At 41.9% G+C, this 141,376-nt stretch overlaps 8 protein-coding genes across 29 annotated transcripts; 2 read left to right on the top strand and 6 right to left on the bottom strand.

The window, feature by feature from the left end:
• Window positions 1–1,859: 1,859 nt before the first annotated feature.
• On the bottom strand, window positions 1,860–17,416 carry ehd3 (EH-domain containing 3). Its single transcript, XM_075458889.1, has 8 exons — window positions 16,093–17,416; window positions 13,145–13,321; window positions 12,351–12,448; window positions 7,790–7,931; window positions 7,532–7,631; window positions 6,903–7,073; window positions 4,478–4,642; window positions 1,860–4,393 (listed from the first exon to the last, which is right to left on the bottom strand). The coding sequence occupies exons 1-8, from the start codon at window positions 16,317–16,319 to the stop codon at window positions 3,866–3,868; spliced, it is 1,608 nt and encodes a 535-aa protein (XP_075315004.1). The 5' UTR covers window positions 16,320–17,416; the 3' UTR covers window positions 1,860–3,865.
• An 831-nt stretch (window positions 17,417–18,247) lies between these two features.
• On the bottom strand, window positions 18,248–23,619 carry il20ra (interleukin 20 receptor, alpha). Its single transcript, XM_075459126.1, has 7 exons — window positions 23,311–23,619; window positions 22,257–22,380; window positions 21,827–22,035; window positions 21,556–21,725; window positions 21,335–21,479; window positions 20,965–21,101; window positions 18,248–20,859 (listed from the first exon to the last, which is right to left on the bottom strand). The coding sequence occupies exons 1-7, from the start codon at window positions 23,357–23,359 to the stop codon at window positions 19,744–19,746; spliced, it is 1,950 nt and encodes a 649-aa protein (XP_075315241.1). The 5' UTR covers window positions 23,360–23,619; the 3' UTR covers window positions 18,248–19,743.
• Window positions 23,620–24,428: 809 nt separating this feature from the next.
• med23 (mediator complex subunit 23) lies at window positions 24,429–41,680 on the top strand. Of its 2 annotated transcripts, XM_075458839.1 has the most exons (31): window positions 24,429–24,608; window positions 25,035–25,066; window positions 25,150–25,237; window positions 25,310–25,434; window positions 25,659–25,770; window positions 26,124–26,222; window positions 26,331–26,432; window positions 26,555–26,624; window positions 28,044–28,156; window positions 28,240–28,335; window positions 29,053–29,070; window positions 32,915–33,121; window positions 34,056–34,199; window positions 34,392–34,537; window positions 34,689–34,934; window positions 35,037–35,179; window positions 35,619–35,793; window positions 36,140–36,303; window positions 36,427–36,551; window positions 36,690–36,895; window positions 37,236–37,416; window positions 37,540–37,710; window positions 37,846–38,062; window positions 38,157–38,266; window positions 38,385–38,511; window positions 38,837–39,002; window positions 39,169–39,241; window positions 39,329–39,543; window positions 39,625–39,745; window positions 39,864–39,995; window positions 40,960–41,680. In XM_075458839.1, exons 1-31 carry the CDS (start codon window positions 24,558–24,560, stop codon window positions 41,194–41,196), a joined length of 4,212 nt encoding a protein of 1,403 aa, XP_075314954.1. In that variant the 5' UTR covers window positions 24,429–24,557; the 3' UTR covers window positions 41,197–41,680. The 2 variants fall into 2 exon arrangements, with proteins under 2 accessions (XP_075314954.1, XP_075314955.1); XM_075458840.1 differs by lacking the exon at window positions 29,053–29,070.
• A 14,356-nt stretch (window positions 41,681–56,036) lies between these two features.
• akap7 (A-kinase anchoring protein 7) lies at window positions 56,037–126,295 on the bottom strand. 12 transcript variants are annotated; one of them, XM_075459849.1, is made up of 12 exons: window positions 126,036–126,295; window positions 125,694–125,798; window positions 122,955–123,165; window positions 121,987–122,148; window positions 121,644–121,798; window positions 120,915–121,051; window positions 119,740–119,900; window positions 116,667–116,779; window positions 89,286–89,332; window positions 88,775–88,875; window positions 65,598–65,633; window positions 56,037–58,933 (listed from the first exon to the last, which is right to left on the bottom strand). In XM_075459849.1, the coding sequence occupies exons 3-12, from the start codon at window positions 123,121–123,123 to the stop codon at window positions 58,713–58,715; spliced, it is 1,302 nt and encodes a 433-aa protein (XP_075315964.1). In that variant the 5' UTR covers window positions 123,124–123,165; window positions 125,694–125,798; window positions 126,036–126,295; the 3' UTR covers window positions 56,037–58,712. The 12 variants fall into 12 exon arrangements, 11 of the variants coding, with proteins under 11 accessions (XP_075315964.1, XP_075315965.1, XP_075315962.1 ...); XM_075459850.1 differs by having other exon boundaries at window positions 122,955–123,131; XM_075459847.1 differs by lacking the exons at window positions 116,667–116,779; window positions 119,740–119,900; window positions 120,915–121,051; ... (3 more) ...; window positions 125,694–125,798; window positions 126,036–126,295 and adding exons at window positions 90,202–90,314; window positions 92,245–92,405; window positions 93,410–93,546; ... (3 more) ...; window positions 97,359–97,463; window positions 97,701–97,958.
• Window positions 98,164–109,009, bottom strand: LOC142375178 (uncharacterized). 5 transcript variants are annotated; one of them, XM_075459117.1, is made up of 10 exons: window positions 108,929–109,009; window positions 108,530–108,598; window positions 108,320–108,441; window positions 108,172–108,232; window positions 107,843–107,995; window positions 107,215–107,304; window positions 100,244–100,315; window positions 99,995–100,066; window positions 99,578–99,784; window positions 98,164–99,412 (listed from the first exon to the last, which is right to left on the bottom strand). In XM_075459117.1, exons 2-10 carry the CDS (start codon window positions 108,588–108,590, stop codon window positions 99,099–99,101), a joined length of 1,152 nt encoding a protein of 383 aa, XP_075315232.1. In that variant the 5' UTR covers window positions 108,591–108,598; window positions 108,929–109,009; the 3' UTR covers window positions 98,164–99,098. The 5 variants fall into 5 exon arrangements, with proteins under 5 accessions (XP_075315232.1, XP_075315233.1, XP_075315234.1 ...); XM_075459118.1 differs by lacking the exon at window positions 108,929–109,009 and adding an exon at window positions 108,811–108,910; XM_075459119.1 differs by lacking the exon at window positions 99,995–100,066.
• Window positions 126,296–126,494: 199 nt separating the features above from the next.
• Window positions 126,495–130,512, bottom strand: LOC142375435 (uncharacterized). Of its 4 annotated transcripts, none has more exons than XM_075459447.1 (10): window positions 130,432–130,512; window positions 130,029–130,097; window positions 129,819–129,940; window positions 129,671–129,731; window positions 129,354–129,506; window positions 128,719–128,808; window positions 128,118–128,198; window positions 127,906–127,986; window positions 127,489–127,695; window positions 126,495–127,342 (listed from the first exon to the last, which is right to left on the bottom strand). In XM_075459447.1, exons 2-10 carry the CDS (start codon window positions 130,087–130,089, stop codon window positions 127,077–127,079), a joined length of 1,122 nt encoding a protein of 373 aa, XP_075315562.1. In that variant the 5' UTR covers window positions 130,090–130,097; window positions 130,432–130,512; the 3' UTR covers window positions 126,495–127,076. The 4 variants fall into 4 exon arrangements, with proteins under 4 accessions (XP_075315562.1, XP_075315564.1, XP_075315563.1 ...); XM_075459449.1 differs by having other exon boundaries at window positions 128,118–128,192; XM_075459448.1 differs by lacking the exon at window positions 130,432–130,512 and adding an exon at window positions 130,310–130,417.
• A 568-nt stretch (window positions 130,513–131,080) lies between these two features.
• LOC142375024 (uncharacterized) lies at window positions 131,081–135,796 on the bottom strand. 2 transcript variants are annotated; one of them, XM_075458940.1, is made up of 8 exons: window positions 135,701–135,796; window positions 135,337–135,543; window positions 134,998–135,119; window positions 134,247–134,307; window positions 134,013–134,165; window positions 132,348–132,437; window positions 131,959–132,150; window positions 131,081–131,723 (listed from the first exon to the last, which is right to left on the bottom strand). In XM_075458940.1, the coding sequence occupies exons 2-8, from the start codon at window positions 135,395–135,397 to the stop codon at window positions 131,347–131,349; spliced, it is 1,056 nt and encodes a 351-aa protein (XP_075315055.1). In that variant the 5' UTR covers window positions 135,398–135,543; window positions 135,701–135,796; the 3' UTR covers window positions 131,081–131,346. The 2 variants fall into 2 exon arrangements, with proteins under 2 accessions (XP_075315055.1, XP_075315056.1); XM_075458941.1 differs by lacking the exon at window positions 135,701–135,796 and having other exon boundaries at window positions 135,337–135,680.
• Window positions 135,797–135,805: 9 nt separating this feature from the next.
• LOC142375025 (uncharacterized) lies at window positions 135,806–140,906 on the top strand. 2 transcript variants are annotated; one of them, XR_012768863.1, is made up of 2 exons: window positions 135,806–136,894; window positions 137,204–140,906. XR_012768863.1 is itself a non-coding variant. In XM_075458942.1 (2 exons), the coding sequence occupies exons 1-2, from the start codon at window positions 136,071–136,073 to the stop codon at window positions 137,210–137,212; spliced, it is 780 nt and encodes a 259-aa protein (XP_075315057.1). In that variant the 5' UTR covers window positions 135,806–136,070; the 3' UTR covers window positions 137,213–140,906. The 2 variants fall into 2 exon arrangements, 1 of the variants encoding a protein (XP_075315057.1); XM_075458942.1 differs by having other exon boundaries at window positions 135,806–136,841.
• Window positions 140,907–141,376: the final 470 nt, after the last annotated feature.

The raw sequence follows: 141,376 nt of genomic DNA, 5'->3' as shown, positions 1-141,376 counted from the left end.
CCACAGTATTTAGTTTCCAGGTTTCCTTTCAGTTCTTGTGAGATCCTTGCACCTTTTTACGTCACCCTCCATGCCACGCCACGCCACAGCTAAGTTAAGTTTTTTTTTCCATAGTATGCCAAGTGTTTTGTTGTAATTTTTCCACAGTTCAGGTTTTTCTATCCGGCTCAGCCGCGCTTTCCTTTTGATACTTTGTTTTTGTTAAATAAATCTATTTTACTTTTGGAAAATCCGTGTCCTCCCTTAAAACCCCCACCTGACAGATACATGATAATGCTTCCAGAAGGGGTGTGTGTGCTCCTTTGTGAGAGCGAGCATTATCCCCACCCAATGTTCCTAACTTCCAAATCCGTGTGCGTGTGTACTGGGCTTAATCTTGATGTATAGCTTCCCTACATGTGGTGCTCCACCAAACACATCGATCACGCACATCTACCATACGTAAAAGCACACACATTCACGTTCACACATTCCTGTGGACAGTTGTACCACATTTATCACAACTGACAAAACAATCCAGGATATGAACATGTTTTCCTGCTGAGGAGATAAAACGGCGGCTAAAACACATTTCATCTGTCACTGACTTGGAACGCTCTGCTTTGGCATCTCTTCATCATCCTGCTTTGGTTTACTCCGTTTTAAGGAAGCACAAAAATCCTCCTGAAATACTCCAAGAGGTTATTTTTCCTAATCCTTACGTCTTTTTGGATTTGTTACCGATGGGCAGTTCTTGAACAGTGACCACGCAGTGGTGAGAGAACTGTACACAGTGCTTGGGGTTCTTTTTTATACTGCTGGTGGCGGTTATAAAACTAATGTTATCGCGCTGATATTATCATACGATGATGTGGATTTAAATGACTGAGGCAGAGAGCGGGAGGGGTCAAGGTGGGATAGAGAGGAAATGGTGCACAAGAACAGAACGTCTTGTGAGAGGCAAGACTGCTGCATCTTCCCTTTGTGCGGCCTGTGCACGTGTGTGTTTTTGTTTATGTTTTATTTGGTCTCTAAACCATGTTATATGGGGGTGACTTCAACTTCCTGCCGCCCATACATGCAAACATATGAAAGTCCCTGGATGATACAGAAATGTCAGTGGTTTCAGGCAAGAGTCACATGATCCGTTTCCTGCTGCATGTAATGTAGCTCATCTGTTGTTATGGTTAATGTTGGCGACCCTCAACATAAAGTTGAAATCTGCCTTCGTGTAGTCCGAGCCAAAATTAATCACTAACTTCTCATCTCCTTTGTGTTACATGGAAAGAACAAACTCCCTAAACTGAACCCAAAATAAGGAGGAGTCCCTTGAGGAATATCACGAAGGAATTCCATTTTCCACTCCTCAGAGTATCACCCCATTATTCACTGCTGGAGCTCTGCAACACTTTTTTTTTTTTTTTTATGCATTGCATAGCTAAACCCGTGAAATGAAGGGTTAAAAAATGCATTTAATTTCCCATCGAGTGCCCCGCATAGTTTCTGTTGCTTGTTTTGAGAGTTTTACTTGGGAACAGAGAAAAACCATGTGTCCCTTTCGTGTATAAAGTGTGATTTGATATTTTCCTGAACTAAAATTGATTATTCTATACAAATGGGAAGGATTTTCTTTCTCATAAATGCACAGTTGTACATTGTGAACCTCATGACTCTCAAATTAGACAGACCAGACTTCCAGAGATGAATCTAATTTCATTAAGATCATTTATAATCAAATTTCCATTTCAAATTTCACCTTGTTGTAATCTGTAATCATATAAACATACATTTTCTTACTGCTGGATGTCTATGGCATGCAAATCTGGACCTAAAATGCAAACGTGTCTTTGATTTTCTCAACAAGATAACGTCACGCTTCGTAAGTTGAATACATGAACTTTATTACACAGGAAAGCAGTGAGGTACAGATTCAAGCAATGCATGACCATCTCATAAAAAGGCAAAACTCCACTCAGTGGGTTCACCAGTATTGCAATCTGTGAACATGTGAAAACAACTCGCAGATGACAGCTTTGTTTCGCAATCCACATTGGGTGAGCATCTTTTTCACATTTAAATTTCCTCCCTCCCCTGATGAAATAAGAGCAAGTAATGTGTACAGATTGCGGGATGAAGTGGATGATTTCATAATGTGAGCTCATGGAATGCAGTCAGTCTTTGTATGTACATTAGATTCACAGTAACAGCACAGAAACACACAAGGAGGAAACAAAATGGCCACGAACTGGAAAGATTTCATGTCTGCAGCTCCAGTACTGGAAAAACATGCCTAATATTTCTTTCCACGTCAGAATCAAATCTTCGATAGGTGAGCGTTTCCTTGTGCTATAGACTCATTAGGAATCTGGTAAACCACAAACATGGCTCTAATGTGAAGTATAGATTCTCACATATTGACATACGGCTACAATAAAGCATTAGAAATATGGTAAAAGGAATCATGTTTTTTTTTTACATGCCTGCTATTCAAATGCATGTAATGGAAAGCCTAAGGTTCCTGCATGAATTATTAAAAAAAAAAAAAAAAAAAAAAAAAAAAGTCCAACTTAGCGATTCTATTCATTTCAATTTTGGACCATTATTACTTTATGCTTGCTTAGTTTTAGAAGATGAACAATAACTGATCAATTTTCAAAGCTCTCATTCAGTAGCTTGTGTAATGATTACCAGTGAGCTCATGCATGTTTAAAATGATACAGACACGCATGTTCAAATGCATACATACAACAGCCAGGACGTGCTGACACAGAACTGTGAACATCTGCACATTTGACAATCAAAATCCGTGTCCAGACAATACCCATGATAAAAGTTTATTATAATTAGTCACAGTATCAGTACATGTTAATGACATTTAAAACCGTATAGACATCATAAAAGAGACAAAGAGGCCATTCTCCAAAGAAACGTTTTCTTCCTTCAATGCAAAGGATCGATTCAGTAAATCACCGCGATGTCAAACTCCAACCACCACACAAATAGTTGGGGAAATATAAAAAAGAAAAAAAAAAAAAAAAAAAAAATCAATTCTGGCCGGTCTCTCTTTACTAGAACAGTATTATAATTCCTGTAACTAGAATTGCTTTCAGTCTCTTGAGTGTTTTGATTTTAATTGATTTTAATGCTCGTTTGTGTGTTCTCAAGATGCCTTCGAGGACATCTTCTTAGTTACTGAATATGTCACGCTTAAAAAAAGCAAGGAGGCAAATAATAATACAGGACCTGGAAGTACATCAAATACTGCCGTTTAACTTGGCTTTACTTCATAGCGTATGTGTATTATGATAATTAATATTAATCACGGAAAACTTTTAATAAGTACAAGCAGTTTTTCGGCCTTCTTCTCGTTTGGCTTGCGTTCACTTTGCTTTTTATTTTGCTCCAGTAGTTTAACTTTAATTTTCTGTAATCCAGTGTTTTCATTTCTATTAGTTTCCTAACACCTCTTTTCATATCTCCAACATCTGTTGTTGCTAAATGTAACAGCTACTCTCTAAACCGAGCGGCTTAGTATAACAACACTTAAGATCTGCTTTTTTGAAGTGACTACAAACACTGTCCTACTGGTAGATAAGATCCTACATAAATGGTATAGTTTTGTTATTTCATGACACAAACTTTCCTGCCAGTGCACTGGCTGTCACTCAGTATCTGTTAGTTTGTATTTCAGTGGAAGTTTAGTAAGCATTTGCTGAGACTTAAGACTACAGATATCCGGATAACGGGAACTGTCGTAGTGCGAGGTGGCAATTTCCTATTTTGCCTCGTCATTTTTCATTTGTACATTACTGCTTTAACAGGGACAGTTATCTGAGGGCGGGGCTACTTACAGGTTTTAGGGGCAAGTGAGGGACTAATTTTACATTTATTCAGGTATTTTCCTCTTGGAAGGAGGCACCAGGTGTGCAGGCAGCTCCAACGGCAGTTCATGTCCCTCCAGTTTGACCTTTATCAGGTGATTGGCCAGGGCAAACTCCTCATCATCCAGCATCCCATCCTTATCAATATCTGCCAGCTTCCAGATCTTTCCCAGCACTGTGTTGGGCAGTTTTGACTTCACCATCTCCTTCTTAGCGTTGGCTCCTGTCACCTTTCCATTGACAGGAGACAGCGTGTAGAAAATCTCATCGTAAGCAGGTTTGTCGCGAGTAACAACCCAATCGGCTTCGTCGATGCCTTCACCAGCTCCTTCGCCGTACCCGTGTCCGAACGGGCCGTTCAAAGTGCCGTCGAACGCGCCCCCCTTGACTGATGCGTTTGGCCGCAGGTTTTCCTCTTGGCGGACCAGGACCATTAAGCCAGCGATGTCATTGGCTAGCATGTCGTCGACTGCCTCCAAGAGTTTGGGTTTCAGAGGCTGGAACTTGTTGAGATCGTGAGCTTGGAGCTGGTCCTGGAAGGGAAAACAAACAGAAGTTTATCGTAAAATCGAAACATCATCTGTGAATGTGAACTTCATTGCTTCTTTTTTGTTTACCTGCATCTTCTTCAGATTAGGAAAATCCCCAGGTGATATCTGATGCTCTCTTTCAATGCGTTTGTAAATATCACCCAGACTGGCAACCAGCTCCTTCTTCTTGTTTTCTTTCCCGAACACCGAGGGCATTTCTTTCTTCAGTGCACTGATGATATAGGCGTGGACCTGTAAAAGACGTGGAAAACTGAAGCTGAAGAATATGATCATGAACATTTCTCACTCTGCTCTGGATATGTTGTGTATCTGACGAGGAAGAAGGTGTGGTTGATTCCTATCATAATACCAATGAATGAAATGCTAATACACACAACATTACAACAGCAGCATGTGCTTCCATGTTATGTAATTCATCAGAGATTGAAACGTGAGTTATGACCTTATCATTGCCGTCTCTGCCTCACAGATTCAGTCCTGTTTCAGACTTGCTTGCATAAAAAATCTGAAGTAAAAAGTTTTGGTCAACTTCTGCAAATTTTATGCCAAAGTCTGAAGTTTGCAGCCTTTCAAAAGGTTCTCTGCCAACTTGCAATCCGCAGCACTGCCATATATACAATACAAATTATAAGGCACATGTGCTACATTAGAATCCTTAAAAAAATGTAAATCAGCTAAGCAAACTGTATTAGTGTTACGCCAGAGCATTTTGTGTTTGTTCATCACATAAATGTATCACAAGGCCTTTTCACATACGACTTCAAGCCAGGACTGATGCACCTTTGTGATGCATGAGTGTCAAAGTGTGTGAAAGTGCAGAGGCAGCACAGGAGGGTTGAGGTTAATCCGCTGTCGATACGCTTCTGAGCCATCAACAGAGGTAGTAACAGAGGCAAAACGGGTAATGTGTGTAAGGGCATTGTGGAATACGCCACTCTAACCAAAGGCAATTACCGAGGATGGACAGCCGTGGGTCAATGAGGACATCTTTTTAAAATTTGAATTTTTGCCTAAAAGCAACAACTGATAAGTGAAAACGGATAGAGTGTATAAAAATATGCAGTCTTATTCTTGTTAGGTCCTGTAACACTACCTTACGCTGTCGCTTAGCAATTCAGGCAGCTTCTGGAGGAGTCTTTTATAGCATGACAACAAATTCACTTGTAAAGCTGTGCATGTGCGAGGCTCAGTTGGCATTTAATCCCCAAACTGCAGGGGGAGACCAAGAGCAAAAAAGTCAGATTTTTCTCTTTTACATTAAAAATGTTTAACTTTAGGATACAGACTGTCAAGAGTTCAGCATTTGCTTTATCTTGAGTGTGTGTGAGTTATTCAGTTGTAGCAAAAACTGAACTACGTGAACATCAGGAGTTCTCAAGACACTGAGCTCACAAGAACGGTACAGGCGTAAGGATGAGTGAACGGAAAACAACGCCTCCGGCCGCAGCTTTTCGTGAGGTATAAAAACACACACACACACAAAGATGAGTCCATAAATCATTTACAAGTGCTAAACAACAGCCTGAATATAAACAATCTTTTCACCAGGCAAAGTTATGATAATAATAGGTTCCTAAGTTCAGGGGGGAAAATATGCTAAGATAGCGATATCAGATTACAGTAAAACAAATAACAACCGAGGTCCACTTGCATCTGCAGTTTCTTTGTGTTTTCACTGTTGTCTTGTTCCCAGCTGTCTTTGTTTTGATTTTCAAGTTTTTGAACTTTTGACCAACAGTTCAAATGTAACATTACATGCATAATGCTGTTGCAACCATGGCGTCTTGGGACACTTAACATTCCTTTAGCTAGATGAGTCATCCGCTAAATCTTTGACTTTTTGAATCGATATTACAACAAAGCATTGTGCAAGTGTTTGTGTTTAAACTTGTCCATGTCAATTTCTGTTAAAGCTCAAACCATTTGTTTAGAAAAATAATAAAATCCCAAAGAATCCCAAACCAAACCGACTTAGATTTTTTTTGTTGCTTTGTTGCTTTGTTGATGCATTTGTGTTTCCACCTTGTGTCCTTGAAACACGCCCTATCAGCTGTCAAACAGGAAAAGTTCTATCAACTCTGAGTTTGATAAATCTGCGTGTGCTCGAGGGTGTGCACATGTACATCCTCAGTGTTTCCTTAAACTACGACAGGCAGCGGACTGTCACCTCTCATACCTGACTTCCTGTTCAGAGAGGAAGTGGGGTATAACTCACTCAAAGCAGAATTATTTGTCCGGCACTGTTGGTTCTGGGACATTGATAAAAGTTTGCAGTCAAGGTTAACGGCTGTGCAAGAGCTGGATGGAATAAACAGGAAACACATGCACATGCTACTAACATTTAAACATGTCACGTTTTTTTTTTAATTTTAGCTCGTTGTCATATGGCATAAAACCATAGCGCCTGATGTATGAAATAGTGCTGATTGCATCAACATAATGCGATGCCCATCATCTAAAACTTCCTGGGACAGGATCGCCTGTGGCTTACCTTGGCGAGTCTTGCCCTCTTGATCAGATCGTTGAGTTTTCTGAGTGCCGCATTTCTTGGTAAAGACTGAATGTCCTTAAATAAGTCCTGCTCCTCTGCTTCAAACAGCTTCCTGTTGTCAGGAATCAACAGCGGGTGGGACCAAAATGAGCCAATATAGACACGGATCACCTGTCAGTGAGAGTGACGGAGGAAATCATGTGAGGCTTGAACAACGAAGAAAACAACTCTTTCTTACAGGAAGTAAACTCTCTTGATACTGATGTCAGTTCATCAACTGTGGATGTTGGGAACACTACATTACACATAAAATACAGAGTAAAGAGTCAATAGTTATTTTGACAAACTGATTTAGAATTACTTTCATTATTAATTTATGGGAAACCTCCTCACATAAAAATTAGCTATTGATGCGCAACATAATCACACACACAGGTCTTGAAAGGGAGGTAACAATTGAGTCGGGAATTCTAGGCCCTACAGAGCCCCCATCCATGATCTGTCTATGGGTCCCATCCGGAATTGATAATAAGAATAGCAACTCTGCTTCAAACCAAGTCAATGTTGAGCTGTTAACTTTACAAATGTTGTCACGGAAACAGTCCATCTGTGTCTGTAGTCTGCCGTACCTCTGGGGTGTTGACTATTTTACCCAGTGACCACATCAAGGCACCATAAACTCTCATCAACTGCTGGGTCTCTATCTGGTCGGCCTTGTTCAGCACCACTCTGGAGAGAGAAACCAGCGAAGGAAAAAAAATGATAAGCTGCTTGTGTTAACATAGTATGAACTCGAAATAAAGGGTGACATTCAAGCAAAAAATAGCAAAAGTATCGACGTCCTAACCATGACGTTTGGGTCAGTAAATCAATGAAACCTACAGTACCTGATCTTGTCTTCATGGTTCTTTAGAGCCTTTATCACCTCTGAGAACTCATCAGAGATGTCCAGTTTGTGGGCGTCAAACAGTAATATGATCCTGTCCACTCGTTCTGCAAACCACTCGAGGACAGCTGCAAAGTCGTAGCCTGAGGGGGGAGATAAGAGGAAGGGGAAGGAGAAGGGAAAAGGGTGGAAATAACAGTGGTGTAGAGTCCATCATCAACAGCCACATGGTCAACATATTCTCTAATATAAAGAGGGGGGACATCAAGTGGTGTTATAGTAAATATTCCCCAGAGAAAAACCATTACAGTGACTGCAGGTCACAGAGGAGGCTTAAGGAATTAAGGCCATATTGTAACATGTTGAGTGAAAAGAATGTATTTACTCATAAAGAATGTACTGCCAAGGTTAAACAAAGTAGCTTTTTAAACTAAACACTGATAGGGAAACCCCAAACTGTGGAACGTATTTTGCATTACAACATGGCAGTTTAGACTTTAAGAGCAAGGAAAGCGGGGAATTAAAGTAGCTCAAATCAGTTAACGCCTGCATAAATTCCTCCATAATGAATGAATCAGTGATTCCACACCACTGACTCATTTGACTTTCTATCCCACTCAAGGACAAAAACTCTTGCTTACCTGGAGATATTCCACAGGATATGACAGGAGAACAAAGAACAAAGGGTAGTGCAGAGGATTATTGAGCTGAAACTTCCAACGAACATCGAAGGACATTTAGCAGAGGCAGAGTCAGTGAGTGACACCATTAATTACGATGAATTGATAACAACCAGGAGGCATTGTGTCAGTTGGTAGTAGGCTTTTGCTTCATGCTAACACAGGGATTCAAGCGGATTTTTTTTTAAAGCTATGTTTATGAAACACTTATAAAAAGGCTTTGCACGTGTTTTTTTTTTTTTTTTGCTGTGAACATATCAAAACCTAATTCTAAATACACAGCGATGATAAAAATCCTCTTCTTTACATACTTACTGCACTGCAGCTCCTCCCATAAGAGGAATGCTTAATAATCTTCAGCAGCTACAAATGTTTAACTAACTTGTGTTACAGCTGCTTCAAGGACTTTACCAACAATTTTTAACCAACCAAATTACCTTTATCTTAACAATTTAATGCTCGGGAGTTTGCAAGAATTTCTCACTGATGTGGTTAGAATGCAGCAATAAGTATGTAAAACATGGAAACTTACTTTGGCTGGGTCTTTATGACCTGCAGCTGCGAGGAGAAACACTGCTGCTTGAGAAAACTAGCGTGTTAACAAAGATGTACAGCAGATACCTTGATATTTTGAATGCTAGGGAATTGTTCTTCACCCTGTGAACTTCTCACATGTTGTTGGCAAAAGCAATGGCACGATGTCCCTTACACAACACCCCTTCCCATCGGTTATTGTACAAAGATTGTATTTTGCCTCAAGAGAACACTAAATTAGACTGACACAATCACAGCACAACAGTAAATATGATTAAATGTTCTGGTAATTGTAAAATATTCCTGTTTGGTAATTGTTACAAGGCACGACTGAAGTGGTCCAAATAAATAACTAACAATTAAAAATTCAATTCTACATTTTGAAACAAAATCCAGGCCATGTATGCCAGTTTCCTTAAAATCACCAAGATCTGTTATATCGCTAACGAGATGTTAACTTTTTTTTTTTAAAGTCATGTGACAAGGCCGGTGAAGAACATGGAAAAAACCCAGAAATACTTCAAAATCAAGATATCACTTTTTTTTTTTTTTTTTAAAAGCCTTTCTGCAGCTAGTTGAAAACCAGATCTACAATCTACGATACCTCCGTAAGGACATCTACTCAGGCTGCTATAGCCTGACAACTTCTCATCTGGACACACACACACACACACACACACACAAACAAATGCATACATTTATAAAACAATGCAACAGGATGAAAGTGGTAACAGAAAAGAATGTGACTCGCAACATACAGACGTACACACAAATGACATGATGGGGAATAAACCATGGGCCTTGGATGAAAAAACAAAAATGAACATGCACTCAAACACACACTTCCCGGTCCTTAGAGAAAACACAGCTGGGCTTACCCCCTGGAGGTTAGGTCTAGCCAGCTTTGTGTGTGTATGTGAAGTTATTTGGTTTGACAACAAATTTTCAAGAAAATAAATAAAAAGACTGCTTGACAGGGCCAACTGCTTCAACTCAACTACTGCTACACATAAACAGTATCTATAAACAATAGCTTGATGTACACAAATCATTCTGTGTCATTTTTCAAGAAGAAAACTGGACACAACACTGATGATCAACAAATTTTCCACAAGCTCGAGGCAAAAAAAAAAATCCAGATCCGAGCAGACCCCACCCCTCCCATGAAGTAATGTGCTGAACTCCCTGACCAGGGCTTAGCTGATTAAGAGCAGTTTATGAGTTTTGTGATAGAGTTGTGAAGGAACGAACACCGTCAAGAGGATGGTGGGCAGTACAAACGTATACATTATAAGGAAAGCAATGCTTATCATAGCAGGAAGGAAATTAGCATGGAACCTGACCAACTTGAGCGCTGCCAAATTCTACTAATCTATATTCACAGGTCCAGAATCTGCTTCACATGAAACCACTGAAGCACTTTTACAACATAAAGCCAATTATTCATCTTGCTGCGCATTCATTGATGACAGTTGATGAGCTCAGTGTCAACACTCTTAAACAGGGAAAAATGAACGCTGGCGTTACAAAAGGAGAACAAATAAAGTGTACGAGAGTCGAGCAAAGAGGACAAACTGTCCGTCTTTGAAAGAAATTTAAAGAGTGTAAATGCAGGAAAGAGTAAATTATGAGTTTCTTTAAGTATCCCAGATCTTTTGTGGGTGTTGGCGGTTGGTATGGCAATGCCACCGTATGGCTTTGGGAATGCCAGCCGTGCCAAACACCCGTAAGGCTGTGAGAACCCTTTTTGCTAATACAACTTTTCCTTTCACTTTAGTTTACACTGCTCTACGAGTTTGTTTTTATAAAAACACAGATAAGCGTAAAATTAGGATACACACAAAACTTGAATGAACTGAACTCCGTTGTCAGAGATGATCTGCAATGATTAGGCACAGCAGAGCACCTCAGTGTTTTCTGTGTAAACTGAAGTGATAAAATGGATTTAATCCTCCTCAGCATGAGGGATGCAGTGTTGCACAGATTTCTGTAGATGTTCTGCCGTTCTTAAGAGACTTAATTGTATTCAGCTGCTCTTTGCTGCAGGGGTTGTGTTGCTCTGGCTTTCTCTATAAAATGTTCTGAATGCGCCATCGCAGGATTCATACTGGACCAGATCATAGTTTTTACTTTTGTCCTCTAAAGTAACTCCTGTGATTTTGGTAGTGTGCTTTGGGTCGTTAACATGCTGAGCAGACGGTGTAAATATCGGAGTCCATTTCAGGAGGACAGCCACCATGGCTCCTGTTAGTGGCACTATTGCTCCTTTTACACGCCCTTATTACTGCAACATCTGTGTATTAACTGGTTTTGGGCAGGCTGGCTGTTGCTCAATCTGATCTTCCTTCTGCATCTTTCTGGAAACTAAAACACCATTTTTTGTTTCTGATTTCTCTGGCAATTATTCTCCATTTGGAGCAGTGATGCAGACATGTCATATGTCTAGACAAAAAGGTGTTTTTTTACAGCCATCTTTGTGTACTCAGGCTAATCACAAGAGTATACGGTTTTGTTCCAACTGTGTTTGTTCTGTTCGGCAGATGACAGACAGAGCTGTAAAGAATCATTTGGCTTGTTTTATGTCAGCTGAGGCTATAAAAGCACTTGTGGTCTCACCACTGCAACACTCACTGTCATGTAAATCTAGGACAACCTAAGCAGTCCTTTAAATGTCATTTTGGTTACTCCCAAAAGTACTGTAATCTCCAAATCTAAAACACATGCGACTTTGTCTGTTTTTCTTGATAAATAGGACGTTTTCGCCTTTATTGGACAGTAAACATTGAAGTCGGAGACAGGAAACATGAGGCGACAGAAGGGGGTATGACATACAACATAGTTAAAGTTGCAGCACTGCAGTTACGGCGTACTCTGCAGCCATTCAGCTACAGACAACCTCCACATATGCTAAACCACTTTCATCTGCCGCTCTGTTTGTTGACTTTCCATAAAGAGCTCATAAAGGCAAAATGACCCGATCACTGTGCTTTCCGTGTTTTGAATATGGCACTGGACCGAACATGTTGAATTCAAACGTGCAAATGTGTATGTGTGAGTTGGAGAGCTGATTCAAAGCTCATCTTTTTGTCGCCGCTTCCTGCTCTTTGAAATGAATGAAGCATAATCCTCCTGATAGCAAAAGCTAAAATAAACACACACACACTCAAATGTCCAAAGGAAATGCTGACATTGTATTTCAGACTTCAGTGGGACTGGGAGCCGGAGGGGGGGGGGGGGGGGGGGGTGTACTGCAGCTGAATAGCTCCATTGAACTAAAACGGACACACAAACACACACTTCCGCACACACAAAACACAGACAGAGGAAAATAAAAAGTGTGTGCCTTACCTCGACTGATTCTCTGTTTCTCTCCAGACAGAATGCCAGGCGTGTCAATCACGCTGATGCTCTCCAGCACAGGGTTGGGAAGCTGGGCACACACAAACCTACACACCACACACACACACACAGAGTAGAAGAAGAGAGAGATAGAAAATATCAGGACAGAAGTGTAAAATGTTCTAATAACAAACATTATCCTGCTCCGGACCTCTACCTCCCGTACCCTCTCTCCTCTTTCTCCTCCATCTCTGCTGCTCTCCCTGTGTTTCTCCAGCTGAATAAATATGAACAGGTTAGCAGTCATCCTCACTGCCTGCAACCCCTCTAATCCCCACTGACAGTCAGCATTTCTTCTTCTTCTCCTTTCAACACTGGAGGGCCCTCACAGCGAGGACTCGGTCACAAGAGTAAAGACTTTTTGGCTGTTTTGTTTTTCCAGAAGGATGACAGTGCAAAGATGACTGGCTGTCTAGCTCACTCTCTGCTACACACACACACACAAAATCACAGCCAACCATTAAAAGAGAAAAGCCTGACCAGTGAGCAGAGGGAAATTCAATCACACAGGAATGTGGAGCTCTGGTGTGGATTCTCACTCGTACTCACTTTACCCTTTCTTCTCCCCTGTCCTCTTGAGTCTTTCCCTCGATGTTAACATACTTCACACTGGTATAGCATTTTGACTGCACTGCACACACCTACAAAGATGTCCAGCAACATCTGCCATTCGTGCCACCCCCCCCAGCATTTTGCTGCTTTGCGTTTGCGTACGCGTGCTTTGAGGTCGCCTCAGATTCTACCTGTTGAGGAATGCGTTTCCAAAAGCGTTCAGCTTTCTGAAGGGCTTCTTGGGGTCAACCACCAAGGCGTTGCCGGGAATGACACCTTCTGTGTCGCCGTGCATCACGGCAATGAAAGAATCCGTGGTGGGCTCCGGGCCGATCCGCATTCCAGGAAAATCCTGCTCCAACAAGTAGCTGTGGGGGAGATAGAAGGAAATGCAAAGATATGTGACAAGATAGGAGATTAGATGTCTTTGAGCAACTAAACACCGCGTACAACTTAATCAACAAGCCGTTTGGTATGTGGGAATAATCCACCGAGAAGATGCTATCCAAGAATAGAAGGCATTGTGTGGTGTAAGGAGGCATTTTAAAACTTTAAGCTGAGAGGTCTAATCGTTTCTACATACCTGCATGAGTCATATTTGATATTATTCACAATGTTAGATGGAGTCCCTGCACTTATCTGGAGGCAACAGCACACACACACAAGTGTAGTATTACATCTGCAGCTTCAAATTTTAAAAGAAGTGCGTCATGCTTTTGTTTTTTAGTTTTTTTAAAACAGCAATTCTATTTAAATGAAAATGGTCGACATGGTGACTCAATTAGAAACAACAATAATAATAATAATAATGATGATGACAAAAAGCAGATTTGCCTTGAATTAAATGTTCCTGGGACAAAGATTAAGGCTGCCATGCCGAGCGCCAAAACAAGCAGAATAATACTTGCTGCAATCCACACGAGGCAAGAAAGAGAATTTGGGGGGGGGGGGGGGGTTGTGGTGAGGTGAGACAAAGATGTAGAACTCTTAAACTTGTCAGTTTAATTGAGTTAAAGGAGCTGAGAACAGTTTTACTCAGGCAGCTCCTGTGATACATGAACAAAGTTCATAAAAGTTTAGAGAAAAAAAAAAAAGCATGAACCCTTTGAGATGTTTGGAGACCATATAAACACAGTAAATTCAATTTTGTATTCAATGTAATGTATTCATAGAAAGATTCGTCACACCAAGAGAGTAGCCAAGCATCCATTAGAGACTCCAGAATACTGTACAGATCTTGAGGTCAATTTGCGCTTCGTCAAATTGGGTTACAAACTCATCATTAGCCGAACTCCTGGAACACAATCAGTGGAGTTCAGTGACATCACACATGCTGTGAATGAAGATTAGTGCGTTTCTGTGGAGTTTCACAACCCCAACCATGTCAACACAGAACATAAAAAGAGATTAAGGCGAGAGATTTACAGTTGAGAGGCCTAAACGTGTCAAACGCGAGTTGGGGTGTGCGCAGTTTTTGATTGCTACCAGATGCAACGCTGGTTCCCCTATAGGTCGTCTCCACCAACATACACCTTAGCGGAGGAGCCAGCGGTGCCTGGTAGAGCCAGCTCTACACACACATGTTTGTGCAGTGTGAACCCTCCTCTCTGTAAAAAAAGTTGTAAAATGCATACCTACAGGACTGCATGTTTGCCATCATACATACGCTGTATGCGTGTGCAGTTCACATGCAGGTCAGCTCACGTCATATCTGTTTGGTTTCTGTGCAGTTTGCAAGACAGTTAGATTAAACTGAAAATTCACAGTTGGAGGTTTCATAAATCCGTAACTAAAAAAGGTACATCTTATGAGGTTTAAAACATGAAAGCACCAATTCAGCCTACCCCCTTCTAGCTGCACACAGAAAAGCGTTTAGTCACCTTGAGGGAAAACGTATACTCTGCTAATGACATCCTGCAGGATAAATTTGAGAAATGAAGCTCAAAAGTGAGGTTGCTGATCTATGAATAACTGAAGGCATGGAGGCTGTATTACTCCCCATCAGCAAGACCATGCACATCAGAGGATGACCGACTGATAATGTAGAAAAACACTCTTTTTTTTCAGCTTTGGTGAGATTAGAAAAAAAAAAAAAAACTCTAATAAAACACTCAGTAACTCCCTTAAGTATTGCAAAGTGAGCAAGAGTGGGACTCCACAGTTAGAAATTAAAGAGATGCTGTGAGAGCAGGATCTCTGACCAAGTGTTACAGAGCAGTTTGTACTTTCAGCATCTTGATGTTACAACGTTGGTGATGTGTTGTCAGGCAGCTGACCATGGGTGTTGTCATTAGTGAAAGGGAGGGTGAGACAGGAAGACAGAGTGTCACTGAGAATCAGACTCAAAAGAGGAAGATGAGAGAGCAGGGATGTCTGCATGTCTTACGGCAGGAAGTCCCTAACAGCATCCTCTCTCTGGTTTTCAAAGGCTTAACCCACTAATTGCCTACTGTGCTCTATGTGAGTGCGCATGTTTTACTCAAGTGTGTGTGTGTGTGTCAGAGGAGCAAGATGTTAGCAGCAGCCCTGCAGCTCAGAAAGAGGCTCAGCACCCAGCTGCTAACATTTCTCACACACCAGTCCCAGGGATACTCCAGGTCATATGCTTTAACTTCAACAGAGCTGAGGTATAGCACTGAGTCATGATCAGTGGCAGTGCCGCAGCATACACAGGAATGCTGCTGAAATGTGTTCTCTCTTTGTTTGTGTACGTTATGTTATTGGCTCTACTGTCCAAGTAACTTTACAGGAGCCCCACTGTCGTTGCTCTGAGTCCTTCATCAACCACCATGATGACCAACATATGGATACATTTATTCAACAAAAGCACTCCAATCTTATTCACCAAACTGGTCAGTTACTATGTACCAAGACCATGAAAAGTAGTTCTTCATGGAGTTAAATTAGTTTTAATAAAGGGGACCTAAGAATCCCCTAAACTTAGGATGTAACAGCTCTGCAGGAGCTCTGAGATCTGGTTAATAAAAACTACAAAACTGTTGTAGAAGTCAGTTTGGGTGTGTCTCCCACTCTATCTTTGAGGTGGCTTCTCTCTCCTTGTGAATCCCCTCTCTTTACGAAGCTCCTTCCAATAGCTATATGACTGTAGGATATAGGTTTGCAGGTGCAGTTTTCTCACCGTATGAAGCTCGTCTTGCCGGTGGAGTACTGTCCCACCAGTAAGACCATGGGCTTGTTGTCAAAGTCGGCATCCTCCAGGGCCGGAGAGTGGAACTCGTGAAACTTGTAGCTCTCCTCCAGTGGCAGGAGTTTGGTTTTGTAGAGTTTCTTTAGTCCATCGCTGACGGTCTGAAAGACTTCTGGCTCCTTCTTCCTCCTGTCATCGGTTCCAAGCCAGCTGAACATTGTCGCTCGTTGCTTTTTGTTGGACTAGTTAAGCCACTGACAGGTGTTATGGGTCAAAAAAATACAAACTTGGTGATCCGCTGGATCAGCTCGCTCTGGTTTTATTGATCTGAAAGTTCGTTTATCCTGTTATGTCCTGGAATCTGGAAACTAGATGCTTCCCCTCAAGCGCAGAATGTGATATTCACGCATATATGACGAAAAACTTCCCACTTAATCTTATTGAAAACGTTCTTGCACAGTTATCTTTAAACGCCTGATTTTGGAAGAAATAAAATAACTTAACTTGCCACTTATCTTCAAACCCTTGAATATATTCTCTATAATATACTCTTTATGCTTCACAGGAGTCAGGAAAATGAAATTTCAGTCTGTGCCTTGCTGCACTAAATGGGTGGCGACTGTTGTTGTCAGATTATATTGATTTCTGGTGTCATAGAATAGCAGCTGGAAGCAATTTTAAGATTTTCTCAGTACACGTGTACACAAATAAAATAATTTAAACAAACAATCAGAATGTGCCGTCAGTTTAGCAGAATTCAAACCTGACCATTCAAACGCACTCTCATCACCGAGTCCATTGGTCCTCACAAGTCCAGGCCACAGCAGCAAACACTGCATTCAATGAGTTTGTTTTTGTTTACCAATTTCTTTAAGTAAACAAACTCTGTCAAGGGACGCTTTAGACCATTCTGCTCGAGCGCAAAATCACGCTACCGCTATTCAATACCGTCCACGAGCTAGCAGAGGAATCCCAGAAATGATGCACCGAGCAGCTGTCACAGTGCAACCCCGTTATTGTTCAGCCTCTCCCGCTTTTCTGCCTGCAACAACAGCCCAAACCTCTCCGGCGCTGACAATCAATTCTGACGCTTTCGAGACAAAAACCAGAGCAGTCTGTTTAGCTGGTGCGAAGGGTTATTTTCTGTCACTTGCACGGTGCTGAATGTGGCAGCAGCTGATGTCCTGCAGCTCAATTTAAATGCCGAGTTGAAGGAAACCCGACTCCGCCGGAAGTGCCCAACGGCTGGCAGCCCGACCCACCGAGGTCCAGCCCAGTGATGCGGGAGAGGCCGCTGAAGCGGGCCCGGGGGACGCCATGTTGGATGAGGGGATACGGAGGAACGGCCGTTCAATCACATCGCGCCACCTAAAGGTTAAGGAATATTAATTGGTGTCTTCTGAAATACCTGGGCGAACGGTGTGCTGATTAGAAATATTCACTTTACGAGTGAAAATTAGTGAGACTACAAATCAATTAATTTCCAACAACTACTTTCAAAAGCTCATAGCCTATCAAGCTCGGTGTCAAAGCAGCCGTCCAGCTTCTGGACTTTACCTGTAATGAAATATTTGAGTATTATATTTTTGTGTGACTTTATACTGGCAGTTCTTGTATTTCACAAGCAAGTATTTGAGTGTACTTTTCACTCGGCCACAGCAAAGAAATTCAAATATTTCAGAGATGGAGGACATTTTACTTGAGTAAAAGCGCAGATACCCTACACGTTAACCCACACACAATACCCTTATGGAAATGTTTATGTATCATAGGTTACATTTAGACCATTATTACCTGTTAATAAGATTTTAATCTAAACAACAGTAAATATTTGACTTGAGTATGTCTACTGATATTAAAAAATATATATAATTTTTCCATTAGATACTCCTCGTTCCACAAACGTTATGGTGAGTTATTCTCAGTTCGACCAGCAGGGGTCTCCGTCTATTCTCCAGTTTTTAAGAGCTTTGCATAAGTAATAAAAATATAACACAGTGTAGTGCAAAGATCAACCCTGACATTCACATATTTCCTTGAGCTGTTTATTATTACAAAGCGACTAAATTGTACCTGTACAAACGCTGTGGCACAGTAAAAGAAAAAGTGGCTTTCACCTTGAAATTAAACAGAAAAAAAGGGAGAGTACACGTGTACAATCATTTTATTGTGCAAAAACAAAACTATAACAAATCTGTAAAAAACAAATGTGTGCGCTAACCATTTTCCAGAGATTGACCACATACACCATCAACATTTAAGTTGTGTACAGGCAGGAACTAAAGACACTAAAATGCGCCTGTTGAGATTCAAAGTTCCCCTTCCGTGGGGATAAGATTCCCAAGATAAGACCAAGAGACGATAACACAAGTGTTTATAACACCTTTCGTGCATCATAGTTGAGATAAGTTCACGAGGACAAAGACACAAAAAGAGGAACAACATCAACCAAATTACATAAAGCTTTCCTTCATTGTTACATATGGTAATAGATTATTCTTCAATCGTTCTTCTAAAAGGCAACTTAAATTACAAAAGTACAAGTGAAAGCATTGACTCTGCTTTGATGATTTGTCATTTTCAGCTAACCTTCAGAGGTGTTGGAATGCAGAGGTAGTAGCAACTGAAGAAGCTTTTAAAAGAGACGGCTTAAAGTACCTTCATGTGCACACGTCTTAAAATGAGCAACACCCAGCTACAGCAAAATGAACATCACAGCGTGTAATTGTTGCTAATACTGAAGACAGGGACGCGTTTGCACGCTTTGAAGAAATAAGCAAGAGGAATAGGCAGAAGCAAACTTCAGATTGATGCATTTTCCACTGAAAATTGACACATTTCAGGGTTTCGCACTTCATTGTTGACATAGTCTATGTTAGATAAAGGAATAAAGTGCTACACATTTCTATAAGTGTGAATAATCACAAAGGTACGCCTGGTTCCCTCTGATGATCAGCATTTCGGTTGGGTCAGTATGCAGAATTTCAAAAGAAAATACCGATAAATATAATTATGCTTTCAACTAATTTAACAGGAACACCTAACAACAAATACACTACCCGCTGCGTCTCACAAAAAAAACTTTCAGTGCAGCAGCTGGAATCGATCATGATCAGACTTAACAATAAACCAACTATCCTCTACTGATATTACACAGACTTATGAAGAGTCTACGTTTAGCAAAGGGTTCACATCAAAAAGATGGGCACACCGAAACCCCAAAGTAAAGTTTCCTTTGGAGGGTTTTTTGGTCAGTGTCCATTAAAAAGAAACGCAACCATTTTTCTTAACATGGCGGTTTTGGAGCACTATGTGTCTGACACCAGCCCAGAACAGCCTTGTCAGTGTTCTGTCAGTGATTTGTTGTTGGGATGTGATGCAGTACTGGCCGTGCTGTCACGCGACTAAATTAAAAAAAAAAAAAAAAAGAACACAGAAGAAAACTATGTACAGTGCTTTCATTTCATTACTCTCAGGTCATAGTTAAACGTAGCCCTATTGCAGAATGAACTGTTCCTTTACCGCTCATATGATGACTATGCCAGGTATTTTAGATAAAACTGTTCTGCCGTGATTATGACACTTTCTGGATTTATTATTTTTTTTCTGTAATAGTAGCGGGAAAATATTGATGAATGTCATCTACTGATCCATAGGGATTACCAAGTCCCATTTGGTCAAAATATCCTCCACTTCCAACCCTGTGCCCTGACCTCTCAGTGCCTCTGTCTCCTCCTCAGATGTCTGCCTGACACACACATTTTCCAACTTCAGACCACCTCTTGGCACATGTTTCCCCTCGTTCTTTTCTGCTATCCTGTCCTCTCTCCCTCTCTCTGAAGGCATCGGCCCATCCAACCTTTCCTTTGTGTTGAACCCCGCCTTCATCTCTGGCAGCACTAGTTTCCTGGTTTTGGGGTCCCAGTTAATACACATAGTTCCCTCCATCTCCTCTTTCTCATCCGCAAAATAATCTTCCTCTGTTTTCGGCTTTGCAGCTGGTCCCAGAACACCATTTCCATGGGATAAGCAATCAGGCTGGATGGAATGGGAGGCAGGTATGCCTTTGATGCTCTGGGAGGCGTAAGCAGAGAGCAGGGGAACAATCTCACACTCACTTCCTTCCTCCTCACCTCCATCTTTCTTTTCATCCACCTCTGTCTTCTCGTCTACCTTCTGCTGTGTTTGTAGGTTTAGAATGACACTGAGGAGGCCAGTTTGTGGGTCTTTGCGGATAAACAAACCGAGAAGCTCTCCATCCTTCTCTCTATTGAGCTCACCTGTAACTGATCCCTGAGAACTCTGTAACTGTGCCTGCGTTTGAGCGGGTGAAGGTGGGTTTCCCTGTGACCATACGCGCGGCACCATCTGCTCTGCATATATGGGCCTGTGTGTTTGTACGCATGTGTGTGTTGGCCTCTGTGAGAGGTAGGATTTTGCCTGAGAAGAGTAATCACCAGCCGGGTTACCACCCTCAATGCTCCCTTCTCTATTCTTATTACTATCTGGACATCTCGTTCTTGCCTCTTCTTCTCCCGCAACGTCAACTATAGGATCCACACAGACAGATCCGTAGTCTTCGGACAAATCATCCCTGGGTTCCTCTGGCTCTGGGGGTGTATCAGGCCTCTGCGGGGAGTAATTGGGTGGGGGATCTGGAGGGCACAGCCGGATCTCTGGGCCACGAGGGTCTGATGGCCACTCATCTTTGATGACGCTGATGACCATGACAGAAGGCGGATAAAAGGAGGGTGGGTTCTGGAGAGAGACAGAGAGAGATGTTTGACCATTAAGGTTGTGAAACGTTTTAGAACTTCTACAAGTACGCTAGTTGTTCATGATATAAGAGTTTATTTCTTTTACCAGCATGTATGGGGTCTTTTGTCCTCTCCCAGTCAGATAGGGATAGAGAAGGTAGCCGGCCACCCCAATGATACAGATGAACAATGATGGAACAACAATACCCACAACAATCATTTGCAGCTGCACAATCACAGGGTCTGGAGGGAAAAAGAAATTTGCATGCAATGAAACAAAGCACTTATGATGTCATAGTGTCAATATAAAATATATTTTATAAATCTGAAATGTGTTGTCATCAGGCTAAAAATGGCCAAACAGATCCACCAGCTTCTCTTTGGCTTCTGTATGGCGTTCAGCCACATTCCTTTTCTACAACTCAACCCGTGAGCCAAAAGTTTCTCTTTCACAAACACCTACGCCTGACATGTACCTTGAGGCGTGGTTATGCAGTGCCATTCAGAGGCCTCGCAGTGTACCGGCATGGAGAGGAATCTCGACTTGGCAGAGAAGCAGTATTCTGTGTTGTAGTCCAACAGGGGATATTTGTACAGGCTGGTGGCTACTGGAAAAAGATGCTACAAACATATACATGCACAGGTTAGCAGGCGCTCCAGTAGACCATGAGAAAAAAATGCTTCGTGTTTTCCTCACCGTCTCGTTGCGGTGGGTCTTGTGGATGGAGAGGTGGTAACTCATGTGGGGGTAGATTGCAGCCATGGAAAGCGGCGTGTCATTTGGTAGATACCTCATTGGTCCCCTCAGAGTAATGAGGGCGCTGCTGTTCTCTATTTCCACCAACACCTGCGGGGGGCCAAAAGTGGCTACAGAGGCGGACAGAAATGTGTTGTTTTGGCCGGTTTTAGTTATTTCAACTGAAAAAGTTGAAGAATGAACAGCTCAACTGCGTCCGCGTGGTACTCACTGTCTGATTTTGGGTCAAATCTCCTCTGTGTCAGAGCCCACTTGGAGGATGCTCTCCCGCCCACGGCACGAACCCGGGCATAGTACCCCTGTTCCAAATCCCACGTCTCAGCGCTCAGATCACACCAGGTCCGGACTATGTCTGTGCACTGCTGTACTGCCCTCCAGTGCACCTGTCTTCCTTTCCTGCCCTCAATGCTGTCGCCATAGCTGAGAACGACAGATAAAATCCACAAAGGGAGGGAGTTATCATGAGGTATGCCCGTCTCCTTAAAATTCTCCCCAAAGGAGGAAACTCTCTGCCGTCTTTTCTGTTCGTCAATAAATCCCTACAGAATCCATACTTAAGCATCCCGGCTACCTCTTAGAGACACTTTAGTGCCCATTTCACTCGTGTGTTTTGCTGATTTAAACTCAAAAGCATGACTTACATGGCATACTGCACTGTAAAGTGTGTGTCGTTCGGTGTGCCATTTCCAGCAAACCAGTGCAGCACATTCCTTAGATTCACAGAGGAGAAGGTGACACTGATCGGGCTGGGAGGAGAGGTGGAGACTGAGGAGGAAGATGTCAGAGACAGAGAAAGATATGAAGTACGTGTCTGGTTACATAATTATTTAGTAGAAATGTTTTCCCCCTCTCTCTATCTGGCTGACTGACCCTTACCCTTCCTCTTGCATTTATAGTCACATTAAACCATCTGTTCCGGTAACCCACTGGGCTTTCTTTTCTTTTCTTTTTTAATCCTTCCTCCAATGTTACATAACACAGAATCTTGTAGAATTTCTTGCAATTTGACACTTTTGACTCCTCACAAAATATTTAAAGCAGAAAAACTACACTTCTTTTATATATTTTTTTAAGAGAAGTCAATTCCACTCTCTATAGTTAAAGGGAAGTAAACAGTTTCTCTATTGGAGGTATGTTTATGAAAGCATTCCTTTGGTTTTACATTCAGGCTTTCCAGGTACATGTTGTACAACCAAACACGTAACAATAGCACAATTTGGAGGTTTTTACCCAAGAGATGCCAGGACACACATTTAGACTATCTGCTAAATGTAATTTAGGGGGTTTAAACCTCAAAGTGATAGACACAGCTTTCCTTATTGTGTCAGTCATCATTCATTTTTCAATTATGGAATGTTATTAAGTACTTTACTGCTTTAAGTACTTTACTAGGCTATTTCTTTCACCTCTGTTATTTGTTTGTGATTATATTTGCATGATTTCTCAATGTGAGATAAACGTAATGTAGCCTAACAAGCGGGACAAAAAGAGACCCCCTGCGAATGAGATATGCTTCCCACCGAGTTTCGAATCAGTGAAGGATTCCATAGATTTGATCTGGCCCGCAGGCAAGGCGCCCTGATCGCAAGTTGTCGCTTATGAAAACAAAACGAAGCCTCTATGAGGTCTAATGTTACCCAGAAGGGGTAGAAAAGCAACACTCGAACTCGCATTGTCAGTGAAACGCAGTCATACCTGTGCAGTGAAGGCCCAAAAGGTTAATGAAAACAAACAAAGTCCACATTTTCGCATGGAGGGGTCATGTTTTCAGCAGAATTCAGCCACTTCTCAGCTGCTCCTCATGCGGCCCCCTTCGTAAGACAGGACACTGTCACCTGGCCCGATGTTCTTCCACACGACTGGAATAAGTGGTCGTTACTGACAGAATTAAAACGATACAAAAACGAAGAAAAAAACACCAACTGAAGATGTTACTGATTCCTATTCAAGTTAATCCTCAATGATTAACGGCGACAGGTTTCCGCGTTTGAGGAAGGAATGTGATCTATCTGGTTTATGCGCATATCACACCTGAGCAGGTACACTCCGCGTGTTTCGTCACTGCCCACTTACCGCTGGCAGTGTTCTATCATTTCCTTTTCTTTAAATCTTCCCCGACACCAGTTGTTTTTTAAATTGCCCGTGATATTGCATGATATAAAGCTCTAATGCCTAAGATCGTCCCATTTTGAACTAACCTTCAGAGGTGTTGGGATGCAGAGGTAGTAGAAACTGAAGAAGTCAGACAGCATTTTTAACTTTTGGCTAAATGGGGTGCCAGCACATGTTATCGCGAATTTTGGCTCGTGAATGTTTCCATTCATATGCATAAATGGATATATTTACTTTCACAATGTCCTTATAAACCTTTAGAGCTTTGGTGCCATTCTGCTCAGCAATATATGGATCACAATTATGGATGTGTTTCAGGGCTGAACTTTCCTCACTTGTCTGGTTTATTAAGCAGAGTAGAAATCCTAATAGTATTTTTTGCATCATGAGGCTATGTAACATTACACATTTAGTCACCCCACTACTATTACAATGTAACGTACGCCATAGTGACATCTGGTGGCCAACATATTCCACTATTTTTTCCAATTCACGTCGGACCAGTCTTCAAGACATAGATTAAAAAAAGCAACCGACTATAAACGGGGATTGCGACATTTTTACACCGTAATAGTAATAGTTTGTAATCGAAAACGAAACAAAGAGACATAAAGATGACAAATTATAAAGACAAAATGCAACGGAACTGTTGTCTTACTCCTCGAATGTGTGGCCGGTTTGTTTTGGCAGTTGCGCGTCTCACAGCGCATTCATTCCGGTGCCTGTTAGCATTTAGCTTGCTCACAGGACGGTCTACACACTCTCCTGCAGGAGTGAACCGATTCATTTGTGCGATGTTTGGGTGAAAGTGGGCTCTTCAAACTGCAAACATGGCGCTTTCGATGGAAACGCAGCTGCAGAGCATCTTTGAGGATGTTGTGGTAATTTGCAGAATTGATACTCGATGAGCTGATTTACAGATGAGCTAACACGAATTAGCATCTTAGATACTTTTAGCTCCTTTTATTGATACTCGCTTGTATCACATATCATGGTTTTACATATTAGTGGCTTTGATAAATCCTCGATCCCTGGTACCTAACTGTAATTACATGAATAAAACTCTAAGGTCGCAAACATCTTGAATTAGTCGAAGTTCAAGACTTAATGCTTTGTGTCCAAAAACTCCAGAACTCATTGTCTGAATCCAGCACATAATAAACATTGGCTTACCATTTATGTTGTGCTTCCACCGCGTACCTCACAGTATAAGCATGCTCGATTTCAAATCAAACCACGTTCATTCTCATTCTAAAATCTTCAAGTCTATTCCCACCCTAAATCTTTTTTTCTCCTCCATTTCTCAGAAAACAGAGATGATAGAAGAGGCCTTTGCTGGGTAAGTTTGTTCAAGTCAACATTTGCATCTGCTGACAAAATGCATGAAATAAGGGCAGTTGTAATTGTGAGGGATGTTTTCAGGATGTTTATGGACACTCCAGAGGATGAGAGGACTAAGCTGATCAGTTGTCTCGGAGCTTTCAGACACTATTGGGGAACGCTTCCGCAGGTTTGTACACCTGTGGAAAAAAAAAAAATCTGTAAAGAATCTCATTTAACTTTTTCCTACGTCTTTCTGCAGGAGTCTCATGAGCAGTGTGTGCAGTGGATTGTGCGCTTTATACACAGCCAGCACAGTCCCAAAAGGATCTCCTTCCTGTACGACTGTCTAGCAATGGCTGTGGAGACCAGTCTGCTACCGCCAAGGTCCACACACTAACTCATCAAAGCATACTTAGATTTCAAATTGAATCATTGTTTTGCCTGAGATGCTAGTTCAGTAGTTCATGATAATTCCACGACTACTCATATTTGTGTTAACACTTGCAATTCACAAGCTGACACAGACTCATCATATGTTGGCCTGCTGGTTTATTACGTCTCTCGATGGTTCATTGGTCATCCTTCTGATGAATCCGTTCTCTTTATAGGATGGTGTGTGCTGCTCTGATAAGCTCAGATAGCTTGGAGTGGGAAAGGACTCAGTTGTGGGCCTTAACTTTCAAACTGATCCGAAAAATCATCGGAGGGGTCGACTACAAGGTCTCTCACACACACAAATGCATACACAGCTCATGCAAATATTCCGTTGTAATCTGCACATTCTGGTTTTCAGTGGCCGTGAGTAGCGTTTCTCTCTAAATCATCTACTGCTTAAAGTTGGAGTTTCCTCTCCACTGACCTCACTTGTCATATAAAGAGTTTGGTGACGCTGTCAGTTTTTTTTTGTTTTTAAAGTGTTCTGAGTGTAACTTCAAAAGCTCCATGAGTTAATCCAGGTTGTTTTCTCCTCGTCTTTATCTGGCGTCCGAAATGGCGTGAATGCACTGACAGAGAAAGGTTTTCTGGAAACTAAAGACTTGAAGCATGACATGTGTTTTTAACCTGCATGTCAGGGTGTTCGCGATCTGCTGAAAGCTGTCCTGGATAAAATACAAACCATCCCTACAACCGTCAGCTCAGCTATAGTTCAGCAGCTTCTGGCAGCCATTGAGGTAACCATCTTTCTACCTTTTAATTTAATCATTTGTCTTTTCGAATTCTCTTTTATAAATGCACCGAATCAGCAAGTTTTTCAGTTTGAATGTATGCTTGTGCTCCAGGTGGTAGAATACATCCTGGACAGAAATGCTTGCCTCCTGCCGGCCTACTTTGCTGTCACTGAAATCAGAAAACTGTACCCAGAGGGACAACTCTCACATTGGGTGAGTGTGTGTTTCAGTGTTTGTGTGGAATGCACGTGTATGGAACTTTGTAGCCGAGTTCTCTCATTGCGTCTTTTGTCTGGTCGTAATCATTCGTGTCTTTCTGTCTCTCCCGTCTGTAGCTTTTAGGGAGTTTGATATCAGACTTTGTGGACAGCTTCAGACCAACAGCAAGAATCAACTCCATATGCGGTAAGAGACGCTTAAACACACCAGAAGTTTACAACATATATCCATCTAGAGATGCTGAAGCTTTCACAAGGTTATTTGAGCTGGTCAACATCAAGTTTAAAGGCAGACTAAGCTTCTATTTTCACTGACTGTTTCATACAGAGCTTTCACACTCGGGTTTTCCCCTGTTTGCTTGAGAATGAGGTGGAGGCGGCAGCAGTGTTTAAACAAGTGGAGGAAGTAAAACACAGGCTGCAGCCATTCCCACTACAAATCCATAAATCACTTAAGTAAAAGCATATTTTCCAGAAGTTTCACCGGGGTTTATGGTCTAAACCACAAAACAAACCGGTCCGCACTGGAGCAAAACCCTACAGGGGAGGCGGCATTACATTACATTACGGTCATTTTGCAGACGCTTTTATCCAAAGCGACTTACAATAAGTGTGTTCCTCATCGGTAGGCACCGGGGCAGATTTTATGAGGAAGTCCCAGTTTGTCAATATAGCCTCGGTAAATACTGTATGTGGCAGAGATGTGTACACAGACGCAGCTGACGAAAGTGATGTCCACGGTCCTCACTCATGTGCATCATCATTGACAAATAAGCCTGAACAAAGCAAAGCTTGCCTTCAGTGTCACATTCTCTCCAAGATAGTCCCGATATTCCCATTGAAGTGTTTCAGAGCATTCAGAGTCCTGGCATCGCTCATTTCACTCACTACATTATATCCATATTCCTCAAAACAACAAGCATTTGTGTTGTGGAATAAGAAGAAAGACGATGTTCTTTTTTTTTTTTTTTTTTCGCACTTACCTGTCCAGGTAACAAACAGGATCAGGAAGCCGTTTTGAAATGATACTAAAACCCGTTAGTCCTGTGAAAGTCAATTTTTAGGAGAACCCCTGCACACGGTATGATGCCGCTTTAAAGAGAGTTTATCTCCTATCTTTTCATAGTGTGTTAACCTTAGTAATAAACCCACATGTCGCGCAGGGATGTGCCAGAAACGCAGGGATTGTGAGGTCTCCTGAAAGATATACGATGGGGTTGTAAATAGTTAATTTGGAGGCCGTGTACTGCAGCGTAAAGCCACTTCTCGTTTACGCCATAGTCTCACCTGTTATATCAAATGACACTTTCATTGTTCAGGATTTCAGCAAGCAGGGTGTTGGCATGTTCAGCTCAATTCTAAATGGAAAAAAAAAAAATATATATATATATATATCTATGCATAATGTTTTTGTGAATGTAAATTATTTTATTTGTTTTTCAATGGAAATTGTTGTAAAAAAAACAATCCTTTTTTGTCAAAGATGCACAGACGCGTGCCGGAAAACCGCAGAACTTTTTGTATGTTCACTTGTTTATTTTTTTCTTTTGTCGTCATCGAATCTAAGTCCTATCTTTGTATCTTTTGCGCTTGTGTGTGCCTGCAGGACGATGTAGCCTGTTGCCCGTAGTGAATAACAGCGGGGCCATCTGTAACTCCTGGAAATTAGATCCCACAACTCTCCGCTTCCCCCTGAGGGGCATGCTGCCTTTTGACAAGGTGAAGTCTTTATAAACTGCAGATATGTGTTCACGTCACACACAAACGCAACAGTACAATAATGCTCGTGCCCTCGTGTGCAGGACCTGTTTGAGCCACAGACGGGGCTACTCCGCTATGTGCTGGAACAGCCGTACTCACGAGAGATGGTGTGCAACATGTTAGGACTTAACAAACAGGTAAAACGGCTCATTTCCGTTCCGTTGCTTCCACACCAGGCCCTCCTGGTCTCACCTGACCTGTCCATACCACTTTTTTTTTTTTTTTCCTTTTTATCTCTTACTCCTCCTCTGTTCAGTTTTTCAACATCTCTCTGTTTGTTTCTCATCGTCGTGTCTATCGGTTCTTCTGAAGATACTTGTAAAAGTTGTTCTCCTCCTGTGCTTTTTTTTTTCCTTCTCCTGGGTCATCCTTTCTTGTTCCTTCTCCCAAGACACCCGTCTTTCTCCATTGTTTCCCCTGTAATCCTTGTAACACAGCTGTAAAAAGGCCATGTAATGCAACGCTGTGAGCTTGACCTATAATGCACTGATGTCAGTGTTCCCTGTTGGGTTCATGCAGTTTCAGCTCAGCCCAGCTCACTCCAAACAGTTTTGTTCCAGACAAAAAGTGTTGCTCAACGCTTTAGATTTCTTTAGCTTTTAATCATAAACTAATAACTCAGAATCTGCTTTGTATGTTTGAATTGGCTGAGTTGGTGCCAACTGTGCTGAACAGACAGTGAACAGCCTACTGTAGCTCCTTAGTCACCACTTTCTCTCTCTCTCTGTCTCTCCTTTTTGCCCTCCCTCTGTTTCTTTCTTTCTCTCTCTTTCTTTGTTTCTTCCCCTTTTCTCTCTCTTTTGTCCTCTGGTTGTGTGTTGTGTTTGTTTGTCTCTCTGCCATGCACTCTCTAGACTCTGAACATTGCCCAGGTATGTCGTTGTTCCTCTTCCTGGTCACACGACCTGCCCACTAACCCGCCTGCTGGACGATTAGATTTGTAGGCACGCTGACGTGCTAGAAATGAGAGCCTGGACAAAGAAACAAAAAAATAAAATGGAGCAAAAAAAGAGAAATGCCACAGAGCTTGAGATGGACACAGCAGGGATACATAGAGACAGAAAGGAGTAGACACAGACTGGGCAGATAGTGCACACTACTCAGCAGGTAGATAAATATGACCTGTAGATCGGTGGGTCTGCAGGCAGTTTCTGCAACATTACGCATGGAGGATTTGTCGAATTAGACTGTGTCCAAGTAAACAGCGTTCCGTCACTTTAGTTGGCTTTGCATGCTGCGTCAGCTGTGCTTTTAATTCAGCTGAATGGAGTCCAAAGACACAAAATTACACAATATTCACTGCAGATGTCCATTTAATGAAATCGGTTCAAATCAGCCAGTTAATCCTAATCGAGGAGCTGTTATCCTCGTAGATGGGGAGCAGTAAGGCTGCGCAGCTTATTTTCGGGGGGTCCGAGTAGCTCATTAGTGCTTACAGCTGAAATATGCAATTGAAACCTTTTTTTTTGTTATAGGATTTGTCTTAAGTTCCTAATTACATTCGGTCATGTACTGACCACACGCAGTGATCAAGAGCTTTTTTTGGATTGACTGATAATGTCCGTTGTGCTAACTGACACCGATCACTCAGACAGCTGGACACTCTCTAAGCCTCAGAAAAACGTGTGTTCGTATCCAGCTGACGTTGAGCACATCTGACTTCAAACCCTGCTGTTGACATTTCAGGCGCTGCTGCACTGCATGTTTGGATGTAGTCTGGTGCTTGTCTGTTGTTAACAAGGTCGTCCAGTGTCAGACCTGCTGCTGCTGCTGCTGCTGCTGCTGCTTTCTGTTGCGCTGATCTGGGCAAAACTTCACCGTTTACTCTAAACAGTGGACTCTCTTCTTAAACTGTGCAGTGCTGTTCTTTTCTTCCCCCTCTGTTAGCTCACAGCAGCCTTGCAGGCGACTGTGAATTAACACAAAGTCAGACAGGATTTGAATACAACATTGGATACAGTACAATCGCTTGGCAACAGTAGCAGGAACACATTGACCTTTTAAGCAATTAAAAAACCTTGAATTTAACAGTTTATTTTACTCGTATGATCATTCATTTTTAAGCAGACGCGAGGGGGTCATTTTTTTTTATTCAGTTCATTGTGAAGTAGATTATATTATGAAGATTGAATTGAGTTAGTCTTTCTACTTTTATGTCTTTCTGCTGTCATCAGCAAACATCGCTCTGATAGAACTTCTGCCGCTCACTCAATGAACAACATTTGCTGAAATAATAAAAGCGCTTTTATTTATTTATTTTTTTCCCAACTGCTCAGAGTTGTGCTTAAACGATTGCTAGCAAGCTCCCTCCTGACCTGCAGCCACGTCCTCAGCTGAAGATCGAAAGTTCCCCCTTTAAGATGAGGATAACAGGACAGAGGATCGAGGCAGAGTAGGCCAAAGGGCTTTGTCGCATTTGCATAGTTTTTGTTAATTATCAATCCTGCTTACGCATTTGTTTTTGGTTGATAACTGAGGTGGTGAGTGTTGCCGTCTTTTTAAATTCAAAACAGTCAGAAATTGGCTGACAACTGCAGACAGACTGCATGCATATTATCTTGTGCCGATTGATATCGGATGAGATTAAATGAGGTATATTTCTGCCAAATCAGTTTACAAATGGTTACAACATTTAGAGACAATGTATCAGAATATAGCCAAGCCATTGCTACGGTTTTATTGGGGATTTTTAACCAAATTAATTTCGGCTGATTTCTTGGTAGAAAGAAGATATGCCTGTGGAAACTTTCTTTCTCTCTTTTTCTCTGTCCCTTTGTTGCCCCCTTTCTCTCTCTCTCTCTCTCTCTCTGTATGTATGTGTGCGTGCGCGTGTGTATGTGTGTGTGTGTGTGTGTGTTTGGGTGCAGCGGAAGGGAGTTTGTACCGAAGGCCAGTTCAAAGAGAAAAAAAAAACGTGTGAAAAAGGGATGGTCAGCCTTACAGCTCCTCTTCTTTCTCCCAACACCACTTCCTTTCCTCCCCAGACCTGCCAGTCTGCATGCAGGAGCGCGATGCACCTCTTGGTTTGGTTTGCCGTCTGTGCCGTGCTTTCCGGTGATGTGCCGTACTTCTTTGTGCTGTGCGGTGGTGTGTTGTACTCTGCTGTTCAATCCCTTGCCCAGCTGTGTCCCAAATTGCATGCAAACTTCTCCTTTAGGAATTCTGATTAGAAATATGCTGTGAAGAGTTCAGAGATCCTCCCTCCTTCTCTGTCATTGGTGTGTGAATCCCCACCCTGGGAACATATTGAAACCGGGGTATTGATATACATCTTTGAAGGTTTTATTTTTCAGTCTTAAATCTTTGTGAAATTCAACAACATACTTGATGCTTTAATAAAGTACTGTTAGAAGGCAGTTGGTGCAACAGAGTGCTTTATATGGACAAATAAGAATTATGAATGCAGGCCAAATTGGAAAAAAGCCAATGTAAACAAGCACTGAGAACTTAAAAGGCAATTAAGTGAATAATCCCTTGCAAATAGGTACAAGAATCAAATAAATATGAATAAGAGCACTGGTTAAACATTTCCTAAAGCTTTCGCAAAGAGAAAAGCTGTGGGAAAGGGATTTAAAAGGACCAAGAGATTGAGTGTTTCCTGGGAGTAACAAAGTCAACAGAGCGGTGTAAAATCCAAATTTGAACATCGACTGTTTACACAGTGTTTGAAGAAAATTTGCTACAGATTGGGGCTTTAAAATGTAATTAATCTGCATATCTTTCACTGTCTCTCCTCCTTACCGCCAACCTCTCTTCTCTTAACCCTAATACTCCCCATTTCATCTTTTCACTTTCTGTTTCTTCTTGTTCTTTAACTCCAAGGACTGTCTCTTATTCTGCATTTCCGAACTAGTTTCTTAACCCTTAACCCGCTTCAAACCGTTCCTGCCAAACATGCTTTTGAAAAAAAACCTGACTAGAGTCCAGTTTAACCTCCTCTTCTTTTCACTTACATCAGTCATTTCTCTGTTCCTCTTAACGAGGCCGTGCAATCTGCCCAACTCATTTTGAGCTACGGTCAGGATGCTCTGACACGGATTAACCTCTCGTGTTCATATTTACTTCACACTCGTGAGGACTTCGTTTGACACGACATGAGCCGTTTTCACACATAAACACCGCGGATGTTTCGGATGAATGTGCGGACGCTTTGATCTGGTCCTTTTGCACATCGCAGCGGGAGACTTTTTTGCCGGAGATGTGCTCTCCCAGCTGGAAATGTGAGCGAGGGTTTGGGTGTTCAGAGCGCGCAGGAGGCGGCACCTGATGCTGAATTTACCCTGTGGAAATTGCTGTGCTGAGAATAGCAGATGTGGCTCCTTATTGCATCGATATGAGTCTCTTTCTGTATCCAAAACGGCAGAGAACAAAAGAGCTGCATACAGGAGAGCAGAATGGAAGGAACTCTCACTAGCCCTAGCACACACGCTCGAGCCCACAGGCACACATGTGCACACTTAATTCTCATTTCAAAATAGCAAAGCCACTGGAAACTCTGGATTGGTGCTGCAGTAAGTCGAACCCAGATGACAGAGGCAGGAAGGAGATGCAGTCCTGCTTGCAAGGGATTGAAACATTTTTTCTAAGTCGGCATGTAACTGTGGCTGAAGCATGGAACAAGAACCTTCTATCTGTTTTCTTTCTTCCTGTTTGGCCTCTTCTGCTTTGTGCCCACCATGTCCTTAATCCTTTAACACTCTCTTCCTCTCCTCCCAGCAAAAGCAGCGTTGCCCGGTGCTGGAGGAGCAGCTGGTGGACCTGGTGGTGTACGCCATGGAGCGCTCCGAGACCGAGGAACATTTCGACGCCGACATCGGAGGAACGAGCCAGTTGCTGTGGCAGCACCTCTCCTCCCAGCTCATCTTCTTTGTGTTGTTTCAGTTTGCCAGCTTCCCCCACATGGTGCTGTCATTACATCAAAAGGTAAGGGGGAGGCATAATAGATTACAGGTCACACTCATTAAAAACTTTGTCATTTAAAGTCACTTTATAGAATAGGGTTACTGTGTGTGCGATTGAAAATGTAAGTGTCTGCAGTTTCTTTTTAATGCAAATTCAGGTGGTGGGAAGGCACCCCAGGATGCAGCATGAATGACAAAACAACGAGATATTTGATCTTGTTTGACTACTTTACTTTAGGTTACTTCACACAAATCATATCTTTGCTCGTCCTGTGTGTCGGGTACACGTTGATGTCCCTTAACTCTTTGTGCTACTTTTTAGAAACATTCCTCATTGACATGAGTTCATTGCACTGTTGCTCCATATTTGTGGGCTGCTTGATGATGATATTCTCCAGTTGAAATAAGATACAACCTTGCTCAACCTTTGCGTCTGAACATGCAAGCTCTCTGCATCGGGCTTCGCAAACGAGTTGCTACCACTTGAGGGTAGCTTCGGAAATATGTGGAACACTAAACCAGCTCTTGGTTGCGTTGTTGGTAAACTAAATGTTGGGTCCCATCTGCTGACCTCTGCCTTCAACAAGGCATGTTCAGCCTAAGAACGACTGAATATATTTAATTGTTTGAACATAAATTTGTAAACCCAATCGTACTGTCTTTAAAGTCACTGAAATTCTTTTCCTTCCTCATTCTGCTGCTTGAATTGAACTGGAACACATCATCTTAAGCGTGTCCTCGTTGTTTTCAGTCCCTGGACTGGCTGACTAGGTACTGGTTTTAAAGAGTGTTTGAACAGGTGAAAGAAATGAAGTGTGTACAAACCATCAGATATATTAATGCAGTAATGAACTTAGTAACTGTGGGTAAAAAAAAAATGTCGTGAAACAAAAGATTTGAAGGAAGACGTCATGGAATTGCTCTTTTTCTTTTTCTCCCTTTATCGCTCTCTTTAGCTTGCGGGTAGAGGTCTTATTAAAGGGAGAGACCACCTGATGTGGGTCCTGCTGCAGTTCATATCGGGGAGCATTCAGAAGAATGCCTTAGGTGACTTCTTACCGGTCATGAAGCTTTTTGACCTGCTTTATCCAGAAAAAGAGGTACACACACACCAACACACCAAGAAGGGATTGCTGTGTAACAGTCACCATCATTGCAGAAAGTGCTTCATGTAACCTTATAGCTTTTTTTTAATTATATTTTTGTATCAGTTATTGTTGTATCTGATTGCTGATGGTGACTTCTGCAAATGCTACCGGTGATATACATGATACCTGTATTTTTTCTATCAGTGCATTCCAGTTCCTGACATCAACAAGCCCCAGTCGACCCACTCCTTTGCCATGACCTGCATCTGGATCCACCTTAACCGCAAAGCTCAGAACGACAACTCCAAACTACAGATACCCATCCCGCACTCTCTGAAACTTCACCATGAGTATGTGCCTTTCACATGCTGAGCCGTAAAAACGCACGTAACTAAACATAAACGCCTGGAAACTCTGCGCTGAATCAGCAGCTATTGCTGTCACTTTAGTTTGCGTAACACAGCAATTTCCCGCTCCGCCTTCATCCTTTGTCCTGTTTAGATTTCTCCAGCAGTCGCTGCGGAACAAGACCCTGGGCATGTCCGATTACAAGATCGCCCTGCTGTGCAACGCCTACAGCACCAACTCTGAGTGCTTCACTCTGCCAATGGGCGTCCTGGTTGAGACAATTTACGGAAATGGGTCCATGAGGATCAACCTGCCCGGAACGAGCTGTATGGCATCGGGATCAGTCACTCCTCTGCCCATGAATCTGCTGGATTCACTCACTGTGCATGCAAAGATGAGGTAGGATAAAAAGAGGACCGGCGGCCGGAACAAAAAAAAAAAAAGAAGAGTCCATATTAAAAATGCATTTAATTGCTGCCGTTTTCTTCTGTCCGTCTCCAGTCTGATCCACAGCATCGCAACGCGTGTGATCAAGTTGGCTCATGCCAAGTCCAGCATTGCCCTGGCCCCTGCTCTGGTGGAGACCTACAGCAGACTGTTGGTCTACATGGAGATCGAGTCACTGGGCATCAAAGGATTCATCAGTGAGTTGCTTTTCACTGCTTTCATTGTTTCCAGTACAAACACACACACAGACTTCACATTTTTAGAAACACAGCAGCTCAAGAAGGGATCTCAGACAAACAAAAAAGAGAAAAAGGGATATTTGACCAACTGCTTTCTTGATTACAGTTAATTTAATATTCCTGAAACCAACCCCCAGAGTGTAATCAATGTATATGTTTGTTTTATCAGTTGAATCAATTGGCTTACTTGTTTTAGTGCCATTTCAAAAAGCAGCAGGCTTTTCTCAGATGTGCTATCAAATCTGAGCATGCTAAATTATTTCTGATTTAGCGCAGAATTTGCTGTTTTGTTTTCAGTCGTTATTTCTCGTCCATTTGGTTGCATTTTGAGCAGTTTTGTCTGTCTGTGGCCCGGCACAAGCTGCACGCTAAATAACGAAACGCACTGTCTGCTCAGGCCAGCTGTTGCCCAACGTGTTTAAATCCCACGCGTGGGGAATCCTTCACACCTTACTGGAGATGTTCAGCTACAGGATGCACCACATCCAGCCGCACTACAGAGTCCAGCTACTGAGTCATCTGCACAGCCTGGCTGCCGTGCCACAGACCAACCAGAACCAGCTGCATCTGTGGTAATGTGGACACACGTTTGCATCTCACATATTTACTCTAACTCCATGAAATAAAAGGAAGAATTTCCAGAAAGACGAGCCCCAGAACAAGTTTTCCCAGGTTTATCCCACTGAAGCGTCTCGCGTGGAATAACCTGTTCTTTAAGAAAGTCATGCTGATCAGATATTGTGGTCCTCCTGGGCCTGGTAGATTGCCAGAGGGGATCTTTTATCTGTCGCGGAGCATGCTTCGTGTAATACAAAGAGCGGCCAATTGGCTTGTTTTGGCAGATTTATCCTAATTTTAAAAACATGTAAATATGCACAAATGTTGTTGTAAAAACAAGATTTCTGTCTCTTCCTTCAGTGTTGAAAGCACAGCTCTGCGGTTGATCACCGCTTTGGGGAGCTCAGAGGTGCAACCTCAGTTCACCCGCTTCCTCAACGACCCAAAGACGGTTCTGTCGGCCGAGTCCGAGGAGCTGAACCGTGCCTTGATCCTTACACTGGCCAGAGCCACACATGTTACAGGTGCAACCCAGTCTGGATTCATGTATTTTACTTAGTTCATTCCTATCGATAATCTTGATGTCTTATCGACCTATGTGTCCCCATTTCTCATGCTTCAAGTTCACCGGCTTCGCATCTGTGCAGATTTTTTCACAGGTTCTGACTCCATCCATGGCACTTGGTGTAAAGACATCCTCCAGACTATCATGAACTTCACACCTCACAACTGGGCCTCCCACACACTGTCCTGCTTCCCTGCTCCGCTCCAGGTGCAAATTCGATGGCTTGCATGCACAAAAATAACAAATGGAAGTTGGACTCCCTGAATTATACGTATGAATAATAATATAATAGTCGTGTACTTGTGCAATCTTGTTGTAACTCTTTCACTTCTCTCTTTGATTCAGGCATTCTTCAAGCAGAACAACGTTCCTCAAGAGTCCCGCTTCAACCTGAAGAAGAATGTGGAAGAGGAGTACAGGAAGTGGAAGTCAATGGCCAATGAGAACGACATCATCACCCACTTCTCCATGCAGGGCTCTCCTCCTCTGTTCCTCTGTTTGCTGTGGAAGATGCTGTTGGAGACGGACCACATAAACCAGATAGGCTTCAGGTCTGTAATTGAATTAAGACTCTTAGTTTTTAAAGACAAAGTACGTCTCTGTAAACTGCTATACATGCACGATCAACAAAATAAAAGCCCAAACTGCCTTTTTGAAGCATATCATTTCATACTTCTGCAGGCTCCGCTCAGTAGATGCGTCTAAAATCACTTTGAAGCATGTTTAATGATGCCGTGATGATGAGGCATTTTGAATTCACAATAATTGGCCCAAGGGGAGGTGTTCTGAGCAATGACTAATTGATCCAGGGGGAGAATGCTGTCTGTATCATGAGGTGGTTGACTAACTGACACTCTGTTTATTCAGTTTTTCTCATTATGTGCTCCTTAGGGTCTTGGAACGTATTGGAGCTCGTGCACTGGTGGCTCACGTCCGAACATTTGCAGACTTTCTCGTCTATGAATTCTCAACATCAGCCGGCGGACAGCAGCTCAACAAGTGCATTGAAATACTCAATGACATGGTCTGGAAATACAACATAGTCACTTTGGATAGACTCATATTGTGTCTGGTGAGAGCACAGAGAAATCTGGGGTTAGGTAGTGCAGCACAGACGTAGTAAACGCTATATTCACTATTTCTCTTGTAAAAGTAGGTGTCTGTACGTCTTATTGCTCTTCTTCTCCACTTCCAGGCAATGCGCAGCCATGAAGGAAACGAGGCTCAGGTTTGCTACTTCATAATCCAGCTTCTTCTGTTGAAGCCAAACGACTTCAGGAACCGAGTCAGTGATTTTGTGAAGGACAACGCCCCCGAGCACTGGCTGCAGAGTGACTGGCACACCAAACACATGAACTACCACAAGGTGAAAATGTTGAATCACATCCATTGCCAAATTTCACTAAAAGATGAAGCAGGAAAACAGTCAAACAAAAAGGATGTTACAGTGGGGGGGGGGGGAGATCACATTTGAAATTAAAGATGTTTTTTCTCTCGTCAGAAATACCCAGAGAAGTTGTACTTTGAGGGTCTTGCAGACCAAGTCAACCCTCCCATGCAGCTCCAGCCTCAATACCTGCCAATCTACTTCGGCAATGTATGTCTGCGCTTCTTGCCCGTCTTTGACATCGTCATCCACCGCTTTCTGGAGCTTCTCCCCGTCTCCAAGTCTCTGGAAACGCTTCTGGATCATCTGGGAGGACTGTACAAGTTCCACGGTGAGTAGGGCTACCTGCTGACTGAAGAGTGGTTTGATGTTTACTAAAGAAAAAGCGCTCGCCCTTACATCTCTGCCACTGCATTTCTGCGCAGACCGCCCCGTCACCTACCTGTACAACACGCTTCACTACTACGAGCGACATCTGAGAGACAGAACCAGCCTGAAGAGGAAGCTGGTCCATGCCATCATGTCTTCACTGAAGGCAAGCGGAGAGCGCGCGCGCGCGCGCGCGCGCGCGCACACACACACACACACACACACACGTCTTTGTTTTACGCTGCCTGCAGTTGTTATGCTGATGTTTCCGTGCCATTTTACAGGACAACCGTAGTACAGGATGGTGTCTGAGTGAAACGTATCTGAAGTGTGGCATGAACCCCAGGGAGGACAACGTGTGGATCCCAGATGACACCTACTACTGCAAGCTGATTGGGCGCCTTGTGGACAATATCCTTTATTAGTCTCCCTATTGCTTTATAGATCCAACACCATTACAACATTAGAGTGATGACAAGCAATAAAAAGACCAGATTCTCTGGGGCACCCGGATATTATGTTTGTGCTACTCCTGATGGTAAAAATCCCTTAATAGCTATAAAGAGAGAAGGTAATTAATAGTCCATCTTAGTTCATTTTTACTGTACTCAAAGGAGTCGTTGCAGTTGAAGAGTTATCGGGAAAAAGAGCAAATCTGTTTAAGTGGCTCATGTGCATGCAGGGCTGCACCCTGTCAAATCCACGTTGATCATTTCCCTCCTTAACTCTCTCCCACCCATGGCGGGAAAGTCGCCCGGGCCCTTCCCCAACTGTGACTGGAGGTTCAACGAGTTCCCCAACCCTGCGGCTCACGCCCTGCACGTCACCTGTGTGGAGCTGATGGCTTTGGCCGTCCCAGGAAAAGACGTCGGGAACGCTTTGCTCAATGTTGTTTTAAGGAGGTGAATCATCTGTATACTGTTCATGGATATGAGTAATCTGAAAAAAAAAAAAAAGTTGTGATCGTGAATGCCGCTACGCTGTTATGCTTTAGAGTATATGAGTTATTTGGGACTATATAGATTCATAATCGTACAATTTGTAATGTAATCTCCTTTCAACTTTTAGTCAACCTTTGGTTCCCAGAGAGAACGTCACAGCTTGGATGAATGCCATTGGACTTGTGATCACTGCCCTTCCTGTAAGAAAATGCTTCCAAATCCTCACCCTGGCACTAAATTTTGCATTGAATTGGTTCAACGTGACCACCTTTACTCTCCTGCACCAGGAGCCCTACTGGATCGTCCTCCACGACCGCATCGTCTCTGTGATCAGCTCACCTGCGCTGACATCAGAGACGGAGTGGGCGGGGTATCCTTTCGCCTTGCTGGATTTCACAGCCTGCCACCAAAGCTACAGCGAAATGAACTGCAGCTACGTGCTAGCGTTAGCGCACGCCGTCTGGCATCACTCCTCCATCGGACAGCTGTCTCTGATTCCCAAGTAAGGGTCCCTCTGTCTCTTTCATCTGTCATCATGCTGCCCCGTTAGGAATGACCTGCCATTTTAAGCGTGTGTCCGTAGATTCCTGTCGGAGACTCTGAAGCCCATCGTCCAGACGGAGTTCCAGTTACTTTATGTGTATCACCTGGTGGGGCCGTTCCTGCAGCGCTTCCAGCAAGAGAGGACACGATGCATGCTGGAGGTGCGTTCACATGTGTGCTCCCAGATTATTAGCTGTCTCAGCAACATCTGTTTCGTCTTTGTGACCCCGCGACGCATTTCGTTTATTATTCTTAAGAACGTGTGCCTCTGTGTTTTAGATCGGCGTGGCGTTCTACGAGATGCTGCAGGCCGTCGACCAAAACTGCCAACATCTAAGCTACATGGACCCAATCTGTGATTTCCTGTATCACATTAAATACATGTACACTGGCGACAGCGTGAAGGACCAGGTGAGCTTGCGCCAGACGCAGAACGTTTGCATTTATGAAAGCTTCTGAAAGCTAATTTAAACTGAAATGAAGTGTTGGAGGTCAAACTGAGGCGTGTGTGTCAGCTGCTGTTGCAGCTCAGACGATGCACACAATAGACCTCATAGTCCTGCCATTAAATAAGAGTTACAAAGGCACTTTAGGAGTCAATGAAACTGACCTTTCAAGTTTCAGCAGACCAAAGCTTGTTAATTATGAATTCTGTTAATCCGTGACCTGCTGAGTCTCGGCTCGTATCAGCTGCTATGCCGGAGGTAGAGTCTGAGTCTTCTGAGCAATCACCGGGTGATTTGTTCCAGACATTTGCTGAGAATCATGATGGATTATATCGGCCCAGAAACAATGGCATATAAAAATCTAATCGCTTTGCGTTTTGCTCTAAAAGGAGAAGCACATAAATCTTCTCTGAATGAGATATACACCCATGTGTTGCATCTGGTCCCCGTTGGTAACTGACTGTGACTTATGGTACTCTTTAAAAACAGGATTACCACAGAAAATATGTGCCGCAATCAAAACTAAAGGAGGCCCAATAAAATATATATTGTATATATATAATGGGACTTTTTTTTCTTTTTGCCAGTTTATTCTGTGTACTCGCTGCTCTGTCACATGAGTTGTTTCAGCACTTCTAGTTTAAGCGCATGGCCGCTGGTGTAGTTAAACAACACCGACCGGTGTGGAGACTGAACAGAGATGAAACTGTAGTTTGTGCTTGAAGCGCGGATAAGTGCACTGGAAATAGATGCCCGAAGGAACCGATTTACTTGACAAAGCTGCTTTTGAACACAATTCATGCAACAAGCTTTTAATTTTGGGTTCACATCACGTTGCATAAAAAGAATGCTGATAAACCTGTAGCTTTTATTCTGTTTGCTGCTGTGGAGAATCTACAAAAACCATCTCTTCTCGCCTTTCTGTGCAGGTGGAAAAAATCATCATGACTTTGCGTCCGGCCATGAAGCTGCGTCTGCGCTTCATCACACACGGCACGATAGAAACGTCATCATCAGCCGCTGCCGCAGCCGCCGCTGCTGCTGCTGCCGCCTCCGCTTCCTCCGCCTCTTCCTCGTCGGGCACCCCTCAGCCTCCTCCCCCGTCACTCTCCTCCTCAAACGCGGCCGCCTCTCCCTCCTCCTCCTCACAGCACACGCCCATGTAGATGACACCAACGGACACAAACGCAGGAACTGTCCCGACGGTGGACTTAAACCCACGAAATCGCAGCCAAATATTCAGCTTAACAATGGAAGTTTAGTAACTTCTGTCACGTCTTTATTGACGAGAACCCTTGCAGCGTGATTTGTTGAAGTTGTTTCAAAATTTAAAAAAAAAAAAAAAGAAAGCAAGAGGTTTGTATGTCTAGAATACTCAGAATGAATTGGTTTGGCAGACTTCTGAGGCACCGATGATTTTCTTATCTTGTAAGTGAGGATTCTCAAGCAGAACTGTAGAGAGTTAACAGAACAGGCGAAATGTCTGATAATAAGTAGCTCTCAGGAGGGTCACACCACGAAAGTAACTCCCTGTTGTCATCGATCGCTCTTCATGTTGTTTCTTTCTTTTTGTATACATTTTTTTATATTGTACATTATTGTTATTCTTTTTAATAAAAAATTGAGCAATAAAAAAAAAAAAAATTTTTTTACCACAAATGAACTGTGTATTTGGTGCTGTGATGCACACGTCAGCATCCTCAGTGTGTCCGTTTCCATCGGACCTTTAAGTTGTCCTAAATGAGTAGTTCCGAAACATTTCTTAATTGTTATCTAAGATTTTTACTTCATGGATTTTTATTTCTCACTTATCTTTTCAAACATGCCATGTTGCTTTTGTCGTTCTGATAGCAGCAGCCTGCTGTTGGGGCTGTCCAACTCTCAGGTCGGTTTATCCACGTCTCTCATTTGGTTCGTGGCACTCGGGCAGGGCATCACCTTATATCGTGAGAACACTGCACTAATCACTGTTGAGCAAAGTGTATTTTAAAACGTGTTAGCCTTCGTCACCAGTAGGGGGAGTACAGGCTTTATTTAATGCGTCGCACTCCTTACACATTTGACTGTTATTGTGGGTGCGTAGTGAGGGTCAGACAGCAGTTTCTCTGCCAAATTATAATGAAAGAGAAACCTGTAAACCTGCTGCTTTGAGCCTGGAACATCAAGTACTCTTGACAGACTTTTGATTTTTGCCATTTGACAAAATGGCAATGAAAGTAATGGTGAGTTGACCATTTAATTCAAAATCCTTGGCCAATATTTATTGGCTCAGTAAACCTAGTCATAATCAAAGGGGTGTTTTCATTTTCCCAAAATGATGATATGCAATCTCATTCTGTTAATAAGAGTTCCACCTGTATTCAGAGGGTTATTTTTTCTTTAAAAAAAAAAAAACCTCTTTAAATATTAGATTGTGTCACTTCAGCTGCTGCCTGTGTAGCATCTGTGTAAATGAAACTTGTCCTGTGACCGAAACACCTTAGAGATCCACGCTGGCTGACGGTTTCTGCTGAGTTTGACCTCTGACCCTTTCTCACGCACGTGGTTGGGTGTTGTCTAAAACCCAAACCCCGTTACTGCTTTGAGGCTGTTTGCGTCTTTGATGTTTATTCCCGCTCACACAGTGCGGTTTCCTCTGTCACTGGTTCGAAATAGAAGAAGTCGGCAGTAAAACCATCATTTATTATTGGATAATTCAGCTCGTGCGTAGATTATGCGCACCCTCCTGATCTGTCATTCAAGCCAATCCGCGCCACCCGACCGGCACATCCTCATGAACCTAATCAACGCCTTCACCATAGCTCCAGTTACCCTTCTCCTGTCTTTTCTTGTCTTTCCTTTATAAGCAGCCACAGCATGGACAGCTTGCATGTGTGTTTGAGACAGAAAGTCTCAGACAGATGGGAGAGGGTGAAAGTGGAAAATGAAAATAAAAGAACATATAAACGATTGTTTCCAACTTACTGAATGTTGATTTTTACCTTTTAAGATACTTACTAAACCCACAATTATTTCTGTGAAGCTTAACTGAAGCTATTTAACTCTCTCTCTCATCCAACTGTTTGAGGAAGATGGCCGTCCTCGTGGGGATTATTTTTTATTGCCACTGTCACCCAGTGCTTATTAAAAGAGAATTATTGTGTTTCTGTCTATGGAATGTACTCTAATAATTATAACATTAGTGGTGAGGTTAGGGTAGGAACTGATGCTATATGAATATAAGATGCGTTCAATTAGTATTGAAGAAATTTACCTTGACAACATCAGCTAAAACATTCATAAAGACATGCAGTTATGGACAAATTCTTGTAGTGTGTTGACTAAAACTAAAAGATGACATAAGTTAATAAGTAGCTGTTTGGACAATGCTGACTGTGACGGTTCATAATTAAAACGACCAATTTTCACTTCTCTCTAACTTTCATCCTACTCCATCTCTTTTCAATTGACTTAAACGTCTTAGTACTGTACATCGTCAAATGATTTAGTCCTTTAAGTTAAACTGTTGTTTAGTCTCCCTTTCATTTACACCCCTAACCCCTTAATGTCAACTTTGATAAGTTGACCTCAGCTCAAGACGGGCTTTGGTCCAAATATCTGCTGACTTGAAGCACAGCGGCCCTTCTTCCATCCCTATTGACAGAGCTCTTCTGGATTAGGCTGTTTGGAGGAGAGTGACCAGCTACTCTCCCTCCCTTCAGGCAGCAGCTTCTCTTCACCATGGCAACAGCTAGGCTCGCCGCCAGTACAGGGAGACAGTTTTTCGAACAGAAAGTGTCTTGTGTCTGACACAACTATCTCAGAATTACTCAACTTGTTAGGATCTGTTGGCTTTCTGGGTTTTTTGTCTCTTGGTTTTCCTCCTGTTCCCGGCTCCTGGAGTGGCTCCTGGAGTGGCTCCCGGAGTGGCTCCCGGAGTGGCTCCCGGAGTGGCTCCCGGAGTGGCTCCCGGAGTGGCTCCTGGAGTGGCTGATTGCTGATGCAACTCACCTGTGACGGTCTGATTGCCTCCTGCTCTTAAGCCCGGGTCTGTTCTCTAGTTGGTGCAAGTTTATCTGCTCACATGCAGTATAGTTTGGACACACTGCTTTCATGTTCACAGTCCATGTTAAGTGAAGATCATTTGTGTGAATTTGTACCTTTTTTGTTTTGTTTCGTTTCATTTCGTTTCGTTTAGTTTTGTTTCTTGCATCAGGAAGAGGACTCTGTCAACTTTGCCTCTGTTTTCACTGAGGTCCTCTCCCTTCAAGACTGGATGGAGTCAACAACCCAGAGCCTTGATGAGGAGCATTTCTCAGTTTTTCTTCAAATTGTTGATCACGTACTTTTTTTATTTTATTTTTTTATACTTCTTCTTCAAAGCCATTCTGCCCTGCCAACTTCTCTGGGGGATTGCTCAGTTACACAGGAGATGCAGCCTGGTTAGTAAACAATTCTGATTTTCAACTTGGATGCAAAACTCTCACCTGGACACTTGCGTGTTCTCTTCCTCTCCGCAGACCATCTCGGCCCCTCAGTTATGTTTTTGACCCACCTGCACCAACACACTTGTTTTGTCAAACGTTATTCATAATTCAGTTGAGTCGGCCTCTGATTATGGTCCAGCCATTCAAGAGAAGACAACCAAGTTTTATAGCTAAACCAGGTTCTAATCCTCCACAGCACACAGTCTAGGCTTTTTGTCTAAGAAGTTTAAATGTTGAGTTCAGTTCTTCTGACGCACGGTCGTCTTGCTGCCTTTTCTTTTTCTCCCTGACACTTGGCAGCTAATCACACAGTAATCTGCACAGTAATCTGGAAACTCCTGGTGCTGTGCTGAAAGGGCTTTCTGAAGATCAGGGGTCTGACGTGTGGAGGAATCCGAGGTCCTGGTGGGTCTTCTTCATCAACATCTTCCTCAGAGAACACGCATTCGTATGTGGGAATGCTGACGAAATAATTAACCACAACAAAAGGAACCATCTCTCTATCCACATCATATGAGGAGACGCGCATAGTGATGGTTAACTTAATCTCCATCGATGCCCCAGATCAGCTCAGAGAGTCCGTCAGCAGCAGAACGCTTTGTGATGGAGTCGACTTCGGTGAGTTCTGTTTGTCAGAAGTGTATGTGTTTTTGTAGATTGAGGAAATAAGAATGACATCTCTCTACAACAGGGGCATAAAAAAAAACCTCATGAAAAAATTATGTTTCATAGCTGAAACTCTTTCAAAGTCATGACAACCTTTTGAAGTCAACAATTTACTCACATCTTTTGGATAAAAACTCTGTCAAACCTTGTAAATTATAGGGCTCATTGTTGACTCTTTATTGAACCCGTGCAAAGTTGATTTGCCTCACCTTATAGGACTACTTAAAAAAATATCCATAAATGAAATTCAACTTAACATTCTCCCATATATTGCATATGTAGTAGTAAACTTATTAAGCTTTGATTGATCCTGAAGCTGTCTGTGGACAATGACTACTTACCACAAAAAACTAAAACGTAATCTAATATATTATTATACTATTAGAAATGGTGCATCTTTAGATCCAGCAGAGGGCGCTGTAATATCTGCTTGGACCCTGGTAACCTCTCAGTTCAATAAACCGATGTTTGACTTCAAACAAAACAGTTCTCTCACTTTCAACAGATGTTGAACGTCGTGCCAGAAGCTTGTATACATGCCATCTCTGACCAATCGACAATAAATATATGCAAAGATATTTGACCAGTTGGTACTGTGTCCAAAGAGGACTAAGAGCCACACAGTTCTGTGTTGTGAAAAGCATCGACAGGAAACTGGAGGAATCCAACATCTTCTGTGAAACGATTTTAGCTGTCGTCACTTTAGGTGCTCCTCAAAGTCAAAAACTTAATCTGTAGGATTACATCTTCCAAGTCGCGTCCTTCTCCAAACAGCAAGGCTGCACAGGCTGTTCCTTGATGTCAGAACAGGTCAAGATTTTATGACGAGGTTTCTTAGAAACGTAGACGTTAGGGATCCCTGTCTAAATTCAGAGAATTACTGATTGTGTTTGTTTTCCAGAATTTGGGAAGAAAGTGACGCCTCCTTTTACCACTCGTTACAATCAGGGAGACTCCAGGACACTCACTGACGTTCATTATTTTCATTTACATCTCCAAAGGTCATTCGTCTGTGTTGCGACTCAGTTCGCCACACAAGGCATTAATCCGACACGCGTGACGTGTCCTGGGATGTTTACCTGGGAGGATCTTTGGTCTCGATCACATTGAAGAGCATCCTTATTCCCAACAGTATTTAAGATCTGATAAAACTCTTGTCTTCATATGGAAGATAAACAGTATGGTCAGAGGATGATCAATTATTCTTGCTGTCCCACTCCAGATTACATTATATAGACAGGGTGTCAGCTGTGATTTTAATTACATTAACTTTTACGTAAGGTTCCTCTTAATTACATTAGACACTGGAGTATCTCTTGTGGTTTTCATTGTGGTGAAGAGTGCAAGTCCATCTATTTCATCCTCTTTTTCTCCCCACATGGAGTGATGTTGGTTTTAGGTTTTTTAGACATGCAGTTTATCATAAAGTTTCATGTATACCAGGTCAGCCATGATTTAATCAGAACTAATGTCATGCACTCTGCCGGTTTAATCCCATTCTTTTGCTCTGCCTGTACATGCTTGAGTCATCCCACAATCCCTCCATAAGACTGAGATGTAGGTCAGGGTATGGCCCCGTTGGGCCTGTGGCTCACCCATTCCACTCTGCTCCCAAATGCAATGTGGCAACATGCAGGCCTGCAGGATGTGGCTGCACGTAGAATTTGAAATCGCAGCACGGTTGAGTAAAGCTGTTGTTATATATGCATGTCTCTGATTCAGCTCCGCTATGATTGTGTGGGATGCCCATGTTTAAATTTGGCATGGTAGTCCGTAAGGGATTATGAGCTGAAGATGGACTGGTGGTACGCAGCTTTCATGTGTCATCCGGTATCGATTCTGGGTCCACAATTTACTCCCTCCTCCTCCTTCTATCCATTCTTGCCAGACTCTAGCTTTAGATTGTTCAAGCCTTAACAGAGGGAACCAGTGTTGCTTCTTTTTCCTTTGGAATCCAGTTTGGCCTCAAATACTACTGTATGGTTAAAAACCTTCATTTTGGTAAATGATTGAGAACAGTCCTGTTATTCTTCTCGGCATACGTAAATCTGTCCCTCAAGCAAACTGTTGAAGATGGAGGTGCGTTCACATACATAATTTCCTAACCAAATGCCCGGCGAATAACAATTGAATTTCTTGTTTCAGGCCAGTTTAAAGAACCTTTACAAGATACATTTCTGCCATTTTGAATGTTCTTGGAAAATGTTGGAATCTTTTAGCACACCACAATTGTTATTCAGTCTTCACCAAAATTAGTGCATGCGATATGTTTTTGCCTTCTCCACAATGAAAATGGAAGAACTTGCTCAATAGGTTTTAAGAAGAAAACAAGATCGTCTGTTTTAAGATTGATTCCTGTGCATCTTTAGACGTCCAGAGGATGTTTAAGAAAACAGCCAACACACCATTCTTTGTTTGTGGTTAGCCCTCCCTTCACATTCCTGATGCGTCTTTTGCTTTTAGTTTGTTACGTGACTGCTTTTCTTACTTTAGCAGAGTCCTTTTCCCAGAATACACGGAGTTGGGGCTTCTGTTACTTTCTGTCCGCTCAGCAGTTTTTTTTTTTTAGTTTTTTTTTTTTTACATTTTTTTAAAATTTATTTAATTTTTTTTATTGTTATTCCAGGACAGAGACCAAAAATTGAACTGATTTGAGTTCCACATTTAGTTAAACTGTGCCTCCTCTCTGCTGTCATTTCCATTGTTATATATATATATATATATATATATATAAATAAATAATTTGCTTATAGAGACAATTTATTTTTATATGAAAACGTCTAATTATGGGAGTATTCGGATCCTTTCACGGCTAACAATGGACGTGTGTGTGTGTAGTTTCACAATGACTGAGATTTATAAATGAGAATGGCACCATCGCCCGGCTTTATAAGTCTAGTGAAAAAGAATGTGGATTCTCATTTGTGCATACGCAGTTTTATGCATCTGGTCCCTGGTGTATTGATTCTCCACTTCTTCCAGCACTGGCATTCCTCATCATTATCTCTTCATATAATCCAGTTGACCTATTGCAAATGAAGAAGCATAAAGGGAAAATATTAAAATGCATTCAGTGTTAAGCGCTCAGAAAGGTATAAAGGCCGTTTGTCTTGCATTAAGACTGACACCAACAAAAACTAAAGTATGTAGTTAAAAAAAATGTGCTCTTTACAGATTTTAAGACGAGGTATATAATGAACAACAACACATGACATATTGCATTATGTCCTCATTCACTTAACAAAAAGTGAGCCAAAAGTCAAGGCACTGAGTGGGAAAACTAACACACCCTATGATTCAATATCCTTTAGAACCACCTTTAGCACAAATAACTGTTTTCTGTGTGAAGTCCTGTCTCTCACGTAACTGTGAAGGAATTTTGGCTCACTCGTTGCAACTTTGTTTCAGTTCATTGAGGTTCGGAGCATTTGTTTATGCACAGCTCTCTTGAGGTCCCCACACAGCATTTCAATCAAGTTGGGGACTCAGCTTTGACTGAACCATCACAACACGTGATTCTTTTTCTTTTTCAGACGTTCTGCTGTAGATTTGCTGCCGTTTGGGATCATTGTCCTGTCTGACCCAGTTTCAGCCAAGCTTTAGCTGTCAGACAGATGTCCTCACATTTGATTCTAGAATACTTTGGTATACAGAGGAGACTTCATGGATTTAATGATGGGATTGAGGGATGTATGGCTCCAGCTATTGATTGGAAAAAAAACAAGCTTTATACAAACATTGTTGTTTATGTACTCCTCTTAATAGTTTAAATGAGGAAGAAGAAAAAAATGCTAACTGAAGTCTAAAATATTGTCCCTGTCAGCAACTTGAATGCTGGAATACATTAAATATTATAGTTAATTAAATACTGTGGTTACCTTTGAAGAAAGAGAGCATTGATAATGAGCTGTTCAGAGCAGCCGCTTTTTTTGGCTTGCAGGTATTGCTTTAACATTTGATACTTTGCTCATGTTTATCATGATCGCGAGACATTGTCATCCATGAAATAAGACGAAGAAAAAATGTCCCGTTTAGTAGGATATGAGAACGCTCCCCTTTCTTCTGCTGCTATCTGCTGAAAAGCTACAGGTACTTTGAACTAGCTGTTTCCACGCCTCATTAAAGATTTCCTTGTTCAAAGGTACGGCACCGGCCTTTTTATCCCCACAGCGCCCGAAGTAGACGCAAAAAAAGGCAAACGCACCCTTAATCGTGTAGACTTGTGATCTGCATAGAGCAGTCACAAACACTTTTACATTCGGTTGTTGTTAAATGAGGAGCTCTGAGCTAAACACAGTCACAGAGCTCTGCATTTCCTCATCTGGAGTTGCCACGGTAACCGAAGGGTGTGTGCGTCTGGCGTTTACTTGGCTCGCCAACTTGAAGTAAATCATTGACGGTGTCATAATCTCCTGACCCTCTCACTCTGACTCTTGTCTGACGATCTCATTTATTGGGTGAGGAGCAGAGAGATGAGGGCGGTTTGGGAGGAAGGAAGGAAGGAAGGAAGGAAGGGAGGGTGGGAGGGTGGGAGGGTGAGCGGCAGAGCGGCAGAGAGGAGTGATGGATGGACAAAAGTGACAGCAGAAGGTGTTGTCCTCTGAGCCGGGTGTTGATTGTTGTCCTTCCTAACATGGTGCTGAATATCACACCAGTTTCATGCTGGAAATGCACTCGGATCAGGGCCGAAGTCAAGATGAGGGACAAACATAAGAAGGACACGGAAAAAGCTCTTCTTGAAGCAACAGTGTGTCAGAGTGTGATCAAACAGACCTGGGCTCAGATTTTCTCAGTAAACATAAAAAAAAAAAAAAAAAAAAAGTAATTTAACTCTATTTTCCACATCTCTTACACCAGGAACCCAAATGAAACGCTGACAATGTGTAGCAGAATGTTGAGGTGGGAAAAGCTCACAGTGCTGAAATGTTAACGATTGGACCTGGATTTTATTGTCAAAGCTGGATTTTAAGAACTGCATCGAGCCAAATTTTGCTGAGAATAGTGGTGCCATCACTATGGCAACCTTACCATCCTGGCCACACAGAGTTGGAGGGTCATTTACAGGTGTTTTGGTCTCTTTGCTATAGAGAGACAACTCTCAACAACTTAGTTTCCAGCTTCAGTGTGGCATTGACTTGAGCAAATTCTCTTTTTTTTTTTTTTTTTTTTTTTTTCCAAACCTATTGTTGGAAACAAATGTGTCTGCCTGAGTTTAAAAGCATGTTATGTCCACCTGACATTAGCTATGGAATTTTACACATTTTAGTGGTTTTAAGGGTATGAAATGAAAGTAGTTGAGCTCGGTCCTCCATCTGTAGTTTAGTCACAGTGTCTTGATGACGGTGTGTTCCTCTATAGTTATTTACCTCGAAAAAGTCTGTGGGCATGAATGCCTACATAAAGTTTTTGTGACTATTTCAAGTTTTGCTTTAAAACGGGGTTTGTTTTTCCCGTTGTGTAATGATAGAATGGTTCATTTAAAAGGTAGGCAAGTCACTTTGTTTAACCAGCATCTCTTTCATACTTTGGCCACAGTAGATGTTTTAGCTCAATTAACATGAAAAAAAACCAACAACCCATGTTTCCATCACCTAAGAGAACATTACGTTGAATAACAACAATTTGCTGGAAAAGGTGTTTGAAATGAAATCAACAAAACTTCAATTAATTCAAATTACTCAGTGATTGGGATTGCTGTGCTGCACAGTGACGGAGAGAATTGCATCTGGCCCAAATAAAACCATGCCAAGTGACGGCTGAACTGTTGGCAAGACGACAACAGACCTTTATCTCCCACTAAGGTCTAACTGATGATGACGGGTCATAATCAATTCTTGTTAAAGGAACCTCTGCTCCAATAAAGTCTTCAAAGCATCGCACCACCTATAAGAATTCCAAATTCCCAACTCTGTTGACCTGAGACCACATCGACAGATGGTAAGGAGCAGTTGGAGGAAAAAAAGTTTTTGTGGCCTTTTTATGGTTTTACCAAATGCCGGATTTGAAAAACCTCTTGCACTTTTAATAAAAAGTATTATTTTTGACATCGATATCGATCCAATATTTTTCAAAATGGGACATCATTGGAAAAGTAAAATGCATTGAGGCTTATTGAAGTTCAGTAAGTGCTGGTGATGAATATCAGTGACTATAAACTATTTTAACTTCACTCTGGAGTCCCATCTGCTCAGCAGTGTGTGTATAAGAGGGTGTACAATTCTGTGTGTGACCAGATGATGATGATGAAGAGAGTGGACAAACCTTATCATTACTGATTTAAAGGAGTGGAGGAAAAAAAAAAATCACCACAGCCATCTACTGTTGCTAGGTTTTTTTTTTATATATATGTAGGCCTACACACACCTGTGTCCCTTTGGTTCTGTGGGTTTTATCTTATTTGCTGCTCTCTGGCCAAAACAGAGCTTGAACATACTGCACAACCTGAGCTGTTTTTTTGTGCAGAAAAGGTTCACGCCTGGTGGAGCCTAAGTGTTTAACAGCCTGGACTCTGGCAAACATTTCATTTCAGAGGACATGCTGCACATTTGTGGCGTTGGATGTATCTTTTGTCTACATTTGTGTCAGCAGTTGATTGTTTGCAGATACTTTGTGCGTGTGTGTGCCGCGGGGACGGGAATGTTTGGATACATTTGCATGTCGTGTTTGCAAGGACAAGAATCCTTGAGCAGCTTTTCAGTCAAAGACGGTTTTCATTTCCCCTTCTACATCCTTGAGCAGTAGGCTAAGTGGATTCTGACAGGGTGGCTCTGCTCTGGGATCTGCCTGTCCTGTCATGTGTTTACGTGGAAGGATGGTGGCAGCGAGAGCAGCAGCTTGGACCTCCTCTGGGGTGCAGAGCGGGCATTGGCGACAACGGATGTGATACTGATGAAGTCAGACACGGCTGGAAAAGGAGCTGGGATGGAGTTTATTTGCAAAATGGTTTGCGGGGTGGGGGACTAAAGGGACTTAAATGCTGCATCCTGTATAAAAACTCTGATGTGGGTGGACAGTGAAATCAGCTGTTTGTCCTCTGATGTACAGGCTGATGTTCAGCTGTGACTGAATTAGGAAATAAGAAATTATGTAAAGTTACATTCAGGGACCAAACATACCCTTTTGTGCTTTATCAAACCAGATTTACACGTGTTTTTTTTTTTTTTGTTGTTTTCGTTTGAAAATCATCATTTAAACAGGGAATTGGAGAACAGAGTGTGTCGGACCCACCTGACAGCTGGCGTTTATCGCTGCAAATTTGCAGAAAAATGGCTTTTGAGGTCATTTGGAAAGTGTTATTGCAATTTGGCGAGCACAGTCCATTGTTTACACGGCTGTGCGGCGAGTGGGGTGACAAGTAGCTCATCACAGTTGTTGGATAAATTATTATTATTTTTTTCTTCCCACATCAGAATACAAGTCCTCCACTGCACTGGAAACAGACTGAATATTAAATGATTTGCTACCAATGAAATGCACCTTATGCAGCAGGATGACTGCAGTGCTATTATGTACATGCAGTAGCTGGATTATTTTCTGCTGCTGTGCATCTGAAGGTAGCATCTGGTGGAAGAGTTTCCAGTTTTTACATCCCTTTATACTGTGTTTCTTTTAACTTGTTCTTCTCCATTTGTATTTGAATACAACATGATTTGGTGGGGTTTTTTCTGCTCGTTTTGCATCAACATCGGTGAAAAAGCATTGGAAGCTTGCAGCATGCACAGTAATATGGTTTTAAATCTAAAGGCGAGAGAACCAAAGGCAAAGTCTGAACACTTAAAAGTCGAGCCGAGTTGATTTTCTGTTGAAGAAACAGAATATCTGAATCCTGGTCCTCCAGGCGGCCTGCTTTGCGTGTTTTTCTGCACTCCACAACTCACCTGACACAAATAAGTGAGTCATTATGAGGCCTCTGTTGGTCTTGGAGAAAGGCTGATAAGCTGACCTATTTGTTTGAATCAGGGCTGTCGGAGCAGGAACAGATGTGAAACACGCAGAGCAGAGAGGGCTCGTATTCCTTCAGATGGAAATAACAGAAGTTTCCACTGATGTTGAAAGAGATCCGTCATTTCTGCTCCCCTTGGTGTGGGTAAGAGAAACATCATTGTTCCCCTGAGCAGACTCTATCTCTCCATGGGTGAGCGGAGGAGGGGGGCCTTGTTCATATTCCGGTCATGTTTGTGCCACCTCGCAGCTGAGCTTTTCCTTGCTAATGATTGCTCACTTTCCCTCCTCTCGATTTCTTAAAATCATCCCTGTAATAATTACCAGCTTTCAGCCCACAGCTTCAGGGACGTGACTTCCATTTTCATTTGCGTTGCACAGGTTGGCCGCTGTTTGTTGTTTGAGTCTGACCGCCTTATACAGTTAGTCTCAGAAATCCATGCCTTCTCTCAGGAAGATGGAGGTGTGAATCGGCACCAGCATAGAAATGGGAAGGAAGGGAGTGTTTCGCCTTTTAGGACCATGAGCGTTTAAAAACTAAAAAAAACACCCTGTGGGCCCCAGAGACTGCTCACACTGCAGAGAGCAGAACCGAACAACCTTAAACTACAAGTTTTATGACCTGTTTTTCACACTTTACTCTCTAAAGTCCACACAATCATGGGGATGATGAGTTTAGTACAGCGGCCCAATCGATGCATTTGCTTAAATTGAATTCGATGTTTCAAAAACGTTGCGACCTGGGCACGTTGACCTCTGTTCCAAATCGCCTCAGCACTCCGTAAACCTTCGACCGTCTGTTGTCATTTCTAACATAAAATGTCTTCTTGCTTAAAGATATTTTCTTGTTATCTCCTAATATTTTCAGAACCAAAGGCATCTTGATGGCAGCATATACCATACTTATGCTCAGTGCAATACCACCAAAAACAAACCATATAAAGCGTCTCCTCTTTGGGCCATAGGACATAAAATACCCCTTTAACTGGACTAGATCGACAGCTTACAATGGGGGGGGGGGGGGTGGGGGGGTGGGGGGGGTGGGGAGTTGTCTATATTGTCTAGAAAACCGGCTCCTTTGATGAAATGTTAAAGGTTAAACGAACATGAACACTTGAGATACTCTTCTTTAATTTGCACATGATTATTCAATGTCATCTCCGGGGAAGTAACACAGGTGGTCCTCCGACAAGCTTCATGAATATTCAGCACGAGTCCCGTTTAGGATGAGACTCGGATGGGATGATGTCCCAAGCATTTGCATAAGGTGACAGTTTTGTAGCCAGCAGTTGATCATTTCACAACAATATTAACACTACAAACCCAGAAAGTACCTCGAAGAGTGGAATGGAAAGGTGTTTTAAAAACCCAAATGAAGTTAGCGACCCTGAAGGCACTTTAAAAGGATATTGTCTCCCATCAATATTGTAACGAGGACGCAGAATGAATTTACTGATGTAAATTGGGTTTATCAGCCCTCTAAATTTCACCACCAAGGACAGGTGAACACAAACTTGCCCCTCCAACCACCCTCAGCCTCATTTCTGCAAGAGAGAACAGAGCAGTTGACGGTCACAGCTGGCAAGCTGTTAATTCTCTCCAAAGTTCGGATGAATCGCACTGAACGCGCTGCCATCACTGCACACCATCACACACAGGTCGGCGATGACTAAATCCCGGAATCTTTAGTCGGCGTGATTCGACTGATTGTTGCGAGGGAAGCTGTGAAATGTGATGTAAATTCATGCTTGGCGTCGCCCTCCTGACCCTGTTTTCTAGAGCTGCTACTCCTTCATTCATTTAAAGGTTATCGTGTGTGAGACGGAGAAGACTCCAACGCTGTGCCCTCCAGTTACGTGTGTTTACTTACCGCATCGCCACATTCAAGGTTGTCTACATTGCCTCTGCTCTAAATGTCAGGAGGAGACGGAGGAAGAGGGATGCATTCTGTGAAGTGAAATGTCATGAATCTTACTTGGGTAAGACTCGAACGCTGCCTACGTGTCTGCTGTTTGGTATCTGGATGTGAAACACTGTCAGATCCTTCAGGCCAAAACACAAAACTCATTCACTCCACCTATGTGCCTCCTACTTACTGAGCACTTTTACATGGCATTAGAAAAAAAAGCCCAGGTTTTTGTGTTTCTTTTAAAATGCATTCAAATGTGTTGGTTGACTAACTCACCAAGATACGGTCCGATCTGACTCTTTGCATCTATTGGGGGAAAAAACAGAAAGTGGACTGAGGGCCAACTGTCCAATGCGGTGTGATCATTGCAACAATCTACAATATAGCATATACTTCACGAAAAACGGACTGGATAGTGTAGTAGTAAGATTTCCACCTTTCACGTAGGTGACCTGGGTTCAAATCCCCTGCATGAAAGATACACCCTCCAGTAGGGGTCCTTAGGCAAGACCCTCTCACCCTACCTGCCTACCTGTAAGTCGCTTTGGATAAAAGCATCTGCCACATGCGTAAAAAACTGCTGTAACATGTTTGTGGTTTGAGTTGTTTTAGTTCATGCAATTCCCTTGACTCCCTCAATCAGAACTCCTCCCTGACTCAGTGTCCTTTAAAATCAATTTCAGACAAAGGCCGCCATCATCTTTTTCAGATTTATATTACTGCCGTAAAATGCTTTGATTCCCACATTGTGATGAACGTGCATAAAGTGTAAGATGGTTCAATTTGTAAGCACTTATTTCAGTGCTCCTTCAGCACTAGTTGAGTCGGGCAACGTTTGTGTGGGTGTACTCTGTGTAAACAGTGGTTTTACAGTGAGTTTGAACTCTCAAATGAAGCGTTCGGCCATTCGGTTGCGATGCTTTAAAGCTGGAGAAAAATGGAAACAGTTTCATCAGGTGCATTGGAGTCTACATTTCTGAAAAGCCTAAATCCACACTGACACCAGGAGACAGACACGAGGATATTGGTTCTGAATCTCATATCCTGTTTTATTGTTCAAATGTGGCAGAACAAGATATGCAGTACACAGTAAAAGAACACACCCACACAGCCCGACACACATGGAAAGACAAACAAAGAAGGGTGTTTTTTTTTTTTGTTTTGTTTTTTACGGTTGTTCACACACACGAGTCCGAACGTCGTCATGAATGATACGGACGAGTTTCTCGGGGAACCACTGATCAAACAACCTGTGTGCGCCGTGTGAACACACACACAGACGCACTCACACGCCTTCACAGACAGATGAACAGATAAACCACACAGGCCCACGAGACAATTTGTGTATTAAAGGGGATTCTTTTTTTTTTTTTCTACCAAGGAGATTAAGGATCTGGTGACAGTAAAAGATCAAACTGAAAAGTGTCCAACGTCCACCTTAAGACAGAATCCATCTGCGTTGTGTTATCACGTTTCGATGAGCCCACGGTGACGGCGCTCCAGTGGATTTCAGAGGCGTGGGAGCGCATTTTCCCGCGCGCAGCTGTTTCCAGAAACATTCAAATAACTGAAAATCAAGAGCCGGCGAACCACGCCACATGACAAACATTCTGTTTTATGGTGGACATGTTTATGTTTTTGTTTTACATTTAACTGAATAATCGAACTCCTCAGCCACAGGCTGACATATGGGAGACATCCGGCGCCCACGCCACCTGCACACCGACGGGTTAAGCACTTAACGAGAAAACTAGAATCGCACGGACCTGTTTGAGTGACTGAAGGCCAGTTTGGCCAAAGGTGCGCCGATTCAACAGCATTTCACAGTCACCTGCTCCGTGGAATTTGAACTCAAAGACTAATAAAAAAAACAGAAATGTAAAATTTTGTGCTTTTTAAATCTTCAAAAATCAAACATCTTCATTCTTTTTTTTACCCCCCAACATGAAATAATTTCTCTAACAGGGAGTATATTCTCTTTTAGATAGTTAAAAAGAATAAAATAATAATCTTTATCATTGCTGTATCGCTATTTTGCCATCAGTTGAAAACCTGATCTCCAGCAAAAGAAATCAATCTACTTTAATTTCACACGAACGTACATATTTCTGAATGGCACCGATGGGTTAAATAGGGCCTGGAGCCACAAGAGAGTTTCATTTTAAAGATAATTAAAAGGAAGAAAGTGAGACGCCGAACCCAAAGAGCTGGAGGGTTGTCAGCTGACAGCAGTGATTGTCTGAGCTAACCTCCTCGCCCTCGGCATCACGAACCGAATCACTGCTTGGCTCTAGCTGCTCGCACAGTACTGCAGAACAAAAGCTTTCCACATCATCAGCGTGGATACTCAGAACAAACAAAACAAAACGACACACAGAGCCTCTTAACAGCCAGCGAGTGTGAAAGAATTAAAACTCCCGCAGTGTGAATGCATCTTAAATGAGATTGTACAGTAAATAATCTGGGTCTGAGCTTTACAAATCGGAAAACGGTGACGGTATGCAGTGTGAGAAGCAAACGATATAAATAAAATAAACACATCCATGTATGAACAGACGAGATGACTGATGAAATGAACGCCTCTGTCAGGTTTCTTGGCATGAATGAAGTACAGATGTGTTCTAGGCAACTCATAGTGTACTGTATTACTGGATCATTTCCCAGCCCCTCCTATCCACCTGACTTGCGTGAAGTTAGTGTTATTAGTTCAGATCAATTATCGTCGTGTCGGACTGATGCAGTCTGTACGAGCGCGTGTGGATCCGATGCGGCAGTCCGGTTTGGGTTGTGTTTCGCAGGTGAATTCATCTCAACTTGATGATTGTCTCAGTGCTGCCTCGGCAGAGCACACTTGGTTAATGCAACACCGTTATAAAACACTTAAAGCTTAGCTGACGGAGGGGGGACATCTCTGTTTCTGTGCCCAGCTGAAACGTGAGAAAACAATCCTGGAAGTTTAAAGAAGAGACGCTGAAATGCAACCAGTTTAGCAACAGCTCGCACAGACCAAACTCCAACATATTGAACCATGTTTCTCACTTAAGTTTGAAGAATCCGGCTTGGTCCCCACAGGGACTCTGTCAATCACTCCGGCTGAGGTTAGATTATCCTCTTCAGCCACAAAGGTGAGAAGCAGAGTCACGTTTCATCAGCGATGAAGGTGCTGAGTGTTCTGAGACAAAAAGCGCTCAAATGAAGGGAGCCTGAAACTATTCATAAGAACATTAAGGATCTATTGAGTCTGTTCTAGTGCAGGCGATGGTAAACTGTTGACAAAACGTAATCATCTTATTTTAAAAGGGCAGTTTGAGTGACGGGTCACAGTGAAGCCCACATGTGCATGTCTGTCTCTTGAGGAGTGTTTTACGTGTTTTCTGAGCAGAGTCCCAGCTGAGCAAAAAACGATGGACAAAATCATTGCTGTTACAATGTCGGACAGAAGAGTCCAGCTAGCTGGCCTGTTGGGACGGTCACCTACATTATCTATTATACTAGCACTGTATCCAGCTAGCTTAAGTGGGAAGAGACCAGCATGAGTGGCTAGCTTGGTTAGCTTGGTTAGCTTGTCAGCACAGTGCACTGACTGGTTGGCTGGTTGAGGCTGAGTCCCCAGGTCTTACTGACTGCTCTCCTGGTTAGCCAGGCCTGGCTGTTTTCTGGGCTGATGGTTTTTCAGTCCGTGGGTCCCCGTCGGATGATGTCACTTCCTGTTCTCTGCCGAAGAGTTAGCTGTAGTGTCCGGCTTTGTAGAGGTATCCTCGGTATTTCCAGGGGGCTGTTCCGTCGCTGCATTGGGCCCACTCCCATTCTGAAGTGTTTCTTGTTTGTACTGTTGCAAAGCGCGACCGATAGCATCCTCGACCAGTCGCTTGCTGACCCTCAGTAGCTCCGCCTCATCGGGCTCAGACTTGCGACGCCCACCTGGAAACAAAGTAAAATTATTAACACAGTGCTATAAATGATTAACGACCTGATGAGTTGGAGCTCAATGAACATGACATCAGTTTGGAATCATAGCTACTGGGGATGGGCAATGATTTTCAACTTTTCAAATGGTCATTAAAGTCTAATGCGACTATTATGTTGTTATGGAGCCATTTTGTTTTAATCTTCAGCTAATAGTGAAGGGTTACTACCATCACAAGGGGGCGGTAATACACAGTGCTGTTTGCCAGCTGCCATTCAACAACAACAGAACGCTTCACTCCCGGCAGGCTCTGACATGAGGAAATAAGCTAAGCTAAAGACCACAGCCATCAAACATCTATGTGCAGTTAGTAAAAAAGCAACAATATAATAATAAAATAAAAAAAATGTTTCGATTAGTATTTTCTCTTGAAATGCATAACACCAACAGCTACCTCGGCATACAGCTAAATTAAGTTGAAACTTCATTTGCATGCTTTGACTATCATTAACACAGAGGACGGGTACCATGCATCAGTATTTATGGAGGTAACAAACCAGCATAACCTCAAAGATGGAGTGAGCACACAACACAAAGTGTGGAAAACATACTTGCAGTGGTGAGACCACTGTGATTTGTGATTATCTGTAATTAACTGTACTAACAATTACAGTTTGAAATGCTTGGCAACCCTGCATTACAGAATCTGCAGGGGTTGGGCAGATATAAAGGAAACGGGTGATATTCCTAACTCTTTCTATCAACCAACTTTTAGACATAAATGGGAACCATGATTCTTAGACATGATGTATTTGACGAAATAACCAAGATGTTGCAGTTTTGTCCTGATCTGTGGATCGGTTTATGTAAAAAAATAAATAAAAAAATAAATGCTTGAAGTTGCGGAGGGCAATTTTTTGGGAATGTTGAGCGTTTTGAGAGGAACTTCTCCTTGGACTAGATGAGGGAAGCGTAACTTAGGATGGACGACAAAACTGGAGACAAGGACGGCCGGGCGTTCAAACCTATTGTGTTGAGATATCATTGTAGCAACTACTAACGTTACTGTGGAGCTAAACTAACAACTTGTGAACCCAGCATGAAGCGAACCAGTTCTAGAGAGCTTTGTACAATCGGAAATGTGGAAATGCTGCCTTTGCCAAGCGTATACTTTCCCCATAAAATTTTCACTTGGGTGTAAAAATGATGAAAGACCAGTGGAAGAATGTCATCTTCTTCAACTATAAAGCACGGAAACAGTTTTGTGATGGTTTGGACAACTTTATTGTGGAATTCTCTTGGTAACTCCAATGCATTGTAGTTATTTCTAAGAAGTGTTCGTGAATTTTGGGAAACCAACTGGTTTCCAATGGTGGTGACATCTTCAAGGATGATAATGCCCTGATTCACTCTAGGACCGGACCCCATGATCACCAGATCTTAACATAATCTAACGTCTAAGGAAGGAACTGCTTCCCACCACCATCATCTATTAATAAGCTGAACAGTTTCTGCTTAAGGAATTAATTAAAATCCCCTAAGCCACTGTCAACAGTGTATGACACTATTCCAAGTGTTGTACAGCACTGTATCGGAATAATTTTCTCAAAAACTGTTCCCTGCTAAAATTGGAACAATGCTGATTAGTTTTTAAGCTTTAAAATAGCCAAAAATAAAGGATAAAGACATGAAAAAGCACAACAAAGCCAAAGAATTGAAGAGCTGGATGCTGTTTTTTTTTTTTACGGGTTCTTCACTATAAAAGGTTTCTGTTACTTACTAATCCTTGCAATATTTAGCAATTTTTATTTGTGAAATGTTTATTTGTGGAACTTAAACATGAATGGCAAAATACAGTCTTGGGAAATAAGATACTAGCAAAATCATAATTAAAGTTTTTTTTTTTTTTTTTAGGGAAAAGGTATTTCTTTCAGTTTAAGGAAGTGAAAATACTCCCTAACACTGCATTATTACAGTATTAGGCATCATTGATATTTAACTCCAATCCAGATTTAATCCACCAGCACAGCCGCCTGTCAGGCACACTTGCCTTAAGACTTAAAAAAGGCTGCAAACAGCAATTTCAACTCAAGAGAAGACATTTCTTATTCATTTCCACAAACAGCAGTGCAAATCATCAAACTGTTGATTTCTTATTCTGTCTATACCTCGAACTGGGCTCCACACCACCGTACAAAAAGGGAAAGATGGCAAATTCTAATTCTTAGCTTCGGTGACATTTGACTTCACGTATAGTATGTCTTCCTCGTATGATAGCAGGGCTGATTTCATGCTTTTCCCCAAATATGTTTAAAATGAAAGCAGAAAATGATCACTATCACGCTGACGATAATAAACGAGTATGCGCTCACTTATCATAGACTGCATCCAGCAACAAAAGACTAAATGTCACAACAGCAGCGACGATGTGACAGCCACAGAGACGATAATAACAGACGAAGCAAACAGACGTCTTACAGTTCATCTATGAATATCGATTTTAATCAGTGTCCTGCAGTGATGAGAAACGGAATCTATTTAACCACAGCTCTTCATCACACTGTAGACAAAATGGCAGACAGTGAGATAGAAAGGGGACGGAGCAACGGGGAGATGGACACAAAGTCAATAATTCACATAGGAATACTGTTAGGCTGGCAGGCAGGCTGTAAGATGGCCAGCCAGCTCTGAGCCATTCAGAAGGAGAGTAATAGAAAATCACTCAACCTTCCGGTCTGTTGAACTCAAACACACACACACAAGAGATTAGTGCAGTGGCTCACAAACACACTATAATAACCACGTCATCATTTGATTACCGTGACTCGGCAGAAGATCCCCAAGCTATTCTTCAATACTACACAATCCCACTGGGCCCATAGGTTTGTTGTATCTGCGAGCAGAGTGGTGCTTAATTATCCGCAACACAAAGAAAGAATACATGCAGTAGGAGGAGAGAGATAGCCAGAGAGGATGACAAAGTCTGCTGCGGTCAGAACCAAATCCTCAGGAGAAAGTACAGTGTGCCTAGAAACTCTTTGTCTTTTAGGTTTTCCTCTTTGTTGATTCATCGACCACTTTTTCTTTCTTCGATCAATTTTCTTGTTACTCTACTCTACCGTTATAAAGTCTGTCACAATCCAGACCACAAAGGAGCTCTAAATTCAATTTCAAAGGTGCTCTGTGGTGTTTTCATGAGTGAAAATATTGAATTTTATTGTCGACGTGTGTCCTAATGCACGTGCACTTCAGACAATAACGTCTTCACAGCACGTGTACTAGGGGTGGGAAATCTGTGGGCACCTTACGATTCAATTATAAAACGATTATTGATGCACTTTTTCATAAGATTTTTTTGTCTCACTGAATAAGCATTCATAACTTGCAATTTTGAAAAACAGTGCATTTGTAATGAGAACTGGAAAGTTACATCTGGTGGAGTCGAGTTGACCCCTAAATTCCACCAGATGCGTACGTAGCGTCTGCGCTGTAGCACGGCAGCAGAGCCAATACGTTTCAGTTCTAATCATTAGCCCCTTTCACACTGAGGAAGAACCCGCGTTTTATTCGCGAATTTAGCGTGTCCGCTGTTCCTTTCACACTGACGACCCGGGCTGGCGTGTCAACTCGACATTCGACCCGCGTCGGACTCTAGTCTTTTTTGCCGAGCCGAGTTTGGTGTGAAAGCAATTGACGCAGGTCGAACGTGGGCGTGGCGTGACGTAAGGAGTTTAAAAGACAGAATGGACATCTGATTCAGAACAACAGCGACAGGTGAGGACAAGTTTTACTCTGTTTTACTTCAAGTTCGAGACATTTTTGAAGATGGCCAACTGGGGAGACAAGGAGGTCCGCAAGCTCCTCAGCCTCCGAGCAGAGGACGTTATTTACTGCCACATGTCGGGGCACGTTGTGACCATCCACACCCCGTAAAATAACATCTACATGAACTGCATATACAATTGCAAAAACAAGTCCTCAAGGTGTCCCGCCATCGTTGGTTTGAACAATTTGATGCAGACAGGTGTATTTAACCCTACCTCCGATGCATGGCTTGTGTCTACGTCATTGTACACGCCCAGCATTTTATGTGTTTCATGTGACGCTCTGCCACTAGGCAACGCCCCTTGAACTCAGCTTCAGGCGACACGGGTCACCTAAAGGGCCGTGTATACTCTCGCAGCAGTGTGTCGCAGACATGAAGCAGTTATTTTTGATTTATGCCCAATTTTGAAGCGCGTTCTGCGCTATGTTAATTCCACGCCACAACGCAAGAGGGACAATCACGAACAAGCTAGGATTGTGGGTGTGGTGGGTGGCGTGTTTCTCTTCCGGTTACGGAGGTCATTCAACAACAATGGCGACTGGACGAATGCGCACTTTGATTGAGATGCAGCTGATCGATCTAGAAATAGAAGAAATATTGCTACTACTGGAGGTGGCAGAGAGGCGAAAGAATTGTCACGGTTAGCGTCACCATTAGCTGGTTAGCAAACCGGAAATACGCATAGTGTAGAGCGGATGTAGAGTTGACCAATCAGAGGCCTCCTTTCTCTCCTCCCTGCGACGATATGTTCAGCACTGTCTGCGGTGAGTTACAATTTTGGGGAGGTGCACCAGAGTGTCTGCGTGGGGGTGGGGGATGTCTACGTTAACTGCGACACACACTCAGACGACCTGGTTTCTGACCATAAACCGCCCTTAACACGCCAAGCGTTCACATTGCTCGACGCGGAACGAAGGTGCAATTTGGACCCGCTAAGGTAGCGGGTCTGTGTGAAAGGGGCTATAGACTGTGCTTCCACCGGCTCCGTCACAGCTGTGGCGCTCCGGAGCCTCCGCAGCAGATATAGAAAATAGAAGACAACGTGTTCACGGAGGATCATGGTTCCCTGCACTACACCTTGAAAACGTCATAATAACGTGGCTCTTGTCCAGTTCCCTTTGCCGCAGACGTTGTAGAAGCCAAAGTGTTTCCACACGTCTGCTTTTCAATTAGAAGGAGCTGTTCGGATCTCATGGCGAGGTGGGTAGCTGCGGTCAGCCATGTTTGTTTTCCTCAGTGCGGCGTGTCCGCTCCTGGTGCGTTCCCCATAGTGTCCCGGAGATGACACGTACCGCGCTTCTTAGTTCCGCATTTTAGAACTGTCTGTATTACTTTATTTAAATAATTGAAATTTGGACGTTTGTGAATCTATTCAGAATCGTCCACGTCCGAATAGCGATACATCTAAGAATCGGTCATTTCCCCCCGCCCCTAATGTGTACAGGTCAGCCGCACCACAAGAAACCTTTCGGATCTAGTAGACTCTCACATCATGACACGTATGGTGGTACATGATTGTTGGCGCAGTCACACTGTGGACATCTTTCATCAATAATAATGTGCTAGTTTTGTATCACGCACGTCATGGCAGCGTGTCACCGCCACCAAATCGAGCATCTGTTGATGTAAGCTGTTTATGCCAAATCTTCAGCCTTGTAAGGACGAGCCAAGCAGTCAAGGACACGTCAGACCAGCGCAGCACATACCTCACACTCATCCATTTATCTTCACTCCGTGCTCATGTCAGCTCCTCTTTCTTATTCTTTACTCGGCTTGTTCGGGCCTTACTCGGTGTTCTGCTGTTGCTGCTCCTGTTTGTATCGAGTTATATTTTCTGAGAAGCACCGTTAATGTTTCTCCGAAAAGTTATTCGATTACCTGTGACCTGCCTCTTGCTGTGACAGGCTCGTAGCTCTGACTGCTGTTTGTGCACACAATTGATCCTAAAAATGCCTTTCTCGGTTAAGTGCGGACACACGTCTGCGTGAGCGAAGCAAGCGCTCCGGGAACTAACGACCACATTATGTTCCGAATCATTTCAATCACGTGAAGCGGGCCTTGCCTAGTTGTATGCAGTGCTCTCGCATTCACCGCCACAAACCTCTGCTCATTGCGGGCAGATAGGCTCCCGGCCTATGTGGGCAACAGCAATCAGAGGAATATTTTTCTATCATCTGAACACACTGCTCACATTTCTTTATATCAGTCTGAGGCTCGCCAGCAACGAAAGACAGTTAAGAAGAAATGTGGAACCAACATTCTTCAACGAACTACACAATATAGTTTATTCAAGCAGTGTAAAGGATCTGTTTAAATGCCTTTACCAACTCAATTCATAGGGATGACAGTGCAGGAAATAAGTACAAGCTCAACAGGCAAAGAATGGGCCAATGGAGTCCTTTGTTCAAATAAAACAGGGCGACGCTTGCTAACACAAGAGCATAAATCCAGGCAGCACAGTTAATGGACAGTATCCTTAATCACTTCCTGCCCAGCTGCTCTCAACAAGATAGGGGCTGGCTCTGCCTGGATCATTTAGGTTAATTAAATAAAAATAAATAAATAAATGCAAGTCAGAGATCAAATCACAGATTAGTGGATTACACCAGAATTAGGAAAATGTTTCACAGTGATCATGAAAGTTTTTTTTTAAAGAGACAATTTGATTATAGGATCTTTTGCAATCACCGATCTTGAGCCCATCCAAAGGACGGAAAAATCAGACCATTAATCATCACGATTTCCTGTGGGATTAGCCCACATTAGGATCTTAACTTGCAATCAGAGGTACATTAGGTTTCAAATTAACTTTCCGGACAAAGATTGTAGACGTTTGATCTGAGGGCACATACTTGAGCGCTTGGCAGGGGTTGAAATCTGAACCAAATCTGCAACACAAGCACAAACATCATAGTTAACAACAAAAAAAAAAAAAACACAGGACCTACTGGTATCTGCATACCAGATTATTTTAGTGTCTCATGGACACTCGAAACAGTACAAACAAAAGCCTCTTTGTCTCTGAACACAGCGGAGATCTTTTGGAGCTGCACAGCAGACACTCGAAAGATCAGGTTTGGACCCCTGAAAAAAAGCGTGGTTGCAAATTCTAAAGAAAATGCTCTCCGGATAAAATAACTGTCATACTGCTGAAAGCACCAAGAAAGGGGGGGGGGCACACACACACACACACACACACACACTTTCTGAGTGTGCTGCAAGGCTAGAAAGCCTGAGGAGGCATATTTTATTATAAAAGTATGCAGATAAATTCCATAGGAAAATTCCCTGTGGCACTTTTTAAAATGGCGAGATTGATGACAAATCCCAATTATTTTTTCAGATTACCTCTTCAGAATATCCAGAAAACAACACTTGTGTTTTCCCCATGCGTAACTAGACTTGGTCAAAGGTGTGTTCTGCTTGGGAGACAGTCGCTTTATCTGCCTGCTCAATCTCGCCCGGACAAAACGAAGGCCTTTACCAAGGCAGTAAAGCCGCCCTCTGGACCCATTTGGCACCCACACACTCTAGTTACAGATAAGCCACAGCAACAAGGATGACAGATACATGGAGCTCACTCAATCAACTCATCTCAAACACACCTGTACACGTGTTCAATATTCAGTGATGCCTCCAACTTCCTGTTTAGGTAATGGTGTCACAACTTCTGCCGTCCCTCTCCCTCCATCTGTCACTCTGCTGTCCGTCCATACTTTCTCTAACCTCTCTCGCTTTATCTAAACATTTTGTGGCACTCTTTCACTGTACCTTCTTCTTGTTTTTTCTGGCAGTTGTCATGGCAACAGAGATGACGGAGCCAGACAGATGCAAGTCAGTGCAACCTCTTTCAGTTGTTCAGAGTTGAAGTCTGTTTTTTGGCAGGTTTCGGGGGAACTCTCTTGTCTTTTAAGTGTCTTTCCCCTCACGTTTGACTTTGTCATTTTCCTCTGCTACCTCGTCTTTCTTCTTTTATGTCACAGCCCTGTGTACAGTACTGTAAATGTAGTGATATTGGGTCTTATTTTGCTCATGACAAAGTGTAATGTAGTGAAAATCTGATATTGTAACAGCTCTTATACAGTACTGTGTGAATGCCTAAAACCACAAACAGCAGACGAACAGTGTCTGAAAGTAATACAAGCCGACACATCTGCTGTTCACAGAGACTGCATCCGAAATGGTCTCCATGGAAGGGTTTGCTGTCAAGGAGCAAATCGAAGGGAAACCTGGAAAAAAACGTGGGGAACGGAAGAAAAACTAGACAACACCCAAAGAAGAGCTTTGCAATGTCCTTCAAGAAGTGTGGAGAGCTGTTCCTGAAGTCTATTCAAAGAAATGACAGAAAGCTTCAGGCTGTGTTGAAGAATAAAAGGTGTTCAGACCAAATATCGACTTTCAAGCTAAATAGAATAGCACAAACGCAGTTTATTTCCCCTCAGATACTGGATTTCCATGTTTGTTTGCACATATTTCAATAAATCAATACACCCATTTCGTATTTCCTGGCAGTATTTTTTTATTAGTACTATATAAACCATCGGGGAGGGGCCTTCAGAGGATCAGCCAGCATTTAAAAATCGGAATCTTTGACCCCTAAAAACCAGCACTGGCGTCAGTTGGGCTCCATTGATTCTTCCTCCCTTCTACTGTCTCTATCTCCAATCCTCGCCTGCTTTACAGTCTCTCAGAGAGGCAAAGGTTAAAAAGGTGTGCATATGGCGTGTTTTGGATTACTGCACATGGTCAGCAAGCTGTGAGCCTGTATAGTGTCAAGTGACAGCGTGTGCTTGTGCAGTCACTGCTGGGTGACTTGTAGGCGCAGCCCTGCTGCGATTTATATCGTGCTATGTAGCAACCTTTGAACACCATTACCTAAGACTCCCTCACACAGTTACTTATCGTGTTTTTAGTGGCTCCGTCCTCCAGATAACTGATGGAGTCCACTTTTTTGTTTGGATTAGAGCTGGAACTGCCATTTTCTTTTTTTAACCAGCCACTTTAAATTATTTCTACAATGGAATGAGCACTTTATAAAAGGCAGCAGCTTCCAGAGAAGTGCTTTGTTCCAGCTAATGGCAGCTACTGGTGACGCTAACCTCACACAAGCCCTTTAAATATTCACGCAGCATAAAAAAGGACCCGACAGCTGATAAAGTTTGCATCCTATAATAATCCCATAATTTCTTTTTACTCCAATTCAGCTGATTTCTAGAAAGCTTGTGCAAGTGCTTACATAGAACATCATTGAAGTGGTCGGAGGAGGAAAGGAAAAGCGGGCAACGGGCAGATGAATAGGAGCAGGGGAGCCACAAATGAGAGAGACGACAGTAAAAATGTATGATTTCAGGAGGAGGAGGAGGATTTAAGCTCATATCTGCACAATGTAGGGACATCCAAAATGGAGGTTCAAATGAGAAGGCAAAAAGGGAAGGCAGAGCAAGAGAAAAAAAAAGGTGGGAGCTGAGTGGGAGCATTTGAGGATAAAGGCGGAAAGAGGAGGAGAAATGATAGAAAACAAATCCTGAAAAACAAGTCTGAGGAGCTGAGAGGTAGATTTGAGCCCTAATGGTGGAGGAGTTTCCTGAGGAAATACCAGAGACTCTTCTAGACTCAAGACCCTGCCTGCAGCAGAGTTTCCCACTTCTATGTTTTATTCAGGACTTTTCATTCTTCATCTTATAGTGAGGATAATTAGACCTCCGACTGGCTTTATTAGACGCAAGTCAGATTGTTTGGCTCACAGAAATGTGCTCCCCGACAACATGCTGACATGAGACTGCTCGCTCAGTCGAGATCAGTCCACTTAATTAAACATTTGGCTACAGATAGAAAGACAGATCAATAAACCCGAGTGGTGATCCTTCATTTGGAAAAGAGTTTATAGGCCTGGGGTGCCTGCCTTCGTCCTCAAATGGTGTTTGACGCGGCACTAAAACCACAACTGCTCCATAGCACCGCACCGAATTATAGGAAATGATTTAGAGAAGGCAGGAGCACTAAATCAAAAAATACATGTCCCCGTGCCTGGATGTGAATTAATATACCTGCATTCTGAGAATTCTAAAAATGGGGAAAATAATTACTTTTCTGTCAATCGCACCCTTCAGTCAGAACATGGGATACGGTTTATTGGCAATTTCATGGCCAATAAATCCCTCCGTTTGGCACGGTGAACACCATCATCGCTCCATTTTCACCCTCACGGCTTCAAAATATGATGTGGGTGACGACGGCTTAAGTGGTGACCGACTAGCATTTTTTTTAATGTGGTACACGATACAGATGAGCTAAATCGGCCATCGACGCTGTGGCTGGGGCTCGCTGCTGTGAATCTGCAGAAAGGCGAGAACAAACACTGCGTGGAAGACTGAAGGAACTAATCTCGACTACTTGCAGGGTGGGGTGCACGGTTAATCTGTATCAGCTGCGAGGAACTGATGGAATCAGATTCCGTGAACCTTTTAATGTGTTACCCAAAGATGTTGGACAATGACAGAAGTGGATGCAGACTGTGTGGAGACGTTTTAATGTTTCATCAAAAGCCCAATAGCACCAACCATGTCTGTCAAGTAATACATTTTCAGTTAACCTTCCCCCATTTTTTCCTTTTTTATGAATAGAACATCAAAAATCACAAATTTGAGAAAAACGTGAGTTTTTAGGGAATAAATAGTGCTTAAAATGCTCTGCTTCGTTCAACTAGGTTGATTTGGAAAAGGGAAGCAGACATTAGAGCTGTGCAGCTGGGCAGGTGTGTCGTCTGCGAATCTCGTGTGACCACAGATCAAATAAACAGCTCCGTCTTTGTAATGTGAATAGACAACCAGCTAAAGATGTTCCCCCCTTTGATTCGTTGGACCTCTAGTCTGATGTGACAGCACAAAATATCACATCGTTGTCTTCTAGCAACAAAGTGTGGTCTCAGCGGTTGTAACGAATGTCTTGGTAAAAGCCTAATTAAAGCAGCAAAAGGAGTTCCGTGTTATGCATCATATTTGACACGTGACTAGTGCTTGTTTATTATCTGTTCAAGCTTTAATATGTGTGGGAAATTTCTGAAAGTGAACACGGCTCTGTGTTGTTGTAATTTCCGTGAAACTTAAACAGTGTCTGGCCAAACAGAGACACAATCAAGCAGCTCTCAACCTCTGTCATTGATCGCACCCTAAGAAGAACAGACACTGGGCCGTTTCCAGCTGTCGTCACAATAAAAAAAAAAAAAACTCAGAATGTTATTCCCTCAGGGCAGTGTTAAGTGTGCTGTAATTCAAGCCTTACTGCTAATCCCACTTCTTTATGAGGACCTCACTTAGGGTAAAAACAGTCGGCGCTTGGCTTTTTGTGCTCGGTGACCAAGGCCACTTAGCTGCCACTGGCGGCTCGACTCACACCGACATAAAACCATATGCATTTCTCGAGCGAATACAAGTGAATATTTTAGTGTTGCTACTCTTGCCGACACAGAATGGTTATAGAACATGAAGAAGTTAATGCTGGGCGGCAGGGAGAAGAAAACTGGGCTCAGAGGACTGAACGGCGGAAGAAAAGGCTGGATTGTACAGCACGCCGTGCGTCTCTTCCTCCCTCACCATATCCACTTCTCCACCCCTGTTTTGTTCTCAGCTTTCTCCTCCTCTTTCTCACATGCGCTCACTGCCGTGTTCACCAGTACGGCTCAAAAACACAAACAGTTGGATTAAACGCCCGATCAAGGTCATTTCTGAGCTGCCGCCGCACAGTTAGAGCAGGTGAACAGCTCATTTGAATGTTTCAAGCCAGCCGTGTCACTCTGCGAGGGGTGGAGTTGCCTTTGTCTGAGATAGGGGATAGAAAACCGGACTATTAAAGCAGATGAAAGGAACTAAACATTGTGTATTCTGGAAACATAGAAAAGTCATTTAAACATTTCAGAAGAAAATGGAAGTCTTCCAAATAGAATTCAAGTTAAGACCACCACATACTTCATCTATTGATTGCTCGATCAGTTAGCTAAAATCTTAGTAGATGTTACCTGGCATACACATAAAACAAGAGGAAGGATTATAATTAGTCCAAAAATATGAGGATAATTCAAGTAAAACTCGATCATTGCAGCTTCTTTGTTTTACGCCCCAAGGAATCAAGTTACTTCTTCCATCCATGTCTATCCAGAGTGGACATTTTAGACCTTTGTGTGAAAGTCTTCACATATTCCAGTTCTTGAGATGTGGCTAAAACCATCTGATGGAGTCAAAGTGGCCTCGACATCAACCATTAAATTCTAACCCATTCATTCACAAGTCCAAGTGGACTTTAAAAAGAACTACTGAAACGCCCCGCAGGCATGCCTGATGTAAGAAGAAAACCAAATCTAATCAATTCTTCCTCGAGTGCAGGTGAAAGCTTGTGCAAGGTTTGAAGAAATGTCCCAGAGATGTCATCCATGAGGACATGATGTTGAATGTCTTCTCTAAGGTTTGGGTGGAGCGCAGAAGCGTCTTTGTGGAAGCATCGGAGCCAAAATGGCGTTTTGTTTCCACAACATGGAAAAAAGCTTTCTAAAGAATTTACTAAATAAACCACGGATGCATCAGCTGTGCACATGGGTCGCATATTGTGTACACGACTCGATGAATATGTTTGCCAACTGCGAATATCCAGTTTAGCTCTGTAGAGCCGAGTTCCCCAAAGATATTCAAGCCCTACTGAACTAAAAGCCTGTCAAAAACTCATTCAGTGCATTAAGTACTCAGCGTAAGTCGCTTTGGATAAAAGCATCAGCAAAATCAATGTCATGTATCACACACACACTGAAGTGGTATGTCTTGTCTCTGTGTGCAATGATAAACAACAGAACCTGCCCATATTGAATGTAAAAACGCACTTACACTCTGATAAATAAGGTTGGCTCGGCTCTGTGTGGCGGACTTATCTGGAACCCCAAGAGCTGGTTGTAAAAAGAAGAACGTTGCACAAGTTTTCAACATAGAAGGAAAAGGCTGCACCGCCTGTCGACGATGTAGCGATAAAACAACGGCGTCCTCAGCCAGAGGCTTCTTCACCCCTGCTGTGAGCAAGCAGGTTAGCAGTTTACATAAAAGTCCACTTAGAAAGCGGTCCAATCCCTCTCGCACAGCTTTTCATGAGCTGGACAACAAATGCTGTGATTTGCTATATTTTCCTCACAAATTACAAAAAAAAAAAAATAATAATAATAAAATGCAGGTCACACAAGCTACACAAAGCAATTTATCTACTGGTGGTTTTGTTTACACGTGTCTACATGAATAAGTTTGCTGTGAGAGAGGCTTTTCATGTTTACCACCTGCCGTGACGGCTAACGCCACTGTGTGACAGCTCGTCCTCTCTGTCAGAGTGGAATTCACACACAAATACAGCGGAATCACTCGCAAATATACAAGCGCGCACGTGTCTTGCAGTGCTCAAGAGGAAGGATGTCCCGTATAACAGCGGGAGCATCTGACCAGCAGTATAAACACACACACACACACACACACACACACACACACACACACACACACACACACACACAGAACCGCTCCCCCTGTTTGTCCGCCTCTCTCTACTCGTCTTTCCCTTTGTTTCAATAACACCATTCCTCTTTAAGCCCATTCCCTCCTTTTCCCCTCATTAGTTTTCAATCCCTGCCTCACCCTTTCCCCTTCTCCCTCAGTCTCTCTCCGCTCAGAAGTAGGGCACAGTGGCTCGACTGTTTATAGCAATGCAGCTGCAAGCGGGTAACGAGAGAGAGGGACACGCAGAGAACAGGAGGGAGGAAGAGAAAGCAAGGGAAGCAAGAGGAGTGCACACAGCCCAGCTGAAAACAGTGCTGCCAAAGAGCAAACGCGCTCCTACACATTCAAGATCTATTCTCAGGATCGCCTTTTCAGCCAGTGTCAAAGTCTGTGTTTATGACGTGATGATCCGCACGATCTCATAAACAAAGTGCCTCTACAAACACACATCACGTAAGACACAAATCATTGGCTCGTTTTTTTTATTGCTTTCCAATCATTGTTTAATCATTAATCCAACCAACAAGTTAGCGCAGGCTAAATCTACAGACAGCTGCATCTTCAGTATCTTCAGTACTACGTGTTTTGTTACGAAATGGTTTGCTTGCAGGTACATAAAGGCAATTCTTTCCACGGCCATCTTAACAAGATCAGCTTCAGTTTCTTGCACCGGGATGAACTTAGAAAAACAAGTTGGAAATCCAATTTAGTGTCCAAATTAACATGACAAACCCTGAAAAACTGCCTAGAGGACACTGCGAAAAGCAATAGTTCTTCCAGTTTAAGGCAGCAGGCATTTTAAATTATATTTTTTTTGTTTAGGAGGAAAAAGTTACGATAAAAGTAAATTGTTATTCTTTCCCAGCGGAGTCTGTAGAACTCTTCTCTTACAACATAACTAAGCAGTAGCATTCAAATAAAACACGAAATAAGCCACACTTCAGCTGCCTCAGAACAATAATAAGAGAATCCTGTAATCAAACCACAAGCTGCACCACTAATTATCCTCCGGAGCCTGTTTAATTTATGACAAGCAGCAGTTTCACTTCATTACTGCTGTCACTTAGGGGAAATTTAAGCCTTTACTTCGACTTTAAAACAATTTCCAGCTTTATTCGGCCACAGATGTTGCGTAACGTGTTAGATAACGCGTGTGCTCAAACAACTCTTAACAGAAAAAGTTGTGGTTTGTCTAGATCTGCAGATATCTGACCAATCTATACCCCATGATCGTATTCCAAGCGATGATAACCCAACAGCCATACAGAAGTTATCTTAAATCCCTCCTCCGTTTCAAATGTGCCGTTTTGATTCATTAATCAGTCTTGTGTTTGACCTTCACTGCGCGGAATGTTTAGCAGGGCTCCACACTCGGGGTCCTTTTTCTCATTCATCTGCAGAGGGGAGAAATTTTTGTGAGTTTGTGAAATCCCAATTAGTTTGCGGGTCATGTCCAAGAAGAAACTCAGTGATGATTTTACAAAAGCCTTTTAAGTCTCAAGGTCACGCATACTAAACAGTTGCTGTAAGCCGACTGTATTTCAAGAGGATTGTAAGTTTCTCTTGAACTTATAGCCGTCGCATGTAAGACAACTGTTGATTTCATCAGTTAACAAATAACAGCAGACACCTGTGACTTAAGGATTTCTCTGTTGTCATCTGTTGAATAACACCGTGAGTGTAATGGGCCGAGGTTTGGGATTGAAAAGCAGACATAACCAGTGGAGTAAACGTGGCTCTTGGGATACGCTGGCATCATGTCATTAAGTGACAGCGTGTCCGCTGCTCTCGATTTCTTAATATTTGGGTTTTTTCCTAGCAAATTTATATAGAAAATTAATGTATAAGATGCAGAAATTAGTACCATTTATATATATATATATATATATATATATATATATATATATAAAAAAAAAAAGTATTTCGATAAGAACAACTTTGCAGATTCTGTTATTCTACCGCGATATACAGTAATCCAAAAATATAGTAATGAACTATTAAAACAAGTAAATGACATTACTGCAAGTTTCTGTCTGTGCTTCCCACCGATTAAATAAAAACAACAGATTCGAGGCTGAAGTTTACCAAGTGATCAAATGTGGCCGAACAACCTGTAAAATTATGTCAGAGGAGATCTTTGGCCTACAGCTGTGGATGTTCAGTGTACGTGTCGAACCAACACTGCTGGAACTACTGAAAGAAATGCTTCTCCCAGTATACTCAAAAGTACTTTGGCAAGGGTGATAAAAGAAGAGAACACCAACTTACACTGAGCACAACAAGAATGACACAGAATGGCAACCTGCTGTATGTACTATCACAAAAAAACCCCTCTCTGTTTCCTTCCTTTCTGATCAGGAACATCACTCTAAAACTATACTTTTATGGGTAAAGCTCTGTTCAGTTTAGGTTGTGTGCACAAGGACGTGCATGCAATTATCAACCTGCTGTTACTTTCACACTACTCTGCAGATCAACAGTTGGCAGAAGTTGGGAAAAAAACAAACAAAAAAACACTGCAACGCATCAGCAAAGGCTGTGAAGAAGAAGAAGAAGTGAGAGCAAGCAAATAAACTAGGTGCAATGTGGAAAAACGTTCGATGAGAAAGGCTTAGGTTTAGACCTCTAAGGCACACGCAATGTGTTCCGGTAAGAAGCTATTTAAGTACATCAAACTACATCAAACTTCCGCGGTGCAGCTTTTACATTTTTTATTGTCTAATCTCAACCTAATTTGATCAGTCGGGTTTAAAAACATAAATAAAATTAAGTTTAAAAGGCAGAAATCTATTAAGAGATGGCTCTCGTGAGACTTATCAGCAACCTATAACAAGGCAACTATTTCATCTAAGGCTGTCATGTGGTCAGGCAGAGGCACGAAGCAATTCAACAACCAGTACAATGAATTACGCCTCTGAAATATGACCATTATTCTAGGGCCACAAACAACACAAGACTAGACACAAATGGAATTACACGGACACGCTCTCTTTCACAAGCACTCCTTGTCCATCCGTAGGTCATCCACAAACATGCATGTTACTGTGTGCTCGCATGTAGACTGCTGACACAACAAAACACACACAGAGGCAGTTTTGCAGTAATTCTACACTGCGTGCATGCAGTTTTCTTTCACAGACAACACCATTGAGAATATCAATCCAACTGGCTTCTTCAACAACACACACCCACACATGGAGATGGGAGCAGGCGATACTCACTGATTTTCTCCTCCGCTTGGGAGAAAGGGAAGCAGCACAGCTGACCCATGGCGCCTCCTTCCTTCTCCTCCTGTTCCCCTCTCCCTGCTGTTAACCCTCCTTTTCCTCAGCCCCTTGCTCTGAGACAGACAAGACGGAGCGAGTGTCCTGCCTCTTCCCCTCTCTCCTACTCTTTATCTTCTCCCGTCTCACCCACTGTAACGGTGCTTCTCCTGCACCCCCCACCAGCCCCTCGAAGGGCAGACGAACCCAGCGAGGACGGATGCAAAAATAAAAAAAAATAAAAAAATCCCTTTCTCTCGTGCAGCCTGAAGAAGCCAGAGCAAGACAGCAGATGCTGTGGAAAAAAAAAATGAGCGAGTGGCTCCTTGCTCTTGCTCTACTTTGCACCGACACAGGGAGGAGGGGTGTGTGCATCAGAAAGAAGGGAGGGAGGGAGGAACGAGATAGAGAGAACGGGAGAGTCGGTGTGTGTGTAGGAGACAAAAAGGCAAAAAGAGTATTGTTTTATTTTGTGTGTGTGTGTTTCTAGTGGGGAAAGCGGAGGAGGGGCGCGTATGAGTAAGAAAAGTGCATGTGTGTTAAAGTAGATGAGCGCAGGCGGGCGCAGCATGCGAGCACGCTGGAGTGAATGCAGATTTATGAAAGAGGATGAGCACGTTTTAAGTGTGACATGCATGTGGAAGAGAGAAAGGGAGCGATACATACGAGGAGACAGCAGACCCTAATCTGTGTGTGTGTGTGTGTGTGTGTGTGAGAGAGAGGAGGGGGTTATAAGCTCCACCTCCTCTCATCACAGCAGCATGAATATGGCCGTTGAACAGCCGGCAGCTGCAGTCTGCAACTGCTTGCATCTGTGTTAGAATACAAATGCAGACCTCATTGATGAGGCGTTCAAGTGTCCCCCCCCCCAAAAAAAAAAAAAAAAACAATATTCCACTTAATATATTTTACATGTCAATTCTGAGGACATGTACGGTTAGAAGGCAAGGCTGACGTTGAATTTCCGGTTGCCATTACTTTCTCGTCTACATTGAATATGTTTATTATCATTTAAATGCTGCAGTCATTCTAAAGTCACTGCGCTGTGGTACTTCGAATGTGGCATTTACATTATTAGCCCTTTTTCAGATCGTTCATGACCACCGGAAAACTGTAAAACTGACGACAGACTATCAATACTGGACTTTAGGTTAATAAGTATTTGATTTAACAATACATGAAAGATGGTATTTGAAGACAGCAAAGTCCAATGGTTCTCAACAACAAAAGCAAAAATACATGAATATGAAAAACATAATACATAAAAACAGCACGCGGTGTGGATACTGGTCTTTAAGTTATGTGGGTGTTTCAGTTAAAGAGATGAGATTGGATGAGTGGGTTGTAGAGCTGTCCTATAAATAAAGGCAGACAAAGCCCGCTCCTTAAAGATTGTGCACATAATGTCTCTTCTGGGACTTTATAGGCTGCATTCTAAAGATGTATGAAGCTGACAGGGCTGAAATAGCATTTCTAAAGACGTGACTGCTCATCCCTCCACACGAGTTGTTTATACATGGAGGGATTCCAGGGCTGTTGCTACATCCCTGAGAGAGCCGAAACAGTCCCAGCCGACGGAGATTTCTGCAAGTTGGAAAAAATCTTTGTCCACGTGTCCGCTGGAAGGAAAATTCTGACCGACAAAAAGAAGTCCAAGCAGACCGCTTCTGTGGTTCTGTGGACAAACGGGACAAAAGCTGGAATTCTTGGCAGGAATATACCACCCTTTGGATGGAAAGAGGCCATAGATGCCAACACCAAAACCTGTATGGCTCGAGATGACTGGAGAAACAATAAATTCTGAGTCAATTAGATAAATTAAATGAAATTAGAAAACTTAACAGATTTAGCTCCTTTGGGTTTGTTTTGTAAGAAACCTCGGCTGCCGACACAAGAGAAAATGCTCTGCCACGATGTTTACTGCTTGCCACCCTTTATTAAAATCAACCTTTATAGTCCCGCAGCGGGGAAATTACTCATCGCATTCATGAAAAGATCCTATAAATCCACCCCTGCCATAAACAGTTTTTATCTTTATAACTTTGCTATTCTGCCTCCCACAGAAACCACTGAGGTTTAGAATAGAGGATCCTAACTCTACTCCAAACCTCAGCGACAGAAATATTTGACAGTGACAGTAATAAATGCGGTTATTGCACATTCAACTGTAATTGCACGATGATATAAGAGATATAAAATTGGATATTTGCCTTCTGGAAGCTTCCTTTAACCCCGTCATGATACTGCGCAATGATCTGTTCAGTCAGGATATCCCTGAAATATTGGAAAACTCGATAAGTTTTTGCAGGAAGGAATGGTTAAAAAATAATCTCGAGCTTAGTGTCAGCCCACTGAGCAGCTGCAGGAAACATCTGATGCTAAAAGTGGTGAAAGTGCAGCTGTTGTTTTCCGCGATGGTGGATCAATCTGTAATTGTGACGTATATGAACACCACGGCTTATTTTACGAGTAATCGATGCAGAAATCCTGCTGATGCTGGTAATAATATTGTAATTTGTGAGAGAGGGTGACGGACAGGTGCAATCGTTCGTGTATTGATGCTGCTGAGGAAACTGTCAATCCAACAAGGCAGAAAATAATTGGACGTTGAAATAGCGGCTTTTCCTAATCATCAGGTGGTGCTGGGTTGTAGATGAGGCATGTCATAGCATATTAACAGCTGGTAGGATGCAATGTAGCATCAGATCTTCTATTCATTTGATACTGGCAATGGTGCAACAGGTAGGAATTTGCTGGGTCCTGTGTGTGTGTGTGTGTGTGTGTGTGTGTGTGTGGGGGGGGGGGGGGGGGGGGGGGGGGGGCACTGGTATAATGGTGTTTGAGGCTGTCCTGTGAGATTCTCAGCAGACAGAGAAAAATGTGCCACAGCTCTGTTGCACGGAGCTTGAGCACAACAACGAGCACAACAATGGGAACACCATCTGGGCCTGGTGCCTTGCTATATTTACACCTGCTTAGCTGCTGATGGACTCTAGTGTGAAGGGGGAAAAAGTACAGGTTCTCAAAAAGAAGAAATGAAAAAAAGGTAATTGGGTCCATGTCTTGATGCGTGTCCAGTGGATATTAAATATCAGGTGAGGTGCAAAGCGAGCTGAACTCAAACCTGAACCTAAAAAAAACAAAAAAAACAAAAAAAAAACGATCTTTTATCGGGGTTTTTCCTAATAGTATCCCCCTCTGAAAACTCTGTGGACGTGACATTGGAGCTCCTACAAGCTCATGCGAGATGTCAATCGAAAGCAAACAAAGCTTAAACATGCCTTCCTGCCTGACTAAAAGCTGCGTCCTATGTGTTAACGGTCTCCAAATCCGTTAGCCCGGGTAAATGAGTTCCCGTCAAATTTACCACACAAGATGGCGTCCCCAGTCTTGACCGTGAATGTACTATAGATAGATGGTTGTGGGCGATATCTGCCTGTGGTTGAATTTTTGGAGATTGTTCCCAAAAGAGAGAGAAAAAAAGACTCTATTCCTGAATTTTGAGCCTTAATTTGATTTATTTATAACTTTATTGGTTATGAATATGTTTCATTCCGACTTCTGTCATCTATATTTGATCATTTTTCTATCACTGACATTACTCAATCATTTATTACTATCATATGGATTTTTTCCCACCGCACTGAAAATATGCCAAACTCAGACCCTTACTGAGCTACATGCAAACCTGGACTTCTGTCTCATTACACTTGTTACGAGTGAGTGATCAAGTGTCTCAGTCTATTCTTGCAAATATGTAGCAGCCAAATGAATTACAATTCCTTATTGGTTTAGAGTGCGCAGTTTTATTTGCTATTACCATGTCAGCAGGTAGAGCTGCATATCAGCAAAAGGAGGGTAGTTGATGAGTTATGATGTGACGTAAGGCTGTCATGCCTAAAAAGACTGATTTTGCTCCCCTCTCTCGGCTCAGTGGTAGCGCTGCTCTCTAATGTAATGACCTCAGACAGCGTTCACGGTTGGCACTCAGGCTAACACTCACTGAAAGCTCCATTCTGACAGAGGGCGAGCAAACAAAATGTTTAGCTCCATCCATTTGTGAAATGGAATCATCATAATGGAGGAGCCAAAACAAGCTACTGAACTCTGAAGTTCTAGATTCTTTCTTATCTTTTTTCATCACTTACTTGAATGATTTTAATGCAGCTACAGTAAGCTACAGCAAAAACCACAATCAGGAGATTCTTAAACCTGGTGTGTACACGCTTATGTACCCATCGTTTCCTACAACCAGCCGGTCAAAATGATGCAATTAGACATTACTTTCCAGCCAGAGCACACACCAGTTTTTTCATCTTAACTGAAAAAAATGCTAAACCTTTAAACAATCATTCAGAGGTGTCGCGTTCACAGCATTTTGTTGCTATGAGTGGCTGTGTATGAAACAATGAGGATGCAGGTGGTGAGGTGACTGAATCCAGCTTCTAAAACGGCAAAGCTTTCATCAAAACCCTCTCTTACAGCTCCCTTTGGCAGCCTCGCTAATTAGTCCTCGATGAGGCAGTGACTTTCCACCAGTTGCGGGGATGCGTTCTGCAGCAGCGCGAGGACAAGAGAGAGTTGGTTTGTTAAAAGCGATATTAATGGAGGCTCGCAAACAAGAGGTAAGAAGAGATGTCAAAGCAAATACAGACACGAACGCGCAACGTTCATCGCATAGCGCTTTGCACTGAGCTCCGCTGTGTCGGCCGACACCAGGGCTCCTTTCTTCATCTGTAGCATTCAGCTCACAGCTGCTGCTTTACGCGCAGTCACACGCCTCCTCACACATGCAAACAAACATTACTGTCGAGTGTGTTGTATGTGTTCATCAACCCACAAATTATACCGGACAGACATAGTGACAGCCTCTATAACTGAAGGAAAATAAGGCGATCATTACTTCACAAAACTATAAATGGCATCTTGGTTGTGGTTTCATAAACAACATGCCAAATGTGGAGAGTATACCTCGGCAACAGACGTGCCATTTCTGCCTGAAATCAGAACTGAATGCTCCAATCTGCAAGCCTGTGAGAAATAGTTTGAGAGCTTTTTCCATTTGAGTCTCAAAATACCGAGAGATGGGGATGGCCAAAGGAAAAACTGCAACAGAGCCGACTTTGTTTTGCTGATTAGAACTCGTCGTTCCTCAGAACTTAGTCAGTCACAAGGTAGGTTATGCAAATACAGAAAATAAGGCAACTGCATGATGCAGATAAAAGAGACCTGGTCCCTGGTGATATGGCCTTCAGCTTATCACAATACTTGTACTCGGTAATTAACTGTGAACACGCTGGCATGCACAGACAGCATGAAAAACGATGCACTACCCGTGATGTGCTACAACAAAAACCCACAGTAACCTGTGTTTCTGTTATCTGTACAGTAACGGTGAGACTCTGAGGCAAGCCACTCATTTCAGCACATCTACAAGAGCCCTTAACCGACTCTCGTGATGGCGACGGCATTTGCTTGAGATGGCAGCAGCAGAGCCACGGTTCGCATGCCACTGCCCTCATCTGTTCATTAGCTGTGTTCTTTGCACTCATAATTTTCAAGTAATTATTTCAAAACGGTTTCCCTTCGGGGATCATTTAAGTCGTTTCAGAGTTTAAATGCTACCTCCTGAGAAGATGCAAACTGTTTGTTACAGAGGAACACATTTTCCATCCACAACTCCACCGGTTGTCTGTACGAGTCTGCCTGAGGGCAGGATTTTTTTAAATTTCTTCTTCCATCAAAACTCTGGAGCTCTTCATCCAAACGACATGGAAACAGATTATTTACATTCATGGCATGCTTCAGTCAGGGCCCAACATCAAACCAAATGCGCTTTTTGTGTACGGCATGTTGATTGTTTGTTGTGGATATTTCCAGCTGCAGTGTATTGGCAGAATCATTTTCAACTACAGGCCTTATTATGCCGCCTACTTGCGTTGAATTGGTTAGGTGAACCCAACGTAAGGCACCGTTTCTCCACACATTTAAGCTCCGGCGTAGTTCATTCACACGCTCGCTGGTCAGAGTATGGCTGCTCTGTGGTATTTTAAGTCTCTCATCCAGACCGAGGTGACCATGTGGCATAAGACTGGGGGATTCTTCTGTCGGTCCTTGGTAAACGCTGAGATATCCTGAGTTTGTTTTTAAAGTGTTGATATAGCTTCTTCTTTTTTTCACATTTTCTAATAGAAGCATCCCTGTCAGCTTTGCTGTTTTTTCAGTTGTTACTAATCGATCTGATGGAGACAACCCACAAAAATTATTTTCTCTTTCCCAAAACCCCAATCCAATCTTCATCTCTCTGCTGAAACAGTGACACTCAGCTCTTATTCCTATCCCTCCGTTAACACTGCACCGTCAGCCTCCTCCAACGGTCGTCTCGTACCAAACTTCAATTCGGCCGTCCGTTTAATTTCACCTTCACTCAGACTGCCAATTTTCTCTCACCATCTGTCCTGGCCGTCCTATCTGCCCTTCTCATCCTCGCCATCCGTTCGTTTCTACTCCTTCAACAAGCCTATTCTCTCCCTTTCCTCCTTACACGTTCATCCATCGTTGTTGTTTAATCTCATTCCTTGCTCCTCAATCCTTTCCAATCTCTCCAACTTGTCCTTCCATCTGCATTCCCGCTGCCATGAGCTTCTCCCCCTCCCCCTCCGCCACCCCATCTCCCCTCTTCCCTTTTTCCCCTCCTTAATCTCACTCCAGGAAAGCTGTCAGGTGCTCACCGTTTGTCACATACAGTTCATAACAGATTCAGACACCAAAATTCAAATACTGTACTATTCTTGCTTTGTTAGTATTTGCAAAGCAGGGACATATTTAGTAACCTGGACACGCTGTTAGCATCCGCTTCAGCAGAGTTGTCTTGTTGTGTTGCCAGGAACAGACTAGAGATGGTCACAGTGTCGGAGTCAGCAGACGAAGTCATAAATTCTTGCTGTCACTTTGCCATGAGACATCAGCCATAGTCACACATGATCAGTGGACCATGTGCGGACATTGTCTGAGACTAAAAAAAAAAAGAAAAAAAAAAGGGCAGTATGTATGCGAGTGGGTTTGGGTGACTTGCAAAGCATTTTGAGTGGGTGATAAGATTACAAACTGGAATATTCCATTGTCCATTTATCCTTTATATCAACTTGACATTTTTCAGAGCCCGGTTTCCAACCTAGGCAACGGACGAAATACGTTTTGCAAATATATTACGAGACTTCCCACAGTCTGTGATGGTTGTACTATTTATGCGGTATTTACAGAATATGAGATGAAATAATAGACCACTTAAAGGCTGACTGGTTAGGTCCGTCTACTGCATCGTGGGAAATAATTTGCTCATTGCAGTCAAAGGCCCAATTCCATTTCTTCCCCTGACACTGCCAGTGTTGGCAGGGGGTCCAACACAGTTGAGAACAGAGAAAGCTGAGGTCATCTCCCAATGCAGTGAGCCAAAGCTTAAGGGCAAGCCCTCATTACTACCCCAGAAGAAAAAGGAACAAACTGACACTGGACCAACGTCACCAAAGCTAATATCAAGAGTAGAGCATTTGGTTTTAATGTAGTGACACCTAAAACCTAATGCCGTGTTATTTTCACACCTTGAGCACCACCGAACAGCCCTTTACTCGACCATGATCATGGCTCGTATATCGCACCCTCGTTAATATTCTGTAGTTCTCCTAAGAGACATTGGCCCACTTGCAAGCAAATTACTAAACTGCATCATCTTTTTTTCTTTTTTTTTTCTGGCTGGTGAGTGGAAAAGGAGCACAAAATGAGGAAAAACGGAAAGCAAACAGCACAGTCTGTACACGGATGAGCAACTTCATCCCAGTAAAATGCCAAAATGTCACTGTGCAACACATCATCTTCATGTGCTTACGTATGCTGCTGTGGTTTGGTGTGCATTGGTGTTGGTGGGGTAAATTTAGCATATATGCAAATCCATAATATTTGGAGAATTTGACTGTTTACAACCAATCTCACTTAAAACTGGCTCTTCTTTGAAAAACCATCTTTCTGGGTAAGGGTAAGTGGAAGTGAAACAGTTTAAACATTCCTCATTACTCCTAAACAAGCTCCTTCTGTAGTGACACAAAAATAATGGTTTTCCTTACCCACACATACACATTTAATCATCTCAGTTGTTTTGCATACATTACTGTCACATTCCTACAAAGCAGTGTGTGGAAAGAGAATAAAGAGACCCAAAAGTAAGCATGCTCCTGTCTTAGTCGAATATACAGAGATGTTCAGCATGGGTTATGGTTTATTTTGTTTGAGCTTTATTCTTTGTGTTTTCTGTTTCAGTTTTCAGTCCTCCATTAGATCCCGCAGTAAGACTTTGTATTCTGTTTAGTGTCTCGTTTTTAAATCGGTCTTTGGTTTGGTTTGGTTTCCCTCTATTCTCCTTATTATCCCTAGATGTCCTCAGCTGTCTTGGTCTCTATTCACACCCGTCTCCTGTTAATTACTCACTCCACTCATCAACACTCTCAGTATTTACAGCTCTGCGGTCCTCTCGGCCATTTGTCAGGTCAATGTTGTCTCTTCTTCTATGGTTTGCCTGTAGTGCTTGCTGTTTATCCAGTTTTGGATTTTCAGTTGTCATGTGCCTTTGGCTTGAGCAACAAAAACTTTTTGGTTCACCATTAAGTTTGTCTTTATTAGTATTTGAATTACTAATGCCTACCTAACTTTGGCAATCACATACAACCATCTACAACAACCCCTCTCCCCCTTTCCAGTCCTTCCACCTTTCTTCTTCTTCTCTCTGTATATTCTACCCTCCTCTGCCGTCATATCACACAAACACAACCTTCTTCAATGGGTGTCACAGGCTCTGTTGTGGATTATGTTGTACTGTGGATTATAGGATTAACAAACACGTATACACTGACCAGTGTGCAATACCAGAAAAAGCCCACTGAACCTCACTGGCCCCCTGTAAGAACAGGGGATATAGAGCAGGTTAAACCTGTAAAGATGAGATTAATCAGGTTATATGGAGCTCACACGTGCAGATTAAACAGCTTCATAGAAGGCACTGTTTTACTAACTGCAAATGACCGGTTTCTCAGTTGAACCTGCTGAACTGTGGTTGAGGTGTCATTTATCATTTCTCCTGCATGGTTATCTCCACTGAGCCATAATACTGCAGTGTGCTGGCTGAATAATTGGCCTCCTATGGAGAGAGCGATGCCACATACCGCTCATCATGTGTTTTTGGCCACAGACTACGGTTATTTAAAGCTATGGTGTGGATGCTGGCCCCTTTTCAACCAAGAGAGTTTTTTTATAATGATGAATGCGTTTTCTCACTTTGGTTCTGGCAGTGTTTTGAATTGACAATGACATAAAAGACCCTTTTAGAAGTAGGCAGTCCATCATGCTGAACATTCCGTCTCTCACTTTTCACTCAGTCCTGCTGCTCTAAGCATGTAGAAGGTATTTGTTGTGGAACAACTGAGTGATCTATGAGGGAAATTAAGAAACTAACAGAAGCTTTGGTAGATGTTAACCGTAAAGCTACTGATGTCGGTTTGATGTACGCCGACTGTACGCCGACCATACCTGCTGAATCGTAGTTGGCGGCGACTGAAGAGGAAAACGGTTTCCAAGCGTCACATTAGTGTAAATGAGATTTTACGAGCTGACAGACTGAGAAATGACTGCACCGTTTACAACAGTGTGGAGTATGTTCACTACTCACCGGGGAGCAGCACTGCCTCTATTTATTTCCATGCTGCGACCTTCTTGGCACCGTCATGATCTGAGCTGGAAGAAACTCCACCTGATTTGGTTCCTTGTTTGAACTCTGCAAGTTGTGGTGATCAGCACATTACTCCAAGCTACATTCCTATTGGCCGATTAAGAGTTGCAAGTTGTAGCAGCAGTTAGAATTGGATGAGCGTGCCAAATTTCTGCTAATGTCAGAAATGTGTCCATCTCTATCGTTTGGTGCAACACAGTCGAGATGGTCTTTGAAACTACGGCTTAATAAGCCGGGCTTATAGCAACGTTATCATCATGATTGGATTTAGTTTGGCCTCGTTCACCTTAGGCTGATGAAATTTGTACAATATATACCAGGCTTTAGTTTGCAAAAACATTCAATCATCTTTCTTGATTTGTTTGAACATTTTGTCCATCAACTCTCGCTTGAGGTTTTTTTTTTTTTTTATATTCACATTCAAAGGAAGTGGAAATGTTGCATTTCATCATGTGAATGATCACCTGACACCTTCTGACGTCACTACACAGCCAAGTTTATTTGATCTAAACCAGTAGACGGACACATGCCCGGTGCACATTTTCCGCTCAGCAACATTTCAAAAGTTGGTTCCAGATCCGTTTGATGATTTCATGGAAACGCTTTCAGTTTAAAAGGCTTATGTAACTAAAAACAGACATCGAGTTCCAGCCGTTCCCGACAACTTCCCTCGCAGACAGCAAGCATTATTACTTTGTATTTAAACACCCAAACCTGCGACACTGTGCAGACGCTCCCCTGTAATATCAGAGGAGTGCGTGCAAGGCTCAGTTTGCATGCGCTGTTTTCGGGAAACAGTTGACAAAAAAACAAAACAAAAACACAAGCTTTTCTGCCGATGAGAAGCGCGAGGTAAACATCCCCCTGCTCCATCTCTCACTCCCACACACACACTGTCACTCTTCGTCTCTCACGGATAACCCAGTGATCCACAAAACACAGCGAGAGCCTCGTTTCACTAAAGCTGACAGCTCTTTTTTTCAACTCGTACACACACACAGCAATCAGTGTACTTCACAGCGAGACTATGAAAGACCGTCAATCTATTATATAGTGTTCATATGCATATTAGCATGTGATAGCCAGTGTGAGACCTACACTAATCTTGTTAACGCCATGGCAACAATGTGACAAGTTCAATCTAGCAGAACATCTTGTGTCGTTTCTACAAAGCGACAGATGATCCTCGAAGACAAACACACAAACAGGGTTTGCAAGATGCAAGATGTTTTTGTTTGGTTTTGGAAGTTGTTTTTACAGAATGTCACTACAGATCTTAATGTTTATTCACAGTGAGAGACCCAATAAACCCTCTGCTCTTTCAAGATAAACCTCGGCACAAGCCGTTTCTGCATTTTTAGCAGGTGCTCTTCTTTAAGTGGCACAAAATCAGGTTTTTTGGCTCGTGTTGCCATAAAAAAAAATATAATAATAATCAGTCCATCGGTGGACTGATTTGAATCTAACCGCATACCACACAGCCTCAAAAATATAAATACATCCCATTACTTAACTGCAGAAATATTTCAGCCATGAGGCAGCGGGACATTAGCGTTTATAGCCATTACCATATCATTCCGAACAGTCGCAAAGCACCACACGTTTTGCACTTGTTGAAATTCCTGTGAGGTCTGTTTCGGGAGTCTACGCGCCAAAAGTGGCAGTTGAACAAGTAATTTTAGCATTTGTTTTATTCATGGGCAGACAAGAACAACACCTTCAGAAAGTCATCTTTCAGAAGTGTGATGTCCTCTTTTTATTCTGTTACTCCTTGACAAACAGCACTGTGCAAAAAGTCTTATATCACTTTTGTCAGGAAAACATGAACCCGGGCAGCAACTTATTGAAACATGTGCAAACATAAATGATAATACAAGTGTGTGAGGCAAACAAAACAAAACAGAGTTTGTACAATTCTAACAAGCTTGGTTCTTTGGATGTTGGCTGTGCTTTTTTTTCTTTTCCTCCTTTACAAGATGATCCCACACTGCTTCAATAATGTTGAGGTCCAGGCTCTGGGGAGGATTCATCCCTCCATAAGGCCTGTTGCCACTGATTTTCAGTCCTGTTCTTGTGTCATTTGGCACACATCAGCCTTTTCTCCCTGTTTACTTTCCTTAAGAATAGTTTCTTGACAGCCACCATTCCATGGAGACTATTTCTAATGAGGCTTCAGTGAACAACTGAAGAGCCGGATGCATCTCTCAGGTCCTTGCTGGATTTTTTTCCTATTTCTTAAGGACATCACTTGTGGATAGATCATTTTTAGAACTGAAACTTCTTCTTTTGTCCTCCACTTTTCCAGTTTCCTCCAAATTTTAAGCACAAACTTTACACCACGCTGATATATGACAAGTTCTTGGCCAATAGCTTTTTGGGAATCACCTTGTTGACGCAAAAACACAATCTTTTGTCTGTCAAACGTCATCATTCAAAGATGCAACTAAAGAAAAATGGGAACAAACTATGTCTTTGCAACAGGCTTTTAACAGTAAGGTTAACAACGCTGGTTCATTCATTAAGTTTGATGCCTTTTTTTTTTTAATACTTGAATTATTTGATACTGACATCGGTCAGTGTTAAGAGGCGCAAACACACAAACAAACCACATCCCTCAGACAATGGTCGGGGGAAAAGGACTGGACTGATCATGACTAAAAAAGCAGCCAGTGTCCAAGCCTGAAAAACTATTGCTCAAGACCACTATAAAGATTTATAAGAAAGTCGGGCTCCTTGGAAACAAAATAAGAAGAAATGAGGGGTGGTGCAAGAAGCTTTCGCATATTACTGTAAGAGGAACATCTGGCTACACACTAACATAAACTGCACAACATCGAGACCTCTATAACAGCTCAAAAGACACCTGCTATTCACACACATGCACTGAGCTTTAAAACCAAAATGAGAAACAATTTTCATTTTCCAAAGCACATCTACAACGACTCACAGCCCCTCTAAACTATTTCCATTCAGCAAACAGTTGAGCTCATATTCTACAGTGCAGCCAAGTTTGCAAAAAAAAAAAATTAAAAAAAAAAGCTGGCAGGGAGGTAATGAGCAACTGGGCAGCAGAGTCTAAAATGGAAATGAGCATTTAAGTATCCCCCATGGTGTACGATTGGGCCAGTTTGCCTCTCGTTTATCTTCTGCCGACCACATGAGGTTAAACGGTATCGAGAGGATCTACTCAAAAAAAAAATCTCTGCGTCAACCCAGCGGCACGCTGAACTGGTTATTATTAAAGGCTGAGTCTTTGCAACAGGAATCCGTCCAAGCTTTACGTATCCTCATTAACAACAAAAGACCCAAACAAGCTAAAAAAAAGCCAATTTCATCCTCTGCCATAAAGACCATCATGTTGATGAAATGAAAGCGGTGAGCCGGCAGCGCCCCCTGGTGGCTACATGTTAAACACCAACACAATAGGGCTGAATGAAAAAGATGTGGGCGCATGCGTTTGTGTGTGGACTGACCGAGTTGTAGTGAAGCCTCAGTGTGGTAATATCCGTCTTGCTGCTTCTTTTTCAACATGGAACAGAGATCCAACCGCTCAACTGTCTGGTTTCCAAAAAACCTGAGTGTTGAAAAGAGACGGGCTGAGAGCGACGACACGGAGAGAACGTCAGGACAGAGAAGAGAGCTCGGAGAAGGATGTAAAGGTGGCAACGAGTCATAAAAGCCACATGGTGCTAAAAAAGACAAACTAATAAAAACTGATATATAAGATTAATGAGTAAATTCCTACCTTGAAAATATAACCGGAGTAAGACATTTAAAAATATGATGCCTTAGTACTTATTGTGCAAATCTAAATGAATATGATGAGTCTCAGTCTTGACTTGATCTTGATCTTAACACAACGATGAGACATACATTTTCCCACTGTTCTCTAGTTCTGCAGTATATCCCTCCTATATATACAGGATCTAAAACACAGTGATATAGAAACACACAACGTCTCACTTATTGATAACAAGCACCTACCTGTTGGTATAGTTGGAGTAAAGGGCCGGGTCCACACGCTTTAAACCCTGAAAGAGACAACAGGAAAGTTTGTTTTGTTGTTGAGTACACCGCAGTTTTTACACACACACACACACACACACACACACACACACCCTTTCAATGAACACAAAAATATATACAAAGTGTGGAGGAAGACAAGGACACAACCTGGCAGGCGCCAGGAAGGATGAGGTTCAATCTGTCAGAAGGAAAAGATAGATGCCATCCTTCCTCCGTCTCTCCCATGCAGATAACCCCCCCCCCCGTCTGCATCATTTTTCACCCTCTAACTCCTTAACCATCTCATTTACATCTTTATTTCATTTCTGCTCATTTATTCCACCTCTTCATCTCTACCCCTCCTCAGACACCTTTCTTTTCTCTTGGGAAACTTCTTCTTTATCTGTGGCTGGCCTTCAGCCTTAGATCCTGGAATATAAATTAATATATCCTCAGTTATTCAGTTATCCTCTAAAGTACTGAGGCACGTCAGTTATTGCAACTAATAAATGTAACAGGAGCAATAATTTGGCATCAAACAATTGGATTTTACAGCCACAAGGAGGCAGGAGGGACCATTATGAAATAATATTTAAAAGGAAAAGATGAGCACTGGTGTTTTCTCGCAGTTCTGAAGTCAGTGAACTGGGATGGCTCGCAAAAACAAGAAAGAGTAGCAAATTTGAGGCAATTATAATGAGTAAAGCAATCAAAAAAAACACTTGATATTCATAAAAATGAACCCGTGAAGGGCCTCTTCAACCCTCTCATCTATTCAGGTTTTTTATTCCTTTAGAGAAATTAGAGATATCTATTTCACTCGCTGGAACACACAGTACGCGCAGGCCTTTTAATAGCCCAGTTTCACTCAGCCTGCTCATGTGCATGCGTGTACCTGAGATTGTAGCTTCGATGCTCTGGACAGCTTCATCATGGTGAGGTGGGGCTCAAAGCCACGGCCGTCTCCTTGCAGAAGACCCTGCTCCTCAAAACGGCTCCTCAGCAGCTCTGCAGCACACGCACACAACCTTTTAGTTTGAGTTTCCCCTCATATAGTATGAGCAAGCACCAAAATTAAAACCAAAAGTGCATTTTAACACATGTACGACGTGAAATTAAAACAAAACAGCTGAATATGCCTTCATATCAACAGCTTTACTAATCAAAACAAACGGTGTCTTGACCTAATGCAGGCGCACATAACATGGATTTAAATCCAAATGAACCATATGTAGCACATAGACCTCTGGTTCCTCCACTGAATTACCTCAAGTCCCCTTTTAAAGACTTTACAGACTAAATGAACTGGGGTATAAACAGACAACCAGCAAGGACAGATATACACAGGGCAAGATGCAAACACCAGCTGATGAGGTTTAGTGGAGAGCTCCAGAGGTATTTTTAGAAGAGGAACTCTACAGGGACAGAAAGGTTAGTATATAATCAATAACAGCGGTGGAGAGAGCAGACAAGATGACAAGAAGGTCCGACTTCCTGTCTTCTCCTTCCCTTGTTTGTTGCAGTCGCCATTTTTTTTTATTCCTGGAAAGTCATTTATCTTGTTAGAAAGACTTGAGAAGAACTGTTCAAGAGGATCCAACTTTTTGTGACGTCCAGGTGGAAACTCAACTGTCCTGAACTGGGATCTTTGCTTGTTGTTCTAATATCAAGACTCTACATGCTGCTGCACTCTAAAGTGTGTAGCAAAAGTGATACAAGGTTATACTTTCATTATAGTTAACGAACAAACTGAAGCACTGCTTCTCTAAACTTTGTCAACAATGCAATATAAATGGGGTCAAATAGTCTGACTGGTGTTATCTATAAATTACATTATGCATGGATATGTGATCATGTTCAATTATCTTTTAATTCACAAAAGTTATTCTGATACATACATCTATATATAGATGTATATACACACACGTATATATTGTGTATTTACAACTAATATGTTTTGTTGAGGTATTTCCAATAGAAAGGGGTGAAATTAAAACATAATTTAAACTCTAACAGAAGTAATCATGGAGATAGTTATGTGGATAAGAAAACTGTAAAAAACTGTTTTGTGGCATTTCCCACTTGTACACACATGCGTGAACCTACTTTAAGAAATCAATATATCTAACTGACATGTTAGAGTGGAAATGGGCAGTATTATTACCCTAGTGTGAACTGATTAACTGTGTACGTGTGTGTCGGTGTCAGAGCCACAGAGCAGTGGCGTTGGAATCCTCTTAGGAATGTGGCTTAATGTAGTTGCCGCAGGTACAACACAAAAACACACAGCTGATGCTTTTGCACACTGTTCCACACGTGGTGCTGACTTAAGAAGACGGACACACACCACGTACACGCATGCAAACACGCACGTGAGGTGAAAAATTAAATCGGAGATGAAGAAGGGGAAAAGAAAAGACAACGAATTTCAATCTTATTTAACCAGGTCCAAAAAAAAGGCTGAGAAAGTGGTGACACTGAAAGACAAAAGGGTTCACAGAAACAATACCTATGCTGTATAATCCTACAGTAGGGTTTACAGAGCATGACTTTAACTAAATGCTAAAACTGCTTCCCAGATTCCCAGGTCACTCCATCACAAAAACCAAGTTAGTCGAACCATTTTTTTGAATGAGTGTAAACATAGTCAACTTAAGAATCTCAATTTTTTCTATAAATAACATACCTTAACACATCCACGTACCCTAACCTCCAGTAGGAAAGCCCCCAAAACAATAAGCACTCACCGACACTACAAAGTAACGTTACGAAACACCCCAACTTCAGAGGGCTTAACAAACCAACTACTGCATCATATTTAATCTCAATAAAGCACTTTATATTGCAGTAAAGTGATGCCCAGAAGGCAATCACAAAAAAACCCAAACAGAATTCAATACATCCCACGCACCAAATTGAAAGAGGTGGAGCAACTAACCTGCCAGGCTGTCCAGTGTGTGTCTGTGCTGTCCGGTGGCCAGTCCAACAAACACCACCTCCTTCCTGAAATGACTGATCCCTGAGAAGGGCAGCACCAGGTCCCGCCCACCCAGCAACTCAGCCACTGACGGTCTGACCTGAGCCAGCACGCCTGCTGCCCTGGAAAAGGATATTTACACATGAATATGCACAGCGCGCACTCACACACACACGCCAATTCCTGACTTAATCCTCTCACCCTCCCTGACACATTGCATAATGAGAGAATGTAGTTATCACTAAAGATAAAATCTTCTCGTTTCAGATTACGGAGGACTATCATCACATAACGTACGTGCTCCAGAGCCATTATATAGATTGAGCACTCGATATGGGGAGTATAGACTTGAATTTGTCCAATTTGTTCCAAATGCAACTAGACTGCAAGAGTTTGTTGTGACAGTGGACAGCTTCACATGGACTGAGCAGAGTTCCTCGAGAGAGAACGGGAATGTGAGAACGCACCGATTAGAAAATTCTCCGTTTGATTGAACCTCAGCATCGAGAATGACTGAGTTTAATATCCTGGGAGAACAATAAAGGCAATAAAGAAATCACGGGCAAAAGAAAATGTTTTACCATTTCATCTTAACATTTTTGCTTGTTTTTTTTTGTCTGCAGTCAGAGACAAAGGCACCTGAAAATGCCACAGCAAGCTATTCAGCGTCCTTTATCCCTTCATCTCTCTACCATGGCATCGCATAATCCCTGTGTGAGTGCGGTTATATCCTGAGGTTGCATTTCACCTGACTCGTACACCATCTCTTCTCTTTAACATCCCAACAACGCCACTATTATTCACATAATAAGCTGTGGGGAGCGCTGCGGCTGCAATACAAGAATGCAGAAACACGGCACGACACTGAGGATGTTTGCTTCAGTCTCTGAACAGTGAGACCGCTACTCATTCACTGTCAGGACTTTCTGTTATAATAAGCCTATATTCCTGTTTTACTCAGCAGTATATTGTAACTTAGCCTCATACTCTTCCAATCACTACTTTGTACCCCGTTTCATCTTGTGTAATTCCATGGCAGATTGTGTTTAAATAGCAATCAAATCCCCTGATTGCGGGGGTCAAGGGTTCAGTTTTTGTGTGCAGATTTCATGTGAACTGGACTTACTGGTCTACTTGCTCCTGGTGGGCAAGATGAGTGACTAGAAGTGTGATGTGAAGGGTTGGGACAGGGATCATGGCTCTGGCAAACCGTGGCTCCTGCTGAAGAATTGCCTCTTGGACTTCAGTCATAGATGACTTTATCTGGACAAATTTGCATTCAGTTTACAGGCAGCAGTACTCAAGAGAATCTCCTCACTCAGACACACATTACATCAAAACTGCCAAGTTCTCCAGAGATGCTCAAAAGGCATAAATGGTTGGTCTAAAGCAGCATCCGTTCAGAGGCTTCTTTTTTTGGGGGGGTCAAAAATCAATAAGAATTCAATTTTCTCTTTCTCTTTGCGAGAGATTTGCTGCTAGTATACACTAAGGCAAACTAAAAATCTCCACATCCAACACATATCTCATCAGAGGGAGAGAACCTGGAGGCATTTTCAACAGAAAGACCCCACGAGGAGAAAGGCTCAACAATTAGTGCTGGGCGGTATACCGGTTCACACCGAATACCGGTTTATAATTTCATTATGACATGAATTTTTAATATACCGCCATACACAACGGGGGGAACGCTGCGTCGCGCGACATTGTTTGAGACGGGACCCTTTTCAGAGTTGCGCTTCTAAACACGCATGTTTACTGTCTATTTTTAACGCTATTTAAAAAAGACTCGTATTCGTTAAGCTGCATTTCCTTTCCCTGCTCCCTCCATCTCTCTGTCAGCCTACACACACACAGCCCCTCCCCTCCGTGCACACCGCGTGTGTCTCCATCAGCGAGATCATGCCTGGAAGCGTGGAAGCTTGCTAGCTTCAGCGTCGCGTTAGATTAGCTCAACCGAAAGAAGACGGCTGGCGAAATTCACAAAAGGTTGGTATCACGTGCAACTTTATAAAATCACACATTAAAAAGTCCTTTAAAAATATTTTATATTTTTAATACAATGTTGTCCCGTCCCGACCCGACCCATAGCAAACAAGCGATTACGCCTTCTTTATAAAGTTAACTAGTCGCAAGTTTGCCGTAAAAAAAAAAAAAAAAAAAAAATGTAGTTGGGTTGTCGAGGTCTAAACACTAGCAGCTGTGAATCAAATAAAGTAGTTTTTTTAAACTCTTACACTGAATGTTTGCTGCTTCAATCCAGATGAGTATTGAAAAATATTTTCCGCGATTGAAAAAGAGAAGTGCGTGTTGATGATGATCGAGGACCAGCCTGAACCGGAGGTATCAGTCTGAAACAGCTGAACAGTCCGATCAGTGTAATTAGCTATGTTATTCATTTGTTTACAATGAACATGTGAATTTTAATACAATAAAGTTCTGTGTGACCAATTATTAACAAAGGAATTATTTTGAAGAATTTTTATTTTAATTTTTAATTCTGTTCTCAATCTGTAGAAAATGCTGTGAACACCTAGCCTGACTACGTCATACTCACGACTCTAGTCAGAATGTGAGTCTGATACCGCTCAATAGAGATTTGAGTATGGGGTGTGTTTCAACCGAACCAGGAGAAAAAATGCCTCTTCGCTCAATTGGATAGACCTACAACCAATCAGAGCAACGTAGTATGTGACGTAGATTAAGCAACACACACTTGTTGTAGGAAGGACGGCAAAAACATATTTTCTATCGATAAAAGCCTTTATCGCGTTCCTCTGTTCGTCTTTCAAAATGAATGCAATGTGGAGATCCTGTAGAACAGACTCGATGGCAGAATCTACACACCCTAGCTCTCCAGCGGCAGCCATGTTTGTTTCAGACGAAGTCAAACAAAGCGCTCTTTAGTGACGTAGTCGATAATGTCCCTGTTGATCATCTGTCCAACATCGTATAAAGCCCGCCCTGGCAATCTGATTGGGTCGACCGATTCTTGGTCGGGCATAATGATTTCCCAACTGAGCAGAGCCAGACCGAACTTCCCGACCAAAACTTTTATGGGCGGGGCTAAGTTCGGCTGGCACCCAGGCTAGTGAACACCTAATTATGCATGAAAAAAAAAAATACCGTGATATACCGTGAAACCGTGAAAAAATACTGTGATATGTATTTTTGGTCATACCGCCCAGCACTATCAACAATAATCAGTTACTGAGTCTTACGAACAGAAGGTGGTGGCACTGATTAACCACTGGACGAAGAACTGATTTGAATGAAAAAATAAATAAATAAATCACAAAACTAAAGAGTAGCTGTAATAAAAGAAAAAAGAAAAATCAAGCGGGTCAGAATAGACATGCTTCCTTCACTCTCACTGTGATGCTTAAGAAATACAGAGATGACAATAAATCCTTACTTCCAAAAGGTTGTGTTCTTCATTTAGCGCACAGCCCAGCAGTAACCCACCTGAGTGTTAGTGATGGGGATGGAGACAAAGTAGTTTGGTCTCTGGCTCTCCCTCTTTTTTTTCTTCTGGTCTTTATCCTCTTCACTGTCCACTTGGCCTCCGTTGTCTCCTCTCTTCCTCTTCCTCTTTTTCTCCGCCGACTCTGGGTTTGGGACTTCGCAGAACAGACAAATAGATTTAAAAACATCAATTCGCCGAACGTGAAATTAGTGAGAAGGCAACAAGGCTACAGCTAAACTTTGTCGGGCAGCAAATCAAAGATGGTACTCTTAAGCCGCCCTCTGGGTATAAAAAAAAAGAGAACAAATACTCATCATAAAGTAGTAGTAAAAGCATACATACATCCGAGCTCTTTCCACGAGGTGGGGCTGGTCAGTGCAAATGGAAGTTCAGACATCAAATTGGCAGAGGAATCAGCTGACTTGAGCTTTTTCCTCATCAACTTCCTCCTCTCCCTCCTCATCTTCCTCTTTGATGTTTTCTCATTCAATCCTTTGGAAGCTGCTGAGAATCAGCCAAAAACAAGCACAACGTATATGAATGAACATGGGTATAGCAACAAACAACAATGTACTCAAACACATCATTTCCCTTTGTTGTAAATAAAGTATTGTTTCATTTAATGTTCATACACATGCATCCACAGGAACAGACTGGCTCAAGAGCACAATAAACTTTCTGCACTGATCTCAGCTGCCATCTGGCGAGAGGCGGCGTACACCTTGGACAGGTTGCCAGCCTGTCACAGCGCCAAAACAGGGACAGACAACCATGCACGCTCACGCTCACTCCTATGGTCCATTAGAATCACCAATCAACCTGACTTGCATGTTTTTCTGATGGTCGGAGGAAGCTGGAGTACCCGGAGAACATGCAAACTCCACCCAGAAAGGCCCCAGCTGAGATCTGAGCCGGGAACCTTCTTGCTGCAAGCGACAGTTCCAACCACCACACATTTCTGTTTGGTTATTTTCCCAATAAATCAGTCTCAACTCATTCAGCAGATGACGTACCAATACTACATCCTACACAGATGTTGTGATGCAAAATGTTTTACACTATAAACAATTGCACTATACTTTATAGGACATCCAAAGAGCAAAAGGTGTTTAATTTGCTTAAGTGTGACCTCCGTATATAACAGATCCAGTGGTAACAGAGCTCTACATTACAGTAAAAGCTGTTAAGGGACACAAATAGCAACACAAAATAAAGTTTTGGGTTTTTTTTCAGCACAGCCAAGAAAAGAGCTCGGCTGTTAAATGTATAATGACAGACACCATCATTATCTGAGATCACCTCTACTCACAGGACACTCCAGTGTCTGCGGTGCCTTCATGGACCTCCATACCGAGTGCATCCACCTGGCCTGAGGTGATCTCCCCCTCTTTTTCACCACCACCTTCCTCGTCGTCATCTTCATCATCCGAAACAACCACATTGGTCTCTCTTCTATAGGCGAAGCTGGCTGGCTGCATGTCACTTACTGTTAGCAGACAGAGACAGGGCTGTGTTGTAGCCTATAAAAAGGGGTCGCGTATATAATCCGTTAACATATTTTAACTGACCGATCGAGCTTTTCTTAAGCTGAACGCAACGATTTCATTACCTGGAGTCCCAACCGGTGCGCAGACGGTGTGGACGCGCTGACTTTTGGAGTGCGATTGGTAGAGCACAGCTTCCGAACAGGTAGCTCATTCACGGCATTTATCCTCTGTAAACAAACAGTTTTTGAACACTGCAACCCGAGCCTCAGCAGCACGCGGCCAAAGATCATGACAGACAAACGTGGTGAATTTTAGGTCACGCAAAAAGTGATGTTAGCAGCTGTCGAGGAGAGATACCCCAGCTAACTACGGCAAACTAACTCTTAAAGAGGGGCAAAACCATTGGCGCACAGGTCTTTTCAGGACATACGAATGAGAAACTTCAAGTCACTGGCTTTGCTCACCTTAAGCAAACACCTGTTGAAATGAATGACTCAAGCTGCCATTCCGCACAAAATCTGTAGCTAAACGGCTACTAGCTAACTGTCGCTAAGGAGTTGTGCTGCTAATTAGAAAAACTAGCCAGAATGACACCTTTCGATAACTTGTCATTATGTCGTCCACTTAAAAAGTACGCTGGCGGTGATATTTGACAGAACAGTCTAGAGACAAACAAATAAAATGTTAGTATCGCGCTAATTGGTGGCAAGCAACCGGAAGTAACAAACTGTAAACAATATCTAGGTTCCGGTTTGACTTTTCAAAGTAAAATCCAGGGCACTTCGCGAATGAAAAAGCCAAGCCTGATCTCCAAACACTGCCACCACTGTACTGAATAAAAGCATATAAAATACTAGTACTAATACAGCTCAAATAAAACAGGATTAGTTAAACAAGAGACAGCAATTACTGTTGTTTCCCATCAGATTCAGATTATTCAGAACTGGTTTATTTATTTGTTTTGAAAGTACTCAGTTGCACATCATGAATGGTACAGAGTTGTTACACGTTTGTGGCAACATAAAAAATAATCATTAGAAATTTCCTTTTAACTTCAATTTCTTTTCATCTAAATAACGACGAGAAACCATGGTACACTCCTTTGCAACTCCACTCCTTAATGGAGTCTTCCCCAGCACCGTGGTGCACAAGATAAAACATAAAGAGGAGGACTGAAACAGTCATAATTAGAAATAAACAAAAATACAGAGAGCTCAATAAAAACATTAATATGCAAATAAATGCAACTAAAATAACTTCATGCAATAATCACTGACTAGAGTGTTAAACTGACCTTTCTGATTTTCATTTTCATCTGCATTCATTTAGCTTTGTTTTAATAATCCTATTCATTCACTGCCATGTTAATTTATTTATCCTTTAATACACATTTGTATTCACTCCTGCACATGGCGGTTTCAGTTCTCCATAGAAACCAGAGGCAAATAAGCTTGCTTGAATAAGTTTTACACTTTCCCCAAACTCAATCTCTATGGCTCGAATTATAATCATGTCAGTTGATCATGTCAAACCACCCCCCCCCCCCCAAAAAAAAGACAAACTGCCATCATCTATACAAAGTTTTTTTTTTTTTTTTAAATTGATCACACACAAAGTGCTGAGTGACTGCATGCACAAAGTTATAGTTAACTCCTATGCAACAGTGTTTTCATTAATTAACGATCAATGATTAACCTGTGAAAGCTTACATATATAAGTCAAGATAAATGAGTTTCCTTGCATTTCATCTGCTGTCTTGGACTGACTCTTGATTTTAGCGCAGCTGTTGGCACTATCCATGAGTTTGTTTTACCTGTAATAACAAGCATGCTGCCCATATGCCACCATCAGCACTATTAACGCTAAAAAATGTTAGGAAACCAATTGGGTAGGTTGGGGTTCTTATGAGTTGGACTGGGGCTCATGTTATGAGCACCCGGGTTCATGGAATATTCATTGGCATCTTGAAAAGCGTGACTACAGTGCTTCATTAATTCTTTCCCTATCGCAGATGTAGCGTCTTCATTTTGGCTGCAATTTAATAATCCATGCTTTGTCTCATGGTAGAAAACATCAACATGCAACAAAATATGGTTACCATCCCATGTCCTCCTAGAGGTAGAAGGTTTGGCTTCATGAGAGTGATGCATCAAGACCAGAATGACAGGCTTTTCACCTGTGGAAATAGAAAGAAAAGGAGCATGAGAAAGAAGGTTTTAAAAGCTCCAATATATATCTACCATATTCCTTAACTTAAAAATGTTAATGTTGAAAAGTCTGATTGGAGACGAGTGATATTTCTCCTCAGCATAGATGGTCAGAAAAAAAGTCTTTCTCTTACCTTTAACTTCCCTCATGGCTTCGTTGACATCCGTCGTGGAACGTGACACTATAGGACAGAAGACAATAACGATCTGGTAATCCTCGCTGTTCTGGGTCTTTTCCAGTTTGACCGAGCGAAACGGAAAGGAATTCTGTATTTTGTCCAGTAGCTGAACATGGGCGCCAAAAGTTTTGCCGCTGACAACCATCTTGTACTTCAGTGTTTCTGTGAAATAAATAAATAAATAACAGAAACTTACAGCAAAAAGTACTTTGTGAACCGAACTAATTGATTAACTATTAAATCTCATAAGAGGCAAATGTGAGTTATAAATCCTTTTTAAAGTAAACAGTATTCTAATGATACGAACACATGAAGAAACATGCAAAAAATCTGTTGTCAGGAGACTGCAAAAGGAAAGAAAGTGAGATATACCATGAGCTTGCTGTGGGCTGTCTGCAGTTTTTCTTTTGATGGATTGTTTCCCTCCAGAGGCAGTTGAGGCACCTGGCGAGAAAAACATGTTGAACACAGCAGCATAATAAGCCTACTCATTCAAAATTGTAGAAATGTGAGTTATAAATCCTTTTTAAACTAAACAGTATTCTAATGATACGAACACATGAAGAAACATGCAAAAATCTGCTGTCGGGAGACTGCAAAAGGAGAGAAAGTGAGATATACCATGAGCTTGCTGTGGGCTGATTTCAGTTTCTTTATTGGGGGAAAGCATCCCCCCAGAGGCAGTTGAGGCACCTGGAGAGAAAAACATGTTGAACACAGCAGCATAATAAGCCTACTCAATCAAAATTGTAGAAAAAAACAAATCAAAGTAAAACATATGTAGGGCTTTTCTCTATATCAAGATGACTTTTACCCTGAAGCCAGGGTCACACAACTTGCAATGAATAAACTCAACATGAATTACCTAGGTTTTCCCAGAGCATTCCAACAGCCGCACTCAACAAGTAAGTAAGTAAGTAAGTAAGTAACTTTATTTGTCCCAACTTGGGCAATTGTTTTGCAGCAGTAGTACACACGCATACACTCACATACTTCCACAAGACATTATAAAACTTGTAAAAGATAAAAAGAATAAAAATAATAAAAATAATATTGAATAAATACATTTTTTGGGTTAGGGGGGGTTGCACAGTGTAAGATTTAAAGATAAAAATGCTATGGAGAAGTGAGATACACAGTATAAAAAACTAGACCTACCTAGAAAATAAATAAATACACAACCTGACATATGGCTATCTGCATTTCTTAGTGGAGTTAAGCAGCTGAACAGCGGAGGGTATAAAAGAGTGCTTGTATCTGTTTGTCCGGGCTAGTGGATATTTAAAACGGGAACCAGAGGGTAAAAGCTGAAATTCACTGTGCAGAGGATGAGTGTAATTGTCCAAAATAGATTCAGCCTTCCTGATTACCTGTTCTTCATATAAAGCAGTCAAGCTTTTCTGTTGAGCACCGGTTATGTTACTGCTTACTCTGATGATCTTAGATATGCCATTTTTGTTTTTCACATTAAGTAAAAAAGCATACCAGCAGATGGCAGAATAGGTGAGTATGGATTCAATAAAGGATCTATAAAACATAATCATTAGAGACTTATCAACATGGAACCTACCCAGCTTTCTGAGACAATACAAGCGCTGCTGCCCTTTCTTGCACAACAAGTCCGTGTTACTGTTAAAAGTCAATTTGTCGTCAATAATGGAGCCTAGGTATTTGTACTGTTGAACAATTTCAATGTCCTGTCCATTTAACTTGGTTGTGGTGGGGTTGCAGGTATTGCGTCTAAAATCAATGCACATATCCTTGGTTTTGGACACATTTAGTTCCAACATAGCTTCCTGACACCAATTTAAAAAATAATCCATGATGGGGCCATGTGTCGTTTCATTATCCTCCAGCAGGCTGACAATGACTGTGTCGTCCGCAAACTTAAGGATGTGGCGATTGTCAGTGTCAGAACGACAGTCGTCAGTGTAGAGGATGTACAGGAGAGGGGATAAAACGCAACCTTGAGGAGAGCCTGTAGATGTGAAGGATAATCCAGAATGGTGACCATTTACTCTCACTCGCTGAGAACGATTTGTGAGGAAATCAAGGACCCAGCCAGAGATGCAGGGGTCCAGTTGAAAGCGGTGGATGAGCTTCTGCACCAGAAGATGGGGCTGGATGGTGTTGAAGGCTGATGAAAAATCTACAAACATTGTCCTGACATGGGTCTTTGAGCCCTCAAGCTGTTTAAGAATGAGATTCAGCAGGGTTATGATAGCATCCTGAACTCCCCTGTTGGTTCTATATGCAAATTGCAGGGGGTCAAGCAGGTGGTTTGTCTTTAAAATGACTTCATTACCAAAGAGGTAAGGGCTATGGGCCTGAAGTCATTGAGGGTTTTAGGGTGCTTGTTTTTAGCAATGGGAACTATCGTGGATTGCTTCCATAAGTCAGGCACTGTCTGAAGGTCCAGAGACAGGTTAAAAATGTGTTTAAAAATAGGGCCTAGTTGCTATGCACAGCAGGAGAGCAGACGACTAGAGATATTGTCTGGTCCTGGGCTTGTTTTCAGTTTACAGTGTTTAAAAGTCTTAAAGGGGAACTCCGGTATTTTCAACATTAAGCCTCTTTTCTGAGTCGTCTGCAATGTTTTAGAACCCCCCTCACCACTTTTTTGATGTTTACTGCTGTCTCCGGTATTTGCCTAATTTTGATTCTTCTCAACCTGCTTCAGAATGGCAAGTCATGTGCATGTCCAAAAAGGTCCGTAAAAGCACAATAAACGTCCGTTTTCAAAATCATCAACTCACCGGAGTGGTTACTGGTGTGCACTGGTAATCCATATCAAATTTCGTAGCGAAAAGTTGCTTCTGTTGTGTTTTATTTGACATTTTGTAAATCCCATTGAGTTCTGTTGAAGACTGGATGTTCGTTGATATTACTCCTCCACCGAACCCGGAAAGAGGACATGTTTGTAGTTCTCTCGCACCGGAAATGCAAACCAGGATAATACACCTAGCAGCATTTCCGGTGCCAGAGAACTACAAACATGTCCTCTTTCCGGGTTCGGTGGAGGAGTAATATCAACGAGCATCCAGTCTTCAACAGAACTCAATGGGATTTACAAAATGTCAAATAAAACATGACAGAAGCAACTTTTCGCTACGAAATTTGATATGGATTACCAGTGCACACCAGTAACCACTCCGGTGAGTTGATGATTTTGAAAACGGACGTTTATGGTGCTTTTACGGACCTTTTTGGACATGCACATGACTTGCCATTCTGAAGCAGGTTGAGATGAATCAAAATTAGGCAAATACCGGAGACAGCAGTAAACATCAAAAAAGCAGTGAGGGGGGTTCTAAAACATTGCAGACGACTCAGAAAAGAGGCTTAATGTTGAAAATACCGCAGTTCCCCTTTAACCACACTGTAGGGAAAAACAGGCTGCTGGCTGGGTGGTGGAAAGCAGGTCATGTTTAAGGTCTAAAATGTCTTTTTTAAAATCATATTTTGTATCAAAACGTGAATAAAAAGTGTTTAACTCCTGGGCTAGGATGGAGTCTGTTGGGTAACCCACCAAAGCCATTTTAAGTGGAGTTTTATCATTCAGCCCAACCATAGTTTTTAAAGAGTCCCATGCTGAGCCTAGGCATTGGTGCTCAGTTTCATCTCCACTTTGTGTTTGTATTCCATTTTGGCCCTTCTAATTTCACGTTTGATGTCTTTTTGAATGTTGTGTAATTCTATTGTGTTGTTTAGCTTAAATGCTTTTTCAGGTTTAACAGTGTTTTCAAGTGTTTGGTGACCCAGGGCTTGTTATTGGGGAATGTTTTGACAACTTTGGTGGGGATGACAGTGTCCTCACAGTAAGTCACCCATGAGCTGACTACATCAGTGAGCTCACTTATGTTTTGGGATGACTGAATAAACTCCTCCCACACAGTGCAGTCCAGACACCCCTGAAGGGTCAGTTTAGCCTCCTCCGTCCACAATTTTACTGTTTTAGTGGTCACCTTCCCCCTCTGCAGGCATGTGCGATAGGCTGGGATGAGGTGCACAGCGTTGTGATCAGCAGAGCCCAGAGGAAGGAGAGGGATAGAGTCATAAGCACCTTTGATAGAACCATAGCACTGGTCCAAAATCTTGCCTTTTCTGGTGGTGCAGCGTACATATTTATAAAAACACTTGAGCACTTTATCCAACGAGCAGTGGTTGAAATCGCCCAGGATCAGGTTGGGGGCATCGGGAGAGAGTGCCTGTAGTTTGTTCACCGACTGTTGGATTAAATCCAATGCGGAGCTTTCATTTGCTTTCGGGTGGATGTAAACAACAGTCACGAATATCTGGGGAAATTCCCGGGGCAGGTAGAAGGGGCGCATGGAAACGGAGAGTAGTTAAATGTCCTTTGTACACAGTTGTTCTCTAACTAGTGTTGTTTTACACCAGTGCTCGTTTATGTACAGACAGACACCGCCTCCACGCGTCTTGCCGGTAGTTGAGGCATCCCGGCCCGTACGCAATGGCAGCCCAAAGCCATCGATCGCCAGGTCGCCGTCAGTATCCTTCTCCCCCAACCAAGTTTCAGTCAGGGCGAGGATACACGCATATTTGTACTCATGTTGGTAGCGAACAAGAGCTTGCAGATCGTCCGTTTTATTCCGTAGCGATTGCGCGTTGGCTAAGATGATTGAAGGCAGAGGGATGCGTGCCAAGGACCACCTTGATCGCTGCCGTACCCCGCCTCTCCTTCCTCGCTTCCTGTTTCTGCAGCGCGATGAGCTGGAAAAGTTTTAATTTGTACTGTCAGCGTAGAGTTCTGTGATGTTGGGAAACAGCAGGTCCGGAGGTGGCCCAGCATCCGCGGACGCTTTAGAACTCAGTAGAAAGTCTCTGGAGTATACAATCCGAGTAGGGTTTGTCGTAGTGTACCAGCCTGCTCCCAGACAAGCCCATAGTACAACTAGTGCGAAAACAACACCCCACTCCATCTCGGCATGCTGTTTAGTCTTAAGACGAGTGATGGTTAAGTTATTTACGTTTACTGGCGAAAATAAGCACTTTGTAAAAAACAAACAAACAAACAAACAAACAAACAGAACAAACGAAGACTGTCAAACACACTACAAGCTGCCGGTCGCTGCGTGCGCATGCGCCCAAAGGAATGTAGGAAAGACAAAGCTCGAGGCCTTAACAATGTCACAACAGATGTTTCAAGGAGTCTGTGGTGAACACACTCAAAGAGACCTGAGGTCCGTTTCACGTAGCAGGTTTAGTGAAAACTCTGAGTTGGTTAACCCTGAAATGAGGGAAACCCTGAGTTTTCCGTTTCACAAAGGGAGGTAACTCAACCCCGAGAAAGAGGGGTAACTCTAGCCTGTTTCACAAAGAGAGGTAACTTAAGCTCTCCGTCAGTTACCGGAGTAACGGACTCTGAACCTAACCTGGTCGGGACCAGGTTTTCCTCAAGAAACCTTGAGTTTCTTTCTGTCTCCGCCCTCTTTCAGCCACACACGCCATTTGATTTCCTCATTCATTCAGTCAGCAGAGCGAGTTCTTCTACTTCTAGAAGTCCTTTAGGCACAGTAGGAGGCGACTTTTTTCACGAACATAGCATGTCCTTTTGACAACGATCCCGTGGATGAAGGTGCAGCATTATTGCGCAGATAATTAAATATTCGTCGGAGATGGTTATCAGACCGCACATAGATTTTTGCATTTACAGACAATTATCTTTTTGAGCGGCACCATCAGAATTTTGTTGGGACAAAAGAAAAAAAAGACATAAAAGACAAATAAATATTTGTATGAATAGGCTTAAAAAAGACATATATAGGCCTATTATATTTTATAAAGACACTTGTGACTCAAAGCCCACGTGCTGTCGTGGAGCGCACTGAGCTGAAGGCCAGGTGGGTGTGTCTCGATACCTCGTTCATGGCGCAATATTGCCATGAACGAGGGTCTCCACCTGAACCAGCCCAGGCAGACCAGAAGGTGTGGTGCCAGAAGACCACCCCATCAAAGTGCCCTCATGATGAGGCAACAACTGATTGCACGGCTTTAGTTGCAGTCATCGAGCGCCTGCCCATGGTTTTCATATCAAACCATTTATTTTTTTATTTAGGTGACATGGTATAAACAGCACTCGTAATTGCTTCCCATTTCTTCGCTTTAGCAGGTCCCGTAATTCCACTACTGACACTGGTAAAAATGACAGATTTTCCTTTTTGGATCTCTGAAAGCAGAACTTTAATCTCAGACCTTCTAAAGTTGTTCTTTTTGCGCCTTGATGCCATTCTCATGACTCAACACTCAACACTTCCTGGCACAGGAGCGAGGAAGCACAGCCTTATATGGTATCATTTAGGGCGTGGAGTATGCAAATCTACTATCCTCGTGCACGTGAACTTAAGATACGCACAGGTGTGATTCATCATTTACGCAGGTCGTTTACACACTTTTTCCGAAGTTAAGAGCGCTTGTTGAATCTGACGTGGCGTGTTCGTACGAGACCTTCTTACGAAAAAAGTGAGAGAAATTTAGAATAAAAATACGAAAATGTTCTTGCATGAGGCCCAATGTTTTTATATTTCATTTTAAACTGCTGCCAAGTGCGCTCCTCCCCCGCGAGATTGCACCTAAATTAAATAAATGAATGGGCTACCATTCAAGCAGTTTTCCCTGTAATATTATTGTGATTGCAAAGGACTACATTTAAACTTACGCTTTTGCTGCTGCAGCTGTGCACTTATTTCTAAAAACGTATTGAAACTCGCCGTATGAGCGCATTAAGATTTCCAATTCGAGGTTGGTGAAAAGCGTAGCCCCTCCTCTTCCCCGTTGCCATGGTGACTCGTCGAATCGGGGCTCCATTGATGCTGGCTTTTTAAAGTTGTGGTGCACACGCAAAACTCAAGGTGAACTTACTCAGAGTTGATTAACCTCACTCAAATCAGCGTTTCTGGAACCGAAAACTCAGAGTTTTCTATCTCAGAGTAGATCAACTCAGAGATCAGGAATAGACTCAGAGTTGGTTGAACCTGCTTTGTGAAACAGACCCCAGCTGTTCTCACAACTGTGGATTTTGAGATGGGAGCTGAGTAAGTTCAAGTTTTTGGATCAGCTTTGTGTTACTGTTTGGTGTGATTTCTGTAACTCAACGTGTCAATCAACGGCATGAACATGGGGGTGAAAAACACCAAAAGATAGTCTATGCATTTATAAATCTACGAATCAACATAACACTAAAAATACACATTATACACAGGGAGAAACCCGGTGTAAGCCCAGTCCAGCCCAGCGATCTCTGGAGTTACATCATTTTTAAGGTATCTAACAGAAGAAAAATTGTGTTTCGTAATGAACGTTTTGTTATTTTTTACAATGTGTGATGCAAAGAAAATCAATACAAGCTGCATTTTTCCTCAGCTTTGTTATTTGTATTCTTACCAGCAGCATTAAAACATTAAGAAGAAATTAGAGCCCCGACTCTGATGACAGTCGTATGCTGAACTGTATGTTGCTAAGACTGTCAAGTTTTAAAGTCAACCACCTTGTGTCTCAGAGTTGCTGCTCATATTGTGCAACAACTTATCTGAACTGTGACAAATTGTTAACTCTGAGCCTTATCTATACGATACCATTTTCTTCTTTTCCTGCCTGGCTGTTTTGGCGTGTCATCGCTCTGTTGGACCCTTCATCTCCTTTGCTCGTCCTGTTATCTTCTCTTCCTAAAAAGGTTGTAATTGAAACCCATATTGAGTTCATTTATGTGCACCTTAAAAATAAATTTGCTAAGTCTGCTCCGATAGCTCATCGTCTGGCGTTTGCTCAGCTTTGCTCACTTCATGTGTCGACGTATCCTGCCATTTTTATACCTATTAACGGTGAGCTGTTTAGTTATTTGCTGCTTATTTTCATGCTCCTCCGCTGTTCCGTGAGAATTTTCCTGTTCCAGACAGTCCGTTACGTCGCACTGACCATTTGTAAAAGCGTGCCTTGGTTGTGTGAGAAAGACAAGCTGGGTATGGATCCCTGCTTTGGTTAAAAGCGCCTGATAAATGAAGGTATAATGACTGTTTCTGGAGTTCAATGCATAATTGGAACAGATCCCGTTTTAAGATATTTCTCTGGTCGTGAGATCCAGCCCCAGACACCCAGGACAAACATCCCCTGTGATTGTATATTAGCATCTCATCAGCTGTGGGAAATCTGCTCACTGCAAACTGAAGTATGCTTTTAAATGAAATAAAACGCTGTCATTATGACCTGTGTAAGGTTCCTGGTCTGGCTGAGCTTTGCTGCTGCTCTCCAGGACGTTGATATGAGCTTCAAGAAAACTCTGCACATGATTCACTTGATCCTTCATGTCCCTCAGGATTTGGAGGTAGTCGACCAGGACCCCGTTGCCGGTAAGGGCTCCTGGATGGAGAGAAGTGAGTTAGCCTCTGCATGATGCTCAAAAACACCTAAGTGTAGCCAAACACCAATATCAGAGCCAAAATAAGAACAATTATATAGAGTATGCCTCAATAGCCTATGTATATATTTAAAAAAAAAAAAAAAAGGTTTTTTTTTGCCATAAAGCCTCTACTTACCCCTGAGATTTTCATTTGGGATGAACTGCTTCAGTTTCTTGAGGAGCACTTCAACTGGTTTCTAAAAAAACCAAAATAAGTCAAACAATAAATATAAATCTGGAGGTTCCAAATCACTCCGATTAGATACCTTCCCACTCAGCCCTACCTCTTTGTGTATTATCCTAAAAATTGTCCTTCTCAGCTTGAGCTTCTCAACCGCAGGAAACAGCTCGTGCAGCTCATCCCGAGTCAGTGACTGGATCTCCGAGTCAGTGCGAAAGTCTGCCTCTGAAGGAACATGGCGGTTAATTCAAGCAATATATCAGTTTATTTGAACTAGTTTAAGCACTATGCATCTAAAATAAAAGCCACTTACTCTCCAGTACAGAGGCAGCCTCTCTATTAATCTGTTTTATTTCCCTCAGTAAAACAGACATGATGTCACCTGCAGAGACGGAAACGGAGGGCAAGAAAACAACGGAGTTATGACGCGGGTTTAGCATGCATTTTTATCTCTTCTGTCTTCCCTTTTGTCCGGATTGAAAATGTTCAAAAGTCCACGACAAATCTTCATGAACAGGTCGGCGTGAGACAGCAAAAAGGGGAGGGCAGGGGTTCCTGAACTGACCAAAGCGCACTTTACTTCGGTTAATTTACCTGAAAAACGGGGTGTCAGTAGTGCGACAGCAGCGTGGGTTAGCTGTAAATGATCTCAGCAAATTCGGAAATATAATTATAGATATATGCGTCTGTCCATGTAAACATTTGTACTCACCGTTTCCAGGAAACAGAAAGCAAAAGCAAACTCAAAGGGACTGCCTTCTGGTGACGCAGCGCTCGGACGAAGGAGTTGACGCCCAAACTTTTTTCTGCCGTGAATGTTTTTTTTTTTTTACTCACTGCTTCAGCCCTGTGGCTTGCTTTCTGTCAAATAAATAACAACACAGTGTAATATGCCATGTGTTGTTGTTCATCTGAGGTGGCACTTACCTCATTTTAAGCCTTTGTAACACATTTGTACGGATTGGAAGAGTAGGCTATTAGGGCCAGGCATAAGAAAAAATATTTATATTTTGCCTGTCGAGATTAAAGTCGACGTGTCATGTGGACTTTATTCTCGACATTTCGAGAGGGAGTGTTTTCTTTCTCACGAACGCACAACCAACTGATCCAACAACAGTAACCATGAGCTCAACTTGACACCAGTGGTGTCAAAAGTACACACATTAGTTACTTAAGTAGAAGTATAGATACTGCAGTTTAAAAACACTCTGGTAAAAGTTGAAGTATCAACTTGACCTCTTTACTCAAGTAAAAGTGAAAAAGTATGTGCTCCAAAACCTACTTAAAATATAAAAGTATAAAGTAACCTTTAAATAAAAAAAAAAAAACCCACACACAAAAAGGTAGATGCCACTATATGAATTGCAAGCTTAATTTGAAAACTCATTAGTTCTACATGTGGCCCAAGACAGCAATCATAAAACCATTAGCCTACTGTCAAAGACAAAGTCACTCAATGAGCATGTTCTTTCTCAAACTTTATTGGAATTCAATTACACGTGAGGTAGTATTCAAGAGGTAGGTCGTGAGGTATTCATGTTCGTCCCATCAAAAAAACAAAAAAAAAGTCTTACTTCCTGAAAAATTCAAAGAAAAAAAATATAGACACGCACGTTCCCCCCTTTGTCATAGCTGACAGTCAAGACAAAAACTGAAACGAAAATGAGCTCTTTATCACTACATACAGAGCACCTAAAACAGTCTGAAAATGGCACGGAGTAGGAGAGTGCAACAATTTTGCATACACACTAAGATTATGTTAGACACTTCGCGCAGCTTCGCGTTTGCAGTTTGTAGAACACCTGCTTGCTTCTGACGAATGACGATTTCCTTGCGTGTCAGCACAAATTTGACGAATAGCCTAACCGATGAGTGTTTGCGTTATATGATTCATCCAATTACACTCATTCTCACTAGGTGTGGATGGCGCACATAACGTGAAATACATAAACATTAAACTGAAGCCAAGAGTTAAAAAAAAAAAGTAACGAGGCTGTTTGTTTTGAAAATGTAAGGAATAGAAAGTACAGATACTTGTGTGAAAATGTAATGAGTAGAAGTCAGAAGTATGATGAAAACTGAAAATAAAGTCCGCACACCAATCTCCCGTTTCTCAATTTAATGTGACGTTTCGGGCAGCCTGCCCTTCCTCAGACATTACAAACACATAAAAAACCACTGTTTAAATACCCATGATCCCATAGGTGGTTCAACCCCCACCCAGGTGATCCCCATTGATGTTAATCACCTGGGAAAAGTGACGTGTGCAACATAAAACCACATAGTGAATGTCCAATATTTACAATATATGCAATATGTACAATGAAATATGAAAAATGAAAACTGGTCAGTCTTTACATCAGCTCCTAGAGTTGTGTTTAAACGTCCACCGAACCTGAGAAACATGCTAGTGAGAGCCCACCACCCACCACACACACAGCATTTTCTACGTCAGACACCGAGCGGGAACTACAAGTGCAATAACTGTATTCAATGCAACTTCACACATAAAACTAAGTCTTTCAACCATCCACGCACAGGCAAAGAATATAAGATCCGTGGCACAATCACCTGTAACACGAACAATGTCATTTACATGTTGAGATGCCCCTGTGGGCTAGCCTATATTGGCAAAACAACTAGGCCACTCAAAACCCGGATTGCGGAACATAGGTCCACGATCCGCAACCATGACGTTAAAAGTCCTGTTGCTTTACATTTCACACAAGCATCACACACTGTAGCTTCCCTGCGCTATACAGGCATTGAACGTATCAGACCCCCCAGCCGAGGTGGCGATATCAACACTCTTTTGCTAAAGAGAGAGGCGTACTGGATCTATACGTTGGACACGCTGTCCCCAAAGGGACTGAACGAAGAATTTGACTTGAGACCTTTTTTGTAATGTTTTTTGTTTTTTGTCATATTGTAATGTGGGATGCTCTGTATTTTTATCTGTATATTTATTCAATGTCTCCTAGAACTGGGACTTTGCTATTGTCTATTCCCATCATTTGGGCAATGTTAATGATTAGACAAGATCTGGAGCTCTTCTCTGATGGTCATACTTCCTTGTATTTTTTCTCTGACCTATTTTTTTTCTCTGACCAGTTTTCATTTTTCATATTTCATTGTACATATTGCATATATTGTAAATATTGGACATTCACTATGTGGTTTTATGTTGCACACGTCACTTTTCCCAGGTGATTAACATCAATGGGGATCACCTGGGTGGGGGTTGAACCACCTATGGGATCATGGGTATTTAAACAGTGGTTTTTTATGCGTTTGTAATGTCTGAGGAAGGGCAGGCTGCCCGAAACGTCACATTAAATTGAGAAACGGGAGATTGGTGTGCGGACTTTATTTTCAGTTTTCATGTTACTTTGCTAGTCCTGCACCCATAACTTTTTTTTTTGAGACGGATGTGCGTGTTTTTTCTTTGCTCAACGTAGAAGTCAGAAGTAGGCAGAAAAATAAGTACTGGAGTAAAGTACAGATACCTAAAAAGTGTACTTAAGTACAGTAACGAAGTATTTGTACTTCGTTACTTGACGCCTCTGCTTGACACACAAGTCGAGCGCAGTGTATTTTCATTATTTTTGTTAACTCAATCAGAAATTACGCACACCTCCTTTTTGGTCACTGGTCTGCAACAACATGATTAGATGTTAACAGAAAAAAAATTCCATCAAAAGTTGAGCATTAAAAGGCAAAGAAGATGGATATCAGGATCAAGAATATGTTTTATTATTTACATTTCTAAATAAAATTGCACATGGTTAAACGGCATTGTGTGATTTACTTGATTCATGCCATAATTATTTGGTTTTTTGTTAAGTAAAACCAATAGAAGGATATATATACATATATAAAGCTTGATACCATATTTGAAATGTTAACTAAAAAGCATTACATCAGCAAGCAGAAAAGATCTGATATTAAGTTAAATGAAGTTATTAATGTCTATATCACATAATTGAAAAAAGTAACGGCAGTTTCTCTTCTGTCCCCACTTCTACTCCCCACCCTCCCAAATACTTTTACTTTCACTATCACTGCTGCTGCTGCTGCTGCTGCTGCTGCTCCCGCTAAACAACCTGAAACCCAACTCACTGCCACCACTGTCAATATGAGAGCCTCTGTCTCCAGAAATTCTCCCGGTCCTCTGATAATCACCATTCACATCCCATTTACTTCTCGGAATACTGTACTCCAGTAATTTGCTTAGTATCTGAGAGACGGCCACGGTATTTTCTTGACACCTCAGTAATCCACGGGCTGTCTCGTGGTAGAAAACACTGACGTCCAACACGACATTCGAGTAGTCGGACCATGTTCTCACTGCTGCGTGCTTGACCTGGTGCGTGTGGTGCATCAGCACCAGAATGACAGGGACATCCCCTGTGGAGAGCAAATGAAAAGAGGGAGCGTGAGACGGTCGGGGTGGAGAACTTTGAGCTGGAGGGTTCAGTGTACAAGAAGTAGCGATATCTAGTGGATATCTCTAAAACAACTGTAAATCAAAAGAATGTTGGTTATTTAATGTTGACAATCTCAAGCACACAGGACTGCAACTCAAAATAAAAACCGAACAAATGAACTGAAAAGTGGGCTAAAAAAAAGGTCCCTCTCTTACCTTTTAAACTAGTGATGGCTGTATTGATTTCTGTCCCAGCGCGTGAACTTATTTGGCAGAAGACAATAATGATCTGGCCATCCTCACTGCATGAAATGAACTGGACCTGGTCCTGAACTTGTGCCTGGACCTTGGCCATCAACTGAAGATGGGCATCAAAGGTTCTACCACTGACAACCATCTGGTACATCACTGAGGCAACAGAAGGGGGGGGAGGGGGGTTGAAGTGCTTTATTTTGATGGAATCTCTACATGGACACTGCAACTTACAATTTTGTTACATCGATATAGACATTGACATTCACAAACTCTTCCATGTAATAAAAGAGCAAAGTGTAAATCAAGCTCAGAGTTGTGCTTCGCAAACATTTTTAAAAAAGTGAGATGTACCTTGAGCTCCGTATGGATGGATATCAGCTGGGATGTTGTGGGGCTCCACCGGAGCGCAGAGGGCTGAGGTGCTCGCGCCTGGCAAAACATCTGTGGGTCCAATGACATGGTGGTGTCACAGTTTGCCACAGTTTTACTTATCAATTTCTCTCTGTACTTAAACTATTGCTTTCCAGTAATCATCTCCTGCTTATGTAATTCTCACACTTTTTGGACACTTTTTTATCTGCCCAGCTGGTCCTGCAGCTTTGTAAGAATCCTTTTTGACAACCTGATTTGCCTGTCCCTGTCCTTTAACCAACGGGGGGGTGGATATTACTAAACAAGAAGCTGGAAAAAGATGAGATTAGAAGCAATCAGGGCAGGATATTTACCCTGCAACCATGTGGTGTGCGTCTGTGATATATTATTCTGAACATTCAGTAAACAGCTTCTTCCAGAGCTTTGGACTGTGTGACTACATAATGAAGGACAGGACCTCATTCATGTGATATCAGGTGGATGCAGGCGCTGAATCGTACATGCTCGGTGCTCGAGGTGGTTAGAAGCTTTCATAGCTAGGGAGAGGATGAGATAGTGTTTGAGCGACTTACATTTGTGGATTATGGCAGCGGAAACATTGGATGGAGTCAGTGAACCTTAAACTTTATGCATGTACAGGAGGCTTTACAAATTTTCAGATTATGTATCTTTTTAGGAAATTGCATTTGTTTGAATTTGTGAGATATCGAACATTTTTGAAAATCCGTAATGTGATCTTTGTATTACAGAAATTTTTAAAAATATATACAGTATATATATATTTTTTTTAAGTACAGCCAAGTCACAGTCGCCAATATCATATATATCATTTGAAATATTGTTATTTTCAATCACTTACTACAGCATTAAGCAACAAAATGGCTGCAGCTCACAATTAAAGTACTGTATTGGGATCTCTGTAATTGTACTGAATTTACTTCAGGTGCGAAACGGACGTTTTTTCCTGGAAAAACTCAGGAAAAAGAATACAGCCTCAAGAAGACTGAACGTTTAATCAAGGAGAATGTGAAAGACTTCCAAAGGAGTGCTTCACCAGGCTCGTAGGATTAAGTCTAAAACGAGCTGAGGCTGTATTTGCTACCAAATGTGTCGAGGTGCTCCATTTGTAAATCACATTTACGTTCTTCCGAATGTCTCATCGTTTTAAATAGGCCACTTCCTTTGGTGGCTACAGCCAAAGACGAAGTTCGAAACTTGCAGCAGTTACTGATTTGGTCAGTAATTAAGAGGGTGAATGACAGATTATCGCTTGTTCATTTCTGACTAATCAACAAACATTTTAAGAGAACACAATCAAACAAACGTTTCCCTTAAAAAGAGTCATTTGTTTCCAACTCTCAAAGGTGCCTTAACCAGGCACTCAGTGGAGGTCTGAATGCAAATATAAATGAGATATTTTCAGTAAATCTACACTCCAAAAACCTTTTGTAAATTAGTTAAAATGATTCTGAAAGATAAAAAAAAAGAATCGAGGCGTGAAATTAAGGGTCTGAAAGCTTCCTGCTGACGCTGTAAGAAGAACAGCATCCACATGTCGGAGGTGGACACGTGAGAGTTCTTTTGAGAAACAACCAGGAACATTTACCGCGTGAAATCTGTAAATTACAATAAAACAACCTCTGTCAGGTTCCTGGTCTGCCTGAGCTTTGGACATCACTTGCGGATAGATCATTTTTAGAACTGAAACTTCTTCTTTTGTCCTCCACTTTTCCAGTTTCCTCCAAATTTTAAGCACAAACTTTACACCACGCTGATATATGACAAGTTCTTGGCCAATAGCTTTTTGGGAATCACCTTGTTGACGCAAAAACACAATCTTTTATCTGTCAAACGTCATCATTCAGATATGCAACTAAAGAAAAATGGGAACAAACTATGTGTTTGCAACAGGCTTTTAACAGTAAGGTTAACAACGCTGGTTCATTCATTAAGTTTGATGCCTTTTTTTTTTAATACTTGAATTATCTGATACTGACATCGGTCAGTGTTAAGAGGCACAAACACACAAACAAACCACATCCCTCAGACAATGGTCGGGGGAAAAGGACTGGACTGATCATGACTAAAAAAGCAGCCAGTGTCCAAGCCTGAAAAACTATTGCTCAAGACCACTATAAAGATTTATAAGAAAGTCGGGCTCCTTGGAAACAAAATAAGAAGAAATGAGGGGTGGTGCAAGAAGCTTTCGCATATTACTGTAAGAGGAACATCTGGCTACACACTAACATAAACTGCACAACATCGAGACCTCTATAACAGCTCAAAAGACACCTGCTATTCACACACATGCACTGAGCTTTAAAACCAAAATGAGAAACAATTTTCATTTTCCAAAGCACATCTACAACGACTCACAGCCCCTCTAAACTATTTCCATTCAGCAAACAGTTGAGTTCATATTCTACTCAACTTATTGATAACAAGCACCTACCTGTTGGTATAGTTGGAGTAAAGGGCCGGGTCCACACGCTTTAAACCCTGACAGAGACAAAAGGAAAGTTTGTTTTGTTGTTGAGTACACCACAGTTTTTACACACACACACACACACACACACACACACACACACACACACACACACACACACACACACACACACACACACACACACACACGCACACACACCCTTTCAATGAACACAAAAATATATACAAAGTGTGGAGGAAGACAAGGACACAACCTGGCAGGCGCCAGGAAGGATGAGGTTCAATCTGTCAGAAGGAAAAGATAGATGCCATCCTTCCTCCGTCTCTCCCATGCAGATAACCCCCCGTCTGCATCATTTTTCACCCTCTAATTCCTTAACCATCTTATTTACATCTTTATTTCATTTCTGCTCATTTATTCCACCTCTTCATCTCTACCCCTCCTCAGACACCTTTCTTTTCTCTTGGGAAACTTCTTCTTTATCTGTGGCTGGCCTTCAGCCTTAGATCATGGAATATAAATTAATATATCCTCAGTTATCCTCTAAAGTACTGAGGCACGTCAGTTATTGCAACTGATAAATGTAACAGGAGCAATAATTTGGCAACAAACAATTGGATTTTACAGCCACAAGGAGGCAGGAGGGACCATTATGAAATAATATTTAAAAGGAATATTCTCGCAGTTCTGAAGTCAGTGAACTGGGATGGCTCGCAAAAACAAGAAAGAGTAGCAAATTTGAAGCAATTATAATGAGTAAAGCAATCAAAAAAAACACTTGATATTCATAAAAATGAACCCGTGAAGGGCCTCTTCAACCCTCTCATCTATTCAAGTTTTTTATTCCTTTAGAGAAATTAGAGATATCTATTTCACTCGCTGGAACACACAGTACGCGCAGGCCTTTTAATAGCCCAGTTTCACTCAGCCTGCTCATGTGCATGCGTGTACCTGAGATCGTAGCTTCGATGCTCTGGACAGCTTCATCATGGTGAGGTGGGGCTCAAAGCCACGGCCGTCTCCTTGCAGAAGACCCTGCTCCTCAAAACGGCTCCTCAGCAGCTCTGCAGCACACGCACACAACCTTTTAGTTTGAGTTTCCCCTCATATAGTATGAGCAAGCACCAAAATTAAAACTAATAGTGCATTTTAACACATGTAAAAGACATGAAATTAAAGGGATAGTTCGGGATATTTGACATGAATCTGTATGGCATCACCATAACCAGTGTCGTGCATTCAAACTGACTTACCCCCGACAGTGTCCTGTGAGCCGAGTTCTTGTCCAGTGTTGGTCAAGGCGAAAGTAGTCCGGCTTGTTTGCTGGGGTCAAGAAATTAGCGCGTTTTTCTTCCCAAAACAGTACGTGTGCTAAAGAGTGATTTATTTCATCACAAAAACCGAAGCCGGCAAAAGTCACTCCTTGTTATCACTTGGGCCCTACTGTCTCTCGTTGTGTATCAGTGCGCACGTCATTCTGACCACGAGCTGTGCGCACGAGTCTTTCTGTTCTTTGGCAGTGCTTAACACTTACTCTGCAGACAACTGGCCATCGGGTCCAGCTGGTCTGGGACGCCTCTTCCAGTTGATCTTGGGAACATGGAAAAAAGTTCTCAAGACGCCTGCATTCAGGAGTGCAGGGAAGTCACCGTTATTTGTGATGCAGGCAGCAGCTGTCCCGCCGACATCCTCATCTATGGAAAGGTTTTGTATCTGCGGCATAACTAAATCCCACTCGTGGCAGCAGTAACATTCCACCTCTGTCTGCATTACTTCGCACTTCAAACAAGTGCACCAGGATTTGTCGGCCACCCTGGGTATCGCAGCTCCAGCAGTGGCTCCAGCTTCTGTTTCCATCACTTCTCTATCCACCCTCTCTCTTTCTGCCCGATCTAAGTCCATTTGGCGAACTTCCTCCTCAGTATAAACGGGTTCATAAAGATACCCCCTTGGCTCTGAACGGAAGTCAATATGTTCCTCGTCGCTCTCGTAGTCAGACATCTTCCCGAGCAGTAAACAAAGTGAATCGACTCGTGCGCACAGCTCGCGGTCAGAATGACGTGCGCACTGATACACAACGAGAGACAGTAGGGCCCAAGTGATAACGAGGAGTGACTTTTGCCGGCTTCGGTTTTTGTGATGAAATAAATCACTCTTTAGCACACGTACTGTTTTGGGAAGAAAAACGCGCTAATTTCTTGACCCCAGCAAACAAGCCGGACTACTTTCGCCTTGACCAACACTGGACAAGAACTCGGCTCACAGGACACTGTCGGGGGTAAGTCAGTTTGAATGCACGACACTGGTTATGGTGATGCCATACAGATTCATGTCAAATATCCCGAACTATCCCTTTAGAACAAAACAGCTGAATATGCCTTTATATCAACAGCTTCACTAATCAAAACAAACGGTGTCTTGACCTAATGCAGGCGCACATAACATGGATTTAAATCCAAATGAACCATATGTAGCACATAGACCTCTGGTTCCTCCACTGAATTACCTCAAGTCCCCTTTTAAAGACTTTACAGACTAAATGAACTGGGGTATAAACAGACAACCAGCAAGGACAGATATACACAGGGCAAGATGCAAACACCAGCTGATGAGGTTTAGTGGAGAGCTCCAGAGGTATTTTTAGAAGAGGAACTCTACAGGGACAGAAAGGTTAGTATATAATCAATAACAGCGGTGGAGAGAGCAGACAAGATGACAAGAAGGTCCGACTTCCTGTCTTCTCCTTCCCTTGTTTGTTGCAGTCGCCATTTTTTTTTTTTTTATTCCTGGAAAGTCATTTATCATGTTAGAAAGACTCAAGAAGAACTGTTCAAGAGGATCCAACTTTTTGTGACGTCCAGGTGGAAACTCAACTGTCCTGAACTGGGATCTTTGCTTGTTGTTCTAATATCAAGACTCTACATGCTGCTGCACTCTAAAGTGTGTAGCAAAAGTGATACAAGGTTATACTTTCTTTATAGTTAACGAACAAACTGAAGCACTGCTTCTCTAAACTTTGTCAACAATGCAATATAAATGGGGTCAAATAGTCTGACTGGTGTTATATATGAATTACATTATGCATGGATATGTGATCATGTTCGATTATCTTTTAATTCACAAAAGTTATTCTGATACATACATCTATATATAGATGTATATACACACACGTATATATTGTGTATTTACAAAAAATATGTTTTGTTGAGGTCTTTCCAATAGAAAGGGGTGAAATTAAAACATCGTTTAAACTCTGATAACAGAAGTAATCATGGAGATAGTTATGTGGATAAGAAAACTGTAAAAAACTGTTTTGTGGTATTTCCCCACTTGTACACACATGCATGAACCTACTTTAAGAAATCAATATATCTAACTGACATGTTAGAGTGGAAATGGGCAGTATTATTACCCTAGTGTGAACTGATTAACTGTGTACGTGTGTGTCGGTGTCAGAGCCACAGAGCAGTGGCGTGGGAATCCTCTTAGGAATGTGGCTTAATGTAGTTGCCGCAGGTACAACACAAAAACACACAGCTGATGCTTTTGCACACTGTTCCACACGTGGTGCTGACTTAAGAAGACGGACACACACCACGTACACGCATGCAAACACGCACATTCACATTCCCAGGTCACTCCATCACAAAAACCAAGTTAGTCGAACCATTTTTTTTTAATGAGTGTAAACAAAGTCAACTTAAGAATCCCAATATATTCTATAAATTACATACCTTAACACATCCACGTACCCTAACCTCCAGTAGAAAAGCCCCCGAGACGATAAGCACTCACTGACACTACAAAGTAACGTTAAGAAACACTCCAACCAGCTGCAAGACTCGTCATCTGACCCCAACTTCAGAGGGCTTAACAAACCAACTACTGCAATAAAGCTCTCAATAATACTCTCAATAAAGCACTTTATATTGCAGTAAAGTGATGCCCAGAAGGCAATCACAAAAAAAAAAAAACGAATTCAATACATCCCACGCACCGAATTGAAAGAGGTGGAGCAACTAACCTGCCAGGCTGTCCAGTGTGTGTCTGTGCTGTCCGATGGCCAGTCCAACAAACACCACCTCCTTCCTGAAATGACTGATCCCTGAGAAGGGCAGCACCAGGTCCCGCCCACCCAGCAACTCAGCCACTGACGGTCTGACCTGAGCCAGCACGTCTGCCGCCCTGGAAAAGGATATTTACACATGAATATGCACAGCGCGCACTCACACACACACACGCCAATTCCTGACTTAATCCTCTCACCCTCCCTGACACATTGCATAATGAGAGAATGTAGTTATCACTAAAGATAAAATCTTCTCGTTTCAGATTACGGAGGACTATCATCACATAACATACGTGCTCCGGAGCCATTATTTAGATTGAGCGCTCGATATGGGGAGTATAGACTTGAATTTGTCCAATTTGTTCCAAATGCAACTAGACTGCAAGAGTTTGTTGTGACAGTGGACAGCTTCACATGGACTGAGCAGAGTTCCTCGAGAGAGAACGGGAATGTGAGAACGCACCGATTAGAAAATTCTCCGTTTGATTGAACCTCAGCATCGACAATGACTGAGTTTAATATCCTGGGAGAACAATAAAGGCAATAAAAAAATCACGGGCAAAAGAACATTTTTTACCATTTCATCTTAACATTTTTGCTTGTTTTTTTTTTTTTATCTGCAGTCAGAGACGAAGGCACCTGAAAATGCCACAGCAAGCTATTCAGCGTCCTTTATCCCTTCATCTCTCTGCCATGGCATCGCATAATCCCTGTGTGAGTGCGGTTATATCCTGAGGTTGCATTTCACCTGACTCGTACACCATCTCTTCTCTTTAACATCCCAACAACGCCACTATTATTCACATAATAAGCTGTGGCGAGCGCTGCGGCTGCAATACAAGAATGCAGAAACACGGCACGACACTGAGGATGTTTGCTTCAGTCTCTGAACAGTGACACCGCTACTCATTATAGCACTGTCATGACTTTCTGTTATAATAAGCCTATATTCCTGTTTTACTCAGCAGTATATTGTAACTTAGCCTCATACTCTTCCAATCACTACTTTGTACCCCGTTTCATCTTGTGTAATTCCATGGCAGATTGTGTTTGAATAACAATCAAATCCCCTGATTGCGGGGGTCAAGGGTTCAGTTTTTGTGTGCAGATTTCATGTGAACTGGACTTACTGGTCTACTTGCTCCTGGTGGGCAAGATGAGTGACTAGAAGTGTGATGTGAAGGGTTGGGACAGGGATCATGGCTCTGGCAAACCGTGGCTCCTGCTGAAGAATTGCCTCTTGGACTTCAGTCATAGATGACTTTATCTGGACAAATTTGCATTCAGTTTACAGGCAGCAGTAATCAAGAGAATCTCCTCACTCAGACACACATTACATCAAAACTGCCAAGTTCTCCAGAGATGCTCAAAAGGCATAAATGGTTGGTCTAAAGCAGCATCCGTTCAGAGGCTTCTTTTTTTTGGGGGGCAAAAATCAATAAGAATTAAATTATCTCTTTCTCTTGCGAGAGATTTGCTGCTAGTATACACTAAGGCAAACTAAAAATCTCCACATCCAACACATATCTCATCAGAGGGAGAGAACCTTGAGGCATTTTCAACAGAAAGACCCCACGAACAGAAAGGCTCAACAATAATCAGTTACTGAGTCTTACGAACAGAAAGTGGTGGCACTGATTAACCACTGGACGAAGAATTGATTTGAATGAAAAAATAAATAAATAAATCACAAAACTAAAGAGCAGCTGTAATAAAAGAAAAAAGAAAAATCAAGCGGGTCAGAATAGACATGCTTCCTTCACTCTCACTGTGATGCTTAAGAAATACAGAGATGACAATAAATCCTTACTTCCAAAGGTTGTGTTCTTCAGTTAGCGCACAGCCCAGCAGTAACCCACCTGAGTGTTAGTGATGGGGATGGAGACAAAGTAGTTTGGTCTCTGGCTCTCCCTCTTTTTTTTCTTCTGGTCTGCATCCTCTTCACTGTCCACTTGGCCTCCGTTGTCTCCTCTCTTCCTCTTCCTCTTTTTCTCCGCCGACTCTGGGTTTGGGACTTCGCAGAACAGACAAATAGATTTAAAAACATCAATTCACCGAACATGAAATTAGTGAGAAGGCAACAAGGCTAGAGCTAAACTTTGTCGGGCAGCAAATCAAAGGTGGTACTCTTAAGCCGCCCTCTGGGTATAAAAAAAGAGAGAACAAATACTCATCATAAAGTAGTAGTAAAAGCGTACATACATCCGAGCTCTTTCCACGAGGTGGGGCTGGTCAGTGCAAATGGAAGTTCAGACATCAAATTGGCAGAGGAATCAGCTGACTTGAGCTTTTTCCTCATCAACTTCCTCCTCTCCCTCCTCATTTTCCTCTTTGATGTTTTCTCATTCAATCCTTTGGAAGCTGCTGAGAATCAGCGAAAAACAAGCACAACGTATATGAATGAACATGGGTATAGCAAAAACAACGTACTCAAACACGTCATTTCCCTTCGTTGTAAATAAAGTATTGTTTCATTTAATTTTCATACACATGCATCCAAGGAACAGACTGGCTCAAGAGCACAATAAACTTTCTGCACTGATCTCAGCTGCCATCTGGCGAGAGGCGGCGTACACCTTGGACAGGTTGCCAGCCTGTCACAGCGCCAAAACAGGGACAGACAACCATGCACGCTCATGCTCACTCCTATGGTCCATTAGAATCACCAATCAACCTGACTTGCATGTTTTTCTGATGGTCGGAGGAAGCTGGAGTACCCGGAGAACATGCAAACTCCACCCAGAAAGGCCCCAGCTGAGATCTGAGCCGGGAACCTTCTTGCTGCAAGCGACAGTTCCAACCACCACACATTTCTGTTTGGTTATTTTCCCAATAAATCAGTCTCAACTCATTCAGCAGATGACGTACCAATACTACATCCTACACAGATGTTGTGATGCAAAATGTTTTACACTATAATCAATTGCACTATACTTTATAGGACATCCAAAGAGCAAAAGGTGTTTAATTGGCTTAAGTGTGACCTCCGTATATAACAGATCCTGTGGTAACAGAGCTCTGCATTACAGTAAAAGCTGTTAAAATAACAGCTACACAAATAGCAACACAAAATAAAGTTGTTGTTTTTTTTCAGGACAGCCAAGAAAAGAGCTCGGCTGTTAAATGTATAATGACAGACACCATCATTATCTGAGATCACCTCTACTCACAGGACACTCCAGTGTCTGCGGTGCCTTCATGGACCTCCATACCGAGTGCATCCACCTGGCCTGAGGTGATCTCCCCCTCTTTTTCACCACCACCTTCCTCGTCGTCATCTTCATCATCCGAAACAACCACATTGGTTTCTCTTCTATAGGCGAAGCTGGCTGGCTGCATGTCACTTACTGTTAGCAGACAGACACAGGGCTGTGTTGTAGCCTATAAAAAGGGGTCGCGTATATAATCCGTTAACATATTTTAACTGACCGATCGAGCTTTTCTTAAGCTGAACGCACCGATTTCATTACATTACATTACATTTCATCAAGGCTCCCTATTTGCCAAGCATATAAGGCAATTTTGTAATGACAATAATCTTGTAATATCCAGCCATGAACTCCTTCCTGCAGGAAGTTATTCCTACATTAGTGAGGCCTGGCATTCAACATCATGGCTTGACCACTGCATAAGCACGGCTGATGCACATACTGCAATAACATCTATGGAGATTGTGTATGAGGTTACAATGGCTGATCATATCCCTCTGGTTATGGTACTGGACTGTGATAATCTCCCAGAGTTGTCACAAGAAGCGAACAGTGTTTCTCATGCTAGGCTGGACTGGACTAAGCTCACAAGAGAAGATGTGTTTTTATACTCTGAGAAAACTGATATTTTTTTAAAGCACACATTCTTATCCAGGTATGCAATCCTGTGTTCTAATGTAAACTGTAATGATAGCTCACATAGAGAAGACTTGTGTAGTATGTATAATTCCATTACTAGAGCACTGTATGAAGCCAGTAGGCCTTTCTTTACTTGTTCTAATAAAAGACAGAACAGTAAGCCAGGGTGGAATAAGTATGTGAGTGCATTTCATGCAGAAGCCAAAAATGCATACAAGGCCTGGGTTCTAGCAGGTAGGCCCAGACACGGGCCGGCCTTGGACCACAAAAAGTATACTAATGCGAGGTATAAATATGCAATTCGATATATCAGTAAGCATGAGCAAGCAATGAGAGCAGACGCTATGGCTGACAAACTTCTTGGTAAAGACGTCAATGGTTTCTGGAAGGAGGTGAAGAATATAAACCGGGTCAATACACCACTGCCATGTTCCATTGAAGGGGTGTCTGGGGCCAGCAATATAGCGGAGTTGTGGAAGCAACACTACTCTGAACTATTTAACTGTGTTAAAAGTGATGTATACATGGTTGACAATATTGCTAATAGTGACACTGTGGGAATTACATGTAGGGAGGTCCAGCACGCTATCACACAGCTAGCTGATAACAAAGCTAGTGGTCAGGATATGATCACTGCTGAGCACCTCAAGCTTGCTAGCCCGAGAGCTGCAATTCTTCTAGCAATATGCTTTACAGGGCTCATGATTCATGGTATTTTGCCTCATACTATGTTGTCTGTTACACTGGTGCCTGTTATTAAGGACAAGGCGGGCAAGGTGGGGAGCTTGGATAACTATAGGCCTATTGCACTAGCCAGTGTGTTATCCAAGGTCCTGGAAAGAATTTTGCTTGATAGACTTGATAACTCTATAAGCACTACAGATAATCAGTTTGGCTTTAAGCCGAAGCATGGCACTGATCAATGTATTTTTGCTCTTAAGGAGATGGTGGAGATGTACAGAACACAGAATTCCTCCATTTTAATTTGTTTTATTGATGCGTCTAAGGCATTTGACAGAATTAATCATTTTAAATTGTTTTTAAAACTCAGAAAGAGGGGTGTCCCCAACAGTATAATTAGGATCCTGTCATACTGGTATGCCAACCAGACCATGCAGGTCAAATGGGGGGAGGTGCTCTCTACACCATTTGGGGTGGGAAATGGGGTCAGACAGGGTGGATTACTCTCTCCCGCTCTTTTTAATATTTATATGAATGACCTGTCTGAGCAACTGAGGGCCTGTAGGACAGGATGCATGGTTGGGAATGCACTGCTAAACCATCTCATGTATGCCGATGATCTAGCCATCTTCTCCCCCAGCAGTACTGGGCTGCAAGAAATGCTACATGTTTGTTCCAATTATGGTTTGACTTTTGATGTTAAATACAACTGCAAGAAAACTGTTGTGCTTATATGTAAAAGTAAGGGGGACAAGGATCTCACTTTTCCTTCTTTTTATTTGGCGGGGCAGGCTTTACCTGTAAATAACAAAACAAAGTATTTGGGACATATAATTACCGATCAAATGTGTGATGATGATGACATCTTCAGGCAGCGCCGCATGTTATATGCACAAGCTAACATGCTGGTAAGAAAGTTTCACTGGTGCACTGATAGTGTTAAAATTAGCCTGTTCAAGGCATACTGCACCCCCCTGTATACTGCCCCCCTGTGGGCTAAGTATAAAAAGGGTAGCCTGCAGAAACTCCAAGTCGCATATAATGATGGGCTGCGCATTCTGCTTAAGAAGCCCAGGTGGAGCAGTGCAAGTGAATTGTTTTGTGGTGTAGGGGTTAACACATTCCATGCATTGTTGAGGATTTTAATGTATAGTTTTATCTGTAGATTGGATGGTTCATGGAATCAAATTATTATGCTACTGTCAAATCCTGCGCTTAGTGCGGTGCGATACCAGTCATATATGTGGAAACACTGGTACAAGTGTCTTTTATAAGTGTGTTTCTGTTTGTCTTTGTGTATTGTCTGTGTACTGTGTTTTGATTTTTGAAGATGGACCCTGAGTCTGGAATAAAGTTGATGATGATGATGATGATGATTACCTGGAGTCCCAACCGGTGCGCAGACGGTGTGGACGCGCTGACTTTTGGAGTGCGATTGGTAGAGCACAGCTTCCGAACAGGCAGCTCATTCACGGCATTTATCCTCTGTAAACAAACAGTTTTTGAACACTGCAACCCGAGCCTCAGCAGCACGCGGCCAAAGATCATGACAGACAAACGTGGTGAATTTTAGGTCACGCAAAAAGTGGTGTTAGCAGCTGTCGAGGAGAGATACCCCAGCTAACTACGGCAAACTAACCCTTAAAGAGGGGCAAAACCATTGGCGCACAGGTCTTTTCAGGACATACGAATGAGAAACTTCAAGTCACTGGCTTTGCTCACCTTAAGCAAACACCTGTTGAAATGAATCAAGCTGCCATTCCGCACAAAATCTGTAGCTGAACGGCTACTAGCTAACTGTCGCTAAGGAGTTGTGCTGCTAATTAGAAAAACTAGCCAGGATGACGCCTTTCGATAACTTGTCATTATGTCGTCCACTTAAAAAGTACGCTGGCGGTGATATTTGACAGAACAGTCTAGTGACAAACAAATAAAATGTTAGTATCGCGCTAATCGGTGGCAAGCAACCGGAAGTAACAACTGTAAACACTATCTAGGTTCCGGTTTGACTTTTCAAAGCAATATATACTTTGAAAAAATAAAAGTCCAGTGCACTTAGCGAATGAAAAAGCAAAGCCTGGTCTACCAAATACTGCCAACACTGTACTGAATAAAAGCATATAAAATACTATTACTAATACAGCTCAAATAAAACAGGATTAGTTAGACAAGAGACAGCAATTACTGTTGTTTCCCAGCAGATTCAGATTATTCAGAACTGGTTTATTTATTTGTTTTGAAAGTACTCAGTTGTACATCATAAATGGTACAGAGTTGTTTCACGTTTGTGGCAACACACATAAAAACAAATCACTAGAAATTTAATTTTAACTTCAATTTCTTTTCATCTAAATAACGACCAGAAACCATGGTACACTCCTTTGCAACTCCAATCCTTAATGGAGTCTTCCCCAGCACCGTGGTGCACAAGATCAAACATAAAGAGGAGGACTGAAACAGTCATAATTAGAAATAAACAAAAATACATAGAGAGCTCAATAAAAACATTAATATGCAAATAAATGCAACTAATTAGAGTGTTAAACTGACCTTTCTGATTTTCATTTTCATCTGCATTCATTTAGCTTTGTTTTAATAATCCTATTCATTCACTGCCATGTTAATTTATTTATCCTTTTATACACATTTGTATTCACTCCTGCACATGGTGGTTTCAGTTCTCCATAGAAACCAGAGGCAAATAAGCTTGTTTGAATAAGTTTATACTTTCCCCAAACTCAATCTCTATGGCTCGAATTATAATCATGTCAGTTGATAATGCCCCCCCCCCATGTTCATGGAATTTTCATTGGCATCTTGAAAAGCACGACTACAGTGCTTCATTAATTCTTTCCCTATCGCAGATGCAGCGTCTTCATTTTGGCTGCAATTTAATAATCCATGCTTTGTGTCATGGTAGAAAACATCAACATGCAACAAAATATGGTTACCATCCCATGCCTTCCTAGAGGTAGTGGGTTTGGCTTCATGAGAGTGATGCATCAAGACCAGAATGACAGGCTTTTCACCTGTGGAAATAGAAAGAAAGGGAGCATGAGAAAGAATCTATATCTACCATATTCCCAAACTTAAAAATGTTAATGTTGAAAAGTCTGATTGGAGACGAGTGATATTTCTCCTCAGCATAGATGGTCAGAAAAAGTCTTTCTCTCACCTTTAACTTCCCTCATGGCTTCGTTGACATCCGTCGTGGAACGTGACACTATAGGACAGAAGACAATAACGATCTGGTAATCCTCGCTGTTCTGGGTCTCTTCCAGTTTGACCGAGTGAAACTGAAGGGAATTCTGTATTTTGTCCAGTAGCTGAAGATGGGCGCCAAAAGTTTTGCCGCTGACAACCATCTTGTACTTCAGTGTTTCTGTGAAATAAATAAATAAATAACAGAAACTTACAGCAAAAAGTACTTTGTGAACCGAACTAATTGCCTAACTATTAAATCTCATAAGAGGCAAATGTGAGTTATAAATCCTTTTTAAAGTAAACAGTATTCTAATGATACGAACACATGAAGAAACATGCAAAAAATCTGTTGTCAGGAGACTGCAAAAGGAAAGAAAGTGAGATATACCATGAGCTTGCTGTGGGCTGTCTGCAGCTTTTCTTTTGGTGGATTGTTTCCAACCAAAGGAGGCTGAGGAGGCTGAGGCACCTGACGAGAAAAACATGTTGGACACAGCAGCATAATAAGCCTAGTCATTCAAAATTGTAGAAAAAAACAAATCAAAGTAAAACATATGCAGGGTCACACAACCTGCAATGAATAAACTCAACATGAATTACCTAGGTCCCAGAACATTCCAACAGCCGCACTCAACACATCTTGAGCCCTTAACCTTGTCACGTTTGGTTTGATTTCTGTAACTCAACGTGTCAATCAACGGCATGAACATGGGGGTGAAAAACACTAAAAGATAGCCTATGCATTTATAAATCTACGTATCAACACAACACTAAAAATACACATTGTACTGTTACATTGTATACACATTGTACTGGTACTGTTACACCGGGAGAAACCCCCGGCGGTGCAACCCAGCCCAGCGATCTCTGGAATTATATAATTTTTAAGGTATCTAAGAGAAGAAAAATGATGTTTCGCAACGAACGTTTTGTTATTTTTTACAATGTGTGATGCAAAGAAAATCAATACAACCTGCATTTTTCCTCAGCTTTGTTATTTGTATTCTTACCAGCAGCATTAAAACATTAAGAAGAAATTAGAGCCCCGACTTTGATGACAGTCGTATGCTGAACTGTATGTTGCTAAGACTGTCAAGTTTTAAAGTCAACCACCTTGTGTCTCAGAGTTGCTGCTCATATTGTGCAACAACTTATCTGAACTGTGACAAATTGTTAACTCTGTGCCTTATCTATACGATACCATTTTCTTCTTTTCCTGCCTGGCTCTTTTGGCGTGTCATCGCTCTGTTGGACCCTTCATCTCCTTTGCTCGTCCTGTTATCTTCTCTTCCTAAAAAGGTTGCAATTGAAACACATATTGAGTTCATTTATGTGCACCTTAAAATAAATTTTCTTTATAAAGAGGTCTGCTCCGATAGGTCATCGTCTGGCGTTTGCTCAGCTTTGCTCACTTCATGTGTAGACGTATCCTGCCATTTTTATACCTATTAATGGTGAGCTGTTTAGTTATTTGCTGCTTATTTTCATGCTCCTCCGCTGTTCCGTGAGAATTTTCCTGTTCCAGACAGTCCGTTACATAGCACTGACCATTTGTAAAAGCGTGCCTTGGTTGTGTGAGAAAGACAAGCTGGGTATGGATCCCTGCTTTGGTTAAAAGCGCCTGATAAATGAAGGTAAAATGACTGTTTCTGGAGTTCAATGCATAATTGGAACACATCCCGTTTTAAGATATTTCTCTGGACGTGAGATCCAGCCCCAGACACCCAGGACAAACATCCCCTGTGATTGCATATTAGCATCTCATCAGCTGTGGGAAATCTGCTCACTGCAAACTGAAGTATGCTTTTAAATGAAATAAAACGCTGTCATTATGACCTGTGTAAGGTTCCTGGTCTGGCTGAGCTTTGCTGCTGCTCTCCAGGACGTTGATATGAGCTTCAAGAAAACTCTGCACATGATTCACTTGATCCTTCATGTCCCTCAGGATTTGGAGGTCGTCAACCAGGACCCCGTTGTAGGTAAGGGCTCCTGGATGGAGAGAAGTGAGTTAGCCTCTGCATGATGCTCAAAAACACCTAAGTGTAGCCAAACACCAATATCAGAGCCAAAATAAGAACAATTATATTGAGTGTGCCTCAATATGTATATATTTAAAAAAAAAAAAGTTAAACTGCCATCAAGCCTCTACTTACCCCTGAGATTTTCATTTGGGATTAACTGTTTCAGTTTTCTGAGGAGTTCTTCAACTGGTTTCTAAAACAAACAAAATAAGTCAAACAATAAATATAAATCTGGAGGTTCCAAATCACTCCGATTAGATACCTTCCCACTCAGCCCTACCTCTTTGTGTATTATCCTAAAGATTGTCCTTCTAAGCTTGAAGTTCTTAACCGTAGGAAACAGCTCGTGCAGCTCATCCCGAGTCAGTGACTGGATCTCCGAGTCAGTGCGAAGGTCTGCCTCTGAAGGAACATGGCGGTTAATTCAAGCAATATATCAGTTTATTTGAACTAGTTTAGGCACTATGCATCTAAAATAAAAGCCACTTACTCTCCAGTACAGAGGCAGCCTCTCTATTAATCTGTTGTATTTCCCTCAGTAAAACAGACATGATGTCACCTGCAGAGACGGAAACGGAGGGCAAGAAAACAACGGAGTTATGACGCGGGTTTAGCATGCATTTTTATCTCTTCTGTCTTCCCTTTTGTCCGGATTGAAAATGTTCAAAAGTCGACGACAAATCTTCATGAACAGGTCGGCGTGAGACAGCAAAAAGGGGAGGGCAGGGGTTCCTGAACTGACCAAAGCGCACTTTACTTCGGTTAATTTACCTGAAAAACGGGGTGTCAGTAGTGCGACAGCAGCGTGGGTTAGTTAGCTGTAAATGATCTCAGCAAATTCGGAAATATAATTATAGATATATGCGTCTGTCCATGTAAACATTTGTACTCACCGTTTCCAGGAAACAGAAAGCAAAAGCAAACTCAAAGGGACTGCCTTCTGGTGACGCAGCGCTCGGACGAAGGAGTTGACGCCCAAACTTTTTTCTGCCGTGAATGTTTTTTTTTTTTTTTACTCACTGCTTCAGCCTTGTGGCTTGCTTTCTGTCAAATAAATAACAACACAGTGTAATATGCCATGTGTTGTTGTTCATCTGAGGTGGCACGTACCTCATTTTAAGCCTTTGTAACACATTTGTACGGAAGAGTATTAGGGCCAGGCATAAGAAAAAATATTTATATTTTGCCTGTCGAGATTAAAGTCGACGTGTCATGTGGACTTTATTCTCGACATTTCTACTTTATTGTCGACATGTGGACTTTATTCTCGACATTTCGAGAGGGAGTGTTTTCTTTCTCACGAACGCACAACCAACTGATCCAACAAACCATGAGCTCAACTTGACACACAAGTCGAGCGCAGTGTATTTTCATTATTTTTGTTAACTCAATCAGAAATTACGCACACCTCCTTTTTGGTCACTGGTATATTACTCTGCAACAACATGATTAGATGTTAACAGAAAAAAAATTCCACCAAAAGTTGAGTATTAAAAGGCAAAGAAGATGGATATCAGGATCAAGAATATGTTTTATTATTTACATTTCTAAATAGAATTGCACATGGTTAAACGGCATTGTGTGATTTTCTTTTTTGATTCATGCCATAATTATTTAGTTTTTTTGTTAAGTAAAACCAATAGAAGGATATATATACATATATAAAGCTTGATACCATATTTGAAATGTTAACTAAAAAGCATTACATCAGCAAGCAGAAAAGATCTGATATTAAGTTCAATGAAGTTATTAATGTCTATATCACATAATTGAAAAAAGTAACGGCAGTTTCTCTTCTGTCCCCACTTCTACTCCCCACCCTCCCAAATACTTTTACTTTCACTATCACTGCTGCTGCTGCTGCTGCTCCCGCTAAACAACCTGAAACCCAACTCACTGCCACCACTGTCAATATGAGAGCCTCTGTCTCCAGAAATTCTCCCGGTCCTCTGATAATCACCATTCACATCCCATTTACATCTCGGAATACTGTACTCCAGTAATTTGCTTAGTATCTGAGAGACGGCCACGGTATTTTCTTGACACCTCAGTAATCCACGGGCTGTCTCGTGGTAGAAAACACTGACGTCCAACACGACATTCGAGTAGTCGGACCATGTTCTCACTGCTGCGTGCTTGACCTGGTGGGTTTGGTGCATCAGCACCAGAATGACAGGGACATCCCCTGTGGAGAGCAAATGAAAAGAGGGAGCGTGAGACGGTCGGGGTGGAGAACTTTGAGCTGGAGGGTTCAGTGTACAAGAAGTAGCGATATCTAGTGGATATCTCTAAAACAACTGTAAATCAAAAGAATGTTGGTTATTTAATGTTGACAATCTCAAGCACACAGGACTGCAACTCAAAATAAAAACCAAACAAATGAACTGAAAAGTGGGCTAAAAAAAAGGTCCCTCTCTTACCTTTTAAACTAGTGATGGCTGTATTGATTTCTGTCCCAGCGCGTGAACTTATTTGGCAGAAGACAATAATGATCTGGCCATCCTCACTGCATGAAATGAACTGGACCTGGTCCTGAACTTGTGCCTGGACCTTGGCCATCAACTGAAGATGGGCATCAAAGGTTCTACCACTGACAACCATCTGGTACATCACTGAGGCAACAGAAGGGGGGGAGGGGGGTTGAAGTGCTTTATTTTGATGGAATCTCTACATGGACACTGCAACTTACAATTTTGTTACATCGATATAGACATTGACATTCACAAACTCTTCCATGTAATAAAAGAGCAAAGTGTAAATCAAGCTCAGAGTTGTGCTTCGCGAACATTTTTAAAAAAGTGAGATGTACCTTGAGCTCCGTATGGATGGATATCAGCTGGGATGTTGTGGGGCTCCACCGGAGCGCAGAGGGCTGAGGTGCTCGCGCCTGGCAAAACATCTGTGGGTCCAATGACATGGTGGTGTCACAGTTTGCCACATTTTTACTTATCAATTTCTCTCTGTACTTAAACTATTGCTTTCCAGTAATCATCTCCTGCTTATGTAATTCTCACACTTTTTGGACACTTTTTTATCTGCCCAGCTGGTCCTGCAGCTTTGTAAGAATCCTTTTTGACAACCTGATTTGCCTGTCCTTGTCTTTAACCAACGGGGGGGGGGGGGGGGGGGGATATTACTAAACAAGAAGCTGGAAAAAGATGAGATTAGAAGCAATCAGGGCAGGATATTTACCCTGCAACCATGTGGTGTGCGTCTGTGATATATTATTCTGAACATTCAGTAAACAGCTTCTTCCAGAGCTTTGGACTGTGTGACTACATAATGAAGGACAGGACCTCATTCATGTGATATCAGGTGGATGCAGGCGCTGAATCGTACATGCTCGGTGCTCGAGGTGGTTAGAAGCTTTCATAGCTAGGGAGAGGATGAGATAGTGTTTGAGCGACTTACATTTGTGGATTATGGCAGCGGAAACATTGGATGGAGTCAGTGAACCTTAAACTTTATGCATGTACAGGAGGCTTTACAAATTTTCAGATTATGTATCTTTTTAGGAAATTGCATTTGTTTGAATTTGTGAGATATCGAACATTTTTGAAAATCCGTAATGTGATCTTTGTATTACAGAAATTTTTAAAAATATATACAGTATATATATATTTTTTTTAAGTACAGCCAAGTCACAGTCGCCAATATCATATATATCATTTGAAATATTGTTATTTTCAATCACTTACTACAGCATTAAGCAACAAAATGGCTGCAGCTCACAATTAAAGTACTGTATTGGGATCTCTGTAATTGTACTGAATTTACTTCAGGTGCGAAACGGACGTTTTTTCCTGGAAAAACTCAGGAAAAAGAATACAGCCTCAAGAAGACTGAACGTTCAATCAAGGAGAATGTGAAAGACTTCCAAAGGAGTGCTTCACCAGGCTCGTAGGATTAAGTCTAAAACGAGCTGAGGCTGTATTTGCTACCAAATGTGTCGAGGTGCTCCATTTGTAAATCACATTCCCGTTCTTCCGAATGTCTCATCGTTTTAAATAGGCCACTTCCTTTGGTGGCTAGAGCCAAAGACGAAGTTCGAAACTTGCAGCAGTTACTGATTTGGTCAGTAATTAAGAGGGTGAATGACAGATTATCGCTTGTTCATTTCTGACTAATCAACAAACATTTTAAGAGAACACAATCAAACAAACGTTTCCCTTAAAAGGAGTCATTTGTTTCCAACTCTCAAAGGTGCCTTAACCAGGCACTCAGTGGAGGTCTGAATGCAAATATAAATGAGATATTTTCAGTAAATCTACACTCCAAAAACCTTTTGTAAATTAGTTAAAATGATTCTGAAAGATAAAAAAGAATCGAGGCGTGAAATTAAGGGTCTGAAAACTTCCTGCTGACGCTGTAAGAAGAACAGCATCCACATGTCGGAGGTGGACGCGTGAGAGTTCTTTTGAGAAACAACCAGGAACATTTACCGCGTGAAATCTGTAAATTACAATAAAACAACCTCTGTCAGGTTCCTGGTCTGCCTGAGCTTTGTTGATGTCCTCCAGTAGTCCAATATGAGCTTCAAGGAAACTCTGCACTTTCTGAACTTGAGTCTTCACGTCCTTTAGGATATGAAGGTAGTCGACCAAGACCCCATGTGTAGACAGAGCAGCTGGGGAGAAAGTGTCAGGGCGCGTGTAAGAATGTTGCTTATGCGTTTTCAAACTATGTCAGTCCAAAACAAAAACCTTACCCCTGAGAGAATCACTTGGGATTAAACCTTGGAGTTCTTTCAGAAGCACATTAACTGGTTTCTGTGCAGATTAAACACAAAAATAAATTAATCCTGATGACATTTCATGTGTATGCATTGCACAATTTAAGTGTATGAGATCTAAAGCATAGAGTACTATGTAAAAGTCTTAAGCCACCCATCATGTCTTTGTATTTAGCTTCAAATGAGCCCGATTTTCTTGTCATCTTTAAAGTGGCCCTGAGCGATAATTCTCTGGTCTCTGAGGGTCTTTAAAAAATACTTTTTGGACACTGGCTGCTTTTTTACACTTATTTTCAGTGTTTTTCTGTTTGATAAGCCACTTAAAAAACAATGAGCTATGTGTCATTCAAGCATTCACTAGAGACTGGTCGTTTCGATGAGAAAGTTTTTCAAATGTACAACAGCAATGTACACCAATACAGTGATTTCCAATGGACCATTAGCTTCAAACTTGTCATATCTTAGAATGGTGTGGAATGTGTCCTTGAACATTTTCTGGAAACTGGAAAAGTGGAGGTCAATAAGGCTTCTGGACAGATGACAGAAAGCTAAGAGGGTTCAGGCTGTGTTGAAGAATAAAGGCGCTCGTGCCAAATATTGCCTTTCAAGCTTGTTAGAACTGCATTGACATTTATGTTTGCCCCTATTCCCTGTTTTCTTAGCACAGTATAAAACAAATGGTGGGTGGCTCAAGACCTTTGCACAGCACCAAATAGGACAAACTCACCTGTTTGTGTATCATTCCAAAGATGTTCCTTCTAAGCTTGAGGTTCTCAGCCCCAGGAAAGAGCTCGTGCAGGTCTTCTCGAGTCAGTGACTGGATCTCTGAATCTGTGCAAAAGTCTGCACCTGCGGTAACAGATAACAGATGTGTTGTCCAGCGGGCATTTGATTGACAGGTTGATTTTAAATATATATATATATAATATATCAAACAAGACTGGACATTGCGACTGAAAGACAGTCTCGTGCACATCTGTGCATGCAAGCATAGACGCACACAAACATGCACTGTGTAACTGTATCTACAGTTTATTTATGTCACTTTTAAAAAGCAGTCCCTTACGTTCCAGCACAGCAGCAGCTGCTGCGTCGGTGCGCCTTATTTTCCTCAGCAGAACAGACATGGCTTCACCTGAAGAAAGCGGCAGGTGTTTGGGATTCAACACGCTGTTTTTTTTTTCCCGTTTCTGTGCGCCTCGCTGCGTCTCTGCTTTGTTTGTTTGTTTTTGGAATTCAAGGCACTTCGGGGGGGAATTCTGATCTCCAGATTCTGAAAAGTCACGTCGGAGGGGTTAAAGGGAAAGAGAGAGACAGACAGACAGAGAGAGAGAGACAGACTATAGTGAAAATACATGTAAAGTGTGAACCAGTCACCGAAATAGAAATATTCCAGACTTGAGCTCTAGGCTCATAAAGTTGTCACCCACCGTTTTCCCGTCAACACAACGTGAGAGAGGAAGGGGGCCGAGGTGTTCACGTCGTGACGTAGTGACCGCTTTCAAAAGGTCGGTGGTCGTCAGAACAGAGGGGGTCGCGCAAGATGGCGACTGCAGCAGACGTGTAAGTGCGAAGCTCTGCAGCATTAACGAGTATCTGATGATAATTTGACGAGGCCAACGGTTTGAACGGCTTGTTAAACGGCTAAACACCAACCAAACAAGGATAGAAGAGTTTTGATAATAGGTTGAAGATTCTGACGAGTGACGACCTACGGACATTAACTCTCCTGACACGTGCGTCAACTAAGCTACAAGCTAGCCTACGAAGCTAACACCAACATTGCACCAGTGAGCCGAAATGACAAAGAGAGACGCAAAAAAAAAAGAAGTCACAAAAGGAAATCTGGTGATGGACATGGAGCCAGAGGAGAGTTTCTACGGCTTGTGTTCTCCTCTTCCCGAGACTCCCAGCAAAAGTCCAAACCCAAAGAAACTGTGTGGAGAAAACAAGGAGAAGGACACGGTTTCTAACTCCGACATCCTCCAAGCCATACGTGAGTTAAAGCGGGGTTTTTCCGTCTTTGAGCAGCAAATGAAACAAAACACTGCGGACATTAAAGAGGCAAAAGAAGTAATGAAAGGGCTTAATTTTCAAGCTAAAGAAACGGAGGATAAAGTGATAACGCTGGATAAAAGAGTGGACGAACTGAAAGAAAAAACCGAAGAAGGAGAAAGATACAGCAGAAGATGGAATCTGCGCCTCATCAACCTCCCAGAAAAGGAAAACGAAGATGTGAGGCATGAAGTCCTCAAAATATTGAGCCAGATTGCACCGGATGAAAAAAGTAAGATGGGGTTCCTGGTTGACACGGTACACAGAGTGGGACGCCCGAGGGATGATAACAAACCGCGTCCAGTCATCATCCAGTTCAACATGCGGACCTTCAGGATTAAGATTTGGAGAGAATCACGCAACGCTGACATCCTGAAGAAGATGAACCTCCGTATGGCCGAAGACCTGACCCGCTTCGAGAAAGACTGCAGAAACAAACTGTGGCCTTTAGTCGAACAGGCACGTAAGGATGGAAAGAAAACCAGATGGCAAGGGCCGATCGTCTTCATCGATGGGGTAAAATTCACTGCGTGAAAAGCCAGCTCTGAAGACCATGATGCTTATTAAAAGTAAAAAAAAAAGAATATTAAGAAAGCTCATTACAAGTAATGTTATGGCCTCAAAACAGCACATTTTATATGCCTGATACTCATAATGTTCAGAGTTTTTCTAACTTTTTCCAAAGGTAGAGAGTTTTTATAAAAAGCTCTTTTCTTGTTGTTGTTTTCTTTTTGATTGTTCAAGTTAGTCGGCATCCAGCTATTTCTATTTTTTTTATTTATGGCGACCAACAATTTCATCAACCTTAAAGTATTTTCTCTTAATGTCAATGGTATACGCAATATTACCAAAAGAAAGGCAATTTTTTTGTTTTGCAGAAGGTCTAACGCCGATTTACTTTTTCTACAAGAGACACACTCCTGTGAAGATGATCGTAAATTCTGGAGAAGTCAATGGGGAGACCAGATTTATTTAAGTCATGGTTCTAACAACTCAGCAGGAGTAGCTATTCTGTTTAATAAATTTAAAGGGGATGTTATAGAATCTCACTTATCTGAAGAAGGTAGATGGATTATTTTAGTGCTTAGAGTAAACAATGTGATTCTGGTGGTGAATAACATTTATGGTTATAATTACAATGCTCTAGCAAAAAATATGATTGTCCAACTGACAGCAAAACTTTTGAAGCTCAAAGAGAAATATAAAGAGGCCCACTTAATAATTGGCGGTGACCTAAATGATGCAGCTGATGACTTAATGGACAGAGTACCAGCAAGAATATCTTCCAATTCAAGATTTAAAGTGATATCACACTTAGGTGAGCAACTTAATGTTATAGACGCCTGGCGATATATCCACCCTTACCAAAAAGAGTATACATGGAGTAGTGCTAGTGGTTCTTTACAATCTCGAATAGACATGTGGTTAATATCTTCTTACACTATGCAATATGTTTCCGAAATATCACATAGTTATGCCCCCTTTTCAGATCACAAAATGATAGTCATTTCCTTTACTAATCCTCTAAAACAAAAAGCAACACTGCGTGGTTACTGGAAATTAAATTGTAATTTACTGAAAGATGAAGCTTTCTGTAACTCAGTCAAAGCAATTGCTGGGAATATTTTCAATGAAAAAGAACTTAGTAATATACAAAAATGGGAATTTTTTAAATTTAAAATCAGAGAATCAGCTATTAGACACAGTAAAGAAATGAAAAAACGCAGCAATCTTAAAGAATCTGAAATCATGAAAGAACTAAATATCCTAATAAACAAAAGTTCCCCTACTCCAGAGGAAGAAATTAAACTGATAAAATTGAAAGATGATTTAGATAGTTTATATATTAATATGACCAAGGGAGCCTTTGTACGCTCCAGGGCTAAATGGTTAGAGGAAGGTGAGAAGAATACAAGCTACTTTTTCGCCCTAGAAAAAAGGAACTACAAGAGAAATAATATCACATCTCTAAAAATAGATAATTCTGTAACCTCCAACCCAACTGATTTAGCAAATCACGCCTTTCAATTTTATTCTGACCTATACAGCTCTAATTATAATTCAATAAAAGGTGAAGAATTTATTAATAATGTTAAAGAATTTACTCCCAAAATATCAGATAATTTTAAATTGGATTGCGAAAAACCTATCTCTAAAGTTGAAATCCTTGAAGCTGTAAACAAAATGAAAAAAGGTAAATCTCCAGGAATGGACGGTCTTCCTGTCGAATTTTACCAGTGCTTTTGGGAAATAATTGAAAGACCTCTTTTTGAAATGCTGAAAGAATGTACAAATAATGAAGAAATGACCACAACCATGAAACAAGGCATAATAACTTTGCTTCCCAAACCAGACAAAGACCACCTTCTATTGGATAACTGGAGACCAATAACATTGCTCAATGTTGACTATAAAATACTCTCACTAATTTTCGCCAGGCGTTTAAGAAAAGGTTTAAGTGAAATCATACATGAAACTCAAACTGGCTTTATGAATAATCGCCACATAAGTTGCAACATTAGGTTTATCCTTGACTTAATAGATTACTCTGAATATGTTGATTCAGACGCTTTAATTTTATTTTTAGACTTCTACAAGGCATTCGATAGTGTAGAGCATCAATTTTTATTTAAATCTCTTCAAACCTTCGGTTTTGGTGAACATTTTGTATCCTATATTAGAATGCTCTATAAAGATATTAGTAGCTGTGTCATGTTATTCCCAAATACCACAAAAAGATTTTCAGTGTCTAGGTCAGTCCGTCAAGGATGTCCTTGCTCCCCATTTCTCTTTCTTATAGTCGTTGAATTGCTTTCAATACAAATTAGACAGAGCAATGTCTTTCGAGGGTTAAAGATTTTTGAGAGAGAGATTAGGATAACTCAATTAGCGGACGATACAGTCTTATTTTTGGAAAATAAACAACAAATAGAGACAGCACTTAAGATAATAGACACCTTTTCTGTTGCTTCAGGTTTAAAACTTAATTTAAAAAAATGTGAAATACTATGTCTCTACAACACAAATGAAACTCTTATATGTAAAATACCAATTAAAGAAAATATTAAGTATCTTGGAATTTATATTTCTAAAAATATAATTGAACGTCAAACAAAAAACTTCAAACCTAAAATACAAAAAACTAAAAATATTTTCAATATGTGGCTCCAAAGAGATCTGTCCCTATTAGGTAGAGTTCTTCTGAGTAAAGCAGACGGTATCTCTAGATTTGTATATCCTACTCTCTCTCTTTTTGTTCAACAATCCCTTTGTAAAGAAATAAATAATACCCTAATAAGTTTTGTCTGGAAAAACAAATGCCATCGTTTAAAAAAAGAGATCTTGGCAGCCCCAAGAGGAGATGGTGGTATGGAGCTGTTAGACTATATGGATGTGAACTATACCTTTAAGACAAAATGGATAAAAGAATATTTGAAAAAGCCAGAATCTCTTTGGTATTTTATACCTCAGAATATTTTTGGGAAAGTTGGAGGGTTACCTTTTCTCCTAAATTGTGATTATAATGTTTCAAAATTACCCCTAAAATTATCTAAATTTCACCAACAAGCCATTTCAGCAGCAAAACTATGCTTTGTCCATAACTTCTCTCCACATAAAACTATTATATGGAACAATGAGTTCATAACTAGGAAAAATAAATCACTATTTCTGAAACATTGGATTGAAAAAGGAATAATATATCTTAAGGATTTACAAAATGATGTAGGTGAAATTTTTAGTTATGAAGAATTTCTTAGATCTAAAATCTTCCCTGTTACCTATAAAGAATTTCAAACAGTGATAAAAGCTATTCCCAGTGGCATTCTCCAATTGATAAAAGGTCATTTTGAAAGGCAAGAGGCAGAGAAAGTTGACTTTACCCTCTTTATTAATGGTATAAACATTATGAGTCACCATTGTAACAATAAACATATAAGGAATCATTTTTTCAGGAAAAGGAAAATTACACCTCGAGGAAAATTTGTATGGTCTTCCTCTTTCTCTGACATTAATTGGAAAACAACATGGCTCCTTCCACATAAATTTGTTATCTCCAATAAAATCAAAGAAGTTCAATATAAAATTATACATAACATCTACCCCACTAACAAATTTGTATCAAAATTTGTCAATATTGATGCCAATTGTGTATTTTGTAATGCCGAAGTGGAAACGATTAGGCACCTTTTCATTGAATGTAATTTTTCCCAGATTTTTTGGAAAAAAATCGAAGCTTACATCACATCACATTCCAACATACCAATTAATTTGAATGCCAAAGATATACTGTTATACTATAATAATAAAGATAGGAAAATGCAACACTTAATTAATCTGATTATTCTAATTGCAAAATTCCACATACATAAAACCAAATTTTCTAAAGGTCGACCTTTCTTTCCTGTTTTTGAAATTGATTTCAAGAACTACCTCGAATGTATTAAAAGAATTGATAATAAAAAATGTATACACACTGTTAACATAATTGAAGGAATATTTGGAGAAATATAATATGTCCTGCCATTTTCTTTCTCCTTTTATTTAATTTCATTTATTTTATTATATTTAGGTTACCTATGTAATGACCTATGCACCTTATCCACTTTGTCTCATACTGTATTTGTTTTATTTAAATCCTTGATGCCTGACTGTTTTGTATTGTCCACAGTCAATGTTCTGATTGTGATTGGAACTTTTAAATAAAGTTTGAAGAAAAAAAAAAAAAAAAAAAAAAAAAAAAAAAAAAAAAAAAAAAAAAAAAAAAAAAAGGTCGTCAGAACAGAAGGCGCTGTGGCCCCGCCCCTTCTTCGCACCTTTTTTTTTCTTCCTAAAAGAGACACATGTTTCCAACCACAACCTCAAACTGTCCTTCAGTACATTATACTGTTCCTCGTGTAAACAACAAGCATCAAAATGAAATTAATATATTCCTGAATCACATTTTGAATGAGCTTTAATAAAGCTTTATTTTATCAATAAAGCTATATTTTATTGAATAAAGCTTTATTTTATCACCTGCATGTGAACATGCCAACTACACCAGACTGCGC

This window comes from Odontesthes bonariensis, chromosome 24 (genome assembly GCF_027942865.1).
Source record: "Odontesthes bonariensis isolate fOdoBon6 chromosome 24, fOdoBon6.hap1, whole genome shotgun sequence".
In the NCBI taxonomy this organism is placed as follows: Eukaryota; Metazoa; Chordata; class Actinopteri; order Atheriniformes; family Atherinopsidae; genus Odontesthes; species Odontesthes bonariensis.
The sequence above is the reverse complement of the archived record's forward strand: the minus strand, read 5'-3'. Positions and strand labels throughout refer to the sequence as shown.

What these genes read in the sequence shown, in the direction of transcription:
- ehd3 (XM_075458889.1), bottom strand. Translation starts at nt 16,319, where the DNA reads ATGTTCAGCTGGCTTGGAACCGATGACAGGAGGAAGAAGGAGCCAGAA. An exon ending in GGAAACGCATTCCTCAACAG is followed by an intron (nt 12,449 to 13,144) that starts GTAGAATCTGAG and finishes TGTGGTGTGTAG; the next exon opens with GTTTGTGTGTGCCCAGCTTC. An exon ending in AACCATGAAGACAAGATCAG is followed by an intron (nt 7,632 to 7,789) that starts GTACTGTAGGTT and finishes TTCTCTCTCCAG; the next exon opens with AGTGGTGCTGAACAAGGCCG.
- il20ra (XM_075459126.1), bottom strand. Translation starts at nt 23,359, where the DNA reads ATGTGGACTTTGTTTGTTTTCATTAACCTTTTGGGCCTTCACTGCACA. An exon ending in TTTGGGCCTTCACTGCACAG is followed by an intron (nt 22,381 to 23,310) that starts GTATGACTGCGT and finishes CTTCCTCCTCAG; the next exon opens with TCTCCACCTCTCCTCCCAGC. An exon ending in AAAAGACCCCATACATGCTG is followed by an intron (nt 20,860 to 20,964) that starts GTAAAAGAAATA and finishes GTCTCTCTCCAG; the next exon opens with AACCCACCCTCCTTTTATCC.
- med23 (XM_075458839.1), top strand. Translation starts at nt 24,558, where the DNA reads ATGGCGCTTTCGATGGAAACGCAGCTGCAGAGCATCTTTGAGGATGTT. An exon ending in GCATGCTGCCTTTTGACAAG is followed by an intron (nt 28,157 to 28,239) that starts GTGAAGTCTTTA and finishes CCTCGTGTGCAG; the next exon opens with GACCTGTTTGAGCCACAGAC. An exon ending in GATTGGGCGCCTTGTGGACA is followed by an intron (nt 38,512 to 38,836) that starts ATATCCTTTATT and finishes ACTCTCTCCCAC; the next exon opens with CCATGGCGGGAAAGTCGCCC.
- LOC142375178 (XM_075459117.1), bottom strand. Translation starts at nt 108,590, where the DNA reads ATGTCTGTTTTACTGAGGGAAATAAAACAGATTAATAGAGAGGCTGCC. An exon ending in GGCTGCCTCTGTACTGGAGA is followed by an intron (nt 108,442 to 108,529) that starts GTAAGTGGCTTT and finishes ATGTTCCTTCAG; the next exon opens with AGGCAGACTTTCGCACTGAC. An exon ending in GGCAGGAAAAGAAGAAAATG is followed by an intron (nt 100,316 to 107,214) that starts GTATCGTATAGA and finishes TTTTCTCTCCAG; the next exon opens with GTGCCTCAACTGCCTCTGGG.
- akap7 (XM_075459843.1), bottom strand. Translation starts at nt 125,861, where the DNA reads ATGATCTTTGGCCGCGTGCTGCTGAGGCTCGGGTTGCAGTGTTCAAAA. An exon ending in CGCAGACACTGGAGTGTCCT is followed by an intron (nt 122,149 to 122,954) that starts GTGAGTAGAGGT and finishes GCTGATTCTCAG; the next exon opens with CAGCTTCCAAAGGATTGAAT. An exon ending in CACACTGGACAGCCTGGCAG is followed by an intron (nt 116,780 to 119,739) that starts GTTAGTTGCTCC and finishes CGTGTGCTGCAG; the next exon opens with AGCTGCTGAGGAGCCGTTTT.
- LOC142375435 (XM_075459447.1), bottom strand. Translation starts at nt 130,089, where the DNA reads ATGTCTGTTTTACTGAGGGAAATACAACAGATTAATAGAGAGGCTGCC. An exon ending in GGCAGGAAAAGAAGAAAATG is followed by an intron (nt 128,199 to 128,718) that starts GTATCGTATAGA and finishes TGACACGTTGAG; the next exon opens with TTACAGAAATCAAACCAAAC. An exon ending in TGGAATGTTCTGGGACCTAG is followed by an intron (nt 127,987 to 128,117) that starts GTAATTCATGTT and finishes TTTTCTCGTCAG; the next exon opens with GTGCCTCAGCCTCCTCAGCC.
- LOC142375024 (XM_075458940.1), bottom strand. Translation starts at nt 135,397, where the DNA reads ATGTCTGTTCTGCTGAGGAAAATAAGGCGCACCGACGCAGCAGCTGCT. An exon ending in CCATCCATACGGAGCTCAAG is followed by an intron (nt 132,151 to 132,347) that starts GTACATCTCACT and finishes CTGTTGCCTCAG; the next exon opens with TGATGTACCAGATGGTTGTC. An exon ending in AGCCATCACTAGTTTAAAAG is followed by an intron (nt 131,724 to 131,958) that starts GTAAGAGAGGGA and finishes TGCTCTCCACAG; the next exon opens with GGGATGTCCCTGTCATTCTG.
- LOC142375025 (XM_075458942.1), top strand. Translation starts at nt 136,071, where the DNA reads ATGACAAAGAGAGACGCAAAAAAAAAAGAAGTCACAAAAGGAAATCTG.